Source organism: Eulemur rufifrons, chromosome 5, assembly GCF_041146395.1.
Source record: "Eulemur rufifrons isolate Redbay chromosome 5, OSU_ERuf_1, whole genome shotgun sequence".
Lineage (NCBI taxonomy): Eukaryota > Metazoa > Chordata > Mammalia > Primates > Lemuridae > Eulemur > Eulemur rufifrons.
This window is the reverse complement of record NC_090987.1, coordinates 27,363,840-27,508,018: the sequence shown is the minus strand read 5'-3', so window position 1 is coordinate 27,508,018 and position 144,179 is coordinate 27,363,840. Positions and strand designations below refer to the sequence as shown.

The window sequence follows — 144,179 nt, the reverse complement described above, 5'->3', positions numbered from 1 at the left end:
TGAGTGAACCTGGAAGGATGAAACACAGGCAGGCAAACACTCTCTGCTACAGATGCATTCTCCTGGTCTGGCTGAGAATTAGAATGAACAGTCCTCTCACCTGAAAGGCAAGCAGATTGCTCACTCAGTCTGATTTTAGGAGAATTGGAGTACAAATTCAGTAATGCTTAGAACCCCACCAGGGAAGCTTCTATTCTTTAAAGATTTGATCTCTGTATTTAAAATGCAAAATCTCTGACTCATTAACACTTTAAACATTTACATCTAAGTTTGAATGAGCAGCTGATGTTTTTTATAGATGGGGGGAAAAATACTAAAAGATCCAAATGCAAAATTTGTTCATTTTTTCCCCCTAGGCTGTTTAGATGCCCCCACATATAAATATCAAAAGATAGCAAAAGGAGAGAAAATATTAAAAAATGCATACAGGAAGGTGTTCATTTCACTATTAAAATTACATCAGTAACAATGACAGAACAAATTGTAGGTTACTGCTTTGTTTTGTTCTGTTCTGTTTTTTCTTTCTATAGGCTAAGGGAATTTATTAAGGCCTAGATGGAGAGCAACACAGCCTTCTCAAGGATGTGTATGTTTTCCTGTATCTTCATTAGTTGGGCTCATTGCAGTTTCACATCATAGGTGGAAACACCATAAAATAACAACTCAATAGCAGAGAGAACTGTAGCCAGCTCCATGAACCCCTATATGTTTTTTTTTTAATCCTCTCCCTTAACTAACTACTTGATCCTTTGAATTGTTTCCCAGAAATGATAGACGCAAATTCCTGGCCTCAAGTGATCCTCCTGCCTTAGCCTCCTAAATTCTGGGATTATAGGCATGAGCCATCGCATTCAGCCTGAAATGATGAAATTTCTACAAGACAAAGGGGTTGAGATTCTGAAGTCCCCAGGAAAGACTCCCTGATTCCAAGATTCCCCATCTCCCACAACCTGCCCCCAGTGCATGTAGCCTCTTGTGAGATACACCAAAACCTGCTCCAAAACTTTTGGGCCCTCATTTAAAAGCCCATGATATCTCTTAGTTGGAGAGACAGATTTGAGGCATCCATTGTATTAAAAATTCCTTTCTTCCTTGGCAGTCCTCCTTAACTCAATAATTGGAGTTTTGTGCGGTAAGCAAATGGACCTAGACTGAAACTCCCTTGTAGCTTCGACCAAAAAAACAGCCTGAAAATTCCTACAGTGGGAGCCCCAATTTCCAAGGAGGCCAGAGGACTTCTAGAGTTCTGAAATGCTAAAGTTCTCTTGCCACTTTGGAGAAAAGGTGACAGGTACTCCAGGGCCTGCATCCTGGAATTGGTCTTTGTGTTCATCAGCTTGAAAGGGGAGAACAAAGAAGGCCAGAGACATTGTAGCTGGCCATTTGGACCAGAACAAAAGGACCAATGCATACTGCTATGGATTCAAGTGATAAGATATGATCTCCAAACAAAACAGAGCTTTTCTCTGGTTATAAGATCCCTCCCTCACAAAATGAGCAGATCTCAAATCTCATTTTCAATTCGAGCATTTTGGTTATCATAGGATGAGAACTCAGAAAAAGTGGTGTGTGACTATCAGAAATTCTGGGGTTAGAGCCACTGCTATTGTGTTGCAGTGCTTTAGAATTATATGGAGGGACCCTGAAAGTTCCATTCCCTTGCCTCCAGGCTAGGCAGGTGAGCATCAAACCAAAAACAAACAAAACGAATAGATTTCATCTCTTTCCCCCCTAACCTATATCAATGTTTAATAACTTTCATACACATTTTTACATTTTCTTTTCTGTTTTCTTCTCATTTCAGAAGCACAGTGTTTTCTTTGCTATTGTTTGGGGAGGTGTAGAAACCTGAACATTCTTGATGCACAGATTGTGTGTGACTGTGTGTCTGTGTGTTTGTTTTTCCAGTAAGTATATTTAAGGGAGGTAGTAACCCACACAAAGTCTAGAATAATACTGGACACATATAAGAAGATCATCAGTTAGCTACTGACCAAACCGTTGAACCTGAACCCACTTGTTTTGATGGTCGTTTTGAGTTTGGCTACAGCAATCTTCATCTCCCCACCCTATCCAGGCTTCTTCTGCATCTTCTTCCTCCATATAGGCACATACACTCAAAAATATTTTCCTCTTTAAATCTTAACAATTCCTAAAGGCCTCTCTCAGACTCTACTCTGTAATGAAAGCATCCCTGGGCATTCTGTCTTTCCTCGAACTCTCCTGGAGTACATTCTCTTAGGACTAATTGGCCATCTATACTCTGCCTTGAGCTGCAATTTGATGCTGTCTCCAGTAGGTCTTATTTCTTTATTTATATATGTGAAATTCAGGAATACACACCACGGTTTATCTCTGTACCCATCCCCAGGGCCTAGTCCAGCCTTACGTTTATAGTTGGCTTGTAATGAGTATTTGTTGAAAGAATAAAGGAAAGAATCAATTCATCACTCAGGAAATCAGGTCTTTAGCTGAGTGGCAGTGGGTTACTATTTCAACAATAAAATAATTGTCTTTCACACAATCTTTAGTGGAGAGAATATGCAATCTCTGTGTGATTAGGGAAGTCTTTCTCTCACTTGATTACCTATTTTAAGTGAAATTTCATCGTTTCTTGAAGTTTTCAGCTCAGATTAGATCAAATTAATTTGGCTCCTTGATTTACACACCTATTAGGTTCTTCCCCTGCAATGGATATTATGTATACAAAGAAAAATGCCAAAGTCTTTGCCTTCAAAGAATTCATATTGTAATGTAAAGGACAGAGAAAAAAGTAGCGCAATACTACAAGGATATTTTTTTAAAAAGGCATGTGAAACATGCTGCTGGACACAGAAAAAGGAACATTCTCCAGGATCTGACTTGGAATAGGCCAGGGGAGGACTCAGATAGAAGGGATTAACTGTTTAGTTTATCTTCTTTACGTGCACATAAATGGCACCTTATAAAAATCAATCCATATATATTAAATAAAATATACGTTATTTAATGAAATAATTAAAATTCTGTATTCTTGGATGGTGATTGCCTAATTTTTATTTATTTTTCAAATATGTAGCCCAATGTATAAAATAATGAAAGTAGAAATATTCTGGTTAGGTTAGGAGGAAGGGACTCATTCCCCTCCCTTCCTTTTTTTTTTTTTTTTTTTTTTTTTTTTGGCCAGATCATAGAAAGAGATCTAAAAACACAATTTAAAGCTCATGATCAAAGACTTAGAGTGAACATTAAAAATTCTATTAAATCCTGAAGACTAAATAGTTGAAGTTAGAGTATGCCTTTGCAATCTTGAAGTACATAATTTAAGAACTAATATACACCCCCATGTATTAGAAGACTTAAATAAAGTTTAAAAGTAATAAAATATATAGAGAAAATATATTTGATTATTAAAAAATAGAGGAAAAAATCTCATAATCCCAAGAGTTGGTATAAAGTAAATGGTGAATGTAAAATAAATTTGAATAGTTTAAGATTGCAATCCCCACCCCCGAGGCCTCAGATCAGTATCTATCCATGGCCTGTTAGGAACCAGGACACACAGCAGGAGGTGAGCAGTGAGTAAGCAAGCAAAGCTTCATCTATATTTACACCTGCTCCCCATCTCCGGCATCACCACATAAGCTCCGCCTCCTGTCAGATCAGCAGCGGCATTAGATTCTCATAGTAGCACAAACCCTACTGTAAATGGCATGCAAGGGATCTAGGTTGTGTGCTCCTTATGAGAATTCATCCTCTCCCCCCACACCCCACCCCCAGGGTCCAAAGAAAAATTGTCTTCCATGAAACCAGTCCTTGGTGCCAAAAAGCTTGGGGACCACTGGTTTAAGAGACTGGAAGATGATAGCACTAACATAGATCATCAAGGAACATCTCCACAAGAACACCCCTCCAAATTTTAAGAGGTGGATGCCAAGAACAACAATCATTTCCCAGAATAGAGGCATGATTTTCATCAGTCATGGCTCAAGACTCAATGAATCATGTGGCTGACTTGGAAACATTTTCTATGTTCCTAAATGTGAATAAATTGAGGAATTAATATTATGGTGATGTCAACCTAAATTAACCAAAAGGGTTAGAGTCTAGTTTAAAAAGAGTTTATTCAAGCACAAATTTTGAGGATGAGCCGCTCAAAAAGCACAGATTCCACAGAAAGGAAGTCAGTATTACAAAGTGTAGAAGTTCAAAATCATTTATATACACAAGGTTTAGGGAAGTTTAACAGAATTTCAGCATCTTTCTACGTAAGGCTTACTGCGTAGTTCCAATAATGTGATTTCTTTTGGGAAAAGTATATTTAACATTCCACAGTGATGATGTAACAGTCATAGGGTCTTGGGTGACATTCTGATCTGAGTTAGGTATGGGGTAATAAAGGAGGCAGTTAATCTATAACAAAGATTAGGGATTAGAAGGGGATGGAGTCTAGTCTCTGGTCTCTCCCAGTCATTTACAGAATAAGAACAATGAGGAAGAGAGTTAATTTATAATCCAAGAAGCAGAATTGCAAACATGCTATATGATTCTGTCTCCAGGGCTTAACTTCCCCCTTGGCATTGAAGGAGCTCAGGGAATTTGACCCCAAAATATGACTCCCTTATCTAAAGAGTATTTTGAATTAAAGGTCTTTATAGATCAACAGGTGCTGAGAAGGGCTTTCCCTCTATCTTCATAAAAACCAGACAGACCCATTAAGAAAAACAGTTGTCTTTCCTTCCCTTCCCTGTTATCTCAAAATATTACAGGAAAGAAGATCAATAATACAGCCACTCCTGGGCTAACACATTTTAAAGATAATACCTGTCTCTCAGGTTAATTAATTTTCTAAGACAATCATTTACAAGTCAATCTATTTTCCCCATCCATTCATTCTCCCAAGTATCTATTAATCCTCCCTAGTAGTCATTTATTGCCCCTAAACAGAATTATTAATACATATATTCCTTATCTCCTCCTCCCCTCTAAAATGAGGGTATATAACTTCTAGATCCCATTGGGATATTGCTATTCTTCCTGTGTTCACTATAAATAGATGAATAATCTATTTCTCTTATAAATTTGCCTTATTGTGAGTTGGTCTTTCCGTGAACCTTCTGGGGTAAAGGCAAATTTTCCCTCCCCCTCCACAGCACAATAAATTTAGAGAGTCCTGAAATTTTACTTCCTTTTACAATGGGTAGAAACATTGGCATTTTTTTTTTACCCCCAACTGACATTTTCTCTTTTTCTGCATGCTACTATTTTAAATGAAGATGCCTTTTCCTATTGAGTTTACTGTGACCACAGAGTCAATCATAGTGTGAGCATATTTAAGTCACACATTCCTTTTTGTTCTTGTCCTCACAGACCCTCCTTGGGTCATAACTTCAAGGTTATAGATGAATAGGCCAACCTGGATTGGATCTGCACACAATTCATAAGGTTTGTAACAGTGGAAGGGAGGCTTAGCATGACTAGCTCCATTTTGCTTCTGATCCCCTACAGTAATATCCTTCAGGTTAAAGCCTTCTGCTTAGCTCTGCATGTAGGCCAGATAGTTATAGGAAGAATTAACTCCAGAAGAAAGATAGTAACTGTCCCTTTCCCAAAACTAACTCCTGGGGAGATAAGGAAAGTATTCGTGTGAGTAACAATACTATTTTAAAGATGTATAGGAACATCAAGATCTGACCTATGTCACCCAAGGTTAACTGACCAAGAACAAAATAGTTTTGTTAGGTAGATAGCAAGGGATTACAGGTCTCCTAGGGACGAAAGTGGGTGCTATGGCTCCCATCTTGGTCCTGCTTCACCCTAATCTCCCCAGCGACTACCATACCTGGGGAGGAGGGAAAACCCTAAGAATTGGCTTATCAACTTAGTGTACCAGCTGCAGAAGAATGCAGAGGACTCTTGAGCCCACAGGCCAAGCAGCATAGGTACCATAGAGTCCCGAAATTGAACTAGAACAATCCGAATGTGTAGTTACGACTCATGCAACTCCCAACTCTCCAATCAGAGTGGTTCCATGGTGACATCTGAGCCACTAGGGAGGTCCCAATCTGGACACTATAAAACAAGATGCAGACCATAACCAAGTCCTTTTTTGCTCCCTTCCTTTGGCTCTCTGTTTGCTGCAACAGTGGGTTCAGTCGTCATCTGTAGCGTATGTACTGTGTCCTTTAAACCTATATGTTGCTCTTGCTCTATAATCCTATCTTTCTTTCCTTAATAAACCTCATTTCCGTGCTTGCCTTACTTTGGTGTGTCTGGTCATTCTTCAGCTATGAGCACAGTAAGAACCGACATTTCAGACTAAAACCTGACAGTTTTATAACTTCCTTTCACCTCCACCCTTGCTGACTCCGGATGTCTGCAGTCCTCCGTTACCTCTTAAAACAGCCCTCCTCTTCTTCCTTCTCTTAACATAAAAGGAACCTAAAGTTCATGCTAACCTTAAATGGTTCTTTAGGACATTAGTCTGCCATCTTCTAGGTTTTCTGGCTTTCCAAATAAAAGGCACTTTCTTTGCCCCAACACCTTCTCTCTTGACTTATTGGCTATCTTGCAGCAAGTGATATGAGCTTGGGCTCGGTTACAGGTTCAAAAGGAAAGAGAGTTGGCTCTGCCTTTTACTGAAACTATGAAACCAGCCATATTCATCCGAAGGAAGTGTGTGCTTGAGATTTTGCTCCATTGTGCTGTAATTAATGACTCGGGGAGAAAGGCATCAAGATGTTGGTTTGAAACTGCAAATTACTAGGAACAACTGCCTGTTTTATATTCTTCTATTTACAAATTGTGTGTGGGAAAACAATAACAACCTGCAAGGAATCTTGAAAAAGAAACCGAGTGACAGAGGAGAGCATTGTTCTCTGTATTGCCACACATCCACAGGCTGTTGAAGTGAAAGAACTTAGATTTTTTTTTTTCCTTTTTTGTTTGTTTTTGTGTTTTCTCCTTTGGGCCTTCTGCAAGTGAACCAGTCTAAATTGGTTTAATCAATCAATAGGAATCTGCAGTTCTATGCTAAGTGCAATGAGAGATAGTAAAAGACTATACAATACAAAGAGGTATTTTTTGATATTGAGACATTATAAGGAGGCAGGATTCCACTGTTCCTTTGATCAATGTCTCAGACACCTCCTAGGGGGTGAATACCAGCCACGTCCTCATTTCCACATACTCAGACATTGGCTACCAAAGGGGAAAGATTTATTCCTGGTCAGTCATTCTAATTTGAGATCTTTAGACTTACAGAGATAAGTGATAAAGGTCCATAAGTCATCTGTAATATTATTGATTTAAAAAAGCCTTTTTCAGGTAACTAAGAAAAACTTGCTCACACTTAGATCAAGTGTCAGGTTTCTTTGCCTTGTGTAAAGTAACAACTGATTGGACCAATTGGTTGAAGTGAGTTACCTTGTGCTGATCAGAAAATTTGGAAAGTATACACTTAATGATTAGTAAAAATATTAAAGAGTTCACTGTTAAATAAAATTATTTAAGACATAGGGTTCTCAAGGGAAAAGTTGTGTGTGTATTGTTTGGACTCACAAAATAATATCTCAAAACATGGCACTTTGTCAAGCTGAACTAAAGCAACCCCAGGGTCTCTCTGACTTTTCCCTATTTCCTCTTGTCTCTCAACCTTCTGTCACTCCCAAAACACAGGATGAGATTTTTCTCTGATATTCCTTTATCTACTTTTAGGTTGGACCCACCAAAGAGAACACAATTGCCTTCCATCCACTGGCTGAAACCTCATTCTCTATCACAGAAAATAAGACAAGAATGCAACCATACCTAGACAGACTTTTTCCATAAGATAATGTCTGCCTCCCAGGTGCATTCAAATTCCAAAGAGAATCATTTACAAGTTAATTTCCGTCTTCTGGGCCCATTTGTTCCCCTAAAGCCATTTACTACCTCTCTAAATTGCTAAACTCCCATCTCCCCTTCTTCTATGAAGACAAGTGTATAAATATCTAGACCTCACTTTGTTATTGGGTCATAATTCCCCTGTAATTCCCTCATGCTTACACACATTAAACATTTTGTATACTTTTATTAATCTGCCTATTGTTGACTCATTTCATCCAAACTTTAGAAGGTAGAGGAGAAGTTTCCTCTTGGCCCCTCCAATATGTAGACTGGAAACCCAAACCCTAAGTGCATCCTCTTCCATATGAAACTCATCATACCATTTCCCCCGGTCTCCATTTCAGACATGGATTTAAATTTTCTCCCCTGCTCAATTAGTATTTGTAGATGAGAAAGTAAGGCAGCTCAAAGCAGTCTGGAATGTGAGACATGCAAAAATTTTCAGGCACAGAGAGACCTGAGTATGAGACTTCAGTCACATTCCCCACCCCGACACCAGATACCAATGCCTGGGGTAATCGTTCAAAGGCATTTTGTTTTCTTTCCTTCCCTGTATTTTCCAGACTAGCTGATACATTTTTTAAATGTTACCTCAATGTGACCCTCACCCATTATCTTCTTGTTCCTAAAATTTGTGATACAAACAACAATGTACAGCCAATCATATGTTATTTTAATGAACCAACATAAATTCTTGGTAAACAATTTAGGAACATCCTCCTAACTTCTTTTACTTCACTTGCCTGCTGCTAATCACAGCATTTATTCAGAGCAATTTGAACCTGTGACTCCTGGGCTACTGTCCTCAACCATGGTCCAGATAAACTCTCTACTTATATTAATTTTGCCTCAATTTCTTCCTTTAGGTCAACATAGATTATATTTTTATATTTAGTATGACTGAACAACAAAGGTCACTCAGACTCAGGTCATAAGATGATTGGTAAATATGGCAAATACTAGGATATTTCCATCTTTTTATCTGGGAGTCAAAAGACATTGTGTCCAGATAATTCCTCATTTCCAAGTAACAGGAATTCCGGCTGTCAAAGCATTTCCTTGGAAGTTTGATTAGTGTTAATCAGTATACCAGGATACACTTAACTATTAATTAAATGAAATGATTAGTTTAAATCATGTATGCCTGAGAATGTAGGACAAGACTTGTACTCATGTTAACTCCAGTGAAAATAGAAGAAAGGTAACTTTATGCTTGACTTAACCAACCTGTTTGCACATTGGCTTGCACTTCCATATGGCTCAAAAGAATGTAAGTACTAATTACGTTCTCAAGGTCAAATGTGTTGTTGCTTCTATAACTGAATGCATATTTCCCATCCCTTCCCTATATATGCTCTCCGCCTCACTTCCCACTTCATAGAGCTCCATTGCTTTAAAAAGCATCTATATGTTGTGATTCCTCAATTCATGTCTTACGCTCTCTTTGCAGAACACCAAATATGACCATTTCACTGCATCTTTGACCTCTCCATATGTAAATCTATAAAGCATCTGTGCTTAGTGTGGCTAAAACAAGACTACTGATAATAGCTCTTCCCACCCCAATCAAAACCACTTCATCCCCAGTCTCAAGCTCCATCTGAATACATGTTATTCTAATTCTATTCTATATTAGGGTGCTTACCTGGGCTGTTCTCTCTGTCTAGAATGCTCTTCCTCCTGATGTTTGCATGGCTGGTTTCTTCTTGGCACTGTCAAGGAATAACTCGATGATAATTAGTTGAAGGATAGTTGAATATTCACTTATTTGTGAGGGAGCTCAATCCTGTATTGACTGTCTCCCCAAACAGAGATAAAGTTTGAGTTTATAAAAGTAAAAACTGCAGATTGTCTATGGAACAGAGTTCTGTGCTTGTTTGTGTAGGGGAAAAGAGAAGCTTCCCCTTCACCCTTGGAAGGTTCACTGAAAAATTAACTCACAAAAATGCAGATTAATAAGAGAAAAGGGAAACAAATTTATTACTACTGTGTACATGGGGAGAATCACAGAGTGATTCTCAATATCCCAGTGGGGTACAGATGTTTATATACCCTACTTCTTAGGGAAAAGGGAGATGGGAAAGTATGGATGATTTTAGGGGGATAGTAAATTGCTTTTAGGTGAATTCAGCTGACTTAAAGAACATATAGTAGTTTCGGACAAAGTCTTTTGGCCCGCAGAGTGGACAATAGTTTGTGACAAAAGTCTGTCCAGGTCTGATGACAGACTTTAGTCTTTCTTCCTGCAGTATGGTTTCAGATAATGAAATATCAGGGAAAGGACCAGAGGTCACTGTTTTCTTCTTTGGTAGGTCCAGATTTTAGGCAAATAAGGGAATTTCAGAGAACAACTTCATCCTGTGTTTTGAGAGAGACAGAGGATAGACAGACAGTGTGGGGGATTGGTCAGAGAGAACTTGAGGGTTCTTTTTCAGTTCAGCATATACAAAGCATCATATTTTGAGGTATTGGTTTCTGAGCCCCAACATTTGCCATTTATTGGTCTGTTTTTGTTTTTGCTTTTGCTTTTGGTTTCCTTGGGGTAAGCTGATTGAGTGAAGGCCACTTAGGGGTCAGTTTGCCCTTGAGTAGGTGAACAGAGTTGTCAGAGAAGGTACTTTTTTTTTTTTTAGGGTTTTTGAGAAGGCTTGAGATTCTGTTAGGTAGATAGTGAGGGATTCCAGGTCTCCTAGGGACAAAAGTGGGTGCTGTTAACTTGGTGCAATTGCCCCACCTGCGAAGGAGGACAAGGGTGGGACCCAGGCCCCCATCTTGATCCTGTTCCATCCTAATCCTCTCCCGAGTGACTGCTGTACCTGGGAGAGGAGGGAATACCTTATAAATTGGCCAGTCATAATGTGTCAGCTGCAAAGGAATGCGGAGGCCTCTCTAGCCCACGGGCCAAGCCTCATAGATACCGTAGAGTCTGGAAGTGACCTAGAACAGCCTACATGCATAGTAAGACTCAGTTTGTGCAACTCCCAACTGTCCAATCAAAGTGGTTCCATGGTGATGTCTGAGCCACTAGGGAGGTCCCAATCTGGGCACTATAAAATAAGATGCAGACCATAACCAGGCCCTTTTGAGACCTTCCTTTTGCTCCCCCTTTGGTGTGATAATGGGTCTGGTCATTATCTGTGGCGTATGTATCATGCTTTTTAAACCTATATCTTGCTCTTGCCCTATAATCCTATTTTTCTCTCCTCAATAAACCTCATTTTTCTGCTTGCCTAACTTTGGTGTATCTGGTCATTCTTTGACCATGAGCGTGCTAAGAACTGACATTTCAGATTGAAACCTGACAATTTCGGATATTGTATTATATGTTTGAGTATGGACAACTTATTTTGGTCAATACCTACACCTTACTTAAGCCAGATCCACACCATTTCCTTTCATTATATTTTATCATCATTAATATCAGAGCTCATGTCATTCTCTGGGACAGACCTTCCCTGAGCAATCAGCAATGGTAGCCACACATTTCATCTCCTTCACATCTCCTCATTTAATTGTCCTTACAGGACATAACTTTAACTGACTTTTAAAATGTTATTTTACCATTGATTTAAATACCATTCCCTCTTTCCTCATGAAATGCATATTCCAAGAAAGCTGAGCTATTTTCTCCTCCAAGAACAATGCCTGTCTGTGACAGAAGAGATGTTCAATAAATATTTGTTGAAAAAATGATTAATTTTTTAAATGACTAATAAGTTTCCAAACCAAACCAAACTTAAAACTGAGTGCTGAAGGAGTGCAGGGAACTTCACCCCAAAATATGGCTTCCTGGTATAATGAATATTTTGAATTAAAGGACCTTGGAGATCAACAGATCCTGGAAGAGACTTTTCCCCTATCTACATCAATACTGGAGGGACCCACCAAGAAGCACAATTATTTTTCCTTCCCCTCCCTGTTATCTTATTATCTATTGAGAAAAGTAGACCAAGAATGGAACCACACCTGAACAGACTCTTTCACAAGATAATATCTGTCTCTCAGGCTCATTCAATTTCCAAAGAGAGCATTTCCAAGTTAATTTCTGTTCTCCATCCATTCATTCTCCCTAGTAATCACTTATTGCCTTTCAACAGAATTACCTATATTCCCCATCTCCCCTCTCCCTTCTGAAATAGGGCTATATAAGTATCTGGGCCCCATTGGGATATGGTAATCACTCTGATTTTCCTCCATGCAAGCTAATACATTTATGCGTCTTTTCTCCTATTAATCTGTCTTTTGTGAGTTGATTTTTCAGAGGGCAAAGGGGAAGTTTTCCCTTGGCCCCTCAGTGCCAATTCTGTTAGCACTTCATCCTATGCCCAACCCCTACGTGAACCCAAGGCACTATACTTTCTTCACCATTCTCGGAATTATATAGAGACATCCAGTCCCCGCTACTTTGTTCAATCTGTCCACCCAGCCTGCGCACCCTAACATAATTTTTCTTATAACTATGCCAGGAAAATTTAAATATACACTTTTAGTGCTAAAGTATCGATAACTACAGATGTGTACAGAGCAAACTTTAAATATCTTCTCATTTAAACACCAAACTCATACAAATCTCAACAGAGGAAAGCACTGTTAACAATTTGGCTTTCAGACTTTTTTTCAAATGAATACTTACTTTTCTCATCAATGTCTTTCCCTCTCAAGTCTATCTTCCTAGGAAAACTTCCTTGATCCCTCAGAGCAATCTAGCTGTTCCTCTAACACATTCTTTTGACTCAATGGAATATAGTCATGAACTGAAAATTAACTTTTCATCTAAAAAGGTCATTTCATCCCTGCAAATGTTGAAACTCCACTAGAGGCAGGATAATTCCTTCTACTCTGAATTTTCCACTGTCCTAGGCACAGTGGTTATATTTATATAAATAAAAGAAAGTTGATGTCTTTTAGAATACTTGTGAAATTTTTACAGAGAAAAACCAAAAGTGTAAAATAAAGTCTGGAAATCATAAAAAATCATATCCAACTAAGCCCACACTTATTATGCGCTTTTATTATCAACAATGCTTTAGACTCTGTGGGCCACTTTTCTCTAACAAAGAGGTGATTTAAAAAGTGTTTTTATATCCTTTCCAATACATGCTTAATAAATTTTTTTAAAAAAATGGAACTGAAATAAAAATGCTTCTTTTTAAAGTTTAAGAATTTTTATAATCAGACGATTTCTATATGGACTTTCATACCAAAAGCTCTGAATAGCCACCTCGGTACAACTTGCATTGCAGACATTGATTTTGTTAATTTCCTCTTTTAGAGAAGATCTGGTTAGTTTATTGTTGTTGTCTTTTTATTTTATTATTCTATTATTGGCTAAATCATCAGAGAAAATCTGTGAGTACATGAGAGAACTGGAGATTTATTCAATTTAATCAAAGTCTAAATAACTCGGAAGTCTGAAAGGATACATGCACACATATTTAAGATGACACACACACACACACACACACACACACAAAACACCATGCATGCTCTCTGTAAGTAGTGAAAAGAGTAACTGACATTTAGAAGACCTATGTTCTCATTCTAGCGTTTACTTACACTAACTGTTCTTGTGACTTGGGCAGAATCTCTGGAATCCTCACTTTTATAGTAGGAGAGACAGGCTATTCAGTTGTCTAGGTAGCTAACAATGTCCACACAAATTCAGTCAGTCTATATGTGTGCCTATCTGTATGAATTGTCCTGGTTTCTGAAGACACACTTACAGAGAACAGGTTTTGACTAAATACACTATTGTTACCTGACTATGCTGCAAAATCCCACGCTTGCTACTTATTTTCCTATCACTCACTTCAAAACCAGAAAAAGAACCTTTTTTTCCCTTTGACTCTTGGCATGACTGCTGGCGACAACCTACCGCTGAAGTGCTTGAGTAAATAGAGAATAGAAGATTTCTTAAACAAGTGAATTATTTAAATCTGCATATGCAATGAGATCTGTTAGGCAAAACTTCTGCTTATAAGACCCCCAGGCTCTTAGGAAGATATTTGATATGTAATTTCCTAAACTGCTTACTGTAGTTTTTGCATCTTATTGTTTATTTTGCACGAAATTGTATTGTCAGTAGGAATGTTCCCAGAGAGAGCTTTGATTGAAATATGCTTGGATGAGCATTAGGCTTTATTTTTTTTGTGCATGTAATAATATTAAATCTTCAAGTTATTGCTAGTTGGATATTTGCCAAGTTTGAATCAAAATGGTTTCTTTTCTTTTTTGTGTTTTCATTCTCTTTGGTTCCTTTAAATAATGCACATTTTCCCCTTAGTTAAGCAAAAAAGATGTAAAAGCAAATGAAATGTATTTAATTAGTAAACACAAGCATTTCTAATACAAGCCTGCCCCATTTCTGGTATAGGAAAGCATCCCCCAACTTCCTTTGTCCTTATAGTCTCATTTGTTTCTGGGTTTTCAAGTTTATGGCTACTGGCTTTAAAGTCAACTCACTTTGGCCTCAAGGAAAGTTTATATTCATCCCACATATTCAAGTCAATAGGTTAGCAGGTACCAAGCACTGGAGATGGGTACAGAATTGTGTTTTTCACTATAGCGAGCCATAAGACATAAGAAAAGACCTTGCTCCTCCTATCATAGTGAGCAGAAAAGGTTTTCCCACATGAAACCAGTTTTCTTTTTTTTCATCCTTTTTATTTTATTTTATTTTTTACATTCCAGAGAAGGCATGGGTCAACCCCCACAAGTGGAGGAGACCTAGCCTTTTTATTTTTAGTTGTCCAAGAGGAGAAACCAGTTTTCAAGTGCAAATGGCCAATCACAGCTGTGAAACTCATACTGTGAGAGATCTGATAGAGAGCTCCAGCATACACGTGTGCACACACACACAGGTGCTCCCACAGACAGAATGTGCGTTTAGAATGTAAGAATTCACACAAAAAATCTGAAACATTACAAATAGCCTGGCTTTTTTTCTCATCAATTTTTTGGTTTGGTTTGATTTTCTCCTCTCCTCTCCTTATTTCTTCTCCTTTGATTTGTCTTCTTTCCTTCTGATTCCCATCTCTCACTATTCCTCTGTCTCTTCATCTCTGTTCTTCTGTGCTTTTCTCTGTGTTTCTCTTCTTTTTCTCCTTTTAGAGAGATTTTCTAAAGTCACACTTTCTTAAGTTTCCATCTAGCCTCCTTCCTTTTTCTAACCAGTTCCTTGACTGACAAGAACTGAATTATACACGATGTCCTTCGCAGCCTATAAAAGGCTAATGTGGTAAAAACACAGTCCTTGGTGAGATTATAGTTCCAATGGTTTTAATGTAGACTGAAAACTTGGTGCCCATTTTTGGAGGTCCAAAAGGAAGTTGTGGAGAGTAGGATCTTTGCTGTTTTGTAAAGTATTTAATTTGAAGTCCAATTCAATTCTGGTATTTACGGCGTCTCTGTTCTATGGTAATTTATCTTTCTATATGTTTCCTTATTATTTCATAATTTATAGCTCATAATTAGACATTTAACTAGTCTATGATTTTGTCATGTGTCTTAGAGTCGACCTGATTCAATATCACAATAGAATATGTATTCTTTGGGAAAAGGGCTGATAGCTGCTTGGGTAATGACTAGGCCACATTTAGAAACCTAGTAAAAACTCATTTAATACTTTCTTAGTGGTTAAGTTATAGTTTATTAATGTCCTAATTATGAACATTTTCATTATATTGGTAGTATAGGGACAAACAGACTCAGGCAAAGTTATATAATCCTTTGCTATGGAGCCCCACATAGACACATAATTCTAAATAAAAAGAAAGTTCCCATCACTCTGTTCTTTTTCCATCTTTGACAATACAATAGCCTCTTTGTCTCTTCACCAGGAAGAGATAAAAAGTGACAACCATATTCATTTTCACAGGGACCTCCCTGTTTCTCACAGTCAAATCCCCTCTGTGAGAGTAGGTCAGTTTTCTAGACAACATGCAGTAAGAAAAGATATGTAAACTCAAACCTGCTTCTGCTGTGTAGGGAGTGGAGAGTTTTAAAAATCATTTCAAGGTAACTATACATTCGGTTGGCCATTGGAATTAAAATACTAATAAACAGAATGATGACTTAATTCAAATATTGTGCTGATTCCCTTTAGGTTTGGTAATTCGTGATAAAGCTTTTTCCCTGTTACCCTGGTAATTGAACACACTGGATCCAGGAATAAATGTAGGCCCAACTGTCCATCCAGCAACAAACCAGGAACAAATTAAGCCCCTGGCAATAATGATGCAGCTTACAAAGTAAATGTCCTTCATTTTGGGGGACAGCCTGATTTTTGGGGATAAGGAATCTGTGGCAATGTTTGTTATGTGTTTTCCACCCCCCACTATGAGCTTTAAGATTGCTCATTTGAGCTGTTCCAATGTTCTCATCTCCTTTTCCCTCATTACTTTGAGCCAAAGATTTATTGTTCCCTACTTTGGAGGGTGTTGCTTGCATCCAATTATGTTGGCTTAATTGTAGTTCATTCTTCCTCATATATTGTTGTGTGACCTCATGCTCACTTTATTGTAGGCTATTGCTGTCAGGCCTAATCCCTGGGAAGATGTAAGTACATTAGAATTCATTACAAAAAGAAAGAAAAACACAAATTGGGGTGGAAGAAAACTCACAAATGGGGAGGCAGCTTAACCTGCTGATACTTCCTTTAGAGACAGAAAAACAACACCCCCCCCTTCCCGGATAAAATAGTTCCCAATGCAGCCTTAATCCACATCTGCAACCCTGTCATCACCAGCATGACATTCTATCACAGAAAAGACTGGAGTTAAGCTAGGGCTAAGCTTAAAAAATGGTAATGTTTGTCTCCCTGAAATCTCCCATCCCCTTCTGTCCTTTTGTTTTGGGGCTTTCTTTCCATTCTCCCTACATCTCACCTCACCCCACCCTCTGTCACTTCTAGCTCCCATGATTAAAAACTTTTATTGGAGCCCCTTCCTCCATGACATCAAAACCTGATTTCAGGAAAGCATCAGAAACTCATTAACTCTGAGGTGATTACCTGAATCTGCTAAATAGGGTGGGCCTGCAGCGGAACTGCCAGCTAATTCAGTGTTTCTTTGACTTGAGCACGAATTGCAATCACCTGGAGGTCTTGTTAAAGCATAAATTGCTGGGCTCCAACCCCAGGTTTTCTCATTCAGCAGTTGTGAGGTGGGGCCTGAGAATTTGTATTTCCACCAAGTTCTGAGGCAATGTTGATGCTACGGGTCTGAGGTCCAAACTTTGAGAACCAGTGAGCTAGTGATCTTCCTGCTTTCTTGAAATGGTAGCTTAGTCCATACAAGAAGCCTGGTGGGAGAAAACTGACCTCACAGCAGATCCTCATCCAAACCTGGCCATTCCTGGCTGTGTCCCTCACTCGAAGGGGTAAGCTCACTCTATGGGAAGATAGCTCTGATAACCCAATCCACAACCCTGGATGACTTCCATCAGCTCGCTGCTTTTTCTAGAAAATATGTGTTTCCAAGGTAAGTGATGGTGGTAGTGTTGGGTGCTTTATAGGAAAAGAATGGATGTCTTGGGATAAAATTCAATGACAGAAGATAGGAGATATTTCTGGAACAGAGCAGAACTGCCAGGTGGCCTTTCCAAACTGACCCTGAATTCTCATGTAGCAATACCTAGGCTTCTTGGGCTTTCCTCCCCTCTACCGCTATTGCAGAGGAGCACAGACACATAGCCTTACAATTCAGGAAAGTGTAACAGAAGGGTCTGAAAAAGGGCAAGATGCTTACGAATTGCCTCTTTAAGTCTCCTCACTCTTTTTTGAGAAATTAAAACCTGCATTCCTGCCAGAGGCCAGTAATCAAAGGGGCAGAAAAATGTTCTATATTCTTTGTGTCTTAAATCATAGGAGATGGCTCAACAGAATTGTCTGGACTGAGATCATGAGATCATCTTCACCAGAGATAATATCTTTACTGGAGATGCTATAGTTAAACAGCAATAGCCTGAAGCTAAAAACCCCCTTTAAAAGCTCTGTATTTCTGCTGAAAGGGAGGATGATGGTCCTTTAAGATGAGAGTCTGCCTTCCTCCTCATTTGCTGGCAAATTAATAAACTTCTCTTTCCTTTTCCTCAAACTGCTTGTGCCCATTCTTTATTCAGCTGTGGGGACAAGTAGTGAAGTTTGGTAACAAAAGGACTGGGGTGTCTTGGGATATCACTTTTTCTAAAATTTCATAGTATTTTTACTCATCAACATATATATTATACATACTTTAAAAATATAAAATATTGTTTCCTTTGAATTTCTGAGCATTGGATAAAACTACATATTATGAATGTATTTATCCCTGTAAACAATCTCTTGGAAGAAGGCCTCTTTCAGTTTTAAAGCTTAGACTTGTCAATGAAAAAGAAGCCAAACTCTGTAAAATAATTTAAAGAGGTTTATTCTGAGCCAAGTTTGAGGACCATGGCCAGAGCCACACCCAGAAGCCTTAAGAAAGTGGGCCCACTGTGGTTGGGTTTTATACATTTCAGGGAGACAGGAATTACAGGTAAAGTCCTAAATCAATACATGGAAGACATACATTGGTTTGGCATAAAAAGGTGGGACATCTCAAAGTGGGGGCTTACAGGTTATAGGTGGCTTGAAAGACTCGTTGATTTATAATTATTTAAAGAAATGAAGCTTTATCTAAAGGATCAGAATGTTTTAAGTTATGAGAAGGAAATCTGCTAATCAGAGACAAGCCACTGGCCATATACCCAGACTCAAGTGATTTGTTATGTAAATTGAGGACCTGAAGGTTTAAGCTTTGTTTTGCATAGGTAGTCTTAGGCCTGTTAATGAGTTACAAAGGGTATCTCCTAGAAGGGAGCAGGGCATGATGAGGCATGTCTGACACCCCCTTCTCATGGCCAGCAACTCAGCTTTATTGTCTTTCTGGTATCCCCTTGGCCAGGATATCACCGAAAGTTCAGTACTTGTCCCTGAGGCTAAACAAAGAACGAGGACAAGTAGTCTTAAAGAACTTAAAGAACCATCATTCTCCCTTTAAGCAGAAATACAGAGCTTTTAAAGGAGCTTTTCAGCTTCATGCTATTGCATTTTAACTATGGTTGGTGGTCCTGTTGACCTTATCCCCAGTGAAGATGATCCCATGACATTTGCCTGAACAATTCTGTTGAGCCATCTCCATGGTTTAAAACAAAGAACAATGAACACTCCTATGTCCCTCTGAGTACTGGCCTCGGGCTGGAATGTAGGTTTTAATTCCCAAAAAGAGTGTGGGGAGGGAAGTTTGAAGAGACAACTTGTAATACATTTTGCCCTTTTTCAGGCTCTAACTTCTGTTACAAAGAGGGGGTGCATTCTGTCAGCTGGGAGGGCTTAATATTTTACTTTAGTTCACAGACTTACTCCTTCTAATATATGTAGACATGTTCTTCCTGCATTTGTATGAGCCAGTTTCTGCAATAACTCCTTAAGGCTTTGGGAGTCTCTCTGTAACCTTCTCCCTTCAGAGTTTATTCATGTGTTGTATCTTCTATTGTTTCAGGTTTAGTCAACAGATATTGGACAATTGGACTTGTTATTGCTGTTAAACTATCAGTGTTCCTGGACATGTAGCCAAGGTAGAGGAAAGTGAGGAAGTGAACTGTGTTCTGATTTCAAAGGAGATGGAAGGCCTTGCTATCTCCATCCTCCAAACTCAGGTTTCTAGACTAATGTCTGAAATTTCAGTGTGCCACATATAGTTTCCATTGACATGTATCAATAAAGCCTAGCCTAGTGCTTGGCATGTAGAAGATATTCAATACATGGATGAAGAATATATAAGTGAGTGGATTTACTCATTCTAAGGATTCAATTCAAGAGATATTGCCCGTTGTTCTTAGAGTGCTTAAACTTAGAATGGGTTTCACCTACATGTCAATGTGATAAAGCCTTTAAGAGTAAGTTTTGATATGCAGTGGTTCCTCAAGGCTTATTCAAGGTGGAAGATGTGGTAAAAGACAGGGACACAAAAGGGACATTTTCAGACCTCAAATTTCACCCTTAGGCTGACCCCTCCGGGAATCTCCTCCTCTCACCAACTTGCTCTGATTTCTGCCTTCTTTGACTTGAACCTGAGACTGTGCCAGTTAGCCCTCTGGCCCCTATCTATGGCTGCTGCTAATATAGTCACAAAAAGAAGGATTAAATGCAAAATAGAACATATATATGTGAAATTTCATAGTACAGTGTGTGATCCATAAGTAGGTACTCAATATACACTTGATTCATTTGAATCAAATCATTCTCCTCCTTGGATCCCTGCCAATCCAATTTTTTCCCTTCCTCTGAGTTTGTTAATATCCTACCTCTAATCTAATCCGGGATCTACTCTGGGGAAATTCCCCAGGATGGAGCCTGACTGAGGGGACTAGGATGAGACAAGAGGGAGACGGAGGTGAGGGCATGATGCAGTGTAAGTCCAACCAACCGAGCTACCCAGGGAGTTGCCAGACATTGATCCACAGAGAAAAACCAGATACAGATTCTGGGCTAGGCCTTTTCAAGAGGATAGCGGGTGAGAACTCCTACTTCATCTTTAGGAAGCTTAAGTGGAGAGATTATACTTCTCCTGTGTTATTCTTAAATATTAAAGAAAACATATTTATGCTCCTTCTCACCACATTCCTCCTGTCTTCTCCTTTATCCCCCACCCGCTCCTGTCATCTGACAACCTCAAGTCGCACTCAGACTCATTACTTTCAAAATCAAGCAAGCAATTCTGTTCTTTCTTGCCTGCCTTAGGTTATATAACTTGTCTGACTCAAATGTTTCTATACCACATCAACTTTATTTTTTTTCCTCAAATGGATCATGCACAGACCACATTCTCCCTTTCTCCTCTGTAGTTTACCAGTAGTAGTTCAGTTATTCCCCATCAGACAACTTTTCACAAGGTAAACACAGCCAGTTCAGTTTTATTCTTTTGCCTTCTGTCTGTTAAACCTGTCCCAATTAGCACAGTACATTTCCTGTCTCCTTTTTTTTTCTTGCACATTAACTTTTTTATTCTCTCCCTCATTACTGCAATCATGATTCTAACAATAGGCTAATCATAGCTTGAAATTTTAAAGTATTGTTAGTGATATACCTGTATTAAGGCAAGGACATCATACAAGTTGAAGTGGCAATTAGGAATAATTAAGATCCACTGCCAATAACATTTAAACCCTCGAAAATACTCACAAGTCTCCTTCAAAATATCTGCAAAATCTCTACCTACCTCTTCATTCTACTCTAATTAAAAAGGCTTGTCTCAGTATTAGCATAAAATATACATAAACCTATATTATTTGAATTTTGGCATCCTTTGTTCTATTGAATTACTAGTGTTATAAAGGTGTTGTGTTTTATTTTATACTGCTTTATTTTACATTGTTTTGTTTTGAATATACTGCCTAATGAGTTAATTAGGCTTTGGAATACCTTCTCAGAAATGTCAATCACTACAATTAATATTGTCCCATGGACAAATATAAAAAGATTATTCAAATAACTGATTTATAGACAAACTTTCAGAAAATAGTCTGTTGGTAGTTGTATTCTGCTGAGCATATGATGTTAAATTTCTTGATATTCCTTTTGCCCTGATTAGATCACTGAATGATAATTCTTTTTCCTAAAAAGTCTGATATGTGTTATAGGTACAATTAAATGATTTTTTAATAAATTGAGTGTGAAAAACTACAATAAAAACAAATAAATTATGGAGCCGGAAATTCCTTTTGACTTCTTAGTTGCAAAAGATAACTTATAGTTGGAATTTCTCATACACCTAGAAATGAGGAAGACAAATCCAGCATCAGTAATAGATATACAAGCTAATAGAGGAAAACCAAACGCTGATTTGGAAACGTTCAATGGACAAACTAGCCCAGAAATGATACCTGCCTCTCAAAATGAAATCTTCAGAATACTTGCATAAATACCAGTCATTAAATATTAATAGTTCCCTATCATCTTCAGTTTAGATATGGCTATAAAACTTGTTTTTTACAAGAAAGTGTAAATAGAAGAGATGAGTTTCACTTCTGGGTAGATCTTTTAAGAGTTAGTGAGCAGTTCAACATAATTTCTTTTCCTAAGTTAAAGTAAATGTTAACATTCCTGCCTTGGTCCTGGAGAAGAGCCTCCAACTGACCTATGTTTATATATTTAGGAAAGAAAAAAAAATCAGTTTTGATTGTTCAAAGCCCTTGAAATTAAGGGGTTTGTTTATTAGTGTAGTGGAACCTAGCCCATCCTGGTTAAAAATGCTCATTTAAATGTTCGTTTAAAATATAAATTTCTAGGCCCTATATCAAACCTCTTAAGTCAGAATCTAGAGCAGCTAAAATCTAGGATTCTCAATTTTTAGCAAGGTACTCAAATGTCAGGCTTACTAAATTGTTGCAACTAATGGTGTATGTAGATGCTAGATATAAAAAATTAGGAAAAGCATGTCAGGTTCAGATTATGAAAGATGTTAAATGCTAGAGTCAGGACTTCTATCCTGAGAACAATGGAAAAAATACATACAATTGAGCAAAGGACTTTTGGATTCATGAGGTACTGCAGAAGGGAATGTGTAGGTGCAAGAAACCAAAACAAAGCAATTTAAAGCTATTGCTGCAATTCAGGATAGAATGTCTCTAGTGTAGAAGTTTTAACTCTGTTCTTGATTATTGACCTTTAATTACAGAATAGCCTCTTAGGTATGTATGTATGTTGGAGCTGTATGTGGTGAGGGGTAACTTGAGAATTACATTGAAAAGTTAACATATAAGTAAAAAAAAAAACTCATATAGTAAAACATACTCTTGAAAATTTCTTAAATAACCAATTACTAGAAACTGAGACCTTAGAAACTTAAAAATATTGAGTTAACTTTAATTTTTGGCTTTTGCCTTTATGCTGAGGACTGCATTTCCCTAGAGTAGTGGAGGCCATTTGGTGGGGTAAATAAAGGGATCTATCTATCTTTTTATCTGTGTGTCTGTTAATATCTATCTATTGATATAGATGTAAATTTATACATAGATATTGATAGATAGATATCTTGGTTTATATGTTTATATCTTGGTTTTTGTAACTATGCAAATTTAAATTAATATAAATTGAGTAATTAATTATAAAATAATTCCACTGTTCACTATACAGACTATACATAATTATAGTATGTATATCAAATCTCTTCTTTCTAAACTCTCCTCTCTGAAATTCTGTTAATGTTTAGATGGAGCTGACCCAATCTCTATCTCATCCCAAACACCTCTACCACATTAACATTTGACCCAGGCCTGACCAATCAAAGAGCTCCATTTCCTTTCCACAATGTTGGGTTCAGACTGGGCATAGGATGAACCCACATGCGGTCACTGTGAGTCATGCACACGACTTTACTAACTTCATCAAGAAAGGAGAACTCTCTTCACTGCTGTCTGGGTGATATATTTTTCCTTCTTCCTAATGTGGTCTTTTTCTTTGCTAGACTGACATATTTCTGTCCCACAGAAAAGGGGGACATACGACATAGAAGAAATCCATCTCAGAAAATAAAGGGGAGTAGAAGAAAGACCTTAGATTCTGAGAGGAGGACATGCAATAAAAAGTACACTGTCACTGCTTCCTACCACTCAACTGGAGTTGGAAGCAAGGGAGGAAATACTTTTTAAAATACCATATAAGTTGAGGGGAAAATACCAAACAGGGAGGGCTTGAGTCCTATTCTCCATTTGGAATTGGTGGAAGAGATGATTCCCATGGTGCTAGGAACCAACAGTGGGTGGACCAAACAATAGCACAATGGAAGAATGGCATCTCTGGTGAAAGGGAGGTGGTTTGGGACTGCATGTGTCCATTCCCCAGCCCATAGAGAATGTGGTGAATGAGGCAGGGGAAATCTGGGAATGAAGAGCCAATGATCTTGGTCAAGGGGGCAAGGGCTATCCTTGCAAAGACCAGTGTAAACCAGCCACCTCTCCCCATCTCCAGAAGGATGCATGAGCTTTCCCTATACCCAATCACAATTTGAGGTATGAAGAAATAGCTAGGCCAATCTCTGAGTTCAGAGAAATGTGTGAACTTCAAATTTGACATAATATTTGTCTGAAATATTTGAACTTACCCTCTGATAGGCTGGCTTAAAGTGGCAGAGACTGAAGTATTTTTAATAGGTGTGTAAGTGGGGGTGGTTCATAACATCTTTACCATTAATAGAGATTCTAGAGCAAAAGTAGAGCAATTATATATGCAATCTACTTTTCTCTCTTTGTGTCTCTAAGAGTATATACCATCTACCTATGAAGATATAACCTAGGATGCTAGTGACCATTTCTGCCCCTGGGTAGCAAGTTCTTTTCTGAGAATGAAAACTATGGAGAAGAAAATAGATCAAGAGATGGAGAAATGGGATTGAATCCCAATATCTTTGCCACACTGACCGTACAAATGCCATTGGACCGCTCAGGTTCATGAAATAATACATCCTTTTTTTTTTTTTTTAACTCTAAGCTAGTTTGAATTATATTGCAACTTACTAAAACACCAGTATAACTCCATTCATTAGCTGGGTAACCTCAAGCAAATTACTTAACTTTTTTAGTCTCAGTTTTCTTATGTGTAGAAGCACTTCACAGTGTTTTTATAACACTTATAAAAAATAATCTATGTAAATAATTTAGCATATTGCCTCACTCAATTTATAATATTTTTATTAGTATTAATTATCATGCTTAGACATTTAGCAAGACAAATATTCTGAAAGATATAACATATTTTTGCATTTTTCTGCCAAACATAGATGACTTTTGGAAGTATCCATTGTTTATTTTCTCCACTGTGACAGTCCCTCTCTAAGTACCTATATAGATGATAAAGATCTGGCTAAGCTTTTTTTTTTCTCTAGGTCAACAACACTTTCTGGTTATTATTCCTGGGATATTCCTCTTGGCTAAAAAGACATTCCTGTTTTCTGGAGAGCTCAATGTTTTTCTGTATCACTGAAGTCTGAAGTGCAGAAAAAAACAGTTTAAATTATTATCTTTTTGGGCTTCTCACAGCAGTGAAATATAATTTGGCTGAAATAATGAGATTCAATTGCTCATAAGTAAACTGCAGCTTAAACAATGACAGTTGGGCAGTATTTGTTGTTGAGTCTCCTGTTTCAATGGTAAACTTTGTTATTGACTCATTTCTGACATATTTTCTACAAATTAAGAATTTGGTAAAAGGGACCAAGAAAAAAAAAAATACCAGAGTGCTAGACTGAATTCTTATGAGTTGAAACTATTCTAAATAATAGTTTCTTGACTTTTCTTTTGAAAAACTTCTCCATCCTAATTTACTCAATATATATTTTGAAAAGCAACACCAACAATCACATGGTTTTGTATCATTTATTTTCCAGTTACTCAGATCCTAGACTTAAATATTTTGATCTGCCTAAATTCCAATTAAATATGATTATGTTTCTTTAGAAGAGTGAATTAAATTAGTACTTTTAGTGTTCTAGAAGGCAAATCCCAAGGCACATGGTTTGCAAATGACCTTTAGTGCATTTAGAGATTTACATACATGCAACACACTGATTTACTGACAGTCCCCATCCCTGCTTTGTTTGAGACACAGAAAGTGCAAATAGATTTCACTGGAGTGACACCTCTAAGTGAAAGAAGGTCATTTCATCATCTCCAGTTTTCTTTTGTGAACTTGTCTCTGTTTTTAAATGCCTGATAATCTTGTCACTTAATAGCCATTTTTCTGCTGTGGTTATAAAAGTCAGAATTAAAAGTCCTGTTCTGTAGCATCTTTCTAAGAAAAACAAAATGAAATAAAAAAACTCACAACAAAACAGTGACAAAAAAACCCCTGTAAATTTGGGTAGGCAAGTAGAGCTTAAGAATCAATTAGCTATTGAAGATAGACAGATATGATCCTATATCTGTGTCCCAGTAGTCAGTCCTCCTTCTCTCATCTACTTGATAAGAAGAATAGATCCTGTTTTGGTTTTTTATTAATATTGTCTATGGCCGCAGTCTTAGTCATGGTAATGGTTAGGGGAAGAACTATTACCTCTTTAGGAAAATGCTGGCCCTGATAGGAGAAAGAACTGAATGTGTTGCCAGGGAGGCAGAGAGAGCAAGGATTCTCCTTCTGAAGTGGATCACCCACTTCATACTGCTCTGAATTGTGGTCCCTGACCCTGGCTTTTTCAAACTCCTTCCTAGACAAAGCTTAATTGTCTTTGTTCTGATCCCTCAGAATTTAACTCTTTTCTGAATAAGAGCTAACTAGTTGCTATAGTTTGAATGTTTGTGCTTCTTCAAAATTCATGTGTTGAAATCTGATTGCAAATACGTTGGTGTTAAGGGGCGGGAAATTTGGGAGGTGACTAGGTCATAAGGGTGGAATCTTCATGAATGAGACTGGTGCTCTTATAAAGGAGGCTTGAGGGAGACTTTTTGCCCCTTATCCCATGTAAGGACAGAGCAAAAACGTGCCATCTTTGAAGTAGAGAACAACCCCTCACCAGACACCAAATCTTTTAGGACCTTGATCTTAGGCTTCCAGCCCCATAATTATAAATGATATATTTCTATTGTTTATAAATTAGCCAGTCTAAGACATTTTGTTATTGTAGCCTGAATGGACTAAGATACTAGCCCTTCTGATGAAGTAAAATACATTTCTTAAACTGAGATAATAATGGATGCTAATAATGTACCCACCCTTCAATATCTGGAACAGATTTTATCTTTACCCTTTAACCTTCTCTGATTATCTCAGTATAAATTGATAACCTCCCTCCCCACCTTGACTTCTATTCCAACTCTCTCACATGCTGGTTGACATTACTTAATATTTTATGTGAATTAAATATGACTCTGATGCAATGTCACCATTTTTTGGTGATATCAGAACTTATACCTTCAAATGATTGTTGTTTCTTGGACAATATACAATAATTGTAATGATGATGCTATATCTCAGGATGTTTGAATTCTTCTTTTGGAATTTTCTTCAAAGCTTATAGCACTTTTTTTCTTTCTAGAAAGCCTCAATAGTGGTAAATCTTCATCTCTTGGAGATGGATTCAATTTTTAGAAATAGCTAAAAGTCATTCACAGCCAAATCTAGTGAATAAGATGAGTGATCAAGCTGGGTAATGCTGTTCTTTGTTAAAAACAAGATTTGATTGTAACCTAATGAGACTTATATTCTTGTGCTGCTCATAAATTGAGTCTGAGAAGAATTCCAAAACAGAGTTCTAAAACTGAACCATAGCAGTTTTCTATAAATAGGGGACTAGCCTTTGATGGTGACTAGGCTTATACTGAGTACGTGGAAATTGGAACCTAAACACCTCATTTTACAGATGAGTAAACTGGAGCTCAAGAGGATGGACTCACTCCTCCAAGTTCAGTGGACTAAGAAAACCACGTCTAACGATTGCAATAATCCAGTACTAAAGTATCTTGGGAAGTGGTAAATAACCATTTCAGATGGTATCGATTAAATCAGAAGGAGGAATCATACATGTTGCAATAAGCCAGGTGGGCTTTTTATAAACTAAGGGAAATGTTAAGACTTTGGTCTGGGTGTAATTTGAAGTGCTCCCAAATCATCCTTTACTTACAAAACATGGAGCTGATATTAAACTCCAAGAGGTATCTAAAGCTTAAAAAATTCTCATTAAATCTCATCTTTAGAAGAAACCATGGAGTTTATTTGGCACAACTACTCACTTGGAGATTTATCTGTACAATATGAAAGATTAATATTTTATCTGTTTTAAACTTTCTAGGGATGTACAACTCATGTTGAGACAATTGCAACTCCATTTATTAAAATTTTCTTTTTATATCAAGCTGAAATTGCTATATTATCTATGTATTGTTCCTATCTCTGACCCCCCTGTGATCATGAGGTACATTCTGAATAAATATAATCGCATTTTTATATATTTAAAGAAAACCATCAAAAATGTCTAAGTCTTCTCTTCTTAAAGCTAAATACTCTATTACGTTCAAACTTTCCTCAGATGAAATAATTTCAAAATCTCATTCCCATATGGGTGGTTTTATAACTTGAAATTCTTTTAGAAAGTGGATACATTAAAATTGTTATGGCCCTCCACAGGGCAAAAAATAGTTTATTCATTTGTTTCTTAAACTGTGAGATCTTGAAATATACATACTTTAAGAAAGGTTTGGCTACCCAGAGTGAAATTGGACTGGCCTTTCCTTAAATGGGAATTAAAACCTCTATTAATATAGGTCATTCCAAAGTAGTCCAAAGCACTATAATCTTTTTGAAAGTTTTACCTCATATTTCAAGTTTTTATGTTTGGTAATATTGAAAGCCAACAAAATCCAGTCTCTAACCTCTATTTTATAATATTTTATCTGGTTTCATATTCCCACTATCTCCAAACACTTTACATTATTTTCAAAACGCTTAATACTTCTAAGTATCTTTCATGTATAATTTTGTTTGATTCTCTCAATTGTCTAAGAGAATAAGCAATATTATTTTTTCTTTTATGGATAAACTACTTGAGAGTTATGAAAGTAAAAGTCAGCTATCAGAGGTTAAAGAACAAACTATACATGTTGTTTGGCAAACACTACTTGAAAAAAAAAGAAGGCAATAGGTATAGAGTACTTTAAAAATTTCAAGATAAATCAGTAAGGACTTTAATCATAATTTTGACTCTGAAAAGCATTTTTAATCTTTGATATTTTTTTTTACTTCTTTTTATTCTTATTTCGGCATATTGTGGAGGTACAAAAGTTTAGGTTATGTATATTGCCCTTCCACCCCACCCCCCAAGTGCTCTTGTATTTCGAAGTGTTTTTATTAAGTGTATAAATATTCATAATTGTTATTTCCTCCTGATGAATTGACTTCTTTATCATTATGAAAGAAATCTGCTTATATTTTATAATAGTGACTAGTTTTAAAATAGTATATTTTTATCCATTCTTTTACTTTCAACCTATTTGTGTCTTTTTATTAAAAGTAGGTTTCTCGTAAGTAGCATATGATTTTGTCTTGCATTTTCATCCAGCTAATAATCTGTGACTTTTAATTGGGTTAGGGTTGGGTTTAACTCTACCACCTTGCTACTTACTCTGTATGTTTTTTGTTACCCTTTCCTCTTTTTTTTGTCTTCTTTTAGAATAACTGAATATTTTTATGATGCTATTTTATAGCTTTTTCTATCTTATTAGCTACAACTCCTTTGTTCTGTGATGTTAGTGGTTATTTAGAGTTTGTCTTCAGGATTGCTTTAACTTATAATAAATAGTCTTCCTTCCAGTGAACTTATGCCATGCATAGTATAAGAACCTTTCAATTGTATAATTCTTTATCTGGACTACTGACTTTTTTACTATTTTGGTCATATATATAACTTTTACATATGTTTTAAACCACATAATAAATTGTTATTATTTTTGCTTTAAACAAGCCAGCATACTTTAAAGAGATTCAAGTAATAACAAAAATATTTATATTTATCCAGCTAATTGCAATTCTTCACTTTTTTTTATTTATTTGTGTAGATCTAGATTTTTTCTTCAGCATATAGAGTTTCTTTTAACCTTTCTTATAAAGCAGGTCTGCTGGTGATGGGTTTCTTTAGCTTTGTATAATTGAAAAAGTCTTTATTTTCCTTCATTTTATGAAGGATATTTTCACTCAGTAAATATTTGTAGGTTGATTGTTTTTTATTTTATATTTTTAAGATGGTGATCCATTGTCTTTTCTCTTAGTTCTAACAAGAGACTTACTGTCATCCTTATCTTTGTTCCACTATTCAAAATATGCTACTCTCCTCACCACTGAGCTACTTTTAAGATTTTCACTTAACTAATGGTTTGGAGCAATTTCATTGTCATATGACATGCTAGCTTTCTTCATAGTGGAGGGATGGGGTTTATTGGAATTCTTGGATTGTGAGTTTTATGTTTCATCCAATTTAGAAAATAATATGGCCATTAATTTTCCCAAATATTTGTTTCTTTTTTACTCTTTCAAAAATTCCAATTGTAGCTTACTTACACACTGTTGATTTGTTTCATTCTTTTTTTTTTTTTTTTCATTCTCTTTGTTTCATTTTGGAAAGTTTCTATTGCAATGTCTTTGAATTCCCCAATCTTTCTGTTATAATGTTTAATCTGCCATTAATCCCATCTAGTATATTTTTCATTGTGGATTTTATAATTTTCTCCTAAAGAAGTTTCATTTAGATTGTGTTTGTATCTTTCATGTATCTACTTAAAAATATTCAATCTTTCATCCTAATTGTTGAAAACTAACTGTTTTAGCGTCCCATTGTACTAATTCTATCATCTGCATAATATCTAGGTCAGCTTCCATTTATTGATATTTCTCCTCATTATGAATTTTATTTTCTTCCTCCTTTACCTGCTTGGAGTTTTCATTGTATGTCATATATTATAGATTTTAACTTTTTGGTTGTCAGATATTTTTATATTAATATTTCTATATTCCTATATTACTGAGTTTTGTTCAGGGACAGGCAGAGTTGAGTAGTTTGGAAACATTTTGATCCCTTTAGGTTTTGCTTTTAAGCTCTTTCCTCTCAGATACTCTGCTCTGTAATCTTTATTCAGCTAGTTTCCCTGGACTTCCAGCTCCATCTTCTCAACTCAAGATGCCTGTTAAGATTTTTTTATGGGTTGTTATGCTTTGTGTCATAGCCTGGCATCTGTCTCCCAGCAATAAGAAGAGAAAATCTCAGGATTTATATAATTTGATTCCATATTTCAGGGATTACTCTTCTTCCCAGGTTGATGCTCTGGATCTTGAGAATAATTGTTTCATATATTATAATATGTCTATATTTTAAATTATTTCAGATCAAAGAATAAAGTTAGTTGTGGTTATTCCAACTTAGCTAGAAAGGAAAGTACCCATATCATAGTATTTGGGGCACGATTTCTTGATAACCTTCAGCCTATTTGCATTACAAATAAATCAACAGAATATTTGTTTGATTAACTGGTAAGTTTCTGGGTTTACCTTTAATTTGTTAAAGTATTTCTTGTAAATCTATTATACATCAAGACTAATGTTTTCACAAAGAATTTTCCCTCCCTCTCTCCCTCCCTCCCTCCCTCCTTCCCTCCCTTCCTTTCTTCCTTCCTTCCTTCCCTCCCTTCCTCCTTTGACAAAACTTGAATATAATGGCATTGCAAAAAATAAATTAGAAATGACTGGTTAATGTTGTACTATCCAACTTAAAAAAATACCTTTAATATTCTAGGTAAGTGAAAAAATTGGCCAGGCAGGTGTACATTTTAGGGATGAAGGAAAGATATGATGTGAGAAGTTTAGATTATGAGCAGCCTAAGGAAATGGGAAAGATGGATTCCTATGGCATAGTGTGAGTGACAGACTTTATTATCACTAGGTACACAGAACTTGGAACTTGACTTACATTATTAAAAAAAATCCATAGTACAATGAAACACTTTCTAAGAGGATTTACCATCATATATTTCATATTTCCAGAGTCACAATTTCCTACAGAGTATGGATGGAATCCAAAAAGGGGAGTTTACTAAATTGATTTTGATCTGTGTTGGGAAATCTTTTCAAACTTAAAATGTCTCCAAAGTAATGACTATCCTATCTTTTTTAAAACAGTGCCTTAAAAGGTAGGAAAGGAATTAACCAATCACCCTTGGCTCTTTTTTCATGGGAAGTCTGGAAGAAGTTGCTAGTCCTTCTCTGCCATCATTGTCCCCACTTCCTACCGATATTGCACACTAGGCAGTTGTCAAGCTGTGTGTTCCCACACAGTGGGAGGAGATATCTGGAAATGATGTGTGGTGAGGCCCACTGTCTCTCATCCCCTCTTGGTTAAACAGCTACCCTGGGCATGCTGAGGATCACTGCCTTTAAGGTTGTTTGCTGGGATTCCTGGGGTATTGTTAGTGTGTCTCCAATAGGTGTGAGTCCTGAGATCTGCTGGGGGGTGGGGGTGAAATGGAAATCATGGCAGTTTATTGTATTCCATTTATCATGTCATGCTTGTTAGCATGCTGTTTTATAGCCACATTGCTCTACAGTAGAACCACTTTAGTGTGTGAATTCTACATTTTTAGTTTAATTTGCAACAGATATGATATAAAGATAAATGAGTTTATGTTTCTAGCTCACCAATAGGAATTGTCCCCAGTAGTTTATGAATGATCAATCAAGATGAGACAGAAGTCCTCTCCAATGAATACTAAATATCTTATTTGCAAGGAGGGAAAGGAACTAATAAGTAAGCACTGCTAGTGAATGTTCCATTTCATTCAACTTCCTAAGACATGTGTAAAGAGATGTGGACAAATCTTAATGCCATAAAGAATAATTGCTGCTTGGTTTTCTTGGACGACCAATGAGAACGGGGCACGTCACTATCCAGAAGGTGGCTCCTGTGTCATGTATTTTCAATTGTAAATTCTACCACTTCACACTAAGTCTTTATATTAGTTTCCTAGGGTTGCTGTAACAAGGTACCATAACGTGGTGGCTTAAAACAATAGAAATTTATTCTGGCACGTTTTTGGAGGCTAGAAGTCTAAAATCAAAGTGTCAGAAGAGTTGGTTCCTACTAGAAGCTCTGAGGGAGAATCTATCCCATGCTTCTCTCCTAGCTTTTGGTGGTTGCAGGCAATGATTGGTGTCATTTGTCTCCAATCTACAGCTTTTATCATTGCCATGCATATTAAATATGTACCTTGGATTTTAAAGTATTCTCTATTGAATAATTTGGAAGTCTTCACATGGTGTTTTCTCCTTTGTGCATATTGTATTTCTTCTCTTCTTCCTATAAGGATCCCCATAGCATTGGATTAGGGCCCAACCTAATCTGGTATGACCTCATCTTGACTTGATTACAGCTACAAAGACTACACTTCCAAATATGGTCACATTCATAGGAACCATGGGTTAGGACTATAATGCATTTCTTTGGGGGATACAATTCAACTCATAACATTATTGAAATCTGGTTTATCTTGTATTCTTCAAATTCGTGCTTAAATTGAAAAAGTTTTCTTTGAAAACCAGAATCTATCACATAATAAGTGCTTAATAAATTCATGATGAATATCATTATTCCCATTAACACATCTTCACTCAATAGAAGCCTTAATTGAGCCTTAAGATATCTCCTGAGTCTATAACTGTAAAGGGAGATTTAAGGATTTTCCATTGAGAAAAAAAAATAGCTTATATTACTGCAATTTGGTACCACTGAATTGCATTACTTATGTGAAAATAAACAATTTCAGACCAGACTGTGTCCATGCAGAGCTTATAGAAAGACAGTAACCAAACATGTAAACATATAATTGTACTACTTTAAGAGCTACAAATACTATAAAGAAGAAATGTATTGCATTGATTATAATGAATAAAATTGCCAGGCACAAACTTTTATCTATTGAATAATTGAAGAATTAACTTTGGCACGAGAGAATATAAAAAAGTAAATATACAAATGGATTTAAAAGTAGCCTCTACTGAATAACTCAGAAAAGTTTATCTTTAGAGTTAAATGCATTTCATGAAATGTATCTCCTGACATATTTCTGATGATTTGTAACAAACTAAACTATTATGACTTCACCAAAGCCTATTTGTTAATTTTTTATGCAATTAATTATTCATGTGAAGTTTGTTTGTTTTTCTCTAAAGATTGATTAGGGCTTCAAATAAGATATGATACTTGGCAATGTGGATGTAAGATTTAACAAAATAAAGAGAAAGGAAGAAAGTAATGGCCTATAGAATCACTACCATTAAGTAGAAAGGATTCTGGATTAAAAGTAATATGCAGTGATACCACAATCACATTGATCTGATTTTGTGACTAAAAGTGAAAGTGGTTGAAACAGATAATCATTAAGGAGTCTTCAGCTTAAATATTTCATGATTAAAGTTTAATTGTTCTAATCAAAGAGCATGCTATTTGTCTCATTGGTATTACTTTCTTTGAGAGACCAAAGAGGAGTAAAGGGAGTAGATAGTTAAAATATGGGCCTAGGAGTTTGAGGTTGCAGTGAGCTAGGATTACGCCACTGCACTGCAGCTCAAGCAACAGAGGAAGACCCTGTCTCTAAAATATATATATATATAAATATATATATATATGTAAAAATATATATATAGTCTTCAAAATGGGAAAGGGTACACTAGCCATTATCAACTTTAGCCAGGAGGACGTAGAATCGTTACAAATCTCATGCGTCTATTTAAGATCCAACAAGGTCAGCTCTACCTTAGGTGATACAGAAAAAACTTGTTATGATTCTGTTTTAAATAACATCCTACACAACAGATGTTCCATCATCCTTTTTTTGTCAGACATCTAAATAAAGACAGACAATGGATTGTACTTTTTGCTTTGTTATCTCAATTTCAATAGCCATAATTAGGACATCAGAGTAGAAGGTTATTTTCTGTGTTTGAGACGGAATTTATAAAACTGAAGTAACCATCATCCCAGTGTAAACTTCATTGTGACATGAAGGACATCATTTCTTCCCCTGACAGAGGGGGTGTCAAGCCATGAGATTTTGTCTGAATAGTCTAATTCATTTTATTGAGAGTATCTGAAATTTCTGGCTATGTGCATGATCACTCTGATTTTGTATTCACAAAAATGAGAAACATAATGTAAAAGGTAATATAAAAGGTTTTCCAGTAATTCATCTTTCTATTTTATAGCATTCAATAATTTCCTGCCAGTGCTTATTTTGGGTGATACTACAAGTCTAACAGAATATGCTTTCTAGAGCACATAGCCTTGAATGTATGGACTCAAAATGATGAGTTTCATACTTTAAGAAGAGTCACAACCCTGCACATTATAACCTAGTATTACCAAATTCCAAACACGTATTTATCTTCAGGATTCAGGAATAGTAAATCAAAATTATCAGAAATCCTCAGGAATTCTTAAAATCATAGAATATATTCTATATTTTCATAAATTATTTACATATTTTAAAATACAAAATATACATTTATTAATGTATCGTTTCTTAAAAAAACCTCTAAAGCTTTCCATAACCCTATCACAGAAGAATGATTCCATGTTTACTATTATTGCCATTCCCTATATTTTTAAAATATATAATGTTGGCTGTTGCAGCAAATATTCAAACACAGGAAAGCACTAGCAAACATCATTTTGATACATGCAGATCTCCTAGCATCATTGAGAATACCATATAGACTTGTATGTCAAAATTGCCAATTTAAGGACTTATTTTGCTTCCAAAACTTTTTTCTTGGACCATCACTCATAGAATTTGTATAATGAATATGATGCCTGTAAACTTACTAATGTATGTTTTATTTGTGAGAATGACTCATTGTTTATGGCAGACAGGCCCACAAACACACACTTATGGCATCAGTTATAAGTAAGACTGATTATGTAGTGACCACTTCTCTTCTATGCATTCCTGTCCTGACTTCCAGAAACGTCGATGTTATCCTTCCATTCTGCATGTGCCCATTTCTTGCTCTTGTGTTTGATTTGACAGTGGATTCCTTTGAATCAGTAAGGTCTCTGTGCTGATTATTAAACTTTAAATCTCATAGAATTATAGTACTTTCTCTATTTTCCTGACTTCTTAACTGATTTTTCTTGACATATGAAAAGTCATATACATTTTCTGACAAATGCCAGGCTAGAACTTCTACACAGAAACACTGATTACCGGAAGAATCAAATTCCTGGTTTGGGCTGGGTGCGGAGGTTCATGCCTGTAATTTTAGCATTCTGGGAGGCCAAGCCGAGAGGATTTCTTAAGCGCAGTTTGAGACCAGCCTGAGCAAGCGCGAGACCTCATCTCTATAAAAAATAGAAAAAAGTTTGCTATGGTGGGGTGTACCTGTAGTCCCCAGTCCACAGTGGATTGTTAATTTCATTGTAAGAATCTCTTCCTTCATTTGAACTAAATATTTGGATATTCTTTCTCTGTTAAAACCCCAGGACCATGGGATGCTATTGTCAGAGATGTTTTGAATTAGCTAGAAATGGGTTCATGTCACCACTCTGTCAATGAATGGAAATAGCTTTTTTTTCAGTACCTTGTGAAACATTTCAATCATTCAGCACAGTGTACTGTAATAATTAAGAATGCAGGCCCTGGAATCAGACAGCTTTGATTCAAACCCTGTTTTACCCCTAATCACTTGGAATCTTTCGGCGGTTGCTTTACTCCTCCATACCTTTAGTTTCCTCAACTGTAAAAAGTGGGCAATACTATTATTTGCTTCCCAGAGATTTTGTTCTGCAGATTAGTTTATAAGTAATGCATTTTATAAGCTATACTTGGCTCCCTCTGCTGGGATAATCACCATCTTAAAATTGTTATGCAGTCTTCCCAAGCATTTTCTTTACATGTTTACTATGTGTTTGTAGCTGCAAAGCACATATTTGGCATCCTTTATGATGTTACATAAATGTTATCTTGCTTTAGTTATCATTTTGCAGCTTGTTTTTTTCCTACTCAAAATTACTTTTTTTAATATATATATTTCTTAAACTGGACAAATGTAGACCTCATTTATTATTTTTTGTTGCCATATAGTATTTTGTTGTTTGGACGCAACCCAACTCCTATATTATCTCTGGTGTGCATGTACAAGCTTTCCTTGAGGATATAGACTAGAAATAAAGTTGCTGGTTGCTGTGTATATGAATCTCCACATTTACTCTGTATTAATAAATTGCTTGCCGCTTTCCGTTACATGTATTCTCACCAATGCTTGGTATTTATTGCTATTTTTTTTTCCAACTTGATGGGTGTGAAATGGCATCTCATTGCTGTTTTAATTTTCATTACCTGATTACTGGCAGGGTTAAGCAGCTTTTCACAGGTTTATTGGTGATTCTGGTTTCCTCTTCTGGGTATTAGCCATTTTGATGTTTTTCTTTTTCTTAATTTTCTTAGGAATTGTTTATGCAGAGAAGCTCGAAAGTTTCACTTTGGCCTCAGTAGTCAGAAAAAAATATGATACCTGATTACAGTCTTGGCCTCAGACTTTGAAAGACAGGGAAACAGATATCTTCTTCTCTAGTGCCTTGATCATGTGCCTTGATACTTCTTCTCCAGCACCTTGATCATCTGCCTGATCAATGGAGGTAGGGCCACAAAAATCACCATCATCTCTAATCAAGGCAGTGATGGCCAGGGATATGAATAAAGTGTGGCCTTTGAATCAGTTATCAACATCTAGATATTTATCAAAAATTAACTTTCAAATTTTGGTAAGCATTCTAGATATAACTTGGAATGAAAAGTTCCATGGGCTTCTTCAAACGGTTGAAACATAAGCTTATTTATTTGCTGCAGTAATAAAATGTTGAAATAATTAATGCTGATTTTGAAAGCTGTTAATTTGGTGTACAAAAATTATTAAGAATTTTCAAATAGTTAAACAATATTAGCAGTTATTATGAATAAGAGAGAGTGCATTAGCTAGATAACATTAACAAGAACATAATATCCGTTTTGAGCCAGCAAATGTTTATAAAAATTTAAATGCTAATAAAAAGGCAGAATAATAGAAATTAGATTATATCACAATACTAATCTTTAGAAGCATTAAGAGCTATATTTAATTTTTAGTTATTTAATTCAGCTTAGGCCAAGAGTCTTTCAAGAAAAAAGTCCTATTTGAAAAGACTGCATATCTCTTGAGGATGAATTAAAAACAGAATCTCAACTTTGCTACCTCTAAATGTCATTGGGAGGAGAAAAATGCAAAATCATGTGCAATAATATCCATGATAAATCATCTTTGATCTTGATATAGTGAAGAATATGAAGAGTATAAAGACTAAGAGAAAGAGTAGAAGTTAAATAAAATAATTCAAACAAATATTCTTATCCAAATTTAAAATAACATGTTTTAAGTATACTTTGAGACAATTTCTTATCCCTTTGAATCTATGGAGGCCAAAATTTTAAGCATCACTTAAATAATTTTTTTTTTTTTTTTTGGAGACAGGGTCTTACTCTGTTGCCCAGGCTATAGCACAGTGGTGTCATCATAGCTCACTGCAACCTCAAACTTCTGAGCTCAAGTGATCCTCCTGCCTCAGCCTGCTGAGTAGCTGGGACTACAGGCATGTGCCACCACACTATGGCAAATTTTTTTTTGTAGAGATGGGAGTCTCGCTCTTGTTCAGGCTGGTCTTAAGCTCCTTACCTCAAGTGATCCTCCTGCCTTGGCCTCCCAAAGTGCGAGGATTACAGATGTGAGCCACCGCACCTGGTCTGAAATAATTTTTAAAGACTGGTATTTTCAATATCTGAAGTTTAAAGATATTTGGGATGTGCTCAAGATTTAAAAAAATTTTTTTTCTAGAAATATTTTTCCCCTGAATTATATTTGTGTGTGTGTGTGTGTGTGTGTGTGTAAACTTTTTAGTGATATTATGACATATCTGTTGCAAGTGAACTTCTCTCTTTGTGACCCAATGTTCAGGGTAGTGACTGTAGAAGCCTTCAGCAGCCAATAGTACAGAGCAATGATTTTCCCCATATCATGATGTCAACCTTTTAAATACAGCTGTTCAAATTAGCAATAAGTAAGGGCCCATACTTGTTTATTTTTGCAAAAAAAAATCAGATTTAATCTTGTACCTATGAAATTGATTCTATGATATTTACATTCAGAGCTAACCAAATATTTTTTGTTCAGCCACAATGTGTATTTGGCAAATTTCTACTCAGTAGATATTACTCTGCTGTTTAATTTCTTTTCAAATATCTTTTTCCAGTCTATTATCTTACTTTAAGGATTTTTTTAATGGCATCTTTTGGGTAAAACTCAGCACTTTGATGATCCTTTTTCGTTGTCTTCTGTACCTCCAAAGAGACTTTGGCTGTCAGTCTAATTTTAATTCCATTATAGGTGACCTCAAATCAGTCCAGAACCAGGTATTATGTTGGTAGCTTAGGGTTTCTGCACCCTACAGATATTGTGGTAATCGTGAAAATTAGCCATCTTATTTAGTATCTGTTTCTCAGTGTTCACACAGGGACAAGAATTCTCTTACCACTTCTGGGACTCCCAGATGCCTCCCTATGGTACTTCTCCTGTTTCTCTGTAATTTCACTATGCTGAATCCTGTGCCCACAGTGTTCAAAACCCAGTGGCAGTCTGCAGTATTCTGGGTACAAATGGTATCCATGGCAAAGGAGCACTGATCTCCACACCGTGTTGCCCCCTGGGAAGAATAAATAGTTAAGAAATAGTTACAAACCCTCACATTATCTATTGAAGTAAATGTAAACATATGTAATATGTACTTATAATAACTTTCCTGTGTATCTAAATATTAAATCTAATTCCTAACAGACTGGTAAAATTAGATATTTTTGGTATTTGGTCTAATTCATCAGTAGCTGTCTTTGAAAGCTTTCAAAAATTCCTCTGAGAATTTGAGATTTTGCAGAGGCTTGTGGCAAGTGCCAGGTTGCCCATGCCATCCTTTAGAACTATAGTAGCTACCAGCCCATTGTCTCTGTGCAGTCACCAAGCCTGATAAAGCCACAATCTGCTAGGGTATCTTATTCCAAGGAAATGGACTTTTGATGCATGCTGTCTAACAGCAAACTCTGGGAGTGTTTGTACCACTCCATTGCTTTGGTGAGCAGGTTCACCCTTATAGAGAGTTTCTACATCAATCAGGGAATAGTGGATGAAGCTTAAAAACCCTTCTATGAAAATGACAAGCTTGAACTTTTTGTGCCAGGCTGATTCCTCATTACCTGCAGTAGTATCCACAGCAGCTCAGTGTCCTTTCAGGCAACACTCTAGGGTGCCTAGAAAGCCTGTGCCTTTACTGGGTGTCTGTTCCTACTTTGAGTTGCCTTCCTCGTGTCCTCTAACTTGGCCTACTGGTGTCTTTCCTTTAGTCATTAATATCTCATTTCAACAACCACAAAATATCCTAGCTAAATATAAGTTGCTTAATATGGTACCTAAAACATATTAAATTCTCAATAAGCACTATGGAAAAACATAGTTATAATAGTTAAAAGAGCATAATCAAAATCTTTATCATTATTCTTATTAGGTATGGAAATAAAATTCTGACTGGACAATGAGTCATTTACTTGAAAACTGTCCTTCTCAAAGCAGCACACTTTAATTTCAGACACTTTTTACTGTTATTAATAGAAGATTTTCCATAATATTTAGCCAAATTCTGGCTCCTTACCATTTTGCCAGCAAGTCCCACATTGCCCTGTGTATGTTTTCAGAGTGAGTCTAAACCTTTTTTCCCTACATGAGTCCTTCAAGTATTTAAATATAATAATCTTTATCTCTTCTTTATGTAGTTTCTTCTTTTGTCATTTTTTATTACAGGATTCATTTTCCAGACTTTTAAATGCCGTGTGGCCACCTTTGGAGTACACAATAATCTCCTAATTCCATTTATAATATGTTATTTAGAATCTAACAGCATCCCTCTTCTGGCCTCACTGCCTGAGGGCTATAGGATTACCACCTCCCTTATTCTTTCTAGAAGTGACACATCCAGAAATCAACCTCCATTTGCATGGACCCCTTATCCACTATCATTTGCCCATCCATGACTACTATGCAGCTTTTGCTTTTACTTAACATCCTGAACATGCCTTTGTTTTGTATTTCTCATACTGTAAGCCAGTCCTTATTTTGCACAGCAGTTTGTGAGATACTTGAGGAGAGAGGCAACTGGTTGTCCACTTGTAAATTCCTAGTACTTGGCACAACGTAAGGGACCTTGCAGTTCATTGCATTAATAAATGCTTGATGAATATATGACAAATTAATGAATAAATGAAAGGGCTTTTTAAAAATATAAACAGTTTGTAATATATTTACCACTTTTCTATATATGTAACTCCATTTTTGCTCCTAAGTACAGAATTTTATCATTTTATTACTTTTAAATGGATCTAAAGTGCACAGAATTGAGTTAATCACATAGTGTATGGCACACTATTGCCATTGGCAAAGGTCAGACTTTTCATTTGTTCCTATCAAAATTTAGCATGGTGTCTTGGACCCATTACTCCTGCCTATTGTAATTTGATTTTCTGCGATTAGCTGTCTCACACGGTTTTATATTATTTGCAATTTTGTTAAGCAGAGTAAGAGGATTAAGATACAAGCAACAACAAAGAGTAAATGATATATTAAGTGCTGAATTGTAAGCTACAGACTTGAAATGGTCTAAGAATTTGGCAAACAGGTAGAGCCTGAACATGTGAACTAGCGAAGAAAAGAATAGAATCTCTGAGATGTGAGCTGAGTCAAGAAGGCTGGGTGGGATTTGGATAAGAAGAAAAGAGAGGAATTTTTGAGCAAAGGACAGGGGGAACCAGCTGTGTTTGTTTACCAGAGGAAGTGGACTCAGATGTACAAAGGGAAGTGGAAAGTTGGAATCAGGGTTCCTCTTCCTGCCGCGATTTTTGGATTTATATTAGGTAAGAATACAAAGACAGAAAGCAGGCAGGTGGCATATGCAGTAGTAAAGATCACTGTCTCCCATTGCTATTTCATTCCAGGCAGATCCACTCATTAGAAGACCTCATTCTTATTTTCCACTCTAATTCATACTCCATCCTCCTGTAAGTCTAAGCACTTTTCTACTTGCTGAAAATAAAGAAGTCATTCCGATAGCTACCATCTACAAGTTTTGAATCTTAGAAATTCCATGTTCAGATGGGAGTACAGAGACTTTATTATCTTATATTGGATCTTTATCAACCATTTGCCAAATCCTTTGTGATGTTGCTGAGCATCTTAAATGCCAAACCTCCATCAGTTCTCTTTCTACCACTATGAATTGTGTAAGTAATGTGTTTTTGTTTTTCACTTCTTTTTGAATGATGAAATACATAGAACCAGATTTGTTCCTGCCCACCATCAACATTTATATCATAATATGATTAAATTTTTAGCTTGATTACCTACAATTCTTTGTTCTCATCCTTGTTTTACTTTTATCCCATTTTTATTTTTTTTATTTATTTATTTTTTTTTTTGAGACAGAGTCTCACTCTGTTGCCCAGGCTAGAGTGAGTGCCGTGGCGTCAGCCTAGCTCACAGCAACCTCAAACTCCTGAGCTCAAGCGATCCTCCTGCCTCAGCCTCCCGAGTAGCTGGGACTACAAGCATGCACCACCATGCCCGGCTAATTTTTTCTATATATATTTTTTAGCTGTCCATATAATTTCTTTCTAGTTTTTTAGTAGAGATGGGGTCTCGCTCTTGCTCAGGCTGGTCTCGAACTCCTGAGCTCAAACGATCCGCCCACCTCGGCCTCCCAGAGTGCTAGGATTACAGGCGTGAGCCACCGCGCCCGGCCAATCCCATTTTTATATCATGGTGCAATCCCTCAATCTACCTCCACACCCTGGACATCCTATCTGAGAACAACAAATATAAGTAATTTTGTCTAAAACAAGGGTGTTAAGTTAAACGTAATATTTGACTTATGGTTAAAATAAATCAAAATTGGATAATCAAGTGGCAGATATTAAACTTTCATTAATGCCTAGTTTTAATGCTCTATTTTCTTTATTGTATTGTGTTTGTATTGCATTTGAATAATTTTCAAATGACAGATTATTAAAGTGATTTAGGAGCTTCTGCATGGCTTTGTGTATACATATAGAAATATTCTCACATACTAAAACAATAAAGATAAAGAAGAGTTTGACATATATGTGTCTTTTCAGCTTACCATATTTCTAAGGCCTGGAGTCAAAGACCAAAATTCTGGACATTAGTTCATGAATTATGGTGACATAATCAGAATCCATATGGTTTCAAGAGTGGTTGAGTTACATCCAGATTCCTGATTCTCCCAGGGCACTGTTGGAGGCATTCAATAATAGACCAACAAACAAAAAATAACAGCTGATTTATTTTATCAAAAAAGTCTATGCAGATTTTACATATACTCATCCTATTCAGTCCAATGAGGACAGAAATGGACGTTTGGAGGATGTTCTGTTGAGCATGAAATAAAACACAAATCACAAAACATTCCTAACATCTATGTCTTTCCTTGACATCTGAAGTGGATATTCAACATTTGGAACTATTCAAAATACCCCTCAATAGTTTGTTTCCAAATAGTGTAAATTCTACTTTCTCAGTACAGAATTGTAATAAAAGGATAAATAAAACTGTATTTTCCAGCTTCCTTGCTGCTGTAGTGAAGGTGTTTTTAGGTTCCACCAATCTGATGGTCTGTTATAAAACTGATTTGTAATTGAATTCTGTAGGAAAGGTGGAAGTGTTCAGAGAACTCATTTTTTGGGGAGGTGGATCAAAGCAGAGTTGGTGGGGTAGGAAGTAGCATTGTTGGAAGCTTCCTGACTCGGTAACTTCCTTATCATGGCAAAGGGCACAGTGTCCCAACTGTGATTGTGGAAACTCAGCTCTGAGTCTCTTTCTATCTAAACTAGAGGAAGTGATTTCTATTGTCTGAACAGCAACCCTGCCCATGGCAAGCTTCTACCAGAGATCCTACACTACATTAACTTACCTAAAACAATCTTACATTTGGTGCCTGTTTTATTTACTTTGAGATTTAATTTATTATGTTCTCTACCAGACATGTAAATATATGACTGTTTTCTCTCCATACTGCCATCAGAACTTCGTGAGACACACAGAATGAATTATACTTAAACCTCTAAAATATTGACTAAATTCAAGAATTTAAAGAAAAATACTGGGCGAGTATTACCAGTATAAGTATAGTTTGCTTCTATTATATTACAATTACAACCTAATCTTTATATTTAAATTTTTTAAATATCACCATTCTCCACAAGCAATAATTATTACATGCACAAGTGGACACAGTTAATGAGGTAATTAGACTATAATAAAGCAATCTATGAATTAATCAATAATCATTTATGGAGCACTATTGTGCAGCAAACTTGGCTAGGTACAAAGGAGTCCTATATGTAGTCCACTTCACATTCCAGCTGGAGGATTCAGCATATACAACACCACAGTTGTGGCAACACCTCTGCTGAAAGGAATAGTAGTTGACTGCACTGGAACAGAAGAGTGAGGTTCTATACCTGGCCCTGTTGCTTGTAAATTTCATGCTTCAGGGATACAATTCAGAGCTTCAACTTTGACATTGTTAAACCAAGAGATATGAGGTAATATTTGGAATACCATTTTAGGCTCTAAAATGGCCTTTCCAAACTCACTCACCTGCGGACACTTTAAACTGCAGTCCTAGCCCAATCCAGTTTTTGAGCCATTCTTGGCCCCCAAAATGAGGAACATTATAGCACGATCATGAAGACACAGCAGGGAGTGGGATTGTCTCAACTGCCAATGGCCCAGGACTTGGTGTGTGTACAGTGAGCCTCAGACATCTGTTTGTTTAGCAGGCCACAGCCTTCCCCTAAAAGCATCATTCTATTCACTTTGCATTACTAATTAGCATTTCATTACTATCCCCTGGGAGCTGGACACCATCACCTTAATTTCCAGCCGTGGATGTGTCCCTCTGCCAAAGGACCATCTGGACCCACTGTGCTGCCATCCACCTGATAGTCATTATTGCCTCTGCCTGAGGCCTCCTGCCACGTGCCCCAGCAGGCAGGGCTGGACATCCTCAGACACGGACATTGGCCTAAAGCGAGCCTGAGACAATGACACGTCCTGGAACATTGCAATTGATGCTGCTAGGTGCACTCCTCAAAGGCCAATCCCATAAAATTGCTAATATTTATTAAAGTACTTCCTATTACCAAACACTGTTCTAAACACTTTGTGTACATTATTTCATTTGATCTTTATAATAACCCACGAATTAGGTATTAAAATCATTACCATTTTTTAATACGTAAAGTAAATCTGACAGAGAATGCTTAGGTAATTTACCCAAAGTTTCAGAGCTAATAAGTGGTGAGCCAGGTTTGAGCCTAAGCACAAACTCTTAATGACTAGGCCATGCTAATTAACACCTCATCTCCTAACATGTGGGCTTAACTTCAGACTCATTCTTCCCATAGGCAAGTGGCTGAGATTGTAGCATGCCATGCATACTAAGAAAGATATTAATTACTATTACAACAGAACTAAACAAGCCAAAAACATATATATATAACATAAATACTCTTTTTTATTTGAATTCACTTTTTTAAATAATGATTTTAGTCATGTACATTGTTAAAAAATGAAGATTTACTCTTTTATTATTTTTAGTATCAGAATACTTTGAATCAATTTGTTCTGAAAATTTCCAAAACATACCATAAACTTTCCAAAGTAGTAAGTAGAATAATGGATATAATGCATCATTTTCTGATCTCTGGGTAAATGAAGTTAATAGGCCCTGAGTGAAGGTCTAAGTGGTTATCTTATGAAGGCTGATTATTTAGAGATTGTTCTGACTGTTTTTCTGGTCTTGGTTCTATTCTAGGGATTGAGGTGCTATGTCAGTGGGAGAGGCATTGGTAGCCAAGCCAGTATCAAATGAGAATCTTGAGGGGAATGTTATATGGCTTGGGTGGAGCATAATGTTTCTTTGTTCTCTCCTCCTTTCCCTTCCCTCCATAGACCCCTCTTACTTATTCATGATGCCTTCTAAAATAGAAATATTCTGACATTCATTATCAATTAATCTTCAAGTATCCCAAATAGCCATATTTAAAGAAATATTTTAATGGGAATACTAAGGTGAATATGAACAGGCCTGGACAGGAGCAATGTTCTTGTTTCATTTCTTTAATTCTTTTTCCACTGTGTTTTTCTTCTACAATTTTCTTCCTCTTTCTTTTATCTCACAACATGAATGCATTCTGGTGGTCTCTGTGCTGAGATGCATATTACCATTCAGGCAAATTTAGTTCTGATTACTTTTCCCAAAACTTCTCTATCACCTTATCTTAGAGTTTAATTCTAACTCAGTCTACTATGTCCATACTGTGGGAATGTCATCAAGATAAGATTGTCTTATTAAAATTCTGCTTCAGACTTTAGGAGTTTTACATCCTTGAATGGGGATCTAAATAAGACATGAACTAATCATAAAGAAATATGGCTCCTTCCTCTCCATTTTTTTAAATAAGAAAATATCATTGTTATTGTTGTTGTTTGACAAACAAGGTTAAACTTGCTACTGATAAGGAAACTGAAAGCAGATCTTTTGAGGCAGGCAGTAAAGAAGAGTGTTTCTGGACATACTTCGCTCAAACCCTTTCTGTTTTTGAGCAGTCCACTCAGACAGAACTTTCTCCACTGAGCCATTAGCTGTCACTCTAGCTGAAAAAAACCATTTTCTCTTCCTGATACTGTGGCACTTAGCGTGTAACACAGAGACTACATTCTTACAATCGGTCATTAGCAGAACTTGACCAATATGTAACAGCACTATACTATACTAAGAAAAGCACACACAGAGATAACTGCAGAAAGTTTAGAACAACAACAATAAAAATCTTTTAATTCACTCAGTGTTGAAATACATGTTGCTTTCACCATGGCTTGATATGATATGTGGAATAAAGAATCTATTTTTAAAAAGAGAGACAGTTCTAATCTGATGTAGGCACCCTTCGCTACAAATTTTGTTAACACGTTTGCGTCTGAGAAGTTTGCAAACAAAGGCAAAGATAGACAAAGAGCATATGCTAAATTGATCATTTTTGCGTCTGAATATTCACTATTTGAGAGACAAGAAACTGTTCAATCTGATTTGGGTTATGATTATACTGTAGCCCAAATTGAAGTGTCTGTGGAAATGGATTGGGTGAGCTTCTCAGTTGTCAGTCATATCACTTATTCTGCACCGAGTGAGATGAGGGCACTCATGGGAAACGGTAGAAGTGGTTCTGCGATACACCTAGACAGATGGGTGTTCCTTTCCTTCAAGAAGGCCCTCACTGCCTCGGCAACCACTGTGGATGAAGAACAGGAAGTGCCATCTCCAATCCTGCCACCGCCACCCTGTGCCTAGCACAGGGAGAGCCTCCAGGACACCTTCCAAGAGCTCAGATTCTGGATTAAGTGTTACTCTCAAATTAAATCAGCGGAATGTGTATGAAAGAACTGGGCTAGGGGTGGGGGGTGATTTTGAATATAAAACAGCAATACAGTTAGAGAGATGGGATGTAAACATGTAAAAATTTAAATAATGAAAATTTCAAGTAGCAAAGATAGCAGAAGAAAACCAAAGTAAACATTTGTTGCAGCAAAGAGTATTTTCCAGAAGAGGAAGAATTCCTGTGAGAAATGACGTTTCAGAAATCGATCCTTGTCACTTATCAAAAAACAATTTAAATCGTATCTGTCAGTCTTAGCAAGGGATGTAAAGAGATAGTTAGGTTTGCTCTCTGGGCACTGGATGGAAGCTTCTCTTTTCGTTTTTCCTTTTCCACCTGTTTCTATCTAGGTTCTCCAGAGAAACAAAAGGAATGGGAAACAAAGATAGATAGATAGATTTTAAGAAATTAGCTTATGTGACTATGGGGACAGGCAAGTCTGAAATCTGTAGGGCAGGCCAGCGGGCTGGAAACCCTGGCTGGGTTTGTACTTTACCATCTTGAAGCAGAATTCATTTTTCCCTGGGAAATCTCAGATTTTTGCTAATAAGGCATTTACCTGATTGAGGTCCATCCACATCATCAGGGATAATCTTTACTTGGAGCCAACTGATTATAAATGTAATCATATCTACAAAATAGAGCAACATCTAAACTAAACTAACATTTGAGTAAACAGTAGGGGCACTGTAGCCTAGCCAAGATGACTTGTGAAATTAACCATCACAACACCCTTGGAGGGTTCCTACTAGCGCGCATGCATGTGCACACACTCACACACTTGGTTGTGAAAGTCCCTTAAAACATATTTCTGCTCTAAATGACCAGTTTTTCTTCTTCATCCTATTCTTAACATTGTTACCGTTTGCTGTTGTTAAATATTCACAAAATTGTTTCTATCATTTTCATTATTTTTTTTCCTTCATAAAATAGGTGAGAGCCCCCAGTCCTTTTGTGGATAACATTCACAGATTCCCCACAATCTGAGTCCACCCTGCCTCTCAGTCTTACTGCCTAGAATCGCTCCAAACCAAGCTTGGATTTCAGCCAGTTGGTCTATCTCCTGGAGCCATTTGACTTGGGCTCTTTCTTGCTTTTTTTTTTTTTTTTTTTTTTCTTTTTTCTTTTTTTAATTTTCTCCTCTGAGAGAATCTTCATCTTGTTTTCTGCTATTAGCATTTTCACCACGGATTCTTTCCTGATTTGCTAAAGACAGACTTATTACCCTCCGGAGCCCTGATGAATGGTTTTCTGATTATTTTTAAAGATGTTGATATCTCCTGACTGAGTGTAATTATTCATGTTTGTGTCCTTTTTCTCAGTTTTGTTTTTTTTTTTTGAGCAGTAACCACCATGATGCTTGAGCAGCTTTTCATCTTCCAGTGTATCTCACTCAGGGGCAGTGTGTTGTAGGACTTCAGGATGTAGGCACTTTTAGAATAAATTTTAAAAGTAGGAAGGAAATAGCCAAGAAAGGAAGAAAGGTAGGGAAGGAAGGAGAGGAAAAAAATGACATTGATAATTTGATAGAAAGAGCACACACAAAATCACAAAATTTTAGAATTTTATAGCTGAATAGGTCTTCAAGGGATCATGTGGGTTTGTTTTTTTTTTTAATAAGATAGGAAAGGCTGGACGCGATGGCTCATGCCTATAATCCTAGCACTCTGGGAGGCTGAGGTGGGTGGATGGTTTGAGCTCAGGAGTTCGAGACCAGCCTGAGCAAGAACCAGACCCCATCTCTACTAAAAATGGAAAGAAATTATATGGACAGCTAAAAATATACATATAGAAAAATTAGCTGGGCATGGTGGCACATGCCTGTAGTCCCAGCTACTTGGGAGGCTGAGGCAGGAGGATTGCTTGAGCCCAGGAGTTCGAGGTTGCTGTGAGCTAGGCTGATGCCATGGCACTCTAGCCCAGGCAACAGAGTGAGACTCTGTGTTAAAAAAAAAAAAAAGGAAAATGAGCTCCAGAAATTTTAAATGACTTGTCTAGAAAGAAGATAAACAATTTGGATAAAGTTCACAGAGGTAGAATATAACTGACCCAGAATGCTTTCTGTGATACCATGCTGCCATCAAATATACAATTAATGTCAATGAACCACTAAATTACCTTCTCTAATCACCCTCCAAATTTGCAGATGTTTCATTATTACCCTCCTTTTTCATAAGTCGTGGTAGTGTAGTCACAGAGCTATTGACAAATCCTCCTGTTCTCCTTGCAAAGGAAAGGACTATGTTCCTTGCTCCCCTTGGATTTGAGCCTGGCCTGGTGACTTCCTTTGGCCAGTGTAGTAGACGAGAAGGTGGAATGCCAGAGACCACACTGGTGCCTCCTCTTTCCACCTCCAGGGTGGTTGTCAGTGTTTCAGAAGATGGACACTCTGTGAGTCTGGCTTTGAGTATGTATCGTGAATAGTGAAACCTCAAGCTCTCAAGCTGTCCTATGCAGAGAGACATGCAAGGATCAAGAAATAAACTTGTAATGTTTCCACTGCAGAGAGTTTGAATTTACTTGTTACTGCAGTGTAAATTAGCTCATGCTGCCTGATACCGTGGACATGATAAAAGTGAATATATCCATTGGTTAGGGTTCCCATAACAAAATAGCACAGACTGAGTGGTTTAGACAATAGGCAATTATTTTATCATTGTTCTGGAGAATAGAATTCCAAGATCAAGGTGTCTACAGGGTTAGTCTCTTCTGAGGCCTCTCTTCCTGCCTTGCAGAGGGCCACCTTCTTGCTGTGTCCTCACATGGTCTTTCCTCTGTGCAGGAGCATCATGGTTTCTATTTATGTGTTCTAATTTCCTCTTCATAAAAGGGCACCAGTAATACTGGATTAGGGTCCATCCTAACAGCTTCATTTTAACTTACCTTTAAAGACCTGATCTCCAAATATAGTCACATTCTGGGTTACTGGAGTTTAGGACTTCAATATATGAATTTTAGGACAACAGAACTGAAATCCATAACAGTGAGAAATATCATAATCTATTTAAGATGTTGAGAAATGCATTAGCTAGTGAAGGCAATAAAAGCAATAAATCAGTTTGGTTGTCTACCCCTGTTCTCCACTAGATAATGGAGCTAAAAGTGGGCAAGTTTTAATTTGATTTATAGAATTAGTTTTAATGTGACTTCCTTCATACAGTATTGTTTTAGCAGGGGCTAGAGATGAGGAGTGAAGCATAGTTAGTTACTACTCACTAAATATTTGTGAACTCTCCCACATTTCCTAGCCTCCGTGTGATTATGTCATGTGACTAGTTGTGGTCAAAGGACAGTAAATGAAAGCATTGAATATCCCTTCCAGGCCAATGCATTTAAAAGTGGATAGGCAACTCTGAAGGCTCTCTTCTCCTTCAGGGTGATTGTGGAGACTGTGTATGGATAAAGCAGAAAATATGATGGAAACAGACTGGGTTGTTAAGGTCAGCTTCCTTGTGGAGTTTTTGGACTTAAAACAGATTTACATGAGCAAGAAATATATTTTTATGTATTAAGGCTCTGAGGTATGGAATTATTTGTTATTGCAGCAGATTCCTATACTATACTTACCTCCAAAAGGAGCAGAGGGTGTATGTGCAATAGTTGGGGTGCCTATGTTTGCAAAAGCAACAATGGAAAATAGAAATAACAGGAGGACACTGGGACTTTAGCAAAGTGAGCTTTATTTTTGTTCCTTTCTTTTTCATTTTGGATGGAAAGGTTCCAAGAAAAAACCATCACCTGCTTCACTATTTTACCTAAGGCTGGCCTTGAATACCAACTGAACAGAACCATCTTTTCTCCCTGGACAATTTGTACTTCAGAAAAGCATTTGGAACTAAGTTTTCATAAGGTAGAAAGTAATTTAATGTTGAAAAGGTAGAGCCAACCATACATGAATAAATGCATATCCATTGCATATTAATAATGCACTGTAATAAGCTACCCTTCTCACTTTTAGAAGACTCCTCTGAGCCTTTTCCCAATGTTAAGATGGCTCTGAGCTCCAGGCCAATTCTGACTTTTTTCTCCTTGTTTCTATGAAGTGTTCAGGAGAGTTACAAGCAGACTCCAGGAAATCCATTTGAAATGGAACACTGACAAATTCTCTGCGACTACAGACTAGTGAACCAAAATATATGTAGCTATGTCATGCCTGAAATAGTTGAATGAACAATGATTGTTTATTTTAGATAAGAAAGATCTTAGGGAGAGTATGATTATTCTTTTTCATTATTTCAAGGGTGTCATGTATATAAAAGTAATGGAGAAATTATAAAATAATTTGGGTTTACTGTTTGTTTTCAAAGCAGTAGCCACCCCATAATTGACAAAGATACAAGCAAAAAAGAAATGGCTATCTCCTGGGGCAAATGTAATAAAATCTCTGTATTTGGAACTATGTGTTTGATTTAATGATAGAGTTGCCCTGTATGAGCTATAGGATTCATTCATTATTAATTCAACAAACATTTGACAGATATTGGGTTCAGTGATGATTTTATAAAGGTCAAATAAGTTATAGTTCCTTACCCTCACATAGCTCAAAAAGCTCAAATTCTAGTGGCTGAAACAGATAGGTGACCAAAAATTCTGTCTTGGAGGAAGAGACAAAGTATACTGGTACACAAAGAAAAGACCGTGAATTCTCCTGGGGCTTGCTGGAAGGTATCTTTGAGTAGTTAATTCTCAGACTGGGACTTCTAGAAAAGGCAAAGCCAAGGTTGGGTCACTGCAGGCAAAGCATATGCAATGGCACAGATATAGAAAATATGTGGTTTTTGTATTATGACTAAGGAAATGTAAGAAATGCCGTATATTGAAAGCCCTATCATGGTGAGAAATAAGCTTGGGAAGGTGCAGAGACCAGTACATGGATGCCTCGAGTTTTTTGGAATTTATTCTATAGCCAGTGAGAAGCCATGGGAAGATCTTAAGCCCATGAGAACCATAATCTAAAGCATAAATCTTTGTACAGTTTCATTCATTCCCAAAGTTTCATGATCCCAAGAAGATAATGAACTATTAACTCTTTTTAACTTCAATAGTTCTTCCACAGTTCTTGCAGTTGGTATCCCAAGAGTATTTATCTTTCCCTGCCATAGTAGCCTTTTTTTTTTGCTTTGAAGATATTTATTTTTGTTCCCTTTTTATCAATCCAACAACACATGAGTATCTTTGAGATAAGAATTGTGTCCTCTTTATCTTGCTATTTCTTGTACTCCCTGGCCTACATGCTTGTCCAGAATAGATGCTCAACAAAGGGATATTGCTAAGATTCTATGAATTAGGCCTCATAGAGATCTTTGTATGCCATGGGGAGAATGCCATAAGAGAGATATGAGACTCCCTCAGCAAAGTATGAGGGTACAATAAGTATGAAATGTGCATGAAGTTTAAGTTAGAATACCTGAGATCAAGGTCAAGCTATGCTACTTACCAACTGAATTATCTAACAAATCTGAGCCTCAGTTTTCTCATGTGTAAAATGGGCACAATGACTGTAACATTTATCTCACAAGGCTTTTGTAAGGATCAGAAAGGATGATATAAGTGAAGTGGTACAGGAATTATGAAATAGTATAAAACTTCTAGCAATGTTGATGATGACAATGATGTCAATGATGAAGCTAATGAATTGGCAAGTGGACAGACATATAGAAATGTTCTCCATTCTCAAATAGTTCATGTAGAAGCATTTATGAAATATTAAATAAGAACATCCTTCATAACAATAAGCTGAGAGATATTTACTTTCTAAACCCTTGGGTTGAATTTGACCAGTGGTGTTCCCTTCCAATATAGTTTCTATGTGGAAAGTCATTTTGCATATTGAAGAAGACAGAATGGGGAATCAGAACTGTCAGGTGCTGGTCCTGGCTCCATTACTAATGATCTTTTTGGTTTTCACAACCATGAAATGAATAGTAATACAGTTTTGGCTTCCTCCACTGGATTAATTTTATGGTCAAATTAAAGGATGTAACCCACCACCATATTTATGCAGAGGAATATGTTATTCCCATAGATGTAATACTGTTTGATATAACATACAATTCATTCAATGATTTCTATGGACATACGTATGCCAAGAAGGGTGAAACTGGGCATCTCATAGTTATAACCAATAATTACATCAGCCACAGCCACCTACTCGAAGCCACACTTGTACTCAAAGAAACTTTATGCATAGAAATGGTTTTCCCAATCACCAGTATAGTAGGAGCAAGGTTATTGTAGCAATATTGGCTCATAAAAAAAGACAGGAAATAAAATGTCAACAGCAAGTGTAATACCTTTCTGTATATGTCCTTCACTTACTGAGACAGTTTCCAGGCTGTTCTTGAAAGAATGATTTGTTTATAAACCAGGTACATTCTTTCAAGCTCTTTAGAGCAGAAGAAAATGCTTTCATCACATTTCCCTCTCCCTATATCATCCACAGATATATTTCCTACATTTCTATGAATACACAGTCATTTATTTATTCATTCATAACTAATTTCTGGGCACCTACTATGTGCGAGTTACGTATGAGAGTACTGAGGCTAATCAAGTTACCCTTGGTTCTCAAGCACCTTTCAATTTAATAGGGAAAGCCAGTCATGGAAACAAATCATGGCAATAAAACATTATAGTTGTTATGATAGAAGTATGTGCAGCATACACAGGGAGACACAAAAGGGATTATTTAATTCTGCCTGGGGAGAAAGAAAAGACTTTATGAAGGAGGTGATGTTTGATGTGGTCCTTAAAATATGAGTGATTTTACAGGCAGACAACAGGGAGAAAAGTTTCCTTAGCCAAGGAGAATGGGGAAATACAGTTACTTTAGTATATACTGGGTCAGAAGATAGAAAGATCAATTTACCGAGTAACAGAAACATACATCATCAGATGCTGGATATCTGATATGGGATATCCAGTCAAATACCAAGGCATGTAGGAGTGTAGTCAGGGCTGTGCATCACAATGGTCCCCTCTGACTCTTCTGCTGAGCCTTGGGGGCAGACGTCCTCCTCCCAGAATGTAGGCATCTTCCCTGGTTCTGTACTTACAGAAGAGTGTCTTAGTTAATTCAGTCCTCAGACATAGTCATTGGCCCACACATTTCTGTCACAGATTTTGCAGGCTTAGAGACTTTGAGTCTGTACTGAAGAGGGTTCTATCCTCCTCTAGGGCATGTGCCACTATCTGGCTGGTGCCACAAAGTTTGTGTTAAGGCAGATAAAGTCATCACAGAAATATGGTCACACAGGGCAGTCTTTTAGAATGGTAGGAAGTGGGCATTGTGTAGTGGTTAAGGACAGAAAATCAAGCAACAGGAAGCTTACATTCAGAGCCTAGGTATGGAATTCAGGGTAAGACCTTTCACCTTCCCATGACCTGATTTCTTTATTTATAAAATGGGAATAATAATATCTGCTTTATAGAGTTGCAATGAGGCATATAGCACATGATAAACTTCTGTCATTATTATGATTATTATTATTAGGTAAAGATGGTGAGATCTTTGACCCTGGGGCACAGATAACTGGGTCAAGGCTGTTGTTCATGGAAAACCCATGTACATCACTCAGCTCAACCACTTCAGCCAATGTATTGTCAAGACTACATATGAGACTTTGACTTGGACTTTCCTCAATGGTTAGTTTAGGTTTTTATCTAAACATTTTGATTTTCATGCACTTAGAGGTAAAAAGAAGTAGCCTATATTAAATGTTGCTCAAAGATTATTTTATGATAAAAAAAAAAAACCTCTCCATGACATTAAATTTCTTAAAATCCACATACGAAAGTAGTGACCGCTCTCCCATAAATAAATAAAAAAGTCCCAGTGTGGAAATACATTAGCTAAAATAAGTGTTTGATCCTTTCAACCAAAGCCCATTTTCTTCTTCCATCCAGAAAGCCTTGAAGTGTGAGTATTACACTACTTGCAGATTTCTATGTAGGCAGGGGATAAATAGTCCACTTCTGTAATTAATAACTATTAAAGCTGTTTGACTGATCATATCTTTGGGCTCCTGAAATCTCTTCTGTGCAGGTGTGCATTAATGGAATCCATTAAATTCATATATTTCAACAGATAGTAATTTACGATCCTTTATCAGATCTGTCAGGACCCGCAGCAGGAGATACAGGACTGTCTCAGGGCATTACAGAACTAACCGGGCTCCCTCCCTCAGACATGACTCGCCTTTAAGTACTAAATACTAATGTCAGAATGTCAGTGCAATGGGCAGCCACGTTAGGTGCATTCTGCATTTGCTGTCTGAGAATATGTAGAATAAGCTTTTTATCACTGGTGAAACCCTGAACAGAGATGAACAATTTTCAGCCACTGAAGGAAAAATGTGTGGGAGTTCTAACCACTTTATATTTGCCATAAAAAAAAGGAGAAATTGAGAACACAGGAAGGTTAAGGGAAAGTAATGAGTTATCCTAGGGGTGAATCATCTTTCCCAGGGGTGACAGCCAACTGGGGTTGCAAGTTCACTTAATGGGGCAGCCTCCCCGTTCTGTCTAGTGTTTCCAGGGGAAATAGAAATCAGCCTTGGCTCCTGCTGGGTCCCACCCTCTGGCTCGGCCCAAAGAGAAGGGCTGTCCTCTCAGAGACAGGATGTCCCTCCAGCAGGGCCAGGTTTCTGAAGGGACAAAGTAGTCAGCCACCTTCCTGAGGGGTTCCAGGGTGGCAGAGCCACGTTTGGGAGGTAAAATGCTACTTGAGGGGTTTGCATAATTAATCGAAAGCTGAAAGCAAGCCTGGAAGAACCAATAAAGATATCATGTAATTATGAACTAACATCTGAAGGATGGTTAGTGGCAAATGAAGAGGAAGGGGGAGTGGGAAGTTGTCCTCTGCCACCAGGAGCAGGATGAGGAGAACAAATTGGGAATGTTAGAAGGCAACAACCTTAAAAGGTTCCTTTTGTATTTTATAAATGCAGTGAAAATGTTTTTCAGTGGTTTTGAAAGGGAAAAGAGTGTTGCATTGAGCTCAAATCCCATATGATTGCGATGAACTCTTTTATTTGGAGAATATTTTTACTATTCAAAGAATTCTCAAAACAATTAGGTGAGGTTGGCGGGCCCCATTTTAAAGGCAATAACTGAGTCCTATCCCTATTCAAAAGCAAGTTTATGTCTCAGGGTATAGTGGTGATTACTAGAGCTTATTCTTTTCTACAGTTTCCTGAGGAAACACAGACAAAGGCATCAGTTTTCCGGGCTCATCTAACAAACCAGCAGCTCCAAGACCACCACCTCCAAGCTGGATCCGAAGTGTGAGAATGTGAGTACCCTCACGAGGCAGGGGGCGGGTTCTGTCTTGTTTTATTTCTTTGTCTTTGGTCACAATATACATACACACACACATACACACGTATATAATGTGTGTGTATATATATATATATATATACACACACACACACACATATATATTTCCTTGGAATCTACAGGAATTTTCAATATATGGTAAGTCTTATTTTGTGGAAACTTAGTATTTACTAAGGAGTTGCTTAGGGGCATCATTTATTTTTTAAAATTCTTCATTTTATAAACCAATGTACAGTAAAGATATCTGTAGATAATCTACCCTCAACACATTTTCCACTCCAAATCATTAAACATGGGATTGTTCAAAATATAACTTTTATACAAATATGGAATAGAACTATGATGTAAAGGTAAGCAAACTAATATATTCTGGCTAGATGATAATATTTCTTTAATTAACCTCCTTTTTTGAATTTTTATATTATCTCTTTTAAATTGAGGCATAATTTACATCCAATGAAATATACAGCTTTTAGGCTGAGTGCAGTGGTTCATGTCAGTAATCCGAGCATTTCAGGAGGCTGAGACAGGAGGACTGGCTTGAGCCTTGAATTTAAAGTTACAGTGAGCTGTGATGATGTCACTGCACTCCAGCCTGGGCAACAACTGACTCTACCAAAACACACACACACACACACACACACATCCCTCTTAAGTGTACAGTTCAATGAATTTTGACAAAGGTATACATCTACATAATCACCACCTAATGAAGATACAGAACATTTCCATCTCCCTACAGCATTCCCTTCCTGCCCTTTTCCAGTCTGTCCCACTCTGTACCACCTCAAAGACAACTGCTGTTTCGATTTCTGTAATGTCATACAAACAGAACCATACAGTATATTCTCTTTTTTGTCTGGCTTCTTTCACTCAATAGAAAGTTTCTGAAATGCATCCATGTTATTCCATGTATCAGTAGTTTTTCCCATTTCTTCATTGAATAGTAATCATTGTATGATCATACCACAGCTTGGCACTGTTCTCTGGTCAATGGATATTTGGGATCTTTTTCTGTTTGGGGTATTATGAACAACACTACAATGAATGTTCTTGGATAAACCTTTTTGTTGGTATAAGTATTCATTTCTCTTGTATAAATACATATGAGAGGAATCTCTGGGTCATACGGTAAGCATATGTTTAATTTTATAAGATACTGCAAAACTGTTGCCCAAAGTGGTTATGCCCTTTTCTAAGTTGACACATAATAAATTATATATATTTATGGTGTACAGAGTGATATTTTGATACATACAATGTGTAAAGATCAAATCAGGGTAGTTTATCCATCACCTCAAACATTTATCATTTCTTGGTATTGGGAACATTCAAAATCCTCTCTTCCAGCTATTTGAAAATATGTAATATGTTCTTGTTAACTGTAGTTCCTCTACAGTGCTATAGAACTTTAAAACTTACTCCTATCTAGCTGTGATTTTTTTAAATTTATTTTTAATAGTTATGGGTACATAATAATTGTATATAATTATAGGGTACATGCGATGTTTTGATACAGGCATACAATGTGAATTAACCAAATCAGGGTAATTGAGGTATACATGACCTCAGACATTTATCATTTGTTTGTGTTAGGAATATTCAAATTTTCCTCTTGAAGTTATTTTGAAGTATACCTTAAATTATTGTTGATTATACTCACTTTGGTGTGCTATAAAATATCGTTCATTCTTTCTGACTAATTATATTTTTGTACCCATTAACCATCCCCACTTTATCCCTCCCTCCCCATCACGCTTCCCAGTCTCTAGTAACCATGATTCTACTCTCTGTCTTCATGATATCAATTGTTTTTAATAATTAGCTGCCATATATGAGTGAGAGCATACGAGATTGTCTTTCTCGGCTTGGCTTATTTCACTTAACATAATGTTCTTCAGTTCCATCCATGTTGCTGAAAATGGCAGGGTTTCATTCTTTCTTATGGCTGAATAGTATTCCATTGTGTATATGTACCACAATTTCTTTATCCATTCATCCACTGATGGACATTTAGGTTGATTCCAAATCTTGGCTATTGTGAATAATGCTGCAATAAACATGGCAGTGAAGATATCTTTTTGATATACTGAATTCCCTTCTTTTGGATATATACCTAGCATTGGGATTGCTGGGCCATATGGTAGTTCTATTTTTAGTTTTTTGAGGAACCTCCATACTGTTTGCAATAGTGGTTGCACTAATTTACATTCCCACTAATAGTGTATGAAGATTACCATTTCTCCATATCCTTACCAGTATTCGTTAATGCTGTCTTTTTGATCAAAGCCATTTTAAATGGGGTGAGATGATATCTCATTGTAGTTTTGATTTGCATTTCTCTGATGACTAAAGATGTTGAGCATTTTTTCATATACCTGTTGGTCATTTATATGTTTTTTTTTTCCATAAATGTCTACTCAGATTCTTTACTTATTTTTAATTGGATTATTTGATTTTTGCCTATTGAGTTGTTGGAGCTCCTTGTATATTCTAGTTATTAATCCTTTGCTAGATGGGTAGTTCGCAAATATTTTCTCCCGTGCTGTGTGTTGTCTCTTCAATTTGTTGATTGTTTCCTCTGCTGTGCAGAAGTTTTTTAGCTTGATGTGATCCCATTTGTCCAATTTTGCTTTGGTTGTTTGTGCTTTGGGGATTAGCTGCAATTTTGTATCTGTTAAACAACTTTTTCCTATCCTCTGCCCTCACCCTTCCCAGCCTTTAATAACCACTATTCTATTCACTACTTCTGGAAGATCATTTTTTTTTCCTGGATTCCACATAGGAATGAGAATATGTGGTATTTATCTTTCTGTACCTGGCTTATTTTATTTAACATAATGCCTTCCAGGCTCATCTTTGTTGCTGCAAAGGACAGGATTTTGTTCTTTTTTATGGCTGAATAGTATTCTATTCTGAATTTTATTCTGAATAGTATTCTGTATATGTACCACCACTTCTTTATCCATTTATCTGTTGCTGAACACTTGGGTTGATTCCATACCTTGGCTAAAAATATGCAGTGCTTTATGAATTTGCATGTCATCTTTGCACAAGGGTCACACTAATCTTTTCTGTATAGTTCCAATTTTAGTATATGCGCTGCTGAACTGAGCACTAATCTCCCTATTGCATTCATCATATTTTCTAATACTTCTAGAGATATTACAGGCAAGATTAATCAGTGTTAACTACTTATATTAGAATAATGATTCAGGTTATATCTTTTAAACAATAAGCTGTCAAATAAATATTCCAGGATACCTGGTAAGAGCTAAATTTACAAAGAAAGGTAAGACATGGTCCTTGCTCTTGAGAAACATGTTTATTGAGAAAGGCTAGAAACAGACATGGTAAACATTAATGAAGGTACATAAACGAGTGTGAGAATATAAGGCATTCACACAGCTCTTAAGGAGAGCTGGGCTGGGGCTTCAGAATCCTCAGGACATTTGATCTGAGCCTTGAAGAGGACTTTCATTCACTCAACACGTATTCATTATGTCAGTTATGTTCAGATGCTAAGTGAATGGAATTGGATTTTCTAAGAAGAGAGACACAAGGTCAAAGCAGGAAGATTGTATCCAATCTGGAGCCAGAAAACTGACAGTGAAAGGGAAGGGAATTAATATCTGCTTCACACCTATTGTCTACCAAGTGCTTAATCCTCCCACCAGGTCTAGTTCAAGCATTTTTATTCCCACATTATAGATGACAAACCTGAGTTTCAGAGAAGTTACTTTGCTTGGCCAGGTTCATTGAGCATGTATGAATTAGAGCTGGAGTGTGAATGTAGCTGGTCTCCTTCCAGAGTCATGCTCTTTTCCATTCCCGTGGCAGCTGCCTTCTTGTACAAGCATAGAAACAGAATAAGACGAAGAGAGAATGAGGGATTGCACCAAAGGCAATGTGGTTTTAGTAGCTGAGATGTGTTATGCTTCAGCTGGAAATAGAAGCCACGTAAAACAGTAGAACATAAAATAAACAGCATAGGCTTTAGAATCGGAGATGTGTGGGTTTATATCCTGGCTCAAACACTGACTAGCTTTGTTGTCTTTGATTCTGAGCTTAATCAGATGCAGATCAGTGATAATAATACCCATTGAATCAAAGTATAGTAAAGTACAGTGTTTATTTTAAGTAAATGTGACACATAGTAGTTGCTTTAGCCAATGTTACTTCAACTTTCTACTTAGATTGCCCAAGGAGCAGCTATTTCTTAATGTTTTGCAGCAAAGAATTTCATTAAAAGAGAGAATTGATATGTAGCAAACAAAAAGTAGCCATTCATATTTATTTAAATAATGCTCATTTATTGCCTTCATATAGTAATATCATTGGCCAAATTCTATATGCAAGGGGTTAACAGCACTGGCTTTGGTTCCTGTGTAGACTCTGCCTTGCTTCTTCCCCTGTATTTTTATATTGCTTTGTCTGGGACACTGTGACAGCACTCAAAGTCCAAAAGGCCTAGCATGGGCCTTTTGTCCACCCATCACCTACTTACAGAATGCTTATTGGTTTGGGTTTTGAGATACACTTCCTGAGCCATACTCATATTACCTTTATGACATTAATGTTAATTTCCTACAATTACATTTAGACTATTTCTCACTATTTTGGATAAAGTTTAGCTGATTTGACCCTGCTTTAGAAACTTATATTTACTCCCAAATTCACAATGCTTGAGATGAGTCAACCTAAAGACCTTGGGCCACAATTGAGAACTCCCACCAGTTCCACAGGAGGAATAACCAGAAGTGGCACCTGACATTAAGGAATGCTCTGGTCAGACAATGACTGCATTGGAATGATTACCTTAAGATCATGGTGAACCAAAAAAAGAAAAGAAAAATTTTTTTCAATTACTGGTTGGTCATTTATAATCAGATTAAGTATCTACTTTTTGTATAATCCATGGGTAGAACAAACGGTGAATCTTAGTAGCCATACAAATGGTACCACTGCATAATCAAGTGAGCAACTTTATGGAGATTTTCTTTAAAGTAAGGCTAGCGACTAGAGTAAAAATGAACTGAGTAGTATTTCTAAGAGACTGACTCAAGTCAGCTGGTAGAGTCAAAAGTGAAAGAGCAGAATCGTCCAATTGGAGAATTTTTTGAGTGAGATACAGTCTCTTGGGTGACAGTTAAACCCAGACTGGACATGGCAGGAGCAAATGCACTCCAAGGAACAATTTCGGTGGTAGGAACAAGTTGGTCTTATTGCTTAATGGATCATCCCTTTCTCTATCTGCTGTTATGTGAGAGCTGATGAGATCCTGCCTGAGGCAGCAGGACTGTCTCAACACAGATTGTCTCTCCATCCACAGGGGTAAACACTTTACTGGAAGAATTAAAGTGAAATTTAGAATTATAGGGAAGTACCTTAGGAAACGGATATTTTTTTCTTCAGCGAACTCTTAAGAGGGCTTGTCAGTAAAGTTCAAGCAAGCAGGTGTGCTGAAAATTGCTTTAAAACCAAAGAGACAGTAGGAGGCATGCATATGCCAGAAATCATAGCCCCCGTGAGAGAGACAAGCCCATTTTTCAGCAGGAGCAGCTGTTGGTGCATCTGCAGACAGGTTGTTGTCAGGAGTGTTGAGCAGAGAAATTTCAGGAGAAAGGTGCTCATGAGAAAGGAATAGGCGCGAGGTCTCTAGTGTATGAGATTCAGCAAGGAAACCTGGGTGATGGGCTCAGTCCTGGGCTGACATTGTTAGAATTTAGAATTTCATCTGAGATTGTGAGGCTGGACAAAAGTGGCATTGAGACTTTACATTGGAGTTTGTTAAATCCTGTGCAATAAAATTGCAGTTCACTCTAATGAAACTTCCTGGGAAGACTATTAGTATTAAACAGAGAGACTCTCCCCCCAGAAATAATGCTAAATCACAGTCACAAATAATTCCAGGTCCAGTTCAGTACAAGGCAGAACATGATTGCACTTTTTAAATTAAATTCACTCTTACTGCTTTGGCAGTTGCCATCTTCTGAAATTAATAGGAATAGAACACGTGAGCCAAAGGGCCAAGGGTGGCTGTACTGTGTTAGAGAGCATGATGGTGCAGGTGACGGAGGTGGGTGGGCAGACACAGGTGGGTGTGGCTGACATCTTTATTGGGCATTTACTTTAAGGAAGTAGATAGACTAAAAAGGACAAGGACTCTAACAGAATCAAAATTACACAAAATTGTTGTTGATTTTAAGGCTGAAAGTAACACCCTGTGTTTTACTATAAGAAAATTTAACCATTCTTTAGTATCTCTGTGAGCATCATGAGAAACAAAATTATCCTATATCCTTTGTATGGCCCATGCCTACAAGCAAATTACTGACCACCAGGTAGGTGGTCACTTCTTATCTTTTTAATTATATGATAATATTAAAAAGATAAGTCTTATGGGATTCCAATTCATTAACCATAACCATATGTATTCCACAAGCCTTAATGTGAATCATTTATTGAAATTCAGTAAGCGAATCATTTATTCATGAATTTAGCAAATATTTGTTAAGCATTCGCACTATGTGCCATATGATTATTTTTTGGATACAGAGATTAACAGCACTTGGTTCCTACTCTCAAGAAGTTCACTTTGAAATCAATGAGAGAGACAACAGAATGAGCAATTGCAACACAGAGGAGTAAGTGCTGTAGTATCCATATTTATAAAACATGAACAAGGAGCCCGGCACTCAGCCTGGGCATTGGGATTAGAAACACTGTCAAGAAGAAGAGAAGCTAGTACTGACCTTTGGGAAATGAGTGATGACCAGCCAAGTGGACAAGGTTGGGCAGGATGTTTTACATGGATACAAGCACAGAGGAAAGGGAAAATGCAATTAGGGAACTGAATACAGATCGAGAGAGCCAAAAAAGATAGGCACGTAGAAAATCATGGATTGAGAGGAGTCTGAAGAAACAAATTGAAGCCAGAAGCTGAAGTAGGTCATGCTAAGGCATGTAACGGTAATCAAGAGCCACTAGAAGATTTTGAATAGTAGTAATATGAACAGATTTGCAGTTCAGAAAGAAATTTTGGTGGCATTGTGGAGGATGAATTCTAGTAAAGTGAAGCTGGAGGTATGCAAGCTATTTAGGAAATTATTATAGTCATCCAGGTGAGCAATAACCAAAGCCTGAGCTAAGGGCGGGGTAGGGTAGATAGCAGGGGGTGATTTGAGATATTTAGGAAATGATGTTTGTAAGATTTGGAGGGTGAGTGGATGGAGGTGTGTGGGGAAGGGAGGATAGGTCTAGGAAATATTATTTTATGCATATTAAAAATATCAACCTCATATCATAAGAGAGTCCTATTAGTTAAGTAATAATGACATGCCTATATTACAGATGTGGAAATGGAGACAAACCCAGACAGATTAATTCATTGTACTATACTTATGAGGGCACTTTGTTGCAGCATCTTGTTGCAGATTGCAGTATCTCATTGTAGCAAAAAGAAGAATTAGAATCAAAACCACCATCTGTGTTCCTTCAAGTACCTGGTCCTGGATACAGCAATTAGAAACAAGTCAAACAAAGAATGGGGGTCACATTCTGTATAAACCTTGTTGTCCTAACCAGCCAATAAGAGAAACAATACTACAGAGAAAAACAGAGACTCTGGTCCAGATGGCAAGGTGATTACATGCTTATCTCATCCTCTCTCCCTTTAATACTCTAACGATCATGGCCATGTGTTTATTGTAGTGGGTGGCCTTGGCACATTGTTACTTATAATGGTGGTTCTCAAAGATATGATTAAATAGAATGAGGAAAAGCAACATTCAAAGCACAGTAGCTGAATTTTTTTCAAATTGATGAAATTCAAGCTCAAGTCTAAAAATTGAAAGCTTATGTAAAACAATAAATGAGATATACAAAAACATCTACCCCTAGACAGATAACAGGCAAAGTGATGAATATCAAAGTTTAAAAAGACCAGCAAAAGAAGAGAAGATATTATACAAACAGAGAGACAGAAATGAACTGAGAACAGACTTTTCATCATCCATGGGAGGTGCTGCAAATAATATGAATAAAAATGTTGACTTAGTGGGTGAAAAAAAGGCATCAATCTACAGTTTTATACTTCGTATTATTAAAGAGTGAGCAAAACAGCTATGTTTTCTCTTATTCAAATGCTGAGTTAACTATCCATAGTCTTTAAGGAAAGCCCAAGTAAAGAATGAACTTTTAACAAGGGATAAAATAAGATCCAAGAAAAATGGTAAATATATTATAGATGGTAAATAAATATATAGATAAGATATATTGGTCAATTATTTAACTAATTCTGATATTCAAACAAAAATTGGAGGAAAATACAAAAATAACAAAGAAAAATATTATAAGCAGAAAACATTAAGTATGGTAGAAATATACTAAGTATATCAGTAACTCCAACAAATATAAAGAGATTAAACTTTCTTATTAATATAAGAAAATATAATAGAGATTTCTTAATCCATCATGCTGCTTTAAGAGATACATTAAAATAAAATGACACAGAATGATTAAAAACTAAGAGAAAGGGAGAAAGGAGAGACAATATAAAAGGCAAATAACCAAAGGAATGCTTTATTATAATATAAGCAATATTAATATGTCATACAACATAAGACAAATAGCAAAGAGTATCAAATGATAGAAGTGATACAGTGAAAAAAGGAACAATTTTAACAATATGTAATGATCATAAGCATGTATTCATTATGCCAAAATATATGAACAAAAAATTAAAATAATTAGAAAAATAAAAAGTTAACCCAGACCAAAGACTTTAATACATGTCTATTAGACACAGAAAGATCAAGCAGACAAAAAAAGTCAACATCTAAATAATTGGAATAACCATATTAACAACTTTGAATATATCTATCTGCTTCTATATCTATGTCTACCTTTTTTAATCACTGTTTATAAAACTCTATGCTCAAAAAAATCCAGGCTTTTTTCAAATATACCTGGACCATTTTAAGAAAATCTATATTCTAAAAAACAAGAGACATTTCCACAGATTTTAAAGAATCAATGTTATATCTGCTATATTTTCTGATAGCTAGGACTTCAATAACTTTATATTTCAATAGTGTAAAAGTGGATAATAAATTTTACAATATTTTAAGTACATATACCTATATAACTCCTGAGTGAAAGGAAAAATAGAAATAAAATAATATTTAAAAGTAAATAGCTAGCAAACCACCAAACATAAACTTAGTGAACTAAAACGGTGTTTAAATTAAAACATAAATATAATATATAGTTCTAAACTATTTATAAATAAATAAATATTGATAATTTATGGTTAAATTTTCAACTGATAAAGCCAGAAAAATAATAGAATTAATACAAACAGTAAAAGGGAGAAAAAAAAAACAACAATTAAAGCATATATTAATCAAAAAGGAAGCAAAAACAAACCAACAATGTAATAAAGATTAAAATTAAAAGTTGTTACTTGAAAAAAATTAGCAAAACAGATTTTAAAAACCTGGCAACACTGCTCAAGACAATCTGCGAGAAACACGTAAACTGCAAAAATAAATTAAAAGAGAAAGAGTAAGCAAAAATTATGTATTACAGACCACTGAAATAACAATTAATAATTCCTTCTTTCTTTTTTCCTTACCCAATTTTATACATATCCTACTCAGATTGATTTAGAGGCATATATAATCCCTGTCTTAGACAATGTTGGAACAATTCCCTATCTTTTTGATAAGGCTAAGGTAACCTTGATTAAAAATGAGTGAGAAAAATGCAAGAAAATATGATGATTGACCAATGTTACCATGAACACAAATTTAAGTGTTTTTAAAAAAGCAATAAAAACTTAGAAACTATATTTAGCATCATAAAAAGAAAACTAGAGTTCATACCAGCAAAGTAAGGACAATTTGACAGAAGAAAATAAGCTGTTCTTCAACAACAGATTAAAGGGCAATGATATTATAAACATCTCAGTAGATGCAGAAAAATAATTGAATAAAATAAAGAATTTATGGATGATAAACAAAAAGTTATAGCAACATAAGAATGGATGAGCATATCTTTAATTTGATAAAGAATATCTAATGAATTGACACATAAAACATATGACTTGAAACTTAATGATAAAGCTTTATGAATTGTGAAGAACAAGAAAGTCTACAGTCTGCCAGAATGAATGAGGGTGATCCATTGCTGTATAAAAGTTTTACCTTCAAAAATCTACCATTTCTTTATAATTTTACACATCACCAATAATGAATTTGAAAAGGAATGACAAAAGATGCCATTAAAATGACAATGAAAGTAAAAAGATACTTATGAAGTCTAACAAAAGGTATCATATATGACATAAAAATTTAGGAAAAGTTGTAAAACATTTTGAAGAACATAGAATAAGATTTATATAAGTAGAAACCTATATGATAATTGCATGAAAATATGTTGATATTAATTAAAATTTCATATAAATTTAATACAATTACAAATAAAATTGTAACATTGTTTTGAAGTTCTCAACCCATGACTCATTTGGAAGGGTAAGGAATACTCTAGAAGAAAAGGAAGGGAGGAGATTGAATAAGGACTGGTCCTATTATTTGCCAAGGTTTATTAAAACACTGTAATGCTCGAGCAGTGCAGACATATTACATGGAAGGGGCAGAATGGAAAAACCAAATTAGACCCACTTGTATGTGAAACCTTGACGTGTGACAAAAGAGGTATTATGATTTGGGGGGACAGGTGGTACATGGGCAACGTATGTAACCTGAAATTCTGTATCCCCCATAATAATAAGATGAAATAAAAAATAAATAAATAAAATAAAATAAAAATAGCTATTCACAGGGGAAAAATAATATAGATCCCTCAGTTACAAAATAGACAGAAATCAATTTCATTCATATGACATAAAGGCCTATGTGCTAAAAGCTGAACTTAGATACTTTTAGAAGAAAATTTTAAAAATTATTTTTATTCTAAAAATTTCAAAAACTTCTTTAACAAGATATACAAAACACAACTGTAAATGTATAAAATTAAACCTTTATATGAAAAGAGACATTTAAAACCAAAGAAAAAGGAAAGCCACATATTAGGAAAAATATTGACAGTGACTATATATGACAATAGCTTACTGTGCATGGTATATAATTTATGCCTGCAAACCAATCAAAAAGAAAAGAAAAATTGTCCAATAGAAAAATGAGAAAGAATCTGAATAGATAGTTCTGCAAAGAGCAAAAACAAAGTCTAACATGAAAACATGTTGAATCTCACTACTTAATCAGAAAAAATGTCAATTAAAACAATGTGATATTATTTGGCAGCCATTACAGTGATAGAATTTAAAAACATGGCAATTTCAAGTGTTTGGATAAATATGGGTAAATGGGAATTCTTATAGTGACATGTAAGTGTAAATTGGTAAAGCTATCTTGGAAAGCAATTCAGCAATATATAGGAAAAGTAAAATTACACATGCTCTGTGACCTGCCATTCCATTTCTAGACCTACATGATAGGAAAACGTGTGCAGTTACACAAGGACATGTGAAATTAGGTTTAATTTATTATTGTTAATAATAGTGAAAAACTGTAATCCACCTAATTGTCTATCACTAGGAGAAATGGACAAACTATTTTTTATTCTTTCAATGAAATATTTTCCAATAGTTAAAATGAATCAACTGAATATAATGTTGAGCAAAAATGCAATTGCAAAAGAACATGTAAATGATTTCTGCAGTTTACTCTGAGAAGTATCTGAAAAGTTAATATGGATTAATGGATGTATAGGGAGATGGACAGAGAGAGAGATATAATAAAGCAAGAACAGTAAAATGTTGATAAATCTAAGTGGTAAGTATACAGGAGTTCACTGAAAAATTCTTTCGACCTTGTTGTATGTTTGATATTTTTAATAATTGTTGAAAAAAACATGTTCATTGTTATATCTTGTAAATATTCAGAAATTACATTATGGTTTGTAGAGTAATAGATTAACGATAACATTATAAAAACATGCATGGAAATGGACCATGCTGACTTCAGGATAATGGTTATATCTAGGAAGAGAAGAAAAGGAAAGAAACACAGAGGTGAGAATTTAGTTCTGTCAGTTATATTTCCCTGCATTAAAGAAAGAGAAAGTGAGGGGGAGAGAAAAATGAATCAAATACAGCAAAAGAGATTTCCATGTGTTAATACCAGGTTGTTTGTTCTGGGATATAGTTTATTATTTTTGTACATATTTACATTTATACATTTTGTACATAGTTAAAATATTTACAAAATACTGCCTGATTAAAACTTTTATAAATAACTAAACACAATGAGTAATATCTGCATTATCGAAATTATCTTAAAAAGATATTGGCTAAAAAAATCAAGACATATAATTATTTGCGTGGTATAATGCCTGTGTTTAGAATTTTTAAATACAAAACAATCCTAAGTGTTGCATATAGATGCATGCACAAGTAATAAAAGCACAAAAGTGAAGATACTCACCAGATAAAACATATTGGTTACCGCAGGGGAAGGAATGAGCAAAATAGGTTAAGGAGTGGTAAAGGTCATTTCAACTGAATTTGCAACATTATAGTCCTCAAAACAATTTTACTTTTGATAAATCTGGGTAATAGAACACAGTTCTTCATGTTTTAAAATTTTCATGATACATAATAAAAAAGAAATCATAAATCTGTAGAATATGAGAGAATGACCCTACTTCTCAAGTCAGAAAAAGCAACACAAAAAGAAAGAATTCGCCCATGATGCATGTGAATCTGCTAGCACATTCGAAGAACTCTTTTTCCTATTAGTCTATGAGATAAGCTTAGATCATCAATTATTGATTATATTCACTGATTTCTGTACATATGATAATTCTGCTTTGTGGCCATTATTTTATATATCTTACGTTGTATCCTCAAATCATACAGTTTAAAAAGTTCTTACTGATTATTTGATACAATCATTTAAACAAATTGAGAGGTACACCTGCATTGTTCTGAACAGTTCTCATTCTGTCTTTTGTTAAGAAGCTGAGATCACAAGAAATACCTAAGAAACTCCCTGCAGAAGTTGCATATTGGAAAGGATTATTTAATTCAGCCTCTAGTGATGAAAAATTCCTTAAGAAAGGTGGTTTTCATTAGATAGAAAGCAGAAAGTCTACAGTGGTTATAACAAACTCAGGTCCTTCACTTGGATTTACCAACTAAGAGAGTCTACTTGGGAGCCTGGGCATCCGGAGTGAGATGAACAATGCAGGAGGTTCTTGAACCATGATAGTCTACTTGCTACCAGAAACTAGAGAAATACAAAGGGACAAGGGGCTAGTCATATGATAAGAGGCCCTAAAAGTCAGATTTCTATTTCTTTAAGATAGGGTGACTGAGCTGAGATTACCCTCAAGGTAGTCAAGTGTTCTGTGGGTGAACTCAGAATAATTGGGTACAAAAAAAAATCAGAGAATCCTCAAGGCAGACACCTACTCATTTCCTTTTTTCTTCTTTCCCTTCCACAAAATACATTTTTCCCCTGCTGAAAGAGCACATTCATGGCATGACAAAACCCTCCTCTAAAAGCGTGTGTCAATTTTGAAGCAGTTTCTGCTTTGCAGTCTGAACCCACCCCTACTTCTAGCTCCTCAGAGGGCAAATACAATGGAAATGCAAAGTGCTAATAACATACATCCCCGACTCCTTCACAAGGGTATTGTAAAGACTAATGAGTTATTGTTTGAAAAGACCTTGGTGGCTTTCTGATGAAAGGTGGAATATGCATAGAGTTTTGAAGGTTTTATTTTGTTGCCCTTGTAGTTATAATTGTAGTAGGTGTATAGTCTGTGAGGAACAATGCCAGCATCATCTTCTTTCTCCTTCCTTGTTTGTGCTTCAGAAGTAAGCCTGTTGCCCTCTATGTGTCTTGATTGTGTTAATCACTTTTTATTCTGCTATCAGACACTATGGGGTGTGTAAACTCTAGATCAGTGGTCCCCAAACTTTTTGGCACCAGGAGACCAGTTTCATGGAAGACAATTTTACCATGGATGGTGAGGGCACGGAGCTCAGGAGGTGATGCGAGTGATGGGGAGCGGCTGTAAATACAGATGAAGCTTCATTTGCTGGTATACCGCTCACCTCCTTCTGTGTGCCGCCCCCCCCCCCCCCAGTTCCTAAGTTTCATGGAAGACAATTTTTCCACAAACAGGGGGTTGTGGGGGGATGCAGAGCTCTGCAGACTGGTTTCTAACAGGCTATGGACCGGTACCAGTCTGTGACCTAGGGGTTGGGGACTGCAGCTGTAGATTATTTAGATAGCTCAAAAGATAAACTCAGCATTTTGGAAAATTTGCTGACATTCATAATACTCTTTTCCCTTTCCCACCCCTAGATAGTATCCCCTGTGTGTGTTGGACTTTTTATTTTGATTTGTCTAGCCTGCTGCATTTGGTGGGGGAAATCTGAGAAGCCACATTAACCATACAGGAAGCTTTATTCTGCCCCCTTATAAAAATAAAGCTGGTCTTTTCTGCAGACCTTTAATAAGGTACGTAAGCTCAAAAGCATATCTCAGGGATAACTGTGCATAGGTCTTTGTTGAGCTTGAGGCTGATTTCTCTAGATCTTCTTTGACTCTGAGCTCTGGGGAGGGGGTGCTATTTTGCATTTGCTGAATATTATACCTTTTTCGCCCACTGCTCGCCTCTCTCTTGTTATGTATGAGCTGTCTCTGTCTAAAATTCCTTATGCTGATTTTCTAGACACGTTTATTTATGTTCACTCACTAATTGAAAATCTCATATTTGAAGTTATTATTCTGATTGATGTCTGTCATTTTGATCAAGCAGTAGCTCACAGATGCTTTGTTAGAACAATTTTACAAGTGAGTTTATCATCATGCCTTTCTCTCCTGACCTTCTCCATGGCTGGTAGCAAAACATCTCAGTGGAGGCTCAGAAAGAGGAGATGTTTGGCAAGCCTCCCAAATTGGTTTCAATGTGTCTTCACTACTAAAAGCAATTCCTCTATATCAGCCTTTGTTGAGTTGTTGACTGCAATGGAGGAGAGGCAGAGCAGTCAGACTCTGTGCCGGGAAACAAAAACAGGTGGATTGGTCACCACTAATTGGAACTCTCTCTATCCCCAAGCTAAGCCCACATTCTCACTTTCACTCACACGTATCTCTTACACAGATAACCCTGGGGTGGAGAGAGAGGGGATTGTATATCATATTGATTTCCATGATACTTGAAATAGAGGGAAAGCTCAAAATTTTGAGTTGAAAGGTGGAAGGGGCCTCAGAAAACAGAAGTACAGGACCAAGAAAGCACGCGTTCAAGCACTGTGCACGTTTGCTAAGTCCCATCAACTTCCTTGTTTTGTTAGAAAAAAGTGTTCCCTAAACTATATAAGTGTTCTGTAACCAAATAGATTCACATTCAAATAAATCCAGTTAATTCTGTAAATATCATGCCTGCTTTGAAGATTAGTAATACCCATTCATATAGTTAAGTTCATTCTATCAAGAAGCTTATTTCAATTTACTTAATTCAAAAATTCTCAAATATATTTGAAGTGCTTTTTATTTATCACAAAAATTCAGATCCCAAGAAACTATTGCCTTCTGAAACAGTTTTTAAAATCCTATATTAGACCATAGGCCTCCTGTGATTAAATACTTTTGTCTATAGAATTATGAACCATTAATTTTTGAAGAACCTTGGGCTCATTTAATCCAATCCTATACCTAATACATGAATTTCCTCTTAACACATGAGCACCCAGAATTTGCTTGAATGTCTTTTAAAAAAATCCTACTTCATGAAGCAACAATGACTAATGAAGGAAAGTGTTAATTTTTATAGTGTGATTTTGATTGAACTAAAATTTGAATTTCCAATCTTTTTAACCAGTAAGTACAGTTTTTCTTAGAACTACACTATTCATTTACAAATATTTATTGAAAGTCTTTTATGTGACAGGCACTGTCCTAGAGATTGAGGCTATTTCAGTGAACAAGACTGACAAAGTCCCTGCCCTCATTGTGCTTACATTCTATGTGCAAAAACAGACACCTGAGCAAGCATGTAAATAAATAAGACAACCTCAGGTGGTGACAAATGATACAGAAAAAAAAGAAATCAATTTTAGGGATTAGAAAAAGAAGAGGGGATAGAGGAATTCTGTTTTAAGCATTCTGGTTAGAGAAGTCCTTTCTGAGCAGGACACATTTGAATAGACACCTGCAGAAAGTGAAAGGAGAGTGAGTCTTTCAGCAAGAATGATGAGCAAGGTCCCAAGGGCACGAATATGCTGAGTGAGTTGGAGAAGTAGCCAAAAAAAAAAAAATCCTTTGTAATGAAGGAAATCAAATATTTCATCCCAAAGAATTATTTCTTTGACATATTTAACGATAGCTCTTCAGAAAGGTTGGAAATACAAGAATAACTGAAAAGCTGTCTTTTGTGGGGGAGATTTACATCTGTAGAGAAAAACTGCATTGATTTCAGCTAGGCTTTTCTAAGGCTCTGGCTTATTCAAATCTAGGAAAGATTACCTGAGAGTTTGACACCTTTAAAGGTCTGAGAGAAACATTTACCATCTATTCTCTATGAGAGCTGACCTGTGATGTTTCATCTGCATAAGAAGACCACCTTTGCCAGCTAGGTCTCCTCTTCTCTTTTTTCTATAACCTGTTTTGCTAAGACCAAATACCCTCTGCTTTCTGTAACCTCAAGATGGTACAAAAGCATCTCCCTTTTCTTTGAGATATTGTATTTTGTTCCACAAGATAACACCTGTCTCTCAGACTCATTCAAACTCCAAAGTGAATCATGCATAAGTTAGTTTCTGTCTCCCTTGTCCATTCATTTTCCCTAATAATCACTTACTGGCCCCAAAAGAATTGTCCACATTCCTCATCTTTTCCCTCCCCTATTCAAAAGGGTATATAAGCTTCTGTACTTCATTGGCAGGGAGGGTTGGGATAATCACTCTGTAGTTCTCCCCCACGCACATTAATAAATTTGTATGCCTCTTCTATTAACTTGCCTTTTGTCAGTTGATTTTCCATGAACTCTGAGAGGGTGAAGAAGACATTTTCCCATGGCCCCTGCAGTATAAAAGGCAGGAAAAAGATATGAGGCTGGAGAGTTTTCAGAGGCCAGATCTCAGAGGGATTGATGTCAGGCTTATGCCTGTGGATTATATTCCAGGAGGAGTAGGAGCCACTGTAGGATCTGGAGCAGATGAACAATATTATTAGCACTAAGTTTTCAAAGGGATCACTCTGGCTGCTTTGTGGAGAATAGACTATAAGGGCAATAGCAGAAGCAGAGAGCCAAGTCAGAAGACCACTGCAGTGGGGTGAGTCCCCTAGACACCACACCCTTGACAATCTGTCACCCTTCCTCTAGACCTGTGATGCTCGGTACCTCCTTCTACTCTAGCTCCATCAATTTTCAGTGGACTTGGCTTCTTACAGGCCCGTCTCTACCACTCCTGCTAGGCCATCAGCTCTGTAGAGGCAAGGACCATGATTTACTTCTCTTCCTACCCCTAGAGCCATGTCATGTGCTGGATGCATGAATACTAATATCAAGCCAAATTTCTCTACTCCTTCTTATAAGTGGCAGATTTTAAAGATCTGCATTTGAAGGCAATTATGTTTATTTACTTATCTAAAAAGTCACTTTGAATTCTCTCTCCCTGTTTCCACATGACAATTAAGGTCTACCCTCTTATAAGATAATCTGAGAGTACCTGTTACCACCTGTGTTGCTAAATCATTTCCCTACCTTGTTTATAGTTTGTTGTATTGGTAATTATAATTCTTCTACTGTTCTTTTCCAGAGTTTGTGGTTAAAGGTACATATATGCATCACTTTATCTCCAGACCATAGTGACTAACCCAAATATGTAATTGAGAAATGATTAGCAAGGAAAGGAGTTTGACAAAGTAAGCATTATGCACAATTTCAGATTATCAGGGTTCTTTAATGTCTTAGTCTGTAAAACACTGCAGTATTGTTTCACCCCAGACAAACAGAACAATTCTGTTTTTGTTTGTTTGTGTTTTTTTTTTAGAACAATTCTTCACTAAACTAAATGCTGTGGTTTGAATGTGCCCCCCCAAATTCACATGTTGAAATTTTAATTGCCATTATGACAGTGTTAAAAGGTGGACTTTTAAGAGATGTTTAGATGAGGGCTCTGCCTTCATCAGTAGATAAATGCCGTTACTGCAGGAGTGATTAGCTATCACCGGAGTGGGTTCTTGAAAACAAAAGGATGAGTTCTGCCCAGTGTTCTCTTTCTGTCTTGCGTACTCACTTGGCCTTCTGCCATGGGATAATGCAGTAAGAAGCCCTTCACCCTCAGCTTCCCTGGTGTAGAGGCTTTTGAATTTGAATTGAGCCATGCTACCAGCTTCCATGGTTCTCCACCCTGCACGTGGCTTGTCATGGGACTTCACAGACTCTATAACAGAGTGAGCCAATTTCCCTTACAAATTCCCTCTTATTTCTCTCTTCCCTACACCCCCATCTTCCCCTTTCTCTCTCTTTCTTTCTCCTATTGATTCTGTCTTTCTGAAGAACCCCAACTAATACACTCAGTAAAGAATAAGTATAGTTTCAGATTCAGAGAATTATGTGATCTAGGTAATTGAGAGTATAACTAGTGCAGTCCAAAGTAAGATCACAGGTTACATACAGTATCTCACATTCTGAGAATTCTAAATTAGAATCATTAAAGATCACTAAAAAACAAACTTAAAACATGGGTTCAAAACTCATGAAGGTTTATTCATTAGAAATTGTTGAGATTTAGATAAAAAGCTAAAAGTTTTAGACAGGAAAGGGATCATGAAAGAAAAAAATTAATATGAAATAAAACATATATCAATAATATTTGTAGATGCATTTAACTAGATTCCAAATCCACTGGCCGATTAACTCCAGCCAGTTTTTTGATTTCTCAGGGTAGTAACCAGCTGAGCTTTTAAGCCAGTCAAGGGAAAGTATATTATTTCCATCCTCTTTTTAAACACTCTATAAAGAACTCTCTCGTTCATAATAGCTTTGTTTACTGCATAGTACAGCATGTTCTAATTATCACCCCTGCCTCACTAACCACACAGCTTATGTTCCTACACTCATCTGTTATTTTTATGCTTTCTGCAGAAATGAAGAGAACATTAATAAGAATAATACTTGGAAGCTAATATTTTTGGTAAAATTAGAAAAAAAAGTGGCTGATAATATAGGAAATCAGAGCTTTTCAGTGAAATCAAAGTGACCCATCACCAACAGCTCACTTTCTTTCCTGTTTTCATTTGTGATTTGGTGTCAGCCCCTAATCTGACTCTTCCCCTCTTTTCTCTAATGATTTGGTTATTATTTGATTTGGCTGTTTATTTTTACCTTGTCACTGAATTTGCTTCATTCTTTTTCCATGTGTTCCCTTTAACATGAGAACTCCTTCCATCTTTCTCACTCTTTCCATATTTTGAAATTTGCTCTTCCTTCCATTTCCTTTTGCTTTATATTTTTCTAATTTTCTCCTTTGCTCTTTTTATCTCCTTCCTTTCTCTCTCTCCTTCTATCTTCTACTTGTAATAACTTCTCTAATGTATGCACAGAAAATATCTTTTTATACCTCTGAATGGCAAAAAGGTATAGCCATATATATTGATATGGGAATTAATACATTTTCAGCACAAGAAATGGGACCAGCGGGAATGTCAAATGGAACATTAAAACATTTAAAAATCACTGCATTAGCTGAGTAAGGCTTAAATAATATTTGCATGGCAAAGAATCTAAATAAAGAAGCAAGAATAATGAAGTAATAGAAAAGGAAAATGGTTATAAAAATGATTCTTTGAAAGAATAATGTATGAGCACAGAATCACAGGAATCTTTCCAATCTGTAAAAGGTGGAGTTAATATGCCTTTACACCTGATCTTTCCTTACATTTAAAAACGTGTATGTGCAAAATATTTCTTATAAGACTGACGAGGCAACAGGTCTCACCTCATTAAGAACCACGTTTGCTGTGATGTTGATTTCACTATTCAAATAGTGGTTACTGCTTGCAGGGATATTTTCCATCATAGAAACCTTAAGTAGATGGGAAGGGGAAAAGAAAAAAAAAAAAAAAAAACCCAAAATAACAAGAGGAGAAGATTGCTAATTAAAAGGGAAAGAAACGGCAAGGCGGGATACATCAGTCCATGGATACACACATTTTCAGCGATGACTCAGGAACACGTTTGGGTAAATTACGTCAACTCTTCCCTCAATAGTTGAATCTAATCATCCCTGTGAATTGATTGGAGTTTGAAAAAATAGCAACTAAGGCTTCTTTCACATGCTTATAATCAGCTCTTGGAAATGTTGCACTTTAGATAAAAATGATAGAAATAAATCTGCACATTGGTATGGTGCAGAAATATTTCAATGAGTACATACAAATTAATTGCACTCGGGCAATCAAATTGCCCAGAGCCACCTATCCCAACTCCTAAAGGCAGAACCACTTTGCTGGGGTGGAAGAGGAGGGCAGTGGAAATCCCAGCCCCCAATGCCTCTGCCCTCTGCATCTGCTGTCAGGTTGGACTCCTGTTCTAGTCCTGCTTGCCAAGGCTCACATTATTTCTAGCCTCTTCCTCCCTCTATCACACACTAGCAGGCCTGCAACAATGTTATTGTGATACTAACAAAAGTGAGTAGCTTCGTCCTTCCTCCTAGGACATCGCTGACCTAAGACAGCCATCCGTCATTCTTCCCCACAGCCTACGGTGGAGCCCGAGGAAGTGCCACCTAGATGGACAGACCACGGACTCACAGTGGCTTCCCATCTCAGTGCAAACAGTGGCAATTAATTGATTTGAGATACAAAAGTAACCAAAAGCAATTTTGAGCTTTGTTTTACTTTCTGTGTCCTCTTAAAACAGAGACATATGATGCTTCAGTTATGATGATCTGAGGGACTTAGGAGGGAGGTTAAGACCCTCAGGAAACCCACTTGTCAGGCCCTGGCCTGACTCAGCTTCCAGGGAGAGACAACTGTACTCACAACACCGGTGGCAAAGAAAACTCTCAGGCCTTAGTCCCAAGAGCCATGTTCCACACACAGCAAACCCAGGCAATAGCTGATATTCAGGAAACAGGAAGAGATGGTCACCATCTAGCTACAGTCTGGCCTTGGCAGACATCTCTCAATGGGGATGGGGAGTCACCAGTGCAGGGAAGGGGAGTGCTCGGTTCATCGGGTGGAGGTGGGGTTTTAGAAACTGGGTGCGAATGGGAGAGTGTGGAACAGAACTAAAACCAATCCTGTAGCTGAGGCCAAAACAGAGGTAAAGAGTTAATGACTGAGGTAATTTGCCAGTGCTCAAGGTTCCCAGAATTTCGACCTAGGTCTGGTTGACAAAAAGGAGACTGGGATGTGTTTGCATGCAGGAGAAGAGCATTCCAGAGGTAGAGGATGTGAAGAAATGAGAAATTTTGTCTAGCAGCTGGATCTGGGACCTTGACTCTTGGGCCTGGGCCTGGGTGTGTAATTCTAAGTTCCAACAGATTTAAGTTAGAGTAGAAGCAGGAGAGGATATTAAAACATTACCTCTTTCTTTTCAAACATTGCTTAGAACTGGATCTGTGGTTAGGAGTAGCAGTGGATGACAAAAACAAGAAGAAAAATACAGAAGCTGCCCAGGGTCCACCTGTAACATGAGGTATGAAAAGGACAAACTGCAATAGCCATAGATTCCCCCTCTTTTCCCAGCTTGAAATCAGAGCTTCTTCCAGGTCACATGCTATTTTCCCTGCCCTCTCCCAAATTAAGACTCTAGAGGAGAAGCTTGTTGTTGCCATGGTTACACAAAAACTAGCGCATCAACACAGACACATGCCTTTGAAAACATCCTCAACTGTGACCCGTTGAACTGGTTTGCTGAGGAATCTACAGCTTGTTCAAAAGTTTATGGAGAACAAAATATTTGTGTCTTAAGGCTGGTGATGAAGTGTTGCTTTGCTTTATTTTGTTTGGTGAAGAAAACCATTTCCTGATTGTATATGCAGAAATGGAAGGTTCCTCATGGAATAAAATCCAATCCAAGCATTTGTCCAGCAGAGATCAGCCCATGCATCTTTGGCCAGTGGATAGTATGTTGAGGGAAGTAGACACCACTTAAACCAAATCTGCTTGTTCCTGCCTCCTCCCAATGGCTAAGACCCATTAATGACATCATCGCCTTCTTTCCTCTACCTTCTATCCAATCTAAACCATTTTTAAAATTATAAGGCAGAATCTCTCCTTAGGAATGCTAGGGCAAGCAATTCTCATGCTAAAAAGTCAAAGGATAATTCATTCTGGTATCTTAAATTAAAAAGGCTTATCAGGAAACATTTTTAGGGTTTGTTTTCAAAGGGAAATAAATGCATCCTCTGTAATTTCATACACTTTATAAAAATATGCAGAATAACCTTCAGTTCTCTCCATCCGTATGAAAAAACAGTCATCTGTAAAAAAGAAAAAAAAAAAAAGATTTTTTCCTCCACTGTTAAATAGAATTTGGTTACTTTAGATTTTTCTCCTTTCTCTCTTCAGGTTTTGCTGTCAGCTGTTACTATCAGCAATGATTAAATATAAGCAAGCATTGTGATTCATCAAGAACTGATAGACTCTTTGTGGATGTAAACCTGCCTTAGTCTCAAGGTCAGATCAAGTAGGAAGCAGGGACAACTTCATACACAGATCTATGCAGCTGAGTTTATGTAAATTCATTTATTGTCATATCATTATTTCCTAAGATATATATTTCTATATCTTCATCTAAACTATTTTTTGAAATACAGAGGTTTGGGAAGAAATTATTCAGTTAGGCATAAAAATGTTTATATTCTAACTTTGTGGAACTTCAAGCAAAACCACACAGAAATTAACAGTTTGCCAGAGAAGTTCAACCTGCCTAGCTCACCAGTTTACTGGAGGTCATATGGAAATCTTCCCAGCAAGATCACCACTGTATTATATGCAGCCTTCAAATATGCCTGCAAAAGGCTTATGGCCCAATGAGATACATTGAAAATTATTTTCTTTTGAACACCAGAAACAGAAGAAACCTGACCTTGGGACACCAGAAAGCTCAAACTTCTCTTTGATCTGAGTAAGGAACGCAAATCAGTTTAAAATCCTTGCACTTGACTCCCTCCAACTTTCTGAATCTCAAACTCCCAATCTGAGCAGTAAAGAATTCCTGTCTACTTTTCAGGACTATGTATTCTTTGGAAATTCTCACCTCTCTTTATTTCTATGACTCATTGAACACTCCTGATAATATCTCTTATTCTTTTCTTTCTTTTCAGTCTTTTCTTTCTCACTCTCCTATCACATATATATTTAAACTGTAAGTCTTTATTTATTTATTTATTTATTTTTGCAATGGAGTCTTGCTATGTTGTCCAGGCTGGTCTTGAACCCCTGGGCTCAAGTAATCTTTCTCCCTCAGCCACCTGAGTAACTGGGATTGCAGGAGCATGCCACCGTGCCTGACTGATTCATATATTTTATGTAAACCCTTTATACTAGGTTCTTCTTGCTGCCATAAAAAAATTTGACTTTTCCAAATTCTAGAGGCTGCCAGCATTCCCTGGCTTGTGGTTGTATCACTCCAATCTTTGCTTCCGTAAATCGCTTATTCTCCCCTTCATCTGTAGTCAATCTCCTTCTGCCTTCCCCTTATAAAGACACTTGTGATTACATTTACAGCCCACCTGAATAATCCAGAATAATCTCCCTTTTTCTGGAGCCTCAATTTAATCAAATCTACAAGGTCTCTTTTGCCATAGGAGGTAAGATTCACTGGTTCCAAGCATTCAAATATGGATATCTTCTGGGGACATTATTCAGTCTACTGTGTCCTGCTTTCTCTAATTTTTGTTTTTACCCTTTTGTGATAATATCTTCTCTCCCTGATTGCTTCCTTATTCAGAGAACTTCTAGTCTTAATCTCCAGTAAAGATCTGTGATCTATTACTCAACCTTAACTTTCCAAGTAGCTATTATACAGTTACCTTCAGATAGTGTGCTCAAAGCAAACTGAAAATGCTTAAAATTTAACTTAAATATGCCTCCCTCTCTCCTTCACAGAGATAAATAGTATCCATCATTCTCTATTTTTGAGCATGGGATATATTGACTCAGGCCTTTCCTTTTTCCTCATAACTTCTTTTGTTAGTCTAGAGAATCTTCCTTTGATGTAAATTATGCTCTCCCTCTTGTCTTTCCAATGTCTGCCACAGTTGAAATCTCTATTGTACTATATCTCACATTATTTTAACAACCTCATAATGACTTTCTCTGCTCCCGATCTCTCCCCATTCCAGTTTATTGTACATTTGCTTCCAGAAGAGTGGTCTTTCCAAATTACTTTGACTAGAGTTATTTTCTTCTTCGAAATTTTTCAGTGGTTTCTCAATGCCCCAAATCCCAATTCTTAAGCCTTCATCCAGCTAAAGTAGCCCTCACCTACTTTTTCAGAAGTACACAATTTTCTCTTATTAGTAATCTATACCTACTAGAAGCAATCCTTTAGGCTCTTGTCTGTGGATTTACTGATGTGATTCTTTCACCTGGAAATGGCTTCTCACATCTTCCTCCCTCTTAGAGTCCATCTCAAATGCCTCCCCATCTAGGATGCTCCCCACTAGGATGCTCCCCCTCCAGCTCTCCACTGGAGCTGACCACTCCAGTCAGCTATGTCTTTTCTTAAAGTAAAATTATCTTACTACAAACACTTCTATATACATTTGTATGAATATTAGATATTTAGAACGTATTTGTTACATGGATTAACCAAATTTTGCCTAGAGAAGGGAAATAAGCAAGATACCATTCACAAAACCTTTGCTGTTTCTACTGTTGGCAGTATGTATTCCTTTGAACAAGCCAGATACCATTTTCTCACAGGAATATTTAAAAATTCTCTCACATGACTTTTTAAAATTGTATTTTAATTTTCTCAGGCATTAGTTTCTCAACTAACTTACTTTGGTCCTGCATTTCAAAAGCAGGAAGGAAACTTCACACGCACAAAAATTAAAGTTCTGTCTTTCTTTTCTTTTGCACATCATTTGAGTTTGATGGATACCGAGAGGCATATATCAGATCCTGAGGAGGATTCCGTCGAGAGTTCCCACAGCACTTCAGTCACTTAGTCATGATCTATGCTCTCAACAGTTGAAGATAATGACTTCAGGAACAATCTTTCACGGGTTTCATATTAAATGAGACGAAAGTGCAGGCACGGCATTAAAGCACCTTGTTATTTGCAGAGTACTTAGAGTAACCTTAAATATGGAGATGATCAAATTTCATGACCTTTAGTTTTAATTCTTCCATCTTATCTTCTTGTGCAATTCCTATTTTTAATAAAGATGTGTGTGTGTGTGTGTTTCTGCCTAAATTAACCCAGACACTTATAAAACATTAACACTTCACAGTTAAATAGAGAAGACAGGAAATGACAATATAAACATGCTTATTTTTATTGTAAGCTTATTTATATTACCTCCATGACTGTATGCTTTTAAGAGACTATTATTTTTAAAGTGTGCAAGGGGCACATTACAATGTTAAGAGCCTCCATCTTTGATTTCCTTTCTACTGATTTGCATATTTCAATTTATAATAAAATGAAGAGCTCACAAAGATCTATTTTTGACAAGATGTTTTATTTTTGACATTAGTCACTAATAGAAAACTCTCCCATGACAACAATGGAAGAGCCTTCTCCAGAATATTATTAAACAGTTCCCAAAAGAGGTGAAAGAACTTTAAAAGAATAGGCCATAAGGGAATGAATATGTGCATATTTGCCCAGAAAGTACCATATATCCTTGTTAAAATCCATAAGCACAAAGCAAATAAGCACTTATTACTTCTGATGAATTAAAAGCCATAGGTCTACATAGAATCAACAAGAGAAAGTATCATGCCACACACCCAAGGACAACAATATTCTTCAAGCTCCATGTCCAGTGAACTTCCCCATGAAAGCACTAAAATAAGTAACATCTTGTGTTAGAAGACCTTTCTCTCACTAAATCTATGTAAATCATATAACCTATATACTGCCTGCTGCACTTGAACTCTACAACAGTATTCTAGTTTGTAGAAAATGCCAGTGAATTAAAACAAGGAAAAAGAGAGAAAAAAAGAGAAAAAGGGAGAGGGAGAAAAGTCAACCTGGGTTGACCCAAAGAATATATATGTATATATTTGTATACTCCTGAAGTAGAAGCTAGTTTGACACCTTCCTTGACTTTTCAAAAAGCACTTTATTATTTCTTTTTTAGAGGAGATTAAATTAAGAAGGTCCAGGGATTTCCCATATACTCCTGCCCCAACAAATGCACAGCCTTTCCCATTATCAACATCTCCTGCCAGAGAGGTACATTTGTTACAACTGATAAACCTAAATTGACACCTTATCACCCCAAATCCATAGTTTACATTAGGGTTCACTCTTGGTATTGTACATTCTATGGGTTTAGACAAATGTGTATGATATATATCTACAATTATAGTATCATACAGGGTATTTTCATTGCCTTAAAATTCTTTGTGCTCTGCCTAACCATCCTCCAAATTTCCAACCCCTGGCAACCACTGATCTTTTTACTTTTTCCATAGGTGCGCCTTTTCCAGAATGTCATATAGTTGGAATCGTACATATGCAGCCTTTTAAGATTGGCTTCTTTCACTTAGTAATATGTATTTACGTTTCCTCCATGTCACTTTATGGCTTGATAGCTCTATTTTTTTTTTTTAGTGCTAAATAATATTCCATTGTCTGGATGTACCATGGTTTGTTTATTGATTCACCTACTGGAAGACATCTTCCAGTAGTTGTTTCTGAGTTTTGGCAATTATGAATAAGCTACTATTAACATTTGCATGGAGGATAAGTTTTCAACACCTTTAGCTACATGATTGAAGGATCATATGATAAGAGTATGTTTAGTTTTCTTTCTTCTCTTTTAAACAAGATTTAAGCAAAGTTCTCAACAATCAAATGTCTCATTTGTTTTTTTGTTTGTTTTGTGTGTGTGCTGCTATGAGAGATAACCTGATGTATGTTTTACTATCTGTCTACTTCTAAGTGAATTAACAGTAGAAGAGCACAAACTGTCCCGTGCAGTCCCATAAAACAGCTGGTTGTTCTGAGACATTCTAATCTATGTTCAGCTGGAAATGGACCCTAGCAACCCCATTATCAAGTCTCCTCAGCAGTTTGTTCTTGATCTTTTCATAATTATTTATGTATATTTTCCCAGTGTTTTTAGGTCTTTTTCATGCATATGCTTTTGTTTTGCTATTAAAAATGTAAGTTCCATGAGGGAAATCGCTGTATTCTGCAATCATTTTTATATTTGGGGCTTTATCAATAGAAGGTAGATAAACATATCATTTGCATGCAATGAATGTTGTTGATTGATCAGCAAGCATTTATTTCGTAAATAAAAATGTCACATTCAGAAATGGATTTTGAAAGACTCTGAAGATTACCACTGAAACTTGGCAACTCCTCCTAGCTAATATAGTCACATTTATGGGACTATAGGTACACAGCTAATAAACTGCCCAACTCTCATGTTTCGATTTAAAGATCTTCCAAAGACTGGTTCTCTTTGGGTCACCACACTTGCCAGTTTGGACTTTTGAAACCTACTAATATGGGCTGACATAACAAATTAGCAACAAGAAAAGTTCACAGAAGGACAAGTGTGAGAAAGTGTGCCAAATATATTAGCATTCGTTTTGCAACCTTGTCTCCAGTTTGTGTGAAGTTGATGGTTGGAGGTTACGCTTTCATTAAAAATTGACAACATTTTAAATGCTAATCAAAACTGCTTGTCCTTTCTGCTTCTATTTATCTTGGAAGGGGAAAAAAAGAGAGAGAGAGAGGGAGAGGAAAAAAAAGACTGCTTGCTTTGAACTGCAAGAAATATTCTCTCCATTGCCCCCCAGACCCCCTTGCCTCTTCCTGTGTAGGACCGATAAGAGCTATGCAGATTGAGTGTCAGGACCCCAGCCTGAAGTGTGAAGGCGCCGCAACATGAGTTAGAGATGTGTTTTCCAGAGGAGAAAAAAGGAGGGGTGTGCATGTGTGTCTGTGTGTGTGTGTGTGTGTGTGTGTGTGCAGGGGTGGCCTTTTCGTGTGAGTCTTTTTAATTAATTGCTAAGAGAGAATTGTGGAGGTGTAGTTGGCTTTACAGTGGGTAAAAGGCAAAAACATATATTTTCAGAAAGGAAGAGCCATATGGTATGTGAGCAAATAACACAATAAGAAATTATAAAATTAAAAAAAGAAGGGGGACAAAGCTGTTTCAAGCTTGGAAAGCAAACCATGATTGGTGACAAACCATCAGACGTTGTATACTTCATTTCAGACTATTCTCAGAAAGGGCTGAAGAGGGTAAGGGAAGATGCTTGTCTCAAATTTTTATATAAATCTAAAGCTGAGAGTGTGCAGAAATGTGCTTTCCAATGATTTACATGGAATTACTTTCCACTCATTGTTTTCTGGCTTTTCAAAGTTCCAGAGATACTAACAAGAGAGGAAGGTGAAAACATAATTCGAAGGGAAAATATTTCAGGGTTTAGTACATATTGGAAGAGAGCCTGAATTGAAAAGCAGAAATTGCTCAATCAGGTCAGCTGAGCTTACTGGTCAAATCAAATTACAAACCTAAATGTCTAATTTCTTACTAAGTTGAGGATTCATTGGATCAAAAAGTGGAAGAGTGTGTGTATGTCCATTTATGTATGTATGTGTTTGTGTGCATCAAAAAAGCTATAATTAAGAGGGTTATGAATAGAATAGCTTCCTTCAATCCAGATCTATGATCTAAATCTGTGTTTCTCAAATGGTGCCCTATTTGCATTCTGAACAGTAAAATTCTTTGCTGAGTAGGTCTGCCCTACAAATGTCGGAAATATGCTATTCAAGATTCAGCTGAGAATGGCAAGACACCAACCTGGAAAAATGTTATCACCATCATTCGTCATTTTCTCCTCCTCCTCCTCTTTGTCCCCTTCTTCCTCCTTCTTTTTCATCTCTTTCATCTCCTTCCTCCCCTCCATTTCCTTTGTCTTTGTCTCTTTCATCTTCATCATCATCATATGCTATTGTGAAGTTAACATACCTCATCTCATTTAATTATTCTAACAATCCTAACGTGTAAGTACTATTATCTCTATGATACTATACAAACTGGGGCTTTGAAGGTTAAGTCATCTCTCCAGTAAGGGCTAGACTGGAACTTAAAACTAGATGTGGATGACAATAAAGCAAAGGCTGTCAACCATTAAACTAAAACCAGACCTTCCTTAGTAACCCATTACTGATCTTTATTCAGATATGAATCTTTGTCTGAGTCTATTTATATTTTTAATGAATAGCAATAGTTGGGATAATGAGTTCCATAAGTTTATCCCCCACTGTGTTAAAAAAAAAATAGTTCTTTCCATTTATCCTAAATCCTCCCTTTTCAAGCTTCAAAGGGGACCCTTTGTTCTGGAATTTGATGAATAAGACCATCTCAATTCTCTCTCTTCCTTTCAATTTTATAGACTTTTAGACTTTGAGTCTATTCAGCTTTGATTTTTACAGACTGAAGAGCCTGATTATACGATGTCCCCAAAGAAAATATTTCCATTCATTCGGTCACTTTCATTGCTGTATTATCTAAACTTTCTCTAGCTAGCTTTGAAACAAAAGGCAGTTTAAACATAACACAACCAAGCAGAGCATGGCTAATTCCTGAAGTGGAGCTTGCTGAGGTGGACTGGGCTGAGATGCTACCTAACCTTTCTAATAATGCAATATCATAGCTGACCTAACACCTGAGGCTCAATTCATGCCTGCATGGGGAGCATGATTTTAAATAAATGGGGATTATCCACTGATCCAATAAAACTGCTCCTTTCTTTTTCCCCAGGTTTTGGAATCTGATTTTAAAAGTTCTTCATCTATTTGAAAATGCAAATGACCCATACGAAAGGAAATGTATCATTGTTCTTGTTGTTGCTGTGCATGTGTGTGTCTTTTTTAAAATCATTAAAACCTCAGTATGATTTTAGCTTCCTGAAATTGGAGTCTTGTATCACATTATAGTATGGAAAGATGTCAATCTATCTGGAGTGTCTGGCCCTGCTTGGGAAAACTGGATGGGAGGAAAGACTCCACTGGCTTTTCTGGGGAAATAAGAGGTGGCACAAAGCTATTGCATCTCACATTGGACAGTGGCTGGAAGATGTGCCAGGAGTAGAGTAAGGGTCACTGAAGGTAAAAGGAAAGGCAGAGTCCACCCAAGGCTAACATTTTCTTTCCCTCCATGGCAGCTGAAGGTACAAATATTCCTTCTCGATTTGTCTCCATCTTTGTATCCTGCTATTCACCATACTTGGGTTAAAATCACCACGCTTGAGTTTTCTGAGCTCAAGACCATCTGATACCTGGATTTGTGTGAGGAAAACAGCTTATAAAAATAACTGGGAGGTGCTTTGCATCAATAAATGCAATTTATATGCTAAATAATCACATCAAATAGATAAAGTCTCCTTCTACTTTCTCCAATTCTATTATAATATTTAAAACTTCAGAACAAAAATATAATGAAATGTACTTTTTAGTGTTTTATAAGGAGGGGGCCTTTAGGAATACAACAAGGATTCTTTTCCTGACATTATAATTGCAACAACAAGCCTGTGCTGTTATAATCACCTTTTACCCTTCTCAATGACATGGTACGTGCTATCATTTCATTAATATAATTTTATAGGTAGAGAAACTCAGGATACAGAGAGGTGAAGCCATTTCTCCAAGGTCACACTATCAGTGCTGGCAACAGAGCTGAGAAAAGACAACTAATTCTTAATTCAAAGAATACTATTTAAGCTGATGAGATATTCTTGTGATCGATAAAATAGGGACCCAAGCTCAATGTGGACAACCAGAGTGTCATGCCAAGATACAAGTGAGAGACACAGCAGCAGAAATATCCTGCTGCTTATGAAAATAATGGAGGGCCACATCAGCATATTCTGTAACTGGAAACTGTTCAATTAAGTATTCATTTCATTTCACAGTCATTTTTGAAAAATAAATCTGTGTATCTTTATACCTTTAAGCTCAGTAGTTTTATGCATTAGGTTGATGTGCATAACAAAATGTGGACTATTTTTTAAATTGCCAGATAAGAGCTAGTATGTCCTTACTATTTATATATTGAAGTTGTAACAATCATGTGCTTTTAATTCATTTCACCTTCAAAGATCTGAATGTTTCCAGTTTGTAATATATTGCAGGATGTATTAGGTACACTGAGTCTGTCTGATTCACAGCTTTCTAATCGGCTATTTAGAGTTTACACCAAGCAGAAAATCAATGTATTCAAAATGTAGTAGCTCTCTTGTTAACTCTAGTCATTTGCTTAAAGAGTAATGTCAAGCTGATAATTGAAATATGGCTTAAACCATGCATTTTAATTCAAAAGAAAAAAATGTTTGAAATATTACTCATTTGATCTTTCCCTACTCCAGCCCCAAAGGACATATTTTGCCTGCCTGGCTTGACAATTGCACTAAGGGATAGTAAGACCTTGCACATATGCATCAGTAGATGCTAGGGGTTGGAATTTATCCCCATCTCAGGGATGATTTGCCCATGCTGAAAAGCTGTGGGGCTTCTAGAAAAGTGAGTGGTTTGCCTCTTTGGGAACTCTGGTTTATATTCTGTTCATGAGTAGGGAAGTTGCTGTACTGACTTTTATGAAGGTGGTCCCACCCTCTGCTCATGTGCTTTAAATGACTTGCTGTCTTAAGCAACATGGGGTGATTTGCTGTCAGATGGTAAGTGCAGTCTTGTGTTGGAATTTGAGCACTCCACGCTTACAGACCGAAAACGATCTTTGAAGTAAGTGTGCAGGGAACTGCATCATGTCATTTAACCAACAATTGGGGAAAGATGAGATTTTAACCTAGACAAATTTGGGGGGGGTGGGATTACCCCAACAAATGTGTTCAAATATATTGAAAGTTAATATTTATATGAAGGATTTTACTCATTCTGTGGGGTCCAGTATGGATAAAGGTTGAAAATTTGGGGGAGAAAGTTGTCATACCAGAAAGAAAGAACTTTCTGTAATTAAAACACTGTGAATGCCTGTAGTCCCAGCTACTTGGGAGGCTGAGGCAGGAGGATTGCATAAGCCCAGGAGTCTGAGGTTGCTGTGAGTTAGGCTGACACCACGGCACTCTACCCCAGGCAACAGAGTGAGACTCTATCTCAAAACTAACAAACAAACAAACAAACAAACAAAAACACTGTGAATGGTGAAATGAGATAATTTACTGTTAAGATCTTCCTTGAGGCAACATTTTCCTTGATAAACTGGATACTTAGGAATTGTGTTGAGGACTTGATCCAAATACAACATAGTGGGAGTGCAGGAAACTACTGAACTACTGACGTGGGAGGTCTCATCTGCCTCCTCTACTCTCCTAGTGCCTTGTGCTTAGTCTGGCTCCATTCCCTACCATGTTTCATTGAACTTTTTTGTGCCTTATATAGTTCCACGCACAAAGTAGGTACACAGTAAGTGTTTATTGACCTGATGATTAAAATAAAGTGAGAGGAGGAGATGCCACTGCTAGCCTGACAAAGAATAAGTTCCTGGAGATATGATGGGCTACTTCATAATTTGTCTTCAGGCAAGTCATTGCTGCAGTTATAATAGACATATCTAAGTAGATTCTGCCCAGATTTGCATCAATTCTTTCAAATGTTGAATGCCAGCTAGCTCTATAATGAAACAGGAAACTACTTAACACGTGTTGAAACTGTGTTGGAACTGTGAAACAAAGGAAGAAAAAAATGTATCCTGTTGAATTTTCAGGAAGAAAGCCAAAGATGATAGAACATAATTATCATACATGGGATATGGTCCAAATGTTGAAGTGAACATTTCCACTCCTGTTCAGAGGATCCTGATTCTGTATCTTGTAATGAGGATAAAATCAACTGTAAGCCACCTTTCTGGCCCTTTCTCAGCTTTAGGTATATCCCTTCAAAAGCCTACTTTTCTTTTTTATTTTATAATTTTTATTTTTTTGAGATGAGATCTTACTATATTGCTCAGGTTGGTTTTGAACTGCTGGGCTCAAGCATCCTTTCCACTTCAGCCTCTGGAGTAGCTGTGATTGCAGGCATGAGCCACTGAGCCTGCCCTACTTTTCTTTTAGAAGAGAGAAAGAATATACATCAGCAATGTGAGCAAATCAAGAAAAGATCTTGGCCGGGCGCAGTGGCTCACGCCTGTAATCCTAGCACTTGGGAGGCCGAGGCGGGTGGATTGTTTGAGTTCAGGGGTTCGAGACCAGCCTGAGCAAGAGCGAGACCCCGTCTCTACTAAAAATAGAAAGAAATTATCTGGACAGCTAAAAATATATTTAGAAAAAATTAACTGGGCATGGTGGTGTATGCCTGTAGTCCCAGCTACTCGGGAGGCTGAGGCAGAAAGATTGCTTAAGCCCAGGAGTTTGAGGTTGCTGTGAGCTAGGCTGATGCCACGGCACTCCAGCCCAGGCAACAGAGCGAGACTCTGTCTCCAAAAAAAAAGAAAAGAAAAGAAAAAAAAAGATCTTTTCTTGCAGACCTGATTTGCAAAGATTCTCAACAAGTGGTAATTTTGCCCCCAGGTGACATTTGGCAATATCTGGACATCTTATTAGTGTCAAGGCTGTCTGTGGACATGGTTCTGGCATCTAGTGAGTATACAGACAGGAATTTTGCTTAACATCCTACAATGCACAGCACAGATCTCCTCAACAAAAAGTCATATGACATGAAGTGTCCATAGTGCTGAGGTTGAGAAGCCCTGGGTTATAACTATGACTGTATTTTACCTGGTGAAGAAGTACACAAGAAACTATCTAGATCTGTGGTCCCCAACCCCTGGGCCACAGAGCTCCCTTCCACACCCTGCCCTGACCCCATTAGTGGAAAAATTGTCTTCCATGAAACCAGTCCCTGGTGCCAAAAAGGTTGGGGACTGATGAATAATTCGAGTCACCTAATTACTTTGTCAAAAAAGAAAAAAAAATTAAAGTTAAGCAAGGGAATTTTGGCTGATAGTATGAGAATATGCTTTCTATTTTGATTTTCACATCTTTTTGTTGTTGCAAATGAAGACACTGTTGTCAAATAGAACTGAAGGAAGGGATAGAAGGACATGGGAGAGCAGTGGACAAAGGGAGAGAGAGTGGCAGGGGAGTGTATGGAGGGGAAAGGGAGAAGCAGAAGGAGAGAAAGAGGAGAAGACTGAAAGAAACAGGTGGAGGAGGAAGTGGGCTGATGGTATAAGTCAGAATTACACTTTTATTATAATGAACATTATGGATAAATCTTTAATTATTAGAAGAATACTCTAATTCTCCTTTCTCTCATTTCCATGAATTCCTCAGTGGAGCCAATTACCATACCTATCAAGAGGAATGAGAAGAAATCTTTCTATATTGAATAGTAAGAGTACAGTGCTAATGTATATTAAAAATAGCACCTCACTCTATGTAACCATGACAGAACGAGTCATCCCTGAGTCTTATACATACAACAGCAGCCAGTCTCCCTCCCTGCCTTTGTCTAAAACTCAATCCCATCCAACCTATTTTTTATTTATGGATTGGCTTTAAAAAAAATACCAACTTTGTTGAGATATAATTCACATATCCACATACCTTACAATTCACCCATTTAGAGTGTGCAATTCAGTGTTTTCCAGCATATTCACAGATATATGCAGCCATTACTATAGTCAATTTAGAACATTTTCATCATCTCCTAAAAAACTTCGTACCTTTAGCTATCTCCCTCCTATCACTCCACGCCCCCCAATCCTAAGCAACTACTAATCTATTTTTTTTCTGTATATAATTGCCTATTTGGGACATTCTTTTGAGAGTTTTATCATGTAGCTCTTACATTTAGGGCTTTGATTCATTTGTGTTAATATTTGCCTATGGTGTGAGGGTCTTATTCTTCCTCTTGTCCGAGCACCATTTATTGGGAAAACTTTTCTTTCATTTAACAGTCTTGGCACACTTGCAAATCAGTTGACTATAAACATGTGGGTTTATATCTGTACTCAATGATCTATATGTCTATCCTTATGCCAGTTACATAGTCTTGATTATTGTTGTTTTGTCATAACTTTTGACATCGAGAAGTATGAATCTTACAATTTTGTTCTTTTTTAATATAGTTTTGGCTATTCTGGATTTCCTGAATTTTCATATGAATTATAGAATTAATTTGTCAATTTTTACAAAGAAGCCAGCTGAGATTCTGATAGGAATTCAATTGAATCTGTAGATCAATTTTGGGAGTATTATCATCTCGACAATATTAAGTCTTCTGATCCATGAGTATGAGATAATTTTATATTTAGTAAAGTCTCCTGTACATTCTCTTAACAATGGTTTGTAGTTTTCAAAGTATAAATTCTTCACTTACTTTTAAAAAATCTACTACTAAGTATTTTATTCTTTTTGATGTTCTTGTAAATGGAACTGTTTTCTTAAGTTTAGTTTTGCACTTTTGTTGGTAGTGTATAGAAATGTAACTAATTTTTGTATATCAATCTTACAGTATGCAAACTTGATTAACTTATTTTGTAGTTATGATAGTATTTTTTAAGTGGGTCCCTCAGGATTTTTATGTATAAGAACATATCATCTGCAAATATAGTTTTGCTTCTTCTTTTTTTAATCTGAATACATTTTATTTATATTTCTTGTATAATTGCCATGGCTAGAACCTCTGGTTGAAAAGAAATGTTGAGAGCAAACACACTTCTCTCCTGATCTCAGGGAGAAAGCATCCAGTATTTCATTATTGAGTATGATGTTATTTATGTGTTCTTTGTTGATATTCCATACTAGTTTGAAGATGTTCCCTTCTATTACTAGCTTGTTGTGTTTTTATCACAAAGAGCACTGAGTTTTGCCAAATGCTTTGTCTGCATCTATTAAGATGATCATTTGGTTTTTCATTGCTTTTTTTTATTCTATTGATATGGCATATTACATTAATGGATTTTTTGATGTTAATCCAACTGTGCACTGTGGAAAAAATCTCACTTGGACATGGCGTGTAATTTTTTTTATATGTTGCTGGCAACAGTTTGCTAGTATGTTGTTGAGAATTTTTAAGCCCATATTCATGATAGATATTGGTCTGTAATTTTCTTTTTTCTTTGGTTTGGTATTAGAATTAAACTGATCTCATAAAATGAATTGCAGTGTGTGTGAATTTTTGGAAAAGTTTGTGAAGAATTATTATTAATTCTTCTTAAATACTGGGTGGGAATCCATCTGTAAAGCCATATGAGTCTGAACATTTTTATGGATAGTTTTTTATTACTAATTCACCTCTTTACTTGTTATTGGTATTAGAGTAGAGATGGAGCTGAAACAGGATGCTGAAGCTTCAAGACTGGGTACAGGTGTTAAACAACCCTCAGGCAGAAGCTAACTAGGGAGGCTGATAATCACAGGCAAGACCTGGCTTCAACTGGCTTGTCAGCTATCACCTTACATGAACTCTGGCTAATTATATCATTTGCATTATGGTTTTAAAATTTCTCCTTGAAATCACCATGACAGTTCTTAAACAACCATATCAAGTATGAAAATGGGAGGGAACCCAATTCTAGGAACTATTACCCAAATTCTTAGTAAAAACCAACCACTTAGTCTTGAATATTCCTCCCCTCAATTAGTAAGACTTCAAAAGAGCAAAGGTTACTTCCTCCCAGCACAGTTGCTCTCTTTCAATCCTGCCTGCTCTCTTTTCTTGAGAACATACTTTCACTTTCAATCTTTCAATAAAAAGCTGCTTGCTTGACTTATGTGGTGTGTCCTGAAATTCTTTTCTCCCAGTGATCGCCAAGAGTCTGGAAAAACCTCCACTCAGAGGTCACTAACATTGTTGTATTTAGATTGTCTATTTCTTTTAGAGTTAGTTTCAATAGTTTGTTATATTTCTAGGAATTTATTCATTTCATTTAAGTTATCCAATTCATTGTCATCCAATCATTTAGAGTATTCCTTTATAATGCCTTTTTATTTCTGTTAGGTCAGGTGCAATGTGCCCTTTTTCATTGCTGAGTCTAGCAATTTGAGTCTTTTCTTTTTTTTCCATGATCAGTCTAGCTAAAGGTTTGTCAATTTTGTTGATCTTTTCAAAGAACTAGCTTTTAGTTCCATTGATTTCTTTGTTGTTTTTCTATTTCATTAATGTCCACTCTAATCTTTACTATTTCTTTTCATCTTCCTCCTTTAGATTTATTTTTTTCTTCTTTTTCCATTGTCTTAAGGTGGAGAGATTTGAGGCCTTTCTTCTGTTTTAGCATCGGGTTTACAGCTATAAATTTCCCTGTATGCACTGTTTTAGTCGCATCTCTTAAGTTTTGGTATTTTGTGGCTTTATTTTTTATTCATTTAAAAGTATTTCCAAATTTATCTATTTTTTTCTTTAACCCTTGATTATTTAGGAATGTGTTATTTAATTTCCGTATATTATAAATTCCCAAGTTTCTTTTTGTTATTGATTTCTAACTTTATTTCATTGTGATAATAGAACATATTTTGTATTATTTCTATCCTTTTAAATTTATTGAGTTTTGTTTTATGGCCTAACGTATGATCTATCATGGAGGATATCCCAAGTGCACTTGAGGAGAATATATTCTGTTGTTGGGTGGAGTGTTTTTATGGAAATCTGTTAGGTCTAGTCGGCTACAGTATTGCTCAAGTCTTCTATTTCTTTGTTGATTTTCTGTCTACTTGTTGGATCCATTATCAAAATCCATTATTAATGATTTGTCTATTTTTTTTCCTTTGTTTCCTGCCAGTTTTGTTTGTTTTGGCATTTTTAATTCCTTGTCTTCTCCATTAGGCAAATTGTTTGTTTTATTTATTTCAGCACTCTCGGCACCTAGAACAATGTCTTTCACATAGTAAGTCATCGTTAATTAATACATTAAATTTTATTAATAATTAATACATTAAATTAAAAATAATTAATACATTAAATTTTATTAATTATATGGCATATCACATGCATGAAGGAAGGAATAAAGTTCAGTTTTAAACTCTGAGTTCAATTTTGAAATTACACCAACCCTTAGCCACACACTTACATACCAAATTTTGGCCAACCATCTCCTCCATGACTATTATTGGCCATGAAAAGGACAAACACAAGAGAGTAGAAAACCCCACACCACTGTTCACAGGAGTGACAGGAAAAGGAAGCCCATGGGGACATCTGTTGGGAATGTCTGTGGTAGCAGGGACTGTGCATATTTCAGCACCAACCTTGAGTGTTGAAGGTCATTTGAAATGCTGAGAGGAAGAAAATCAGGGACCAAGAGTTTGTTTTTTGAGACTAGATGATAATGAATGTTCTGAAAGATGGCATAAAACCCCCAAATTTGCTTAATTGTACAATATTATACCAGGAGGGGAGATTTCTTTCTGACCCCAGCTGGTGATCAGTTTATGCCCTGATGTATGCAGTTTAATGGTCTGTATCATTTTTGTCATGTCACTGCAGATGTTATTCTTACTCATATGAATGCCTAATCCTCTTGTTGGATACTTATCCTTGCTAATTATTTCCACTGTGTCTGAAGCAAGCCACTCACAGCCAAGGCTTAAAGTACATGAGTGTCTCCTCCCTGGAGCCAAAACAGAAAAAAATTAAAAATAAGTAAATAAATAAAAAATAAAAAATCTCAAAGTTTATGGTAAAATATACCTTAGGTTAGAGAACAGAAATTTAACATAGCATTTTGGCAAAGTTGGTGTAGCTTTATTAAAAGGAAACACTCTCCTTGTTTATTTTTATATTGCTTTGTTTCTATCATACCCACAAGACAGATAAACAATAGTATAATTTTTCAACAAACTAAAATCACATGGGGAAATTTTGAACTTAAAAAAAACGGGTAGGGGGAGATACCTACATTTCATTTCCCAAGAAGGTCAACAAATCTGCTAAACCATACTCTCACACGCACCCTCTAATGAACCCTCACATATGGGATGCAAAGAATTGAGCACTGAGGACCGATACTACCAGGCTAAAAAAATAATAACTTAAATATTCAATGTGTGCCTCTAAAGCTACTAGATGATTCAACATTGTACTGTCCCTTTCTATATAATTTGAGGTGGGTGATGATTCCAGGTTCTGTAAGTAAGTTTGTATTATAGAAAGATAGGCAATTCACTTCACCCCTCTAGGTTTCAGAGGCTCCTCAATTATAAAAGATGGATGTTTTGTTAAATTCTGGGTGTCTGGTTTGATTATAGGTACAAGAAATGCAAGGTGAATGAGACATTCTTTCTGTCCTCAAGGATATTTAGGTTAGTGGATCAGATCAAATTTTATCAAATGTCCCATCTTATTCTAGAAATCAAGAAAACATTACTACAGAATCTCAGATATGAAGAGAAGTTAGAACTCATCTAGCTAAAAGTTTCAACTTATTTGCGAGCCTCTCCCCTAATAGTCTCTGCAATGGATTGGTGTTGTCCTGAGTACCACCTCACAAGTGGGGAATTCGCTAATTCACTAGGCAGTTCTTTTCAGCATCCCAAAACATCATCAGTAGAATTTGCTCTTACAAGTTCCATTCAGAACAAGTAATAAACCTAAAACATAATCTCTGTGAAAATAGAGAACAGCAGCTGAGATCCAAGGGAAAGCAGATGGGTCCTCCTGCTGAGCTATACAGCTTCTAGGGGAGAGTCAGGAAATCAACACCTTCTGAGGTTTCCTGGGTGCCAGACACTGAGGTGGGGTTTTTCCTGGCAAGAGACAGGCCAGTGAGTCAAACCAGACTTGTCCACTGTACATAGAAGAAAACTGAGCCCTAGAGGTAAAATAGTGCAACCAAGGTCACAGGATTGTAAGTAGGAGAGGCAAGGTTTAATTCATTGCCTCTGAATCTTCCGAGCAGAGCACAATACATAATGCTGCTTCCCTTTGCTGATTTTGTCCCCATCTGTTTGCCTAATCTTGCGATGTAATTTGGAGCCACTCATTTAACCTCATGGGGGCTCAGTTTCTTCTAGCTCAAAACTGTCAACGTATCCCATGAGCACAAAATTGTAATGTATACAGTAAACTCCAAGTTTATTTGCCATACAGTAGTTACCACCTAAAGAGTGTATTTCTCAGACGAGGTTCTTACCATGTAGAAACACCCAGATGCCCAGACACAATTTTCATTCCGGGAAGGTATGATTTACCGTGGCTTAATAATGTGTGGCCAAGATATAACTGCAGATAACCACAGATGATGTATTGGCACAAGAAATACAGAATAGATGGTGCCTATCACTTATTCAATTCCAGTGGCCAGTTCATCATGCTTTAACAAGACTAATGCTAGATAAAGTATAACAAAAAGTGGTAATTGTAAATTTGAAATCAGTTATCACATAATATAGTAATCTCCACTCCAGTATATTTAAACAATCTTGATGCATTGTGAGGTCTGCGTCTGTGGTTTTTAAACCATATGACACACCTAATAAAACTGCTTTACAAAAATAAGCTTTACTACCGAACTTCCATAATTAAATACTTTTATTATAATAGGGATACAATTTACAGGAGCTTTGAATGCTAGTCTGTATAATTAATAATGAAACATGTTTTAATGAACATTTATTAGCGGTATGAAATACAAATATCTTGTAGATCAGCTACCATCTAGGAAAACTTCATTTATTCCCTGAGATTAAAAAGCCCTGCATTAACACTATCAACGTTGCGGTCTTGACAGCTCAACAATCTGCTATGTGAAAACTCATTAATTTGGACCCTCACTAATATGGACACTGTGATAATTCAGAAGGTGGTGGGACTGAAGTTTGTCCTTGTATTATCTATGAAAAAGAGTTAGCTAAATAAATTAATTGTGTAAACAAGATTATGTAAAGGTCTGTTTAACCACTTAAAAGAATTTTCTTTCAAGTGTCCTAATACCACACATTTGCATACACACAATTAATATGCCAATTACAAGTGAATTTTATTTATTCATTTGAAGGGTCTCAATGCCTTATGTACCAAACAATGGCTGAAAACAATGTTGAGACTCTACCAAATATAAAGTAATGCATTAAGAGCTTGAACAGGTACAAAGAAATTTAGAGAATAAGCAATTCTTCCAAGAAGGTTGTATTCTGATCCAGTGATCCCTAACACAGGCTCTGTATTAAAAACATTTCGGGAGATTTTTGAAAATATTAATATACAGGTTCCATCCCTAGCAATTCTGACTTAATGGATCCGGATCGGAGATCAGGAAACCATTAGAAATCAATTATTTGGAGTCAAAGCATTACAGTTCTCTAAAAAGAATCTTTTAATATATAAAATCTCCTGAGAGTATTAATATATTAAGTAGTTGTGCAACTTCTTGTCTTCCTGAATGCCATAGTCAAGGCTGCTTTCCTTTAGTTACCCTGGTCCTGCTGCAGGCAAGGACCTGCAAGTGTGATCTGTGACCCTCCTATTGTCAGGATGACCATTTGTCCTTTGTGGTCCAGGACAGTCCTGGTTATGCTTTTCCTTCTGGTATAATTATCAGTAGTGTACCCTTCATGCATTTTCTAAGCCATCTTGGTTTAGACACCAAATTTTATGTTAGCCCAACTGCCCTCTCAATTCCTAAGTTCCTCGTAAGCATCACTTCAGTCCACATCTTCTTGTCTACACAAACGCTGTTCTAACCCAGGACCATTTTATCTCCTGCACTAGCCTTAATAATTTCTCAATACCTCACCATGGGATCCTTGCAATTAGTTGTCACCATTGCCTTTAAAATAAACTGTATACTATTTAGTATGGTAAGCCAGGTCCTATAATGATTTATCCCCTGCTCAGTTTTCAGACCTTACCTCAAGATCCTTTGCCCTTCCACAGTATTTGGATGCTGTATTTATTCCTCTGCCTTCGGGCATGCTGTGCTCTCTGTCCAGATTTACTCTCCCCAACCCCCTTTCTTCCTTGGCAACCCCATACCCCCTAGAGCACTAAACACAGTATCACATCCTTAATGAAGTACTTTCTGACCTCCCAGGGAGCATCCACTGTGCAATGATTTCCTCATATACACACCTCTCTTATGGTTGTGGTCACCTTGCTGTGTGTGTGTGTTTGGTTGGTTTTATATATTTTTGTTTGCCTGTCTTGACAATCTATATTGAGGAGTAGAATTCATTATAATATTTTCATTTCCCCAGACTCTGTCCCAGGGTCTCTACTTACTAAGCATATCCCTGAATATTGGAGATAAATTCAAAATATTAATCTAACAGGATGGAAATGCTGAGCTAACCACTATGCTTTTCCTGGACCCTTTTCGGTCTGACAGTGTGAGAAGTTCCCAGCATCTTTCAGTGACCTTGCGTATATAACTTGCCTATATCCAGGTTTTAATAACTATAAAATGGAAACTTTGGTATAGCCTATGTCACACGATGATGCATTGAAGGTATATTCATTATGGACTGTTTTGAAAATAAGTACTGTAGATATGATAATTATTATAAGTATTGTAAAAAATATAAACATTATTGCTACTTCCCCTAAATAAAATAGAAATAATAAGATAAAAGATACACTTGTTCACATACATGCTCACATATACACAAATCATAGCCCTTATTCCAAAATGCACACTGATTACTGATAAGTCTTTCAGCCAATCTATTTAAACTTTCATTCTCACTGATGACCTATGCTAAAATATGACGGAAATATCTTTATTGACATAGTTATAGGGATACCAATTCTGATAAAACCAGAACAACCTTGGCTTCAAGTCAAGAAATCCCAAGCTCAAAATTTGAGGACTACTGAGGAGTTTAAAATTTAATTGACTTTATTTGATTGGTCTTGTCAGAAGCTTTTTTCATAATAGATTTACTGCATCTACTTAAAGCCAATTTTTGAATGAAAAGTGTTATCGAATAATAAGAATAATAGATTTATGGTAATTATTTAAATTTTATGTATTACTTTTACAAAAGTTGTGTGTGTGTATGAGAGAGAAAGATTCAGAAATAATGAAAATTTGGTTTCCAAACATAAGTAAGATACCCTAGGTAATACTGTAGACTGCAAACTTTACAATGAAAAACTAGTTTCACCATGCTCATTGTGGTTCTGCAATCATTTATTTATTTAACTATTTTAGCGATATTAATAATTAAAACCTTTGATAATCACTAATGTTTGAAGCACAGATTTTCCTATGGGGTTCTATAATAAGAATCAGAAATTTGGCAAGGGGCAGAGAAAGAAGTAAGTTAATTATTATCATGCTTGAAACAAACCAAAAGCTGATGGTTAACTGTGTATGTGTAAGAGCAGACAAGTAGGTGACTTCATTGTGAATACAGACTATAGTGAGGTAGAATCTTCAGTTTCTGTCTACAGTCTGGATTCAAAATATACAGATCATCATAAAATTTCAAATTAAAACCCTTGGTTTAGGTCCTGAGGAAACTGGCAGGTGGTTGCTAATTCCCGCAACAATCATCTTGAGGGCTCATATTTCCTCATCTTCATACTGTGATGCAAATTTACTTTCTTGTCTGGGCTTTATCAGAATGCATTAATAATAAGACTGGAGGTAAAAGTTACGCACTGAAAGCATATTAATACACCTTTAACCAAAGCAGCAAACTGAAGAAGCAAATTTTATTAACACCTATAAATTTGATTTCAGGGGTATTGAGCATCTCTCTCCTACATTACTCTCCCACTCCTTGAGCCTAAACATCCCCTCCTTTAAATAATGGGCTCTCCAGGACAAACATGCTGCTTTGATCTGTTACCAGACTTGGAAAATTGAGTGTGAATAAAGCATTGGAGGAGGAGATGGCAAAAGGGAAGGAGTGAGCTGGAGAGAGTAAAGTGTCATACAACTACCCGTAAACGGAGAGAGCAAAGGACTGTGAGTCTGAGAAAGAACACATATGGGTGACTGCAGTGGAAAGACAACTTTGCCAACTTCAGAATTTTAACATAAGTTTTGATAAACTAGTGGGCTAGTGAATAAACTGGTGAATAAACTCCTTGACCAGAGGCTTTGTCTAAAATACATAAACATCCTCTTTCAATATTTATCACATTGCTGAACATAACAAATTGTGAGAACTGCCATTTTGCTCTACATTTGACTTCCTAAGTAGCAAACATTCTCTGGTTTACTCAAGTCTGGGCAAATGACATTGGTATGGCTCTATCTATTTCCCAAATTACCTCTTTCCTCCTTTCTAACTATCTTAAGACATTCAACCCAATAAATCACACTTTAGCTTTCATATATGGATGATCCATATCTGAAAATTTTGTGTGTGTGGGGGGGGATGAGGAGGTGTGTGGATGTCCAAAAGGTAGGCATTTTTCAAAATGCAGGTCTTGGAGAAGTTCAAGGGTTATATCCTATCAACAGGGCATTGAATTAGGGGACTTGGTCATTATCTATTTCCAATTAGTAACAGTAGAAAATTAACTACAAAGCCTGCCTAGATAATTCACTAGCTTGGAATAGTGTCCAAAATTTAAGTTTCTTGAGTTAACTTAATCCATATAACCACATGGCCACTGGTATAGTGTGTATTCGATACTAATGATGAAACTGTCTGTCTCTATATGCTTTTGCCCATTAAGTGCCCGTTTGTTTTGTGGGTTTGAAAAAAGTTTTTGAGGGACTGGACATGTATTTTTAAAGCTAGTAAACCATTAGTCAGTTTATGCGGAAGTCATCTACAGAATAGCCACACTTGGAATCATTAAAACATCGTAGAAAGCAATGTAAATTAACAGAAAGAAAATCAACCCACATTGCATTGTCAACAGATTGCGAGAGAAATTACCAGGAAATCATAGTCTTGGTCTCATCTGCAACTGTAGAGGAGGAGGAGAGATTCTTTTTGTCCCTGTACCCATGGTACCTCAGCCATGTCCTTGGCCAAATACCCTACTCCTATGTGGCTCTATCAATTCTGTCTCCTGATAACCCCTTCATTAATGCTCTTGTGAAAAATAACTTAAAGCTCTCTTAAAGATACAACTACTTCTTGCCCTCAATCCTCTCCCTTGAGCTTCTCTAGCAATTTAATCTCCCATTCTCTAAAGCATGTTTCTTACTTTGTCTGCCCAGAAGAAGGAAGTTGGATGCTGCCCAACCATACTTGCAAAACCAAGAATGATAAGTGTTATCATTCTTGCTCGAAAACCTATAGAGGAAAGTGAGGGATAATATCCTGCCTCCTAGAGCAACTCATTTTATTAATTTAATATAACTTTCTCTTCTAAAATATTTACTAATTTAAAAAAATAGATTTTTAAGAAATTGTGGTTGTGTTCAATAAGTACTTTTGTACCATTATCATTCATAGGAAGTGAACAAGACCCAATTGAAGACACAATGTAGACAATCATTCCAAATCCGCACCCAATTTCCAAGTTATTTCTTACCTAGGAGTTGCCTTTGTCCTCAGATATTTTCTACTGTGGTTCTGAAATTCGTCTTGCTACTTACTGCAAGATGTGGACCTGTCTTAAGCTTATTGTTAACTCACATAAAATCCTCTTTGGAAACCTAGCAGTTGACTTCCATACATATTTCATGGGCTAGAATTTCATTCTATGTCAGACCTGAAGCAATGATACCAATTTCATTGGCTCAGCCTGCCTCAGAGGTGAGGGCGATCCTTCCTTCTTAGTAAAGAAAGGAGAGACCAGCTGCAGGGTGGACATCCAGTGGTGTCTGACACAGACACTTGGATGTACAGTGAGGTGTGATTTGGTTTCATTTTTCCATTAAAATGATGCCATATAGACCATCATTTTATCAGGTGGAGCACTGAACTTATTCCCCTGGAAAGACACTAAATATCTACACCAACTCTATATTTACTTCCATCCATACCCAGACTTGAGAAGGAGCTAAAACTTGGATTTTCTCAACAGAAAGCCTTACAATGAGCTCAAACCAAGGAAGAGATATTCTGCAGAAAATGGGCCCTTGTAAATCATTTTCTCTATCCACAACTGACATCAATTCTGTCAACTTAATATGTCAGATCCAAAGTATTTCAGTAGTGTAAGAAAATAGTTATAGATCCAGTCGGGAACTCATCTATAACCCACATACTGCACTCAGGTAGTTAGCAGATCTCCTGTCCCCTGCTTTTCCTGAGTGCTTTTGTGGGAGACCCAGCTGTCTGTTTCTTTGCTGTAAACTAGTCAGTTTAAAAGCAGTCCTAGGAATGGGACCTGTTCAGGAAAGAATGGATTTTATGCCCTGCTTATTGCCTTCCAAATGCCAGGAGCTTTTCAGAGTAATAGCAACTGGTGTAAAAAGAGAATTTGAAATAAAAGAAGCTTTTATTGCCCCAGAAAGAGGCTGCCCATAAACTTTCCACCTGCCTTAACCACTGGGGAGTGTGTGGATATCAACAGTTTCTGGCCAACGAGAATTTACCTTTCCTATTAGCCTCATATCCTCCAGGATAATGTACATGATAAAAACAGAGCAGGAAAACAGGAGCAAACCTCTTTAATTGCAGTTGTCAAATGTATTCCAGCCTAGCACTTTATGCATTCTGTCACCAAGAGGACATTTTAGTGCTGGTGCCGGTGCTTTACCCTTACGCAAAATCTTTCATCTTGGAATATCAAAGATTTCTACCAATACTAATTCATTAATTAAGCCTCCCGATGACTGTTCAGAGAAAGAGGGAAAAAAATGTATTCCAAAATGAAAGAGATTTAAAATTCAGGTTGTTTGAGTGGCAGCCTCCGTGAACAAGGGATGCCAACTCACTGGTGTCATTGTGACCTCCCACCAATCAGTCACCGCATCCAGAACAGACCTTTCTATAAAAAATGCAAACATTTTTCAGGTGAATCTTTCATAGGTTTGTTTTTAGTTTCTAATGAGCCTTGTTCGTGGCACTCGGTCACATCATTTGCCTCTAATTCTGTTGTCCCTTTGTTCTCTTTTTCTAATAGAATGTGAAACCTTGTGAACTTGCTGAGATATATTGGTTCACTTCAGAGTTGCTGTAGAAAACTGTGGTGCTAAAACCCCACCCCTAGGGAGAAGGCAACCTGCCTTGGATCAGAGCCAGGTTTTCAAAAAACTATGCTCAAATGTAAAACCAATGAACATGTTTGACTATTTTGGTTGTAATTAGTTAAAATGAAATTCAAAATAAGTCAAAATAAAGCATTATCACCTCAAATCAATATATAAATAAAAGAGACTGGAGAATATTTTCTATTCTTCCACCATGCACTAGGTACAATTTAAGTAGAGTCATAGCCAACCTAGAGCCAGCATGCGGCTGTTTCTTAGGATTTTTCAAGTGCAGCTTAGGTTAATGCATGTCTTTAACTGCTTTGAAAGGAAGGCTGATGCTGTAACATAAGGAAAAGGCACTAGAAATGTGTACTGAGAATCCCACTGCCACCCTCCTAACTGAAATCACACATGTGAGTCTAATTCTTACAATTTCTGAATCCACTCAAATGCATTTGAGGGTTGCTAGTGTCATCACAGGTAATGTCAGAAAGAATTTAATTAACTGGCCATGCACATCCTCAAGAAGTACTTTGTAAACCCATGCTTAGAGACAACCAGCATGACTAAGCCACTCAACCAGTATTAAATGCCTTTAAGGTACAAGCACTGGTTGGTATCGCATTTGATTCTTCAGGGTTCTTAAACATTAAAACCTGTGTCTAAAAACACACAGTTAAGATTTAATTATTTCTATTAATAATAAATAGATTTTCAAATTCTCTCCTTTGTCTCTCTCTGTCTCTCTGTCTCTCTTTCTCTCAGCACTCTGCCAACAATGTAGCAGAGTGATTAAAAGTAGAGTAAGAAAGAAAGGGTGTGAATCTCAGCTTCACCCCATACTACTTGTGTGACCTTGGAAGAAGTTACTTAACTTTTCTGACTTGGAAACTTCAAGAAAAAAGAAATTACCTAGAATCCAGCCAGAATTATACAAAACATAATTACATTATGCAAAACATATTCCTACATCAAAACATATCAAATGGCATATATATACCAAGGGACAAAAATCTAAACAATGCTCAACAAGCAACATTATATTTTTGATAATGAGCAGAATAGATAATTCACAAGGAGTGCTAGAACTGCTCTCTCCCTGTGTAATCCTTTTGTAGTTCAGCATTTAATGCAAAGATCAAAGCATCCTGAAGTAAGAGAAGGCCTAATAAATGTGTGGCAAGTTTTCTTCAAGGTGTAAAACCAAGTCTAATTCTCTTCAAGCCACAGTGATAGACAAATATATATATTTTTTCAATTTTGTTACCGTTTATGAAGTATCTATGGAGTGGATTTTGTTTGCCTGATTCTTCATTAAGCATATTTAGGAAAATTCAACAGCAATGTAAAAATCTCTTTCCTTAAACACTATGTCCTAGTTGGATTTCCAAAGTGTGTTTTCATGAAAAACTCAGTTATAATGCAAAACTATGAGTGATTAATCTCAAAGGGAATGAATTCTTTTGCTATTAAAATCAGAGGACAGAGTAAAATGATGTGGACTAGTCTCACAAAAAATATGACATAGAGGAAACACTTGGTATAAGCTTTAAAAGTCCAGTGAGATTGAGACAGAATCTGGAGAAAACATGTCAGGTATGTAAACACGAGTAAATCACACAAACACAATCAGCAAACAAAGTGACCAAGTGGATGTATACTGTGAACAATGAAAGGAGGTTATGCTAGGCAGGATGGATGAGGAAAATACATTTTGGCTCTTTTGGACACTATAGCAAGTCCAATCACCACATTCTGGTGAGGAGATTTGCAAGATTTACATAAGATAATTAGCAAAATAATCAAGGACAGTTTGATTGCAAAATAACATGAGCTGATCATGAGGTATGTAGCTATTTAAAGACTAACAAAATATGGATTAAACTGATGGAATTACAGTACCTTAATAGCAGAAGAGTAATAGGCTACTACATTAAAGCACTTCACTCAATTCCAGATATCACGTTTTAGTTACACACCAAGTCCACTAAAAATGAATTCAGACAAGATGTTGAACTAGAAGCTAGTTTTATAATTAAGGAACTAGAAACTCTGTCTCATGAGGAATGGTTGAGGTACTTACTACAAAACAGTTTCCTTCCATAGTGGGAGGGTTGCTGTGGAGTACACTAAGAGAGAGCAGGAGTGGGCTGTAGGAATCCACTGCACTTCGATTCTCAATAAAAAAGAACTTCAATTACCCAGAGCTACATAAATTGGGAGATGATGACAACCTCATCACTAGAAATATTACAGCAGAAACTCAATGACCACTAAATATATCTGTACCATACAAGGACTTCATATTAGGTGGGGAATAGCACTGCATGAACCCAAAAGTCTTTCCAATAATACAATGTTATTAATATTTTAATTCCATCCATCAAACTATGCTCAAGGAAGTGAAAGTTCTATGCACACTTGTAATCAAGTACTAAATTGTCCGGAAGATCTCCACAACAGATAATTGCTACAGGCAATACTCAGAATCTCTCCATTAGAAATATTCTACTTGTCCTAGAGGACATTTTCCATGTTTTCTCCACTTGGAAAAGGAGACAATTTCTGAATTTGTGCCCAAATCAACACAGTTAAGTTTTTATTATGCTATTAGGTACCTGTTTTCAAAGAAGATAGGAGTTTAAAAAATACAACTATCTGGTTTTGCATTTTCATGAAAATAAGACTATATGATGGCGTTCTATGTCAACTATTTATAAATACAATGTTTCCTTTCATCCTTATAAGACTTTTCCTAACCATTGTTGGACTTAGCTTAACTCCAACATCTTCACATTCAAATGGTTTTATTACCATTATTAAAAACAGAAACACCTATTTGTGAATTGTATAATCAAATAATGGTTATGTGCAGTAATAAAGCTATTGCATTAATATAGAGTCCTTAATGCAAATTCAAATGACCCAGGGCTGCAAGGCTGTTTAATAAAGCAGCAGGATAAGCCCATCCAGTCTGGGATGTTTGAATTTTTATCATTGCACAGATTGGAATTTTCATCCATTCCTCATACATGGCTGCTGGAACCCAATTCTGCATCTTCTATTATCCTACCCTACAGGTTAAATTTCCCTGCCTCTATTTCCTCCACCTTTATCTTTCTTATAAAGTTGTTGGCTGATGTTCCTGTGAATTAAGTTGTGCTGGTTTTCTTCCAGCTCATATGGTGACTTATAGAAAGAAAACAGTTGAGTTATTTGCATGACCTTTTATATTCATTTTGCATGAAATGAAATCATGTGCTTTTCTTGTAAAAGTTATTAATGCCACTCAGCAGTCTATAGGGTTAATTGTTATTTTAATGAGTATGACATGCAGCACTGGGTAAGAATATGATTTTAAAAGCTACAAGCTATAAAGGTCACATATCAGTGGAGTGGCAAGTTTTTATGGCATATTGCTAGGAACCTGGTCCATTCTATGCTCACAATCATGTTATTCTTTGCCTAGTGCAGGCCATATGATTTGACAGCATACTAGAATTTTTTTATTGGAAAACATTGTGTCTTAAAATCTTTCCAAATAACTCTATATGTTCAACCATGGGATTATGTGGTTGAAATGAACCTCAGATATAGACAGTATATCAAAGATTAATAGTATAAACTCATAAAGTTATGATCCAATGATAGAAGTTCAGATCAGATTTCATAAAATATCTATAGGGAGAATACAATTGGCTAACGATCACTGTCTGTGTGTTCATAATTCCAAATAGCCCTGAGTGCTACAAAGCCAGTGCACAGGGTTATGTCACAGGGAGTGACTGAGAAGCTACTCTGAAATGGGTGATCAGAGAAGGCTTCCCTGAAGAGAGGGCATTTGAACTAAAACTTGCACAGTACAGAGAAGCCAGAAAGCATATACTCAGGCAGAGAATAGAAGTGCAAAGCCTAAGAATGGAGCTAATGCATTCTTTTGGAAAAATGCAAAGAAAGCTAGGAGAGTAGAATATAATGGAAAAATAGGAGGTTGTTCACCATGAGGACTGAGAGGTCACCAGTGCAAGGAACATGGCACTGGGTTTTAATCTAAGGGAAATAGGAAGTCGTTGGTGAGATTCAGGCAGAAGTTACATACTTCTGAAAAGCTGCAGCCATGGAGACTGGATGGAAGGTTGGCAAGATTAGAAATTTTGCGATAAGTTAGAATATACTTGAAGTCACCCAGCTGAGAGGTGAATAATGAATGCTACTAGCTGAATTGGTCATCAGTGGAAGTGAAGAGAAGTAGAAAGATCCAGGGTTAATTTTGTTGGTAGATCGGAAAAAATGGTACCTCCAGTGCCAGAATCAACATAGAGCTGCAGCCCTTGCAAAATGAAAGTCAGTGTCTTTGTCAGTCTTTCAATTTTTTGATGTCTTGCAGAAACTTCTCAGAGAGGAGAAGATATGACCAAGAATCAACATTTTTCTGTCTTCAAACAGAATACAAGCAGAATTATTCCAAAAGAGTAGATATTTTATTCCAAGAATGAGTTTACTTTGGAAATCTGTTTCCATGGGACCCATGCTCTTAAATGTCTCACTTCTATAAATTTTAAATTAACAATTGGTGAACTTAATGATTGCTGGAATTTATACCTGCAGATCTCTGGGGAGATGAGTTTTATGGGAACTAATCTAGAAACTAACATGCATTCTCCAATAACTAACAGAATATAAAAATAAGAGGTGGTGTAGCCATTGCTGACAGGAGGAAAAAGGGACCTTTAATGAGGACATCTTCCTCCATTTGCTACAGACCAGGAGTTCAGAGGAGTAACCTGGCTTTGCTCAGTAATCAAAAGGGATTTAGATTTGAAATCAGACTTAAATATGCCATAACTGTAAGAAAAAACTGACCGGGACTCAGAGAATTCCTGGCTGCTTATTGTGTGGAGATAATTTCATCTGGTTTTAGGCAAGAAAAGGGAAGATGGGTCTCCGCTTTCGTGATTTGCCAGTCTTTCTTCTGAACAACCTGCTTAGCCATTGCCTGGTTACAGGAGTCTGAAATGTGTGAAAAGTTAGCCCACTGCTGGTTTTTCCTAGATAGTGACATTATCTTCTCCACACAGGAGGCTGTCGCAGGCTTCTAATAGAGCCCTGTGGATGGTGGAGATAGAAGGCTATTGGGCCAAGAACCTTGGTTCTTTTAATTCTTTCCTTTTACAAATGATTCAAGATAAGTTTCTTTTTTCTTTAAGAGACAGAACACAGAGAATTTCTAATATGTACATCTGACATTTTTCCTTGTGGCTTTCTTTTTCTTTCTTTTTCTTTTTTGCTCATTTTCCCCCCTAAATCCTTAGCATCTTGTGTTATACTTCTGTACTTCCCATACCAATAATACTATAAGTAATACCACATTCAAATCATGGAATTCCAAACTTCTCTAAGAGATAAGCAATATGAAATGAGATTTCATAGGGGCCCACTACAATTTCTATTCAAAGACTAGTGGGGATGCAGAGAAGTTCTTCTTCCTCCCAACACTAAGCAAAAGAAGAACTTTTGTGTATCCTCACTGGTCTTTTGTCTCTTACTTAAAATTTGGAGAAAGAACAAACATCTTGCAGGGAAAATGTCAGAACTGAACATGTGAACCAGCTCAATTGATGCTGCCTGCAATAAGCTGCTATAGTAAATGGCCTTGCTAGACCAGCTGCTGAGGTTTTCCTCTTGTCACTATTGTCACTCAACCCTCTGCTTAAATCCTCTAACAATATTTCTTTGGCTTTTGAGTAAGGACCTGCCATTAGGAACATATGATGTGGTTCAGCGCATGGTCTCTGCCTCATCAGTAGAGTTCCTGAAAATACTGCCCTCAATCAAATGGTTAGGAATTTTATGGGTTTAGGGGTCATATATAGGCATAAGCTGAAAAGTAAAGGAATAGCACAAGTCTAAATAAAATTGACCAACTTCTAAGAGTGCAGGAGAGAAAGGTTATTATTTGGAAGATCAGAGACTGGCCACTGGCTAAGAAATAGAATGCATGGCCTCAGTCTCTTTGGATGCTGGTGTACTCAACCTTATAGAGATATTTTCTCTGTCTGTTATTTCTAGAGATCATCCCTTTCACAGATATGGCTTGGCACAAACTACTTTATCTGACCTTTGAAAGTGCCTGTTTGTGAACCAGAGAAATCCAGTGACTTCTGGAACGAGTCTTGCTTAGTCACTCAAGGCACGTGCAGGAACAAACTGGTCATGAGCGAAGTGTTGAATGACATGCCGTCACACATACAGACACATATACATACTCACACAGATACAGAGACATATGCAGATGCATATCCACACGCACATGCAAAAGGCTCTCCACATCTGGAGCCCCTACTGAGAGCCGAGTGTCTAAAACAGGGACATGGGCAGGGAATAGAAATAGCGGAATGTCATCAATCCCAACATAGTCAAGTTGGCCTCACAGAGTTCAGCAGGATTATTGTGACAGTATCCAAACTGAGATCTGAAATGGCTTCTTTCTTTAATAGTTTATTGTTTTTTTCTGTGGAAATTTGCCACGAAGTGTGAGTTTGTAATAGATGGTTCAAGCCTTTGCAGGCATCATGACACCATGATGTGTATTTGTGATTTCTCAGCATCAGTGTGGCTGTATTTGCCTCAGTTCATAGGCTCCCAAGTGCCTGTTTCTGGAAATAAAGTTATGTTAAGGGAGTGAGCAGGGACCTGAGAGGAAACAGACTATCCCGATCCTCAGAGTTTGGTTAGCTTTCCCTTCTGCTTTCTAATAGTATCCTGTGCCTTCTGTTATCATAGCACCAACCTCAAAATACTGTACTGTGTATCTTTCTCAATAGTCTGGGGGCTCCTGGAAGGCAAGGATTTTGTCGTATTTTCTATCTAGTAATGTTTGCACACTGCCTGGCGCATAGTAGGACCTCAGTAGTTTCTAAATCAATGACATATCATAGATGCTCTCTGATATTTTAATTAAATCTGGTTTTTAGTCTTAAGTGTGAATTCCTTTATTCACCAAAAAATTATTAACACTCACCACTTATGCTTGGTGATTCTGAAGGGAGTAATTATAAGAAAAGAAAAACCAAACAGTGGCTCTTAAAAGGTTTATTTATAAAGACTGTGTATGTGTGACAATGGAAAGATAGTTTAAGATGGAGTTTAAATAATTGCTAAGATTTTATGAATTTCATGCTGTAATAGGACAGTGTAAAGCAATTTAATCTATGTTGATTTGAATAATATAGTGTATTGTCTAGATTCTGATTTTGATCATCATCCCCCAAAGAGGGGCAGGTTCTTATGACATCTTTGTTTCTGATAATAGAACTTCATTATTTCAATATGGGATAGGAGCCAAGTAGAATAGATTTAAAACTGACTTGGCCTTTTTAAAAGAAGCTACATGGTTATAGATTGCTTGTTTGTGTTTTTCCATTTTATGCATCTTGCTTATCTCTGGTCCCTGTGGGCAGCCGGAATAAAAGGTCAGGTTACTGTCAACTGTAAGAAAGACTGTTTCAGAATGTTTCCAGCTGAGATCTCCCAGGAGATGTCACACCTTGACATGTGGAGTCAGAACTTAGGGAGATGCCTTTAAAATTCATATGTAAATATACAATTTGATCGTATGCATGGATATGTTAGGCTATGTATGCATAGGATATGTATGTGACAGCATATAAATGTGTGCATGTGTGTTGTGTGTATAATTGCATGTGTTGTGTATGCATGTGTGGGTTGTATATTAGTGTGTGCTGCATGCCTGTTTGTGTACACCATTGTGTGTGTTGTATGTGTGCATTGCATGTATATATGTTGTATTTTGTATATATGTAAATATAGTGTGTATGGAGATAATGCTGCATTTTATATATATATATACACACACACACACACACATACATATACTCAGGAAATAAAAGAGAAATGTGTCATTATCTGTGGAAAATACAGCCTCAAATTAAACAGACTAAAAACAACCTTCCTTAGGCTGTCAGAGAAAATGTTGAAGGGTTTTCAAAAAGGGAAGGAAATCTCTCGGGCCACCATATCTATATTTGCATTGCTTGTTTCAGAATGAAGACAAAAAAAAAATTAAAAATCCATGCCTCACGCTTCTGACACCAAGTCATATTTTGAAAAGTGCTGGTTGGTAGCACCTCAGTGATGTGCCTGCCTGTGACATTTTAAGATCACAAATTGCTGCTAGGAAACACTCTTTCTTTTCATATTTACACTTAAAAAACCTTTTCTTCTTAATGGTTAATTAGGTCACTAATCAAAAGAAGCTCTTAAGAGGAAAATGAAATGTTGACATTTTGCAATTATTTGCTACTGTGAATAATACATAAACATACTACTTATGGAGAAAGTGGCTTTCAACCCCTTTTTCTTCTATGAAAGCTCATGCTGACAGCAGAATCCCTATGCCTTAGGTCACAGACTGTCACACTACCTCCTTTTTGCTTGTATTTACTTTGGGTCACTTGTGTGTCGTTATACTGTGATTTTCCCAAGTGCAGATTCAGTTGTTAAGTGTGTGTGTGTGAAGTATATTGTTTTTGTCTACTTCCAGTTACATCATTAGTGTTAACACACTAGCACATCATTACTTATTTGAAGAAGAAATTCCTTTAGAAATCAGTTTAATCAGAAATAGATAATATTCTAATAATTTAATCCGGCAGCAAGCACTTTGTGAGTTCTTTAGTATTAGGATTGTGACAAGTACAAGTCATATGATGATGACCAGGACACAGTGTCTGCCCTTTAGGACTTGAGAGAAAGATGACATATAAGTACTCAGCCACATTCAGGGATTATTAAGCAAGCATATAATGGAGTATTACTCACCCTTAAAAAAGAAGAAACCCCTGCAATATATAACAACATGGATGACTCTTGAAGACATTATGCTAAGTGAAATAAGCCAATCACAGAAATACAAACACTGCATGATTCCACTTAAAGGAAATATCTAAAATAGCCAACCTCAGAGAATCAGAGAGTAGAATGGTGGTAACCAGGGTCTGGGGGCAGGGGAAATGGAAAAGTGCTCAGCAATGGTCATAAATTTCAATTATGCATGATGAATAAGTTCTAGAGATCTACTTTACAACATTCTCCCCATAGCTAACAATACCATATTGTACACTAAATTTTGCTAAGAGGGTAGATTACATGTTAAGTGTTCTTACCATAATAAAACAGAATTTTAAAAAGTTTGAGAACTCATTTAGTTTTGCCTCTATACTTCAAATGATATTTTCTTCCATCTCAGCTCAATCATCTAATCCCATTGTCAAAACCACCATCAATAACCTTACCCCTCCAAAAATCTCAATTTTAAGCATTCCTTTCTCTAAACTCAACTTTCTGTCATTGCTGTTCTCTCATCCCCATGGCTTAACACCAGTATATTGTAAATCCAGCACCCTTCTTCCCATCTCTACCACCACCCACCTGGACCCATCCACCATCATCTTTTTCATGGATTGCTAAGTAGGCTTATGTCTGGCTTCTTGCCTCCAACTTTGTTCCCTTGTTTTAATGGACTTTTAAAAAAAATCTAAATTAGGTCATGCCAATCACTTCAATAAATGGTTGTAGAAAGAAAGAATTAATTCTTTAAATCTGTCCACTTGTGTTTTCATTGTCCTCACCTAGTGTAGGCTAACATCATCAGAAAACATGGTGCTGGGACTTCTGCCTCCTAGTAATTGTGTTAGTTCCTTAGAGCTACCATAACAAAATATCATAAATGAAGTGGCTTATAACAAGAGAAATTTATTCTCTCACAGTTATGGAGGCCAGAAGTCTAAAATCAAGGTGTCAGCAGGGCATGTGCTCTCGGAAGGCTGTAGGAAAAAATCCTTCCATTCTTCTTTGTAGCTTCTGGTGAATGCCACAAATCCTTGGTATGCCTTGGTTGTGTCTTCCTATCTTCAAACTCTGCCACCTTTATTAAATGGTCTTTTCCCCTGAGTATCTGTCTCTCTTTTCTTTTTATTATAAGACACTAGACGTTAGATTTAGGGTCTCATCCTTATCTAGTATGACTTCATCTTAACTTAATTAATTTCATCTGTAAAGACTCTATTCTAAATAAGGTCACATTATGAAGTTCCAGGTGGACATGGATTTTGGAGGGAAGGAACTATTCAACCCACAATGGTAGTGATTGAGTCCTAAAGAAAATATAATGCATTCACAAATATGAGCTCATTCAAACTCTCAAAGACTTGGTATTGTCATCTTCAAAAGGTTTATTGTGCTTGCCATGTCTTCCTCACTAAGTGGTCTTGAACATTGAGATGGAACATTTTGATGGAAAATGGTTGCATGCTACAAGAGTCAATGCACCTATCTCACTTTTCTTATATAGAAAGTATGTTGAGATATATAATTTTTGAAATATATTTTATATGTACAAATAAAAAATGAAACATGATATTCCTGTGCATAAAATTTCAATTAAAATTCATTATCTTGAATTATGCATGTCAATTACTAGTATATTTTCAAATATGTATTAAGTGTCAATGTTTTATATAATTGGAAAGGTTTTGATGATTATCTGTTAGACTCTGACATTTTAGAGATTGGACAAATCTGGAGAAATTAAATTATGTGTCCAAGTTTGTCCAGTCCATTGGCTGAAGAATGACAGCCTAGTTTCTTCCTACTCCTAAGTGAAGTGAGCAGCTAATATAAGATGTCAAATGATCTGAGAAGCTTGTAACCCTAAGTCTCTCCTCCTTGCAGACATTCTGCTGTAAGTGGTGTCTTAATATCAGGGGGAGGAGGTAGATAGACACTGGCATTAAAAAGCCTGATTTGAATTCAGCTGAGATATTGACTAGTCATTTGGTACTGCTCATGTTTCTTAATCTCTCTCAGATTTGGTTTCCTCAGCTCTAAATGAGACCTACAATATTTATTCATAGAGGTAATGTGAATATTATTTGCTTAACATGAATAAATCACATAAATTATGGTCCATTCCAGTTTTATTAACTATACATACATACAATAAAGGATATTAGCTGTATATACATACATACATACACACATACACACAGACTCACACGGCACATGGTATAGTATGGCAAAAAGTCACACTCAATAAAGGAGATATGATAATGATGAAGATAATGATGATGATGATGGTGATATGAGCAAAATAATAGACAAATGATAGTTCTTTGGGGAAACAATTATAGCACACTTTGCTCAAAGGATTACTAGAAAGCCATGCAATATGACCCTGCTAGGTTCTTTGCTTATGTCATTTTATAAAATTCTCTCAACAACACTGGAAAATAAAAAGACCCCAGTTGTATGGATGAGAAAATGAAGGCTCAAAACATTTAAGTAAGTTGCCCAAAGTCATCAACTTAATATAAGCTAAAGATGGATTTCAAATAGATATCTGCTTAAAGGCAAAGGTTAGGATCTGTCTCGGAGCTGATGGGCACCAGCTGTGAAATATGTAGGGATGCAGAAACTAGAAGAGAGGTGTTAGTCAGAGCAGTTATTTAGAAAGCCCTTCTGATACCCAGGCACTGATGGACGAGCCAGTAAATGCATGCTTATGCACCTGGCAGTTTCCACACACCTTCCAAGCTCAGATGCTGCCTCCATACTGCCTCTTGGGATGACTGCTTGATTAATGAGCTCCCATTCATAAAGCCTTCTGATGAGGAATGCGCGCCATGGTTCTAAGTGGTAAGTCATATCACTGTTTGGATTGACGTTGAGACTTGCCGGCAAAATCTCTACCCCTGTGGCTATGGAAATGGAGGGATAATGTAATCAAATCTTTGGATTCATACTCTGCAAGTCTGTAGGCTTATTGTAGGGGGCCACTTTGAGTAGAAGTTAGCTGGATTCCTGGTTGAATGTTATGTGTTCCAATTCCCTATGTTTATTAAGTATTTTCAAGATTATATCTTAACCTAATCCTTTCTGAGCCTTTGGAATTTATTCTAGTTTAGCTCACAGATAGAGGAAACATAGCAGAAGTTAAAGAAAACGCTGGTGCATTGGTTTCCCCTGAATTTTTTTATTTTTTATCATTTAGGCAAGAATCTAGGTAGGAATAATAAATTTAAAATAACTTTGAGAGATATAGAGAACAACATAAAAATTAGGCATAATTTCTTGTGTATGAACCTCAGCAAAGAGTTTACAAAGGAAAGTTGTGTACTTACTAGGCCCTGGGCTATCTCAGGAAATATAACTGAGAATTTACCTATATTTTTGTTTGCCTATCTGTCTCAAATCTTTAAGAATGTATAAGATAATGGATTGATTTAAAAAGTGACTGAGTCGATGGCTTTTATTTTTTGTAGGGTGCTAAACATCTTTGATTAAAAAAAAAATTCATTTTAAAGTGTAGTAGACACAAACCAAATGAAAGTGGACTTATTTGTCCCTTCCAGGTTTATGTTTCTATGAATCAATATTTTTAATTATGTGGGAGTTTTTCAATAATCCTCAGATGTGTGCACAACATAGACGTTTCCAAAGAAATAGACACACTTTTGCAAAATGTAGTATGGTAGTTTGTAAGGCCAATCTTAAAACTTGTTTATTCATTCATTTCATTCATTTAACAAATGTTTTTGGAAAAATTATTATATACGAGAGGTGGTGGTAGAACTGGTGGGTCTGTAAGAGAACAAAATCACAGAAGACTCACCCTTGAAGAGAAGAGTTTCTTTAGAGCCGTATGGTGATGTGCAGACGTGTTCTCTTGCATTTGTCTTACAAGCTGCAAATAACAGGTGCCATATGAATAGGGATCATTACACATACATTTAAGAAGTTTAAAGGATTCATTAAATGACATAGTGGTTTGATATTTTAGTCTTCATGACTCCTGTGTACCACCTGTCTCAGTGTCTGAAATGCCACCATGAACAAATTGTTATTTCTTTAATCTTAAAGAGGATCTGGCATAAAATAATTGTCAGTTAAGGGCAAATACATCCCTGAAAAAAAATAGGATAAGCAAGGGCTAGGCTCCCTTTACCATGCCAAACCCTGGAGACAAACACAAAAACACATAATGATGTCTGAGAATATATTTAAAGACTTCTCAGAAATACACAATACTTAGTAATTATAAAGCGAAGAGAAGCACTATGGCAGTGGAGCAGCCTGTTGGACAGCACCTGAATCAAGTGATCAAAGCGAACATCACCAGTAATGGGACAAATCCCTAGTGTGCACACATTCAGGGATGCAATGAGAAGTGTCCAGCAGGTGTCTCTATCTGTGATAGTCCTGGCAAGGATACACAACCCAAATCTAATTGCAAGAGAACATCAGAAAAAACCCAAATTGATGGTCATTCTACACAATAACCTGTCTGTAATCATTAAAAGTGTCAAGGTATTGAAAATCAAGAAAAGGCTTTCATGGAGCCATTTCAGATTAAATGTGACCAAAGAGACATGGCAGCTAAATGAAGCAAGAGATTCCTTAAAGGACATTTCTGGGGTAATTTTAGGCACTTGATTGGGATCTGAGTATAAAATGGTAGGTGGTAACATAGCAGTGTTAATTTTACGGCTTTGATGGTTGTATTTTATTAAATGTTATATGGGACAAGGCCTGGCAAACTTTTCCTGTAAAGATCCAAGGAGTATGTATTTTAGGCTTTGCAGACCACACAGCCTGGGTCATAACTGTTTAACTCTGCCACTGTGGCACAAAAGCAGTCATATATGATATGTAAACAAATGAATGTGGCAGTGTTCCAATAAAATTTTATTTACAAAAACAGGCAGCAGGTGAAGTTTAGTCTGTGAGCCATAGTTGACTGACTCCTGATAAAGAAAAATGCTTTTTTCATGGGATATATACACTAAAGTTACCAGGAGTGTTGGAGCATCATACAAAAAAAAAAAAAAAAAAATTGCTATCAAGTTGTTCAGGAAAAGAAAAGATATTGCATTGCTCCTGCAATAATTTGAGACCGTTTCAAAACAAAAATTGTTTTATACAGAAAAGTGCTATATCTCAAACATTCATAAATATGGCAAGCATTAGAAAATGTAGGCATATTTGATGATTTAACATGTAGCTCTAGTGAAGCTGTAACACTAACATCAAAGTTGACCAAGAGTAGTTTAGATAAAATTGTTTCATGCAGTTGAAAGTGGAAAACTGCAATATTTCTAAATAAACATTTTCAAATATACAACATTAAATAAGAATATAATATTAAGTTTTAATCAATTAAACAGTTTTAAATAACCATTATATTATTTCAGCAGCATCTCTAAATATTATATTCAATTATTCAAATTGAGCATGAAATTTTATTTGGCTTTTTTTTTTCAATAGTGAAAACAAGGGATTTTAATCAAATTCAAATTTTTATAATATCAGTGTATATGGTATCTCCCACTTTCCTTTCTGTAGAGTTTAGCTCTTACACTGAGGCAATCTAGAGTAGCAAAAAAGTCAAGCTTTGTGAATCTGAACAACCTACCTAATTACTGTGAATTTCAGTTTCCTCAGCTGTAAAATTTAATTATAATGTCTATGTAAGCTAAATGGTCATTTTTTTTTTCTGGCATCTGACATATTTTCAATTAATATTAACTTCCTTCTATGTCTCTCATGCTATTTACACTCAGTTCTATGCTTTCTATTAGCATCAGTAAAAATTCTATACATTTTTGAGGGAAGGAACTGTTTGTTTTTCTTCCCAGTAACCCAAATGGTAAAAAGTATAGAGGTAACATCAAAGTGGCCAATTAGCAAATGTTTGATGACAGAGTGACCTGGTGAATATCTCTCAAAATTTTATTTTATTGGCCCATTCTATATGTGTTCCCCTTTTTTTGTTGTTGTAATTATCCCATCTTGAGTATTTGACCACTTGGGGAAAGTACTGGAAAGGCAGAATATATTTATGTTACTTCAATAAATTAACTTTATTTTATTTATATTATGTCTTAGGCCTTGAAGGATACTGCAATAATAAAGACACAATCTCTTCTTAGGAATGTGTCTTTGCCAGAATTCATACCAGCCAGCCTACAGCACCACACATACAATACCTCTTAACATATAGCTATTTCACACTAAAATAAAACACAGTTAAGTGTTATAAACAGAGATGCAGACTCAGATACAGACATACACTGACACAAACACAGATACACACAGACTGCCACACATGGAGTAGAAAATGCCATGCCAATTCTATAAATGAGGTTAGTCTACTATTTTACAGTTAAACTATAATTGAGTTCTTAATTCTGTTCTTTACAGCAGAACATTGTCTATTACTTTTATTGAAATAACTGGGCTTCTTCTATTGGGAAGATTTTCCTAAAAAGAACCCAGTTGATCATTCAAATTTATTAAGCTACATTAGCTATGGCCTTCAACAGCCACGAAGATTGATTGGCATTTTCATTAAAACTATTACCTTCTAAGGAATCTTTATGAAGTACTGATGGCATTTCCCAGTGTGAGTGCCCAAAATTAAAGCACCATTTAAAAAATTAATTTAGCAAATCTTCTGTCTAATTGTATATCTATTATGTGGTGAGATATGGAGGTTCAATGAGTTCTGTACAGAAAGTATAGCTAGCTTCAAAGAGTGTGCATGCCACCAGGGAGGTAAGACATATGTAAATGACAAACACAAAAGCAGCCTCAACACAAAGTAATCCATGATCAAGGCCTTAAGAATGCCACAGAACAGAAAAGTGGGCAGGAGTGTGCAAAGAAATCACATGGTGGGAGAGAAAGCAAGAGTTTAAAAAGCCAAATTCACTTTTCTATCAACATGCTCTTGGTAAATTAATCCAGTTCTGTGACAGCAAGAACTCACTCACTCCCATGGGAGGGCATTAATCTATTCATAAAGGATCTGCTCCCATGACTCAAACACAGGATTTGATGGTAACCATTGGCAGACAACCACGTTAACGTTGGACAAGTCACTCAACATCTCCAAGATTATGTCACTAAATGTCAAACAAGGCTTTTCTCTAGCTCCAATATTTTACAAACCTGTATATTTATTTCTGAATGAGTCTGCTGTCTTCTGTTTTGTTTTCAGTTCAGTTTTAAGGAAAATCTAATCCAGGAATTTAGTGAGAGCAAAGGACTGAGACTTAAGGGAGAGGAAGTTTGAAAATGGATTTTTTTTTCCCTAGAACAAATTATAAAATTATGGGTCACAGAAAAAATTAGTTTCCACTCCACTTATTTCAAGCACATGAAAGCACTCACCACCAGAACAGTTGCAACAGCTGGGCAGTAGCAGCTTCCCTGAAAAAAAAAAAAAAAAAAAAAAAAGAGAAATGAGTCATTCTTAATGATTATTTTTTGCAATGAAGTATTCAAAATATAGCTAGACAGGGCCAAGCAAGGAAATATTTCCTTGGTTGGAAAGTTTTCAGTGGCCTAGAAAAAGAAATGCTTGAAACTCCATGAATACCAGTTAACTGAATTAATAAAAATAGTTCTCATCTAATGTTAAATGCTAGTTAGCGAACAACAGCTAAACACACACATACATGCACAGTTACGGAACAAAAATTCATATATTGAATGCCCCATAGGTACAAGGTGCTGGAGGTAATATTAAGAGCTCTGAGATAACCCCTTCTTTCAACACATTTGTAATCTAGGTGAAAAGAGGGAACCACGTGCACAGATGTTTTGAATTAGGTAAGAGGGCCATGACCTCTTTCATCCTCACATGGCTTGATATTGCAAGCTCTGACCTATATATATGGCAGATGCATGCTTCCTAGTTCTTGATTATCCCAGAGTTGTCTCCTTTACCTGCATGTGTGTGTTCAGCCAAATTGAGCTCACCTAGCTACCAAAGAGCCTCCGTGTAATGCTCTGTACCGTTTCCACTCTGGTCTGCATGTGTCTTATTCCATACGCTTTTACGAAGCTGGGTCGTGGGAGGAAGAGGGAGCAGAAGGAAAGAAAAGAAATCGGTCCCGATTATCTACGTGTTGCGATTTCCTTTGACATTGTTTTGTTTCTCTGACCACAGCCTTGTTCTGCCAGATATGTTTCATTTTCTGCATGACTTCATCTGGATGGGCATTTCAACCTGCGATTTCCAAGTTTGATCGCCCATTGTTAGACCTTGTTATCGCTAAAAGAGAGGCTTTAAAGTTCAAAGTGAGTTAGAATGAGCAATGTCTTAAAAGTTTGTATCTTTCTGATCCTTCTCTGCTGTTGGCTGCTTCAAAGAATGTCAAATTATTGTACATTGTGTAGCAAATATCTCCAATGGGTATTCTTTTAAAATGCACTCAGGAAACCGGTCTTCCAGCTAGAAGGTTTGACGGTGAAACCCCTTGTTGTTAATGTAAAAAACTCAAACTTCAGCAGCTAAAATTCTCCCATATGATTCCAGCTCATTGTTCTTGTCCTCAAATAGTGACTGAGGCAATCTGATTGTTTCCAGATTATTTGAGGTAACAATTAGACTGTTATTCACACGCACCGCATTGCCCACCAACTCCAAACACCAAAATGCCCCAAAGATGCTTTTGTACACCCTCCCTATTCAATCCTAGGAAGTCTTTAAAGTAAATGAAACAATTAAATCTTTAACGAAGCACAGATACTCACCAGCTCTTACTCTTCCAGAATTCTAACCACAATCCATTCTTGAGGGAAACGTCAGTTTCTATAGATCTGAGCTAAAAGGATAATTGTTAAATTTCTAGAAAAATATTTTTATATAATTTAGTGACATGATGATTTTCTACCTTTTTAGGGATCTATAAAGCTACACTTAAGAAAGTATTGAAAATACATGCAAAAAGGAAAGTGTTTGATTAATTCTATAAGATTAAAACAATGTTTTTATTTTGAACTTGTTTTACATTAAGTATTTAAATAAAGTGTGTTGCACTGTATATAATGTATTACCAACTGAATATCATATTGTTTTTCCATGTAAAGTTAAGGTTCCTGATAGGAAAAAAAAAGTATATTTTAAAAATGCTGATATTACAAACTGATATGAGCAAAAGCAAATAACCAAAAAAGTAAAAAACCACAATCAAATGTGTTCCACTTCTAAAAGCAGTTTAGAAGACCAGAAGTCCAAACTTAGTCTTACTGAACTAAAGTCAAGATGTCAACAGGATTGATTCCCTCTAGAAGCCTTAAAAGAGAATCAGTTTCCTTGCCTTTGCCATCATCTGGACATCACCTGGATCCTTGGCCTGTGACCCCTTCCTTCTCTTCAAAGTCAACAGTGTAGCAGGAATTTGATTGTAAACAACATATTGTAGGCTTTGAGAGAGTGAGCAGAGGTATAGAATAGAGCTTCATCCAGGTCTCAGGTTGGCCAGTGGGTTGTGAATACTTGGGACTAATCAGAACAATGAAAATGCTTAATAATCTTGAACTGAAGATGGACCCAAGCCCACAAAAGTGAGATCAGAACTTGTATCCTGAATGTAGGCTGGCCAAATGCGTGCTAAAACAAACCAAAATAAACCAAATCAAACCCAAATGACAACACTGATTTTAGGATTAAAAAAAAGGCCCAGACTATCATAACATAATTGTCAAAATGTTTACTAAGCAATTCAAATTTACATGGCATAAAAAAGAATGAGGAAAATCTCAAATCACAAGAGAAAAGACAACTAGAAGATACCCATCCAGCAATGACACAAACATAGGGACTGTCAGAAGACTTCAGAGCAGTTACTATAACCACACTCCAGTAAGTAAGGACAGTTTTTAAACGAACAGAAAGAAAGAGATGATGATATAAAGAAGAACAAAATGGGAATTTTGGAACTGAAAAATACAATTAAAATATTCCTGGATAGTTATGATAACATAATGGAAATGACAGAGGAGAGAGTCAACGAACTTGAATATGGATAAATAAAAAGTTATCCAATCTGCACAACAGAGAGAACTGAAAACAGTGAACAGAGCCTCAGTGACCTGTTGGACAATATCGAAAAGTTTAGCATTCTTGTCTTTGAAGAAGACTCTTACTACTCTATTTTGCCTAGGGCTAGAGCATTAAATCTAAACTAATCCCATTGTAAGGAGAGCTCTGTATTCCATGGCCTCAGGTAATGATGATCAGAGCCACTCCCTGTTATCTTCTGTGGGGTGATAGCTATTTGCAAAGGTAGCTAAGTATTACTGAATCCTAAAAACAAAAATAAAAACAAAACCTTCTCTTCTTATCTTTTAAACCTTCAAGTTGTGAAATTCTATGCAGTCTAACTAACCCTGAAAGAGTTCCCCACGGTGTGGTACACACTAGAGCAATTAACTGATTACTGCTGTTTTGAAAATGTAGCCTTTGGCACGGTAATAACCACCTCCTCCCAGCAAGACACAGTCTTGTTTATCATTATTGGTTTGGACTCTTCTGAGAGTCTTTGACGCATATGACAAGGCTCATATCCAAGCCAATTTGAATTAATTTCTTCCATAAGATTCCATGAAACACTGGCAAATGCTTTTCAAAATCAGAATCCCTTGTATTTCCCTCTGTTTCCCTCTCTCCTCCTCCCCTTAACATTAACTAGAATTAAGTATCCATATTGAGCAGAAAACAGCTCCTTTGCTTTACACAGTTATGGACAGTTTACCTATTGAAACATTATTGGGTAGAATCACAGAGTCATAGTTTTAAAGCTAGAAGTGATGAAGCAAATTACGGTTTTATTCATGGATTGGAAATAACATTTCTTAAGTATATTTTCTAGTAAAGATTACACATCGTTCTTTCCCCCTTTCAGCCAATATGTCATGCTTAACCCAAATTACCTCCTTCTTCTCCCAAACACAAGCTTTCAGGAATAGCACCTAAATCTCTGGTCAGTTCAGCATTTCTTCGTGTGCTCGTGACCACTTCTCAACCTTTGAACAAAGTAAAACCTTGTTTTTCACCCTTCCAGAGTCAGAGTGGGTTGTCCACCTCTGGTCTTCTAACTGCAACTCACCCATTTGGCCCAGCTTTTCATGTATACATCTCTCCATTCTTCAATGAGATGATAAGGTCTCTAAGGCAGGCAGCAGGATGGAGTAAAATGATATTATACTTTTATTGGGAACATGTTTACTTTGTGATTGATTCCTTGCACTGACCCTGCTTTACGAGTGTCAACTGAGACAAGTCACATAAACTCTTGGAGCCTTTATTTACCCATTTACACAATAAGAAGTACTTGCACATTGTTAAGGTGCCTAAAAACAGTCAATGTGCATAACCATGTGTGTTTCTTCCTCCTAACTTAGTATCTTCTCAAGCAGGAATTACAGAGAAATGGCCCAAATCTACCCTTAATATTGGCAGACAGTGTTTAACATCATGTGTGTGAATGGTTTTAGACCAGGCATGCCTCTCCAGGTTTCCCCGTCCCTGCTACTCCCTACTATACATATTTGGCCACCATATGGTATGCTACCTGCCTAGTTTTTAGAAGCACTTGCATTTGCTAGAGTCTTTATAGCAAGTGTGTCATGTGTAAATATAAAGTTTAATACACAACTGAATAATTGGTAAAGAAGAATCACTTTCTCCAATAATACATGGTTCTGTTGGTGTGTAGGGCCACATTCTTTAACCACCAAAGCAATAGGTATTCCAAGACGGTCACTGATTTCATTTGTCACTTTACTGTCAGAGTCAGAGGAGTGAATTAAAGCTGGAGCTGTCATTGTCATTTTTTGAGAACATTCCTTTTCCAAGCCCAGGTTATAGTTTGCTATTTCACTGGATAAAAAAGCATTTCTTAACAGAAAATGCAGTCTTTGCCTTCCCTTATGACCTTCTCTTTTCCTGAAACACCAAAACACTTTTCCACAAATAGAGTTTCTTCTAAAGTCACAATTCTAGGCCAGAACTAGGCTGGGTATAAAATCACATTATTTTATGCATGACACTTATGCTTGGTGAGAGAAGAGCATGGATCAAAGACCAAAGGAGTCTAGTGTGTGTTGACAAAGCTGTCAGGAATGTAAATTTTCTCTCAGCTTTCAGGAATTCCTGTTAATGCGGATGTATCATTAGCAAGGCCACTGCTAGCTCATAAGTCACCTCCTGTGAATTGGAAAGAGATGTCCTTCTTGGTGGACGCAGCATAGCTTCTAAGGCCTGGCTAGATTTTTCTTTACACTCATTCTTCTTGGCTAGAGGCCAGTTTATAACTAACAACTTGCAAAAAAATATACATGAAAGCCCAAGTGGTGAAAATTGTATTTTTTCTGATTTGGGGGGCTCTTTATGTCTCTTTGTATTTTCCCTTTGCCTCTTTTTCCCATTCAAAGGTCTCTGTGTTCAGAGAAGTAAGCAGAAAGAACTGCTGAAATAAGGAAGAGGAAATCCCACTTCAGCACATCCCAGTCTTATGACTTGGGAAGGAATCTTTCTGGCTGAAAGAGTCATGAGGAGAAAGAGATACAGTAGTTTGAGGAAGGGGGAAGAGTTCCAAACAAGGATGTGGTTAGGCTCCAATGGGAAAGTCCCTGAAAGGACAAGGAAATATCATAGAAAGGATGGCTGTGACTGGAGGAGAAAGGACATTTATAGCCTCCCAAATAGCCCAATCTCCTTGTTTATAAAGTAAGAGCAGAGACTTCTTCCTACACCCCCAGATGAAATCTGGAAATTGCAGAGCATGGCCATGCAGACAGGGACAAGGAACATCTCAGTAGTGATCTTTGTGGGTTAATATCCGAGAACCAAAGCCCCCCTCAAGCAAAAACTGTTCCCTAGTCCTAAGACTTGCTAAAATCTAGCACAATCTTAGGAAGTGTGGGTTATGGGAGGTGGACCATGAAAGACTATGGTTAAAGTTTCTACCAGTCCAGCAGAATGGTGTCTAAACAATAATCAAGTGTGAGTTATTTGAAAATAAAGTGATAGTTAGGCACATTCCTGTTTTTGAATGACAATTGTTACTATCAGAAAAGCTAGCTTGGAGATTATTGCCGCTGTCATTTGAGAAAGAGCAGTGTCTGCCAAATGTTCCATTTATATCATACCCAGAGTCCTTCTCAAACTGGAGGCACCTTGTTCTCAGACAGGATGAATTCTAAAGATAAGGATGATGTGATTCTTTCCTTCTTTTTCCCCTCCTTCATGGTGACACGGTTTTCATACTACTTTGTAAAGTCAAAACAAAGCTTCACTAAACATGGGCAGTGGGTCCTCAGCCATTCTGTGTGAGAGACCTATTTAAGACAGAGGGTATTTCAGATGCCCTGCACATACCACCACCTTTTCTCTGTCCTCAGGTGGTTGCTACCTGTGATAGTTACCTCTTCTTCTGCTCAGGGAAGTCTAACTCTAGCTCAAAAGACAAAGACCCTTTCAGTGGTCCTTGGTCCTACCACCATGCCCTGGCACAGGGACATTTACCAGACAAAAAGGTCTAAGATGTCTCCACATGATTGCTTGCCACAGTGTTGACATTGTGGGACTTGAATTCTGGGAGAGCAAACCAGAACATATGTACATAGCCAAACTTCTCTTGCAGGGAGAGAAAAGACTGTCAACTTTCAAAGTGACAGCTGTCTTAGAAAACACCATCAATCTAGTCATGAAAGGGCATGGGAATGGAGGCCACAGAGAATTTGTTAAGTGGTGTATCCTCTGCACCAAGTTAGAGGTGGCCTCTGGGTGACAATCATAAATGATAGGCTTGGCTCGGTAGTTAACTGGAAAACACATGAAAACAAAAGGAAAATCTTTACCAGTCTCTTTGACTTCTCCCTTCTACTCCTCCACACTCCCCAGCAGGATGAGAAAAACAAAAAAGAAGAGGATGGGGAAAAAAACAAAACAAAACCCTATATGTAGAAATTTGCTATCTCAGCCTGTATGTTACCAAGCTAGTTTAAGGAATTGCATCTATTCATGGCATGAAAACATATTGTCTGGACCAAAGTAATTTAATTCCATTCATATTTGAGTGAGGGCCCTGTCTGATGAGGTTTTAGCCTCTGTCAAAAGAGGAAGTGACAGCTGGGAGAAGTGACCAGGTACTCAGCAGAATCACTACATTTCCATAAGAATGGATGTGGCTTAGCAATTTAGGGAGCACCAGATCCTTGCCTAGAAGATCCCAGGAATAACTATGCAACAAAAACTGTGTAAACAGATAGAGAAAGAAAAGAATAATCCTTCCTCCCTACCCCACTCCCAACCCCGCCTGAGCATGGGGAGATTTTATTGTGCATGCAGGTGGTGTGATACAGGAGAGTTTGTATGCCGAGCTCCCCGTGCTGCTCTACATTGTGAGGCAGGAAAGGCCAAGTTGCTGAGGACAACAGCACATTTTACTAAGTCTGTGAAACCTATCATTGTTCATAATGTCACACTATGGAAAATTGGAAAAGCAGAACAAATGCAGGCTTTCATATCGAAATGCCTACTGCCCTCAAAAAGCCAATGTGTGGCTTATGGTGTCCTGTTTCAAAGAAATATAAAAACTCACAGAAATACTTAAGCCCTTTAGAAGATACCCATTTGTTCTTAATATTTGCAGGCAAAACTGAATAACTGTCTTTGGATCCATTTAACACTTTCCTCTTTCTCTTTCTCTCTCTTTCCGTCTCTCTTCCCCTCTTTCTCTCTCGGTTCTTTTTAAAGTCATGGCTTATCGTTTGATGAAAAAAAAGTGAAGTTTATGTTCTCAGAAACATTGTATGTGGCACTTTCATCCTGAAAAGAAGGATGCAGGGTTGGGGTGTGGAGAAACAAATCTTTTGTTGTCGCAGAAGTGTATGTTTTTGAACAAGCCACTCTACAGTCATAATGCCAAGCCTAATATATATCTTTTCCCACTTGACTGCTAGTCCACTGGTATTTCCAATACACTATGTGGCAAAAATGTGTTTCCCTCATGGTCTAAAAGTTGCAAATACCACCAAGTTCTGTGTTAGAGGAAATGTGTGAAGAAGATAAAGCCCTTTTGAGATTAAATCCTTGTCTTATGTCCCACTATAAACAGATTTTGTTTGTGAAAGCAGTGATTCCTGGCAAATACCACCAGAAGCCTGTCTCTCTGGAGGATTTGAAGTCAAATATGGATACCACCAAATGAAAAACATTTTAGTAAAAAGTTACATATTCTTGGAAGTTGGCTGAAGTAGTTTTTATTAGTGCAAACCTCTAACTTGACTCCATGGGAGTCACAGGTGAATTTGGCTGAAAAATTTAAAAAGTGTAAACAGCAGAATGTGGGAGGTAGAAATATTACAGGATGTAATGTCTTCTTGATGAGAGGAACAAGGAAAGTATATCTCACGGAAGAGGATAGTTATCCTTCTAAGGAAGAGAAAAACATTGTCCTTATGTTTAGACCATAAATAAGTTTCCTCTAGCTACTTATTTACTCCTTAGTTTCTTGACAACTCTTATGAAGTCTTTCATTTGCTATCTGTTGTTTAGATATGGACTTTAAATGCTAAATGATTACCGCTTTTTTTTTTCTTCCTCCTGATGTCCTTGTCCTTCTTAAAATTATGTATTTTCTATTAAAAAGAAAACCTCTTTTGTTCCCCAACATTGTGACATTTATGATAGCAAACTTAATTTTTTAAAAAATGTGATTGCTTTTTGTAGCAAATAGCTGAGAACCTGGAATTCCTAAAATACATAGAGGTAAGAGCCCACAGAGCCCTAACATGTGACTTGTGGATTGCAGGATCTCAGGCAGCACTAGTCGCTCTGGTCATAGTGGGAATGGTGTCCCTTGGTGTTATGCAATGTGGTACAACTGACTATTTTTAAATGTGGGTCAGCTAATTACTATAGGCACCATAACCATAGTTTTAATAATTGCTTAGGTAAAATAGTAGAAGGAAAGGTAGAGAACCACCCCATTACCTGCTGTCTCTTTCTGTACATTGATTTCTGCTTCAGGGCCAGAACCCTGAACTACCCAAAAGGAAGAAAGGGTTGTGTTTCTCAGTTCCCTGGCCCTCCTAAGTGGAAACTCTTCAGAGTGAAGTGAACCTCATCAACAGAAGGGACTTGGTAAGTGGCTCAGGCTTAGTTTCCCAGAGCCACCTTTTGTTACCAGAGATGCTGCAGGCCCAGACCCTATCTCTCTTAGGGTATGGCCATGTGAACATTTGGCATGGAGGATCTGCATATCTGCCAAGTTCTGATTTAGAGAAAGAGGTCACTACTTGGAGGTTTCCCATTTCTTAAATCAAATCATTAACTGCTAGCCCAGTCAGACTTAAGAGCCTTATTTGAATGTTGCATTCTCACTGCTGCTAAGGTTTTTTGATTTCAAAGCAAAACTGAGAACATTGAAGGGCTGTCTCTGCCCACTGCCTAACTGAGCACCTCCAGTCAAATGGGCTAAGCATTTCCAGAATTACTTAGATATAACATGGGTACAGGCTCTTTTAGTGTCTTAAATTTTATGGCTTAGGGAAGAGAAATACTTCTTAGATCTTTATCTCCCACCATTCAAGATATCAAAGTCAGTGAAGGGACAGTTCTCCATGCTTTCTGTAGTAGCTCAGAAATAAGTTTATGCATAACTTTCTTAGCATTGTGTGTGAGAAACAAACAAACAAACAGAAATACATTCTACTAGTTGGTGTATGTACATATTATGAAAGAATTTAACATGGTAGAATAATGGGAAAATGGGTAGTTTAAATAGTCTGTATTTTCTTATATATTATAAGGGCATGAAACTATAAGAATTCTTGAGGCACTTATAGGAAAAACTCTGCTAGATATCAGCCTAGGCAAAAAATTTATTACTAAGACCCCAGTGGCAATCATGGCAATAACAAAAATAAATAAATGGAATTTGATTACACAGAAAAGCTTCTGTACAGCTAAAAAAATTATCAACAGAGCAAATAGACAACCTAAGGAATGGGAGAAAATATTTGCAAGCTATACATCCAATAAAGGACTAATAGCAGAATTTGCAAAGAACTCAAGTAGATCAGCAAGAAAAAAACAAAAAACCCCATTAAAAACTGGGCAAAAGACATGAACATCAGCTTCTTAAAAGAAGATAGAGAAATGGCCAATAAAGATATGAAAAAATGCTCAATGTCACTAAACATCAGGAAAATGCAAAATAAAACCAGAATGAGATATCCCCCTTACTCTAGTCAGAATGGCTTTTATTAGAAAGTCCAAAAACAATAGATGCTGGTGTGGAGGCAGAGAGAAAGGAATGCTTATACACTGTTGGTAGGACTGCAAATTAGTACAACATCTATGGAAAACAGTATGGAGATTCCTCAAAGAACTAAAAGTAGGCCTACCATTTGATCCAGCTATCTCACTACTGGATATTTACCCAAAGGAAAAGAAAACTTTTCATCAAAAGTCACCTGAACTTGCATGTTTATTGCGGCACAATTCACAATTGCAAAGATGTGGAATCAACTCAAATACCCATCAGTTCATGAGTGGATTAATCAAATGTGGTATATGCATACCATGGAGTACTACTCGGCCATAAAAAAGATGAATTAATACCTTTTGCAACAATCTGGATGGAAATGGAGACTATTCTCCCAAGTGAAGTATCTCAAGAATAGATAAATAAAAACCACTTGTACTCACTATTAAATTGGAACTAATTGATGAGCTCACATATGCATAAAGGGAAGTAAAATGCAGTGGAAACCAACCAGGGGGAGGGGTAAAAAGGGGAGGGGGAAAAAAACCTACCTAATTGGTATGATGAACACTATTTGGGTGACAGGCACACCTATAGCTGAGACTTAAGCATTATGAAAGCAATTCATGTACCTTAAAACATTTGTACCCCCTTAATATTTTGAAATAAAAAATAAAATTAAAAAAGGAAATCACATGCAATAATAAAGCAATTATTTAATATATTTAAAAACAACAATCTTAGAACAAATATAAAAATTCTAAGTTTACTTGTTTCGAAACTTCATCTGCAACTTTAACCGTGGACTAAAATATGTCCAGGGATGTCTTTCTCTCTAGGGTGAATCTCATAACTTAAATCATTTATGACCTAGAAAAGTTTTTTTGTTTTATGATAACTTTTCAACATATGAAATTTGTGTATGTTTTAAATAAGATGTTTATATTAGATAGTTTTGGCTTTATAGAAAAAAAAGAAAATATTACTTTAATGTGCTAGTTTACTTCCATGCTTCAATATGAGGTGACTTGTAAATATCATTGATTTTTCTCTTTTCCTTTTTTTTTCTTTTATTTATTTTTGGCCAATACAAGATCTTGTAGGACCTCTGTGCATCATTCTGGAACTGATTTTATAGGATCAGAAAAAGATATAAAAGGTGGCTCAGTGGGGCCTTATCCTGATACAAGGCCTAGAAAAGACTTTTCTTCTTATGTCTAAGTTCATCAATCACCACACTTTACTTTGATTCCTACTCTCTCATCATTATTTTTTTTTCTTTTTCTGTATTCATTAAAACACAAATCTAATATAAACATAAATCTTGTCATTGGAAGGCATTAATTGAGTGTTTCAAATGATTGAAGTTTCACTAAAAAAATACACCTTTATGAACCAGAGTTTTATTGTTTGGTGTACATGAATTTAAGTACAGAATAATTCAATGCATAGTCCAAGTTCTGCGGTCCTGGCCTGTCTGCCTCCCATCGTGAGGGTGGCAGGGCCCAGGGAGAAGGAGAGAGAAGGGGTCTCTACTTCAGCCCAGCATGCCCCTGCCTGAAACATAGCTGAAATGACCTGTCATTGTGGAGTGGGTTGAGTACTTCAGGAGGACATCCTCACTGTCAAAAGCCCCTCTTTTGACAATTTTCCATGATTAGAAATATATTCCTTTTCTTTAGTGTGGCCTTTTGACTGCATCCAAATTTTATTAAAAGGATTTGTCCTGTGAAGTTAGGATTCTGTTGAGGGGCTGCATCTAGGGATCTGGAGGGCCACATGTGGCCTTGAGGCTAGTTTCCTCACCCCTATGATTCTTTCCTGACAATAGATTTTTAAAGGTTCAGAAGAAAATATGAAGATACATGTTTTCAAAGTCTGAACAAGACTGACTAAGAGGATGGGGTATGGAAAAAGAGAAAAATATTTATTTCAAATATGCATTTATGAAAACTCATAGCATGGGCAACCCTGAGCATAATTTTAAAAATGGATGAAACTTATGTTCAACATCATTCTACTCCTTTTAGGACCTTTCTCCTACCACTAAATCCTAAGTTAGCAGGGCCCTGGACAAGGGCACACTTCCCTTGATGTCCCTGTCTCTCTCCCACCAGCCTGGTCTGCCCATACACATCACAGGTGTCTCATATGACCCCCATTCCCTTCTACTTGTATGCTTTGCTAGCTGATAGATTCAATGGATCTAATAAAAAATCCAAAATATAAAAAATAAAACAAAACAAAAAACATGCCTTCCCAAGAATATTTCCATTTGCCTTAACACAGAAGATCATTTCTCTAGTGGTAGAATGGACCTGGCCTATTTTTGACAAGTGGACTCTTTCTGTCATCCCTTAAAGCACCACCCCCTACTTAAATGGCCATTCCTTTCTACATCTAAGTTTATTGTTGCTGATGTACCATGAACAATGAAAACAGGGTGACACATGAAATCACTGGAGGTAGTAGCTGGAGAGTAAGAAAAGGGTGTTTGTTTTTTCATTTTTACTGGTGACTTACTCAGCTCAGGCTGGATCTAGATACATATAATGCCTCAAACCTTACAAGGTAAAGATTTGATATAGTTTTATTAAAACAGCCTTCCAGTTTTTAAAAGTTTGTAAGTGTTCAATTAAAAAATCCTGCTGTGATTTCAGGATCTTTTTGCATGTGTTCTTTTTCCTTTTTTATTAACAGTGGCCTTAAGCATATCAACCTACTCCTCAGTCAGCAAATTCTGTCGGGGGCTTAAGAAATTTATTTTCCCATTGTGATTTCCTTTAAAGCTGAAAATGTCTCTGCCTATCACCATTTCAGGCACTTCTCATATTTTCTCATCAAGGTTCAAATGAATACCAAGTGTGTATTTCCATGGAAGAATCTGTTTCCTGTGTATGTAAGAGTGGTGGTTCATAAGATGGTACTCTGGGCTACCAGATCTGGACCCTGGTCCACTTCGGGGAGTAAGTCTCTTAGAATGATCCCTGCCATCTTGCCATTTTGTACTGTGCTTCTACGGCAATCCTGCTTCCGTACCCTTTCTTTTAAACCCAACTAAAAAATATGATCTGATGGGGTGGCTTAGTTCCCATCCAATATGGAAAGGTCACTCAATAGTAAGTCACTGGCCTCTTTATGATGCCAATATATAAATGTCTTTGGCTGAAATGCTGTCCCTGGTTGCACCCAGAGCCATTGGGACAAAAAGCATACGAACTTAGTAGGAGGCAACTTGTCTTTCTTAAAATGGGCTTGGAGGAATGACAATCTAAGATGTCTCATCAGCACATTCTTTTTCCAAGCTTATTACTTGCCCTATGTTCCCGATACATTAGTAATCTCCTTGGGTAACATTCTAGTATCCCAGTGCCTAGTATAGTACCTTTCAGACAGAACAGGCTTGATCAACACGGAGTGAACTAAATTTAATAAATTGAGAGAGCCACTCATTTGGGTTTCTAATACAAAATGGCCTTGGCTATTCTGTTTTAAAATATTTAGCAGTTCAGTTAAAAACGCCCCTGTGAATCTTTTATGACATCATTTATCTTTCTATTTCTTTTCAGCTTTAAATTGTACTGCCAGATTTATTTGCTGTGCTATTAGGTTTCCGTGTCTACCCAGTTCTAGTCCAGCTCTTCTAATGCAATTCAGTCTTTTTACTGCAAGACTCAGACTCGAATATTAAATCAACATTTGCCATTAAGACTCCACATTTGTCTATGGGATGATGATTGGATTCATCTTTGGAAAAGGAATCTATATAAATACATCTTCTCTAATAATGGCCAAAGATAATGCCCTCCTCCTCCCCATCCCCTGCTGTGTTTCTTAAAAGTGTGGACTCTAAGACTCTCTCAGTTTCTCTCCCCTGGGCTACCATAACACCTCCTGCCATTCCATTACCTCCACCCTCGGATGTTCTGATGTTTGCTGCCAAATAAATAGTTTCAGAGAAAGGCTGCATGCTCGGTCATTTTTATTAAAAGCAGAATCTGATCAACAACGTTCCAATTATAAAGGTAAAAAGAGGAAAAGATAATCAGACTTCAAATTAAATCACATCTGGACAGGCCTGTCGTTGAGGGCACTAATAATATATTGCATATGTATTTGTGCAGAGCATGCCAGAAGTGAATTCCACATCATTAACAAAGTTCTCTATCGATCGCTCACAATCTGGCAGCTGTAACCAGCAAGGTGCACAATCAAGTCTTCTTCGCTACTGAATATGTATCATCATGGCCCATGCAAGTCCCTTCTCTGCCTACGGGGTCTGCCAGGCTCACAGCTGCTTGAAGAGCAGAACGGGGGTTTGCATTAAGGCTCTTCAAGTCATTTCTCTCCCAGACAGGGATCTTGCATTTTAAACACCACTGCACAAAAAGCTTGGAAAGTCTTCCCAGAGTCAGTTCTCCTGGCTCACTACAGAGAACAGGGAGAAATATGTCATTCCTGAAAACAGCCTCAGCCAGTCCTCAGAAGCTAATGGGCTGAAGGAGGAGGCATGTGTGGTTGAAACCATCTCTTTCTGCTAATGTAAAGGGGAAAATGTGGGATTCTCAGCTAGCAACCAAGTAAAGTCAGTATGGCCCAGTTTGGTGAGCACGTTCATTTTTTAAAAGTGCTCTCAACATTTCTTATATCGTCTTTGGAAATCAAATGTATTACAGCAATTCTTCATATAATACTGGTTTTGATCCTTGCAATAAATCATCAACAGGAGGCAGTGCTGTGTGCTGGTTAAAGACCTGAGTACCAGAGCCAAACTATTGCACTGAATTCCAGCTCAGCTGTTTACCAGTTCTGTGATCTTGGGAAACTTACTTAATACCCCATGCTTCATTTTTCTCATCTGTGAAATGAGGATAATAATAGTACCTGCCACGAAGGGTTGTTTTGAGAAATTACATGGATACATGTAAAGCACTTAGAGACAGGGTTGGTACAGAGTAAGCCTCAGTGTTAGTGGCCACTAGAGTTCAGGAGAACTAGAGTTACTCTGATCTGACCTAAGTGATGATTGAAGTTGAACTCATATTCTTCCATGATCTCACTGCTAAGTGGCAGAGAAGAAACAGGCATTCAGATCTATAGACTAAAAGTTACCCTGTATTCCTCTAAAGTGTTGACGGGAGCTGATGCAAACCCTTTATCAGATACTTTTTAGGGAGGAGTTGGGAGGAGTTGAAGCCTATTAGCAAAGATGCACTTCAATCTTTATTGAATTATCTAATCTGAAGCCCTTTCTTGACAATGAAAATTATTATCAAAGACTTATCGAGTACCTGCTATGAGCAAAGCTTTCATTAAGACTGAAACGAGAAACTGAAGTGTTACAGCAGGGTTCCCATCCACCTATCAACAGTTCTGTGTATGAACGGTTGGCACCGACAACATGTGCTCGAGAGTGCGAAGGTCCTTCGGGCATGGGGAGGGCCTGCGAGGAAGCCTTGTCTTCCCCTGGGTGAAGTGAGAGCAGAAACGATGCACTCACGCTAACGGAGTACTGGACATGGCAAACCCAAACAGTGCTGGAGACAACTGACCTTGACCCATTATGGATGTGAAAGTGGGTGATCACAGAACATCCATAGGGCTTTCTTTGCACCAGAAACTTCCTTAATGGAAAAAAAAAAAGTCAAAGTTCAGGGTTAAAGAAACAGAATTTCCTTCTGTATTTTCCAATACATATCTGTCATACGGTCAATAATGGCAAATATTGCAGGAGCATCATGGGATATACAAGCAATATAAGACTCAATTCCCTACATTTGACAAACCTGTCATCTAGGTAGAGAACTATACAATTAGGGACTTATAGACACCAAGTATAATACAGAAAAACACACTAACAAAAAATGTCAATGAGAAAAAAAAGCAGTGATATATAAGCTAAGAAACAGAGAAACACATACATCAAAAATGAACGGAAATTCTCCCCATCTCTGACCTGCTTTTACAGAGAGGATGGGGCTTAGGGGATAAAGGAAAGCTTTTTTAAGGATGCAAGAGTTACCTTAAGTGAAAATAGAAAACAAGACAGACAGGCTTGAGAATCCCCTCTGCTTCTCGGTAGCCTCTTCTCTGCCCCATTTTCTGTAGTGACAGGTCACTTCCTCGTCACTCCCAGCCCCAGCCCTCCACTGTCAATTGCCCCTCTAGGTTTTTATTTACATTTCATCTTAGAGAAAAAGAAGTTGAGAAATAGATTTCTTCCCCAGCCTTTCCTTTCCTGTAGGAACATTCTACAGACTTCCAACCCCGCACCACCTGCCTGAGAGACTACACAAAGAAGAGGAGGAGGGTGGGAAGGAAAATAAAGGGGAGGAGAAAAGTGGTTAAAAACTTAATTTAATATACTACACTAAAGATGCTGAAAAATGCATTTGCTTCAGAACCTCCACCACTGAGCACTGTGAAGTAGCATTCAGCTCTAATAGGGTTTCTGCTTCATCAGCTACAATAATTATTTTCCTTAATTTGCCTTGGACATTTTGTATAATGATCTCCATGTTGGGGGGAGTCTTTTTGTAAGCGAAAACACAATGCATATGTGTGATTTGCTTCACCTCCTACGTTTGGCGTGCCTTCCTTCCTTTCCCCAGGCCTAAGATGTGTCTTCACCCTTTCTTTGTCATCATGGACGTCAAGACCATCCATCTCCACCCTTCAGTCCCCATCCCTACCCCCAATGTAATTGGCAATTTGCCACCTCTACCCTTTTCTTTAAAACTAGATCAGCTTCCCTGCAACTTGCAAGAATATTCTGTCCCCTGCAAGAAACCCCAGAGAGGCTGATCTTGAAAATGTGCAAATGTATTATTTAAAAAATGATATTGAGATCAAACTGTGATGTGTGTTTATATCTTTTTGATCTCTATTTTTGTCCTTTATTAACTATCGCCTTACCCCATTTCTGCGAGTGCTAGCTACAGATTTTCAATCACACCCACCGGCAAAGCCAACCCGCAGGGAGGCTCTCAGCAGTGCCCTTTCAGAACCAGCCCAGCAGACGAAAGGCAGATGGAAAATTCCAGGGGTTCTGATCCGAGCATTTAAATGATCATTTAGCGTAACACAAATCTGCGAGATATGTATTTTTAGTTTCCTATGCAGAGCAATAGAATCAAGACAATGCAAAGGACCCTGGTGAGTGTGTTTCACAGAAAATACTTTGGAATAACTACAGTCAGCAGAAAATGAATTTGGGGGGACCCTGGGAAGGTCTCTGGACAGCAAAAATGCTATTTATAATAATCCTTTCCACTGTCTGATGCTCTGTATTTGCAAATTACATCATAGCCACTGTTTTCTTTTTATTTTCTTTTTATTTTTTTCTTTTTGCAATTCTCATCTGGGTACAGGAGCAATAATAGTAAGGTCACATGGTTTTGCATTCATTTTACACATCCTCAATAATTCAGAGACTTAGGAACAAGTTGGTGGCAATGATAGTGCCAGATCGCCCATGACCACTGAGCGTTCTCTTGGGCTGCTTTATATTCCAAAATACACTAACGTATTATCTAGTAAGCAGGGTTATGACTTGGTAATCAGTTCATCTCTTTAACTTTTGGACAATATTTTAAAGAAAAAATTTTTTAAATATTTTAATATAACTGTCAGCAATCTCTATGCTAGATATCAAATGTTATAATGTATGATTACATATGTTATAATGTTTGATTTATGAGATTTAGAATTCTTCAAGATGTCCTTTCCACATCCCAAGATGAAGAAATAAGGGAGAATGGGATACGTGAAAAGTCACTTAGATGTCTGTTGGCTAAGTAGCAAGTCCAGTCCAGGCCTGAGTGACTGTTTCCTGCCATTCTACCAATGATAAGTTAAACCAGATATTCCTAGAGCCTGGACTCCCTGCTTAGAATAGAACCGATTTATGCATGTGGAACATCAAAAGGATATTTAAAACAGAGATGTTACCTATTAAATCCAATCTTCATATTCACAATAAGAACACAGTGGCTTCCAAAATAAAGCCAGATCTCACTGATGAAGAATAACAATGAGTATTTGAATCAGGTTCATTTATAAACTGTACAAAGGAGTGTTTACAATGAACTTGTTTTCCCATATAATAGAACATGCACTTTCTTTTTTGCTGCATACTTTTCTATTATTTTTCACTTGTTTTTTTTTTTGTTTTTTTTTTTTTTTGGGAAACAGAGTCTTGCTATGTGGCCCAGTCTGCCACTACCACACCCAGTTTATTTTTCACTATTTTACATGCTGTATCTTCAACTCTTAGATTGTGAAAAAGACTCTTAACAAGGACATCATAGAAGGATGAAGGTATTAATGAGTAAAAAGTATGTGTTTAAAGAGTGTATAAAAGAATTTGTTTAAATTCTGTTTCTAATCTCCTCTCTTATTTAAAAATCTTTCTATCCTTCTATCCAGCTATCCCTTTGACCTGCTAGAGCTACTCTTACTACTATGAAGTTCTCTGAATTACAATCTACAGTGACCACTTGGCTACGCATCTCAGAAATAGCAAATAAGTAGCATAGAGTATTTCTATGTGGCAAGCATGCAGCTTAGTTCTTACATATATGATCTGATTTGTAGTCAAATGCTCTACCACTGAGCTATATACCCCCTGTAAGATCTGATTTGATAGACATAATAACCACACAAGGTAGGTGCTGCTGTCCCTGTCTTATGATTGTAATAATACCCACCTTCCCTCTTGACTTCCCCACATTGATAACCGAAACAAAATGCATAGTATCTCCCACTGAAATTAATTTTACACATCTTCTTTATTTCAATAAATGACAGGATTGCCAAAATTATGAGTATTGTTCTTGTTCCCTCTCTTTCTCCCATCCTCCTCATTCAGTGTATTACCAGTCCCATAGACTCTCCCAAATATATCTTAAATACTTGCACTTCCCCCAGATGCTCGTGTACCGTCTTGGTCCAATCCACCACCATTGCTGGTCTAGACATGTGCAGTAGTCTTCTTACAGACATGCCTGCTTCTATTTCTGTCTCACTATAATTGAAAAGAGTGATCTTTTAAAATGTAAATCAAATTTAATGTCCTTACTATAAACCCTATAATGGCTTCCTATCACATTTAAAATAAAATTCAAACCCTGTATCCTGGCCTTAATGATCTGGCCCAGACCAATCCTTAGGCTTGATCATTCTCTACCTTGCTCTTTCTTTCCCAAGCAAGAACAGCGTTTCTTCAATGCTTCAGTTTTACCCCTGCGTTGGGTTGGTATCTTAGCACTTGTTTTCTCTATCTGGAATGTTCTTCTCCAGCATTTTACATAGTTAAGTTCTATCATTAAAATATCAGTTTTAAATGTAATCTTAGGAGGCTTTTGCTGACCACCAAATTTAAAGTTTTCACCTAGGTATTCATACCACTTACTGTCTGATATTTTCCTTTTTCACTCATTAATTTGCTTGTTTATGTCCTGTCTTCCCATAAGAACAGGGACCCTGTTTATCTTATTCACTGTCAGAACCAGCTAAGGTATTTCTAGAGTCTAGAAAAAATAAAAATGAGGGCCCCATTGTTTAAAAATTTTTAAAAATTTCAAGGCAAATACAGCAGAACGTTAAGACAAGGGCAGGGCCCTCTGAGCTCAGGGCCCTGTGTAATTGTACATGTCACAGGACCACGCAGTCTGTTCACCATTGTACTCCCGGCACACAGTAGTTGCTTGAATACATTTTTTAAAATTTTTTAAAATAAATTATGTATTCATTTATTTTTTTGAATAAATGAATAAATAAATTAATGAATGAGATTAAGGAATTTAGCTGGAGGGAATGAACTTGTTAAACACAGAGAATAAAATGCAGAGTTAGGATGGAAACTTAGGCAGTCTGAGTCTGATCTAGCATTTCCTCTCATCCATATACCACATGGTATCCCAAGGAAAATAAAATCTAATGCCAAAAATGAATCCATTCTCCTCTTTCAGTGAAATTTAACATCTTGCAGAAATAAAGAGTGACAACAAATAGCTCCAATTCTAAGGAAGTATGTGTTAAGTATTCTAATTAAGAGGAGCATAAAAAAGTTACAGAAATTGAATGTGAGTAAGATGAGTGGTTAGAATTTGTATTTAAGGTGGATTTTGAAGGCTGATAGGATTGCAGTAAGTGGACAATAAGGAAAGTTTATTATAGAAGTTTATTATAGAGGAAGCACACAGAGTAACATAGGAACGTGGTGAGAAGTCCAGTGTGATGGAGGAAAGGCTACGCGAAGTGGAGTGAGTAGGTAGGAATAAAACAGACATCTCTGGCAGGTCCCGATTATGATAAATATCTAATGGTGAGGGCTTTTGATCTTTGCAGTAGAAATGAGAGGCAAGGCAGTGACGTTCTAAAACCAGAACTTATGGAAGATAAACCTGGATATAGTGGACAGGGTGCATGAAGGGGAGAAACCACAGGCCACTTGAGCCTAACTAGCCTAACTAGAAAACTGACAATAGGAGTCCTAAGGAAAAAAAAAATCGTGGATGGGAGTCACAGAGACAATGTAAGATCTAAATGATTAATCAGGGAGGGTGAAGGAGTAGGGATTCCAGGTGATGATTTTGAAGTCTTAAATCTCCAGCATACCTACTATGCACCTGGTGCTTCACATGTATTATGTTTAAACTTTATAACAGATCCAAGAGGGGTATTTTCTTATTTATCTCCAAATCACACCAAAGGAAAGGCAGGGCTCAGAGAGGTGAATTAACTTGCTGAAGGCCACACAGTAAAAGCAGGAGGTGGAATATGAACTCACATCTCTGAGACTCTGCTGTATTCTACCTGGGTAACTGGGAAAATCAAGGATGGAAACAAGGAAGTGAGGACACACTACTGGTTGAGAAACCTGCCTACTTAATTTACGGTCTGACAGAGGTCACACGTGTTTCACGTGCACATGTGATGTCCCTTTTATTTTGTTTTGTTTTTTAAATCTAGAAACTGCCTTTACTTTTACTTTTCCTTATGCTTATACAATAAATAGCTTGGGACTAGTCACTTACTAAATATTCTATAAATTCTTTATAAGTATTATGCAAAGTTGCAATACTTACTTGGGAAAGAAAAATACCTAAATTTCAACAGCGTTAGATCTAATTAATTTAGGAAAATAAAAACCAGTGATGACTAAGAGATAGGGGAAAAAAAGTCATTTTAGTAGATTTATGATTAACAATAAATAATTCTTCTCCCCAACCTGTTATTTAGTCCCCAGGGGGTATAGAGGATTGATGAAAAAAATATTCAAACAAATACCAGCTATGTTTACTATGGTAACAGTCTTCTCAGGGAACATTATACTCAACTGCCTGCCATGAACACACCATGATCTTTGGAATGGGTTTTTAGCAATATTGCTCATTAGACCAATACATCAATTCCCTCCCTCCCCCTTGTCTTATCAGAGACAGTTCCAATTTATTCAAAAGTTACTTGCTTTGGAGTAACCCATCATCCTATCAGAATCTGAAGTATGTCTCCCCTTGGGAACCATATGACCATTTCATTTAATTTAATTTAGGGAAAAAAACTGAATTAAATCTTGTTTTCCTCCCCTGAGGGAAAACATGCTTCACAAATGAAGATTCCTGTCCTAAGAAGCTCTAAGCCCTACATCCTGTCAAGAAGTGCATTTGCATACATCCTCTTTTATTCTATTGACACATGAAACTGAGTTTATATTTATCCTCCACTTAAACATTCCTCATTAAATATCAATGGCACAGAGGGATAGATGAGAGCCATTTTCTGTTCTTTATCTAATGAGGCCAACTTGGAAACTGAGAAGGAAGGATAAGTCATGCACAATGAGTTCATCTGCTTGTGATTTCTAATCAAAGCTTGGAGTAGAATCAAAGAACCACTAACACTATTTTGAGTACTTTTCACATACAGGGATGTGGAGTAGGTACTGGAGAGTGGAGAAGGGAATGCAGGGGAAGATTCTGAAATTGCAAGATGACCACCCATCTATTTGGGAAGATGTCAGAGCCATTAGAAAAGCTAATTATTCATTACAAGAAAAATGCCGATTTCCTAAGCAAAAAATAACATTTTTTCTCTGTGTATACTCAGGCCACAAAGCTGATTCCACAATGTGTCATTTGGGTATGAGGAAAAAAAAATGCAAAAGGACTATACAATTATATAATACCTATAGAAGTTGACTAGGCGATACTTGTCATATATACAAATGCATTTACTCTTTGGCTTAGAAATTACTTCTCAAGATACTTATCCTATAGATATACAGGCACACAAGTAAGAACAAGAGTGAGCAAGAAAATTCCATCCACTGATTGTTTATATTTGTAAATATCTGAAACAACCTATAGGCCCATCAATGGTACATTAGGGTGAATTCATCTGATAGAGTTTTGTAGCTATTTAAAATAATGGGGTAGCTTTTTATGTACGGATTTGAAAAGATTTTCAACACATACTGGTTACTAAATTAAAAAGCAAAGCATAGAGCAGAGAGTGTAGTATAATATATAGTGTTTCCTCACAAAATATATAATAGATTTTATATATAAATATAGGCTAGTGAAATTAACTTTCAGGAGACATACATATATGTGTGTGTATACATATACATATATACACCTACACATACATATCTCTTCCCACCCTTATACAGACACACATACATATTGGCAACTGAGTTTGCCTCTGAAAAGTGGAACAGGGACCAGGGATCAGAGGAGGAAGAGAAACTTAACATTAACTATATATGCTTTTGCATATTTACCTTTTTTTCTTGTGTGCATTTATATTGCCTATTTAAAAATTAATCCAAGAAAGTAAATTAGTAATATAAAATGGAATATGATGCTGGTTGGTTGAGTATAACAGACTCTGCTGTTGAAGGTTAGCGAGGTGAATGTGCGCCCCAGGGTGACTCACTGAGAAGCCACTGCAGGAAAGAGCCTGCTCTCAGGGCTGAAGTCAGAGCAGTGGCTGAGTGTAATGTGAGAGAAACTGAGTTTACCCCCATCCCCAGAAAATGAATAAACTTCCAGTTCCTACCAAATCCACTTTACAACAGCCCTCAGGGCTGACTATGTGACCAAGCTGAGGCAGATGGGACAGCATGGAATTGGAGTGGGTGTGGGAGTGACTTCTGGCCTAGGCAGGAGGCTCCTGCAAGGCTGTAGCAAATAAGCTTCCTCTGGAATAAAATCTGGGCATCTTGAAGTACCATCTAAGGAAAATTGCCCTTCTAGCTGCTGCTTGTCTCTCAAAAAGCTTCTCAGGTTTTAACAAAATAGGTTCTTTGGTTTGGTTGGGGTGGTGTGTTTGTGGCTTTCTCTTGCCTGAGGCTTTCTACCCCACGCTGATCTGTTCTCCCACCTCTGTCCTCAGGCTCTTTTGGTCTTGCTAGTCTGCACTCTGGGCACCATCCCTGTTGCTTTACCTGACACAGAAGTTGATTTCTCCATTGTAGAAGGAAGGGCACCCACATTAGACTGTACAATCATCCTTGTAGAGAACCAGCTCTCGTTCCATATTACTTATTCACATCTATTTTGTAGAAACTGGGGGTGAGTCAGGACTCAAACTAAGTAATTCACCTGGTTTTGGTGACATTGTTCTGTCTCTGAGTTAGACTCAGAGGCAGTTCCCATCAGAAAAGATGAAGATTTTAATGGTCCTGATTTACTCTTCCTCCTTTCTCCTTTCTCTTTTAAGATTTGGCCACAATTATCATTTCCTGGATGGGAGAACCATTGTGAAATAAATCTTTGTACATTCAACTGGTACTTTTAGAAGAAACGAGTATTGTTGTATGAAAGACAAAATGCACCAGACAATCAAGGAGATGATTTTATTCAGATATTGAAGACAGAGAATGGTAATTAATGAGGAAACTTTCAAAGAAAAGAAAGGGGACCTGGGGTCTAATAGAGGCAGGCACCTGAGGGACTGGTCCATGAGTATTACTGCGGTTGTGTGGAAGAATGGAGGTGGGCCATATCTCAAAATACGTGAAGGCAGAATTGTCCTTTGTAGTTAAATGAACACAAAGTTTTTGTTTGTTTATTTGTTTGTTTGAGACAAGGTCTCCCTCTGTCACCCAGGCTAGAGTACAGTGGCATCATCATAGCTCACTGCAACCTCAGATTCCCAGGGCTCAAGTGATCCTCCTGCCTCAGCCTCCTGAGTAGCTGGGACTATAGGTGTATACTACCATGTCTAGCTAATTTTTCTATTTTTTGTAGAGATGGGGTCTCACTCTTGCTCTGGCTGGTCTCGAACTCCTGGTCTCAAGCAAACTTCCCTCCTCAGCCTCCCCGAGTGATAGGATTACTGGCATGAGCTACCACATCCGCCCTAGAGCATTCTTAAGTGTCAATGTTTTCTGGTAATACAGGGCTCAGGTAAAGTGTAATTGTCCACTTGCATCCATC

At 36.9% G+C, this 144,179-nt stretch overlaps 1 non-coding gene across 1 annotated transcript; it reads right to left on the bottom strand.

Moving 5' to 3' along the window:
* Positions 1–59,339: 59,339 nt before the first annotated feature.
* LOC138383526 (U6 spliceosomal RNA) lies at positions 59,340–59,446 on the bottom strand. Its single transcript, XR_011233596.1, has one exon. It is a non-coding gene; the product is annotated as a U6 spliceosomal RNA (small nuclear RNA).
* Positions 59,447–144,179: the final 84,733 nt, after the last annotated feature.